General features: G+C 39.8%; 2 protein-coding genes across 3 annotated transcripts; both read left to right on the plus strand.

The window, feature by feature from the left end:
• Positions 1–23639: 23639 nt before the first annotated feature.
• On the plus strand, positions 23640–95204 carry Gprin3 (GPRIN family member 3). Its single transcript, XM_057772006.1, has 2 exons — positions 23640–23770; positions 85110–95204. The coding sequence occupies exon 2, from the start codon at positions 85218–85220 to the stop codon at positions 87483–87485; it is 2268 nt and encodes a 755-aa protein (XP_057627989.1). The 5' UTR covers positions 23640–23770; positions 85110–85217; the 3' UTR covers positions 87486–95204.
• On the plus strand, positions 81287–81731 carry LOC130875794 (protein BUD31 homolog). 2 transcript variants are annotated; one of them, XM_057772029.1, is made up of 2 exons: positions 81287–81376; positions 81500–81731. In XM_057772029.1, the coding sequence occupies exons 1-2, from the start codon at positions 81287–81289 to the stop codon at positions 81719–81721; spliced, it is 312 nt and encodes a 103-aa protein (XP_057628012.1). In that variant the 3' UTR covers positions 81722–81731. The 2 variants fall into 2 exon arrangements, with proteins under 2 accessions (XP_057628012.1, XP_057628003.1); XM_057772020.1 differs by having other exon boundaries at positions 81287–81731.
• Positions 95205–144179: the final 48975 nt, after the last annotated feature.

The raw sequence follows: 144179 nt of genomic DNA on the forward strand, positions 1-144179 counted from the left end.
ATGCTGTCTACATATTAATTAAAGATACTGACAAAAGCCTGGAACTTTAGGATCTTACATTTTGGTGCAGCAAGCATAAAAATTGGATGTACCAAAAAACTGGATACACAAGAACATGTGCTTTGATGGACATGATGAAGGACAAGGGCAGGAAGGAGCTGGAGAGCGGTAGAGTGCTAATGCAGATGAGTTAGGAGTCAGGGTGTGCCTCTCTAAATTATGGAGCAAGTGTTAGGGGTTCTCAGTGATGAACAGTGTTGCAGATACTATCAGGAGCCTGCACAGACTCTGTGGGAGTCTTAATGTATTTTGTAATATAACAAAACACCCAAGATTGGGTATTTTATTTGCTATAACGACATTTTGGAGAAAGAGTCCAAGATCAAGCAGCCACAGCTAGTTTATCTCCTGGCTAACCTTGATTGTCAATTTGATAAATTTGAGGAACATTTAGGTGGTTAGTGAAGCACATCCACGAGTGTATCCATGTGGCCATTTGTAAATAGGCTTAACCAAGATAAAAGGATTATTAGGATATGAGTAGCATGATTGCACAGGCTGGGGTGTGAGTGGGGAATAAAAGGATAACAGGAAAAAGCCAGAGAATACTTGTCTCTTTGCTTCCAAGACAGTGTTGTATTTTATGAGATGCTGTAGTCTCCTACCATCACCCACCCCCATAGACTCTCTTGTCTCCCAACTTCTTCAGTACAATATGCCTTCCTTTTACCTTGTTTTGACAGGTGTTTTGTCAATGATTGGAAAGCTAATTGCTACATCAGCCTTTGGGAGCAAAGTCCTTCGTATGTTTCAAATTCAGCAATGACCCAAAAGTTGTAGTGATGAGGCAAGCAGGCCTGCTTTTCATCCCGCCTGGCTCCCACATGGTAGCTTTACATCCGAAATAACAACACCCAAATTGTATTCATTTAAACGCTGCCTGGCCCATTAGCTCTATCCTCTTACTGACTCTCACATCTTGATTAACCCATTTCCATTAATATGTGTAGCACCACGAGGTGGTGGCTTACCGAAAAGATTCTAACCTACATTCGTCTTGGGCTGGAGCTCATGGCGTCTGCCTCACTGCCTTCTTCCTCCCAGCATTCTGTTCTGTCTACTCCACCTATCTAAATCCTGCCCTATCAAAAAGCCAAAGCAGTTTATTAACCAATTAAAGTAACACAGACAGAAGACCCACCTACATCAAAACGTGGCTAGACTAAAATAAATAACAGAAGAAATAAAAGGAAATGAACCAGTAAAAGAAGATAGGAAGTATTAGAAGAGCCAATAGAAGACTTTGCATAAGATCTTTATACACGTCTACCCTGTTTCTCTATATTTTAATTCTGTGGTCAAATGAGTTTTCCAAGCATTCATTGGAATGAAATGTTTAATTATATGAAGGTATTCTGGCCACTGCCAGACTAAGTCTTCAGACTAACCCCTATCAATTGTCTACCTGGCTCTCTCTGCCTTAGTTTGATGCAAGGCCCTGGAGAATCATGGATCTCTTGCTGACCACATGAAAGACTGAATAATAAGTCTAAGTACTTACAATAAACATTTTATAAGCATAAATGCAGTGAATTATATTAACCCAGCAAGTTTTGGGATTTTATTATGTTAGTCAAATTCTTTAACAATAAATATTAGTACATTTGGAAGAGGTAGTTAGTAACTTTGATATTTTAAATTTCTTCTTCTATTCATTTTTTGTTAAACTTTAAAGAATTAATATTGGCCTTTGAGATCAAGCTACAGTTTTGTTTGAAATAGAAGAGAGAGAAAGAGAGAGAGTCACTTACTTTGTCATAATGCTATTAAACATGATAGATGTGAACCCAAGACTCTCTAGAACCATATAAGTTCTAACATAAGCCCCAAACTGACACCCAAAGCCTCTTCCTCCCCTATCCCAGAAATGAGAAGAAATGTGTAAGAAAAAACTAGAGCTATTTATTAGAAAAGTTTGAAATTGAGCTACTCCTTTATAAATAATAATATTACCCTGGTATGATTTTTCTTTTCCTCTTTCTTTTTTCAAGACAGGGTTTCTCTGTAGCTTTGGAGCCTATCCTGGACCTAGTTCTTATAGACCAGGCTCAAACTCACAGAGATCTGCCTGTCTCTGCTTCCTGAGTGCTGGGATTAAAGGCATGTGCCACCACTGCCCAGCTGGATTTCCTTTCCTTTATTTTCTTCCTTCTCCCTCCCTCCCTCCCTCCCTCCCTCCCTCCCTCCCTCCCTCCCTCCCTCCCTCTCTCCCTCCCTCCCTTTCCTTGTGTGCTCACTTGATACAAGCTAGGGTCATCTGGGAAGAGGGACCTTAACTCAGAAAATATCAGATTGGCCCATAGGCAAGCTTATTTATTTGTCTTAATTTCATCTGAAAATTTGGCTAATATTTCCCCATATTCTTACCTTGTCTGTTAGTAACTATGACTTACTAGAACTTTTTTATAGTTGCCTATAGCAGTTTGAACATTTTCCCACATAGAAATGTTAACCCAGCTACTTTCATCTCTGTCTTTGGGGGCTGTCATGTTGCTACAGTCAGCACAGATGCCTTGTTTGTTTGTTTATTATTTATTTATACAGTGAACCATATGTTATCTTTCTGGATCTGTTTTACATGCTGGAAACTCAAAACTTCCTGCAATCATTTAGAAATATATATTTTTATTTTACTTTGATTTAACTAGGTTGTATTCTTTAGACTAGGTTCTGTTTGCCATAGAAGTTTTGACACATTATTGGTTTGGAACAACACTGTATTCCCTTATGTTTGTGAGGTCAGATCTGAATGACATCATGGGCAGGGAATCAAGTCTGCTTTTCTCTTCTCCCTTTAGCAGATCTCTCCTAACTTGTCATACTCAGACTTCCGAGGAATCCAGATGATTCCAGGGATCCAAATTGACACACCTTTGATCTTCTAGGTTTGTATGTGGTTATGCTTGTCTACATGAGAATATTTTGAATATTATCTCTATTTTTCCATACATGTTTAAGGGTTAATACATTTTTCAAATGCTTAAAGTAATTTTAATAAACAAATCTATCAATTGATATTAGAATTTTTTCACTCAGAACAAGAGAAGTGAATTCTCTTCTTTCATCCAAACCACACACTCACATGTAGGCAATATCTTTGGATTCTAAATATGTGACATTGGTAGTAATCAGAGTTTCTTTTCTCTGCTGGAAATTCTTGAAACAGATCACACTGTTTACAGTAGACAATCTACTTACCTCAAACATAAATAGCCCTTGGATTTTGTTGCACTTCAAGTTTCTTGCCCTATTCTGACTCTACTGTTCCTCTAATGGAACAAGGCTTACTTCAGCTGCTCCTAAGACTTTAGCCAAGAGCAGTCTAAGTTCTTCAAAACATTTCCAACAATATTATTTGAAACTCATCAGGTTCTCCTCCCCTTACTTTGCCAACCCTCACAGGTAATGTTTACACTCTGCTCTTCTCATCTCAGCTCACAAGCCATCAGGCCATGCTGACGTGAATGTGACGATAACACACTTGCCCAGGGCCTGCTGCTCCACGATAAATAGTAAGTTCCTTGAGAGTGAAGCTCATTTGATTATCTATTTCTTTCTCTCAGACACTGAATGTTGTACTTAAAAGTACTTGGAACATGTTTTAGGTTCAAATGAATATTGAATACCAAATTCATTATTTTCAATTCACAAAACTTTTTTATTCTCTGTTCTCTTAATTGCACAGCTTTCTTAACAACCATTTATGTTGAAAGCTGATAATTAGTGTCAATAGTAAACAAACAATGACCCCTCAACCCCCGCTTTTTTACATGAAGACTAACATGCTGCAACAGAGTACATAGTTATCATAGAGGTTACAAAGACCATGTGGTGGTTTGAAAGAAAATGGCCCCCAAAGGCGTGTCACTATTAATAGGTGTTGCCTTGCTGCCTTAGGTGTGTTATTAGTGAAAGTGTGTCACTGTGGAGACAGGCTCTGAGGATTCCTATGATCAAGCTATGCACAGTGTCACAGTTCAAGCTCATTCCTGTTGGCTGTGAATCAAAATGTAGACTTGTCAGCTCCTTCTCAAGAACTATGTCTTTCTGCAAGCTGACATTTTCCACCATGCTGATAACGAACTAAACCTCTGAAAATGTAAGTTACCCTAATTAAATATTTTCCTTATAAAGGTTGCTGTGGTCATGGTGTCTCTTTACAGCAGCAGTAACCCTAGCTAAGATAGTCAGTATGAACCTTAATGTCTCACCTTGTGCAGAAAAAATGCTTGCTAACTGCACCAATGCCATGAAGCCCAGCAAAGGTGAAGGAAAAGATCTCTCTCTGTGAGATCCTTCACTAACTATGGAATTTTTGCACTTTCCTACTATTTACCCTCAATTTCTGCTTATACCAAATGCTTCTTCATTATTCAATTCTTCATAAATAAAAAGCAAAAGCTGTTAGTTCCAGAGGGTAGGAACTGCACTATCCCCTTTCAACCTCCCACATTCCTTCTAGTTTACTTGGTGTTTCTAAAACCTCTTTAATCGTATTGTTTCCTCCACGCACTCTATTCCAAAGTCAGTGCTTATTTTGTTTCACCCTTTTGGATTTGAATATTATTCTGAATCAAAGGTGTCAAGTTTCAGTCTCTAGCTTTCCTTAGCTCCAACATCTTCAACACACTCAAATGCCTATTACACCAAGGTCCCCGTATGACTCTCTAACTTTTGAGGTCTAGTAATGTCAAGTTTACTGTTGTTCCTATTGAAAATGTAGAACATATGTAAAGAGAAAAGACTAATGAAAAATAACAGCCTCATATTGGCTTTGTCCTATAGTTTTTGTTGATTTCACCTATGAGCTAGAACATTAGAAAAGAAGGAAAAAAAGAATTAGCTCTCACCATGACTGACATGTGAGCAAGACCTACCGAGTGTGCTGTGAGGTGACCGTGATCTGCTCACGGAACAGTCTATCAAATATTTGTGGAGCACTTTTGATGATATCAAAAAAATAAGTGTGCGCAGATGAACTGAGAAAGAATTTAATTTTCCAGAGGCATTCTGAGAAAGATGTGCTGTTTCTAGAGTAGGAGAAGAGTGGGATGAATAATCTAGAGATGATGGGGGACTTTAGCCAATCACCTTCTGTTAGGGTGTGTCCCCCTGGGGCCACAGAAAAACAGATAAAATACCCATGTGCACTTGTTTCTCTCTCTTTGTGTTCCTGCTCTCCTGAATCTCTGGAACCCTGGTTTTGTAAGTTTCCTTTCTTCTGTTTATTAGGGCTGAATATTATTTTAATTTGGTTTGGTTAATTACAACTTCCAATCAGCCTCGCCCATCATAGAGAGGGTGACTGTACAGTGGATTTGACACCCAACCAGAAAGCATCCCTGGTGAATTCACTCTGAGTTCTGCTCACCTCCAAACGACCTTCCAAATGTGAGAGTTCAGTAATGTGGATGCCATTGTTCTTCTATCTGAAAGTATATATATATATATATATATATATATATATATATATATATATATATTCATGAAAAATGCCCAAAGCATCAATCCTCTTGTCAGGAGATAGCTAAGTGCAGGAATCCAGAGGTACAGTGAGAAGTGAGATGACATTCTCACATAATGGCTGGATGTTGTTTAACAAAGCCCCTGTCTAACAAGATCACTTATCGCACAAAGCCACTGGTTTTAGTTATCTCTATGTGCAACATGGCCATCCAGGCAAGGGATGAAGTGAAGGAAAAGGTGAGAAAAAGAAGAAAGAAGCATCTAGGCTTCTATTAAAGGATTGTCCCAGAAACTGGGAGTGATGGAGGAAGGTCATTGGTTAAATAATAAAGAAACTGTTTGGCCCTCATAGGTTAGAACATAGGTAGGTGAAGTAAACAGAACAGAATGCGGGGAGGAAGAGGAAGTGAGCTCAGATGCCATTTCCTCTCCTCTCTGGGGCAGACGCAATGCTGCTCCTCTCCAGAGCAGATGCAATGAAGCAAGCCGCCAGGTCGGACATGCTGAATCTTTCCCGGTAAGACTGATGCTACACAGATTATTAGAGATGGGTTGATCGGGATATGAGAATTAGCCAGTAAGGGCTAGAGCTAATGGGCCAAGCAGTGTTTAAAAGAATACAGTTTGTGTGTTGTTATTTTGGGGGCATAAGCTAGCCAGGCAACCAGGAGCTGGGGTGGCAGGAACACAGCCCACAGCTCCTACTACATGGGAGACCACTTCCTGGTCTACTAGCTCTTGAGACCCTAGTCTTCCCAACATGGTCCTTCATGCTTAATGCTCTCTGCTTGCTTCAATAAACACCATTTCACCTTTTTTGGACCTTTGTGCTTCCTTTGTCCTTTGGTGTTCAACCTGTTGGTAGTTTCTGGGAAGGACCCACACTCCCAAAGCCCTGATTTCTTGTAACATCTCTATTGACCTGTGTGGGGCATATTGAAGAAGGCCATCACTCAAGCTCAGGAAAGCTAGTTGAAACTCAAGAGGCAGAAATAGGGAATAATCATCAATTACCCTGCACTCTAGCAATGCTGGCCAGCTGAGGGACTGCCCTCCATCCATACTTAGCACAGTCAGACCCTGAGTCAATCACCTTTACAACACTGAAAGTCAGGAAACATAGAGGACCAGGTCCAAGAGACAAGGCAACTTAGTCTCCTACAGCTAGAGCCCTTTTATGTCACTCAGTTTCTCACTTTATATCATCTGTGCCTTTTTATGTCACTCTCAAGAACTCCCCCACTCCAAATCTATTGTCTCTTTATACTATCTTTTTATTGTGCTTTTCTGAAGATTTGGAGCTAGCAACTACAAATGAGAGAGAACGTTTGGTGTTTCTCTTTCTGAGCAGCAGGGTTACCTCATTCAGTATAATATGAAATGTTATGAATAGGGCCCCTCTGAACATAATTGAACAAGTGTCTTTATGGTAGAATGAAGCACCTTTTGGGTATATGCCTAAGAATGGTATAGCTGGATCATTCATTTATTTATTTTTCATTTATTTGATTTTTTTGAGACAGGGTTTCTCTGTAGCTTTGGAGCCTATCCCAGAAGCTCTTGTAGACCAGGCTGGCCTCAAACTCACAGAGATCTGTCTGCCTCTGCCTCTCGAGTGCTGGGATTAAAGGGATTAAAGGCGTATGCCACCACCTCCTAGAATAGCTGACTCTTGAGGTATATCAACTACCAATTTTCTGAGGAACTGCCATATTGATTTCCATAGTGGCTGTACAATTTTGTACTTCCACCAGCAGTAGAGGAGTATTCCCTTTGCTCCACATCCTCACCCTTATGAACTGTCTCTTGTGTTGTTGAATTTAGCCATCCCGACAGGTGAAAGATGGAATCTCAAAGTAGTTTTGATCTTCATTTTCCTGATGGCTAAGGATGTTAAACATTTTTTATCTGTTTCTTAGATATTTGAGATTTCTCTGTTGAGAATTTTGTATAGATCTGTACCCTATTTTTTAAAAAAAGGATTATTTGTTTTCTTGATATCAAGTTTCTTGAGTTCTTTGTATGTTTTAGGTATTAGCCCACCATCTGCTAAAGGTGTATATCAACTATAGGAGTTCCTCTGTAGAATTTTTGATGTTATATACTATTGTATTATCTATAAAAAGTGATACTTGGACTTCTTCCTTTTCAATTGTATTCTTTTGATCTTCTTGATTTTTCTTATTGCTCTAGCTAGAACTTCAAATGACAAATTCAATAGACAGGGAGATAGTAGACAGCCTTGTCTTATTCCTGATTTTAGTGGGATTTCTTTTAATTTCTGACGGATTAATTTGATGTTGGCTATTGGTTTGCCATAAATATTATGTTTATATTTATTGTGTGTGTGTGTGTGCAGCACAAATAATAAAAACCCAGAGATGATAGAATTTGAGAATCTTAACCTCAGAGTTGTGGGTTAAAGTTCCACATTGGGCACAAAATGAAACACTAATAATAAAAACCCAGAGACAGATATTGGGGTTCAAGCTGAAGAGCAGAAAAGCAAAGCAGTTAAGCCAATAGAATAGTTTAGCCTTTATCAAGTTTGGCAGAATGAACCCTAAACTTTTGCCTCCTCCCATTTTATATTCCCCTTTAGTGCTGGGATTAAAGTCATGTGACTCCCTAGTACTGGGATTAAAAGTGCTAGCCACCACCACCACCACTTAGATCTGTTTCTGCTTTGACCTTGTGTAGCCCAGGGTGATCTTACACTCACAGAGATCCAACTACCACTGTCTCCCATGTCCTGGTATTAACAATGTGTGCCACCACTGCCTGGCCTCTATTGACTTCATTTTACCCTCTGATCTTCAGGCAAAAAGATATATATATATATATATATATATATATATATATATATATATATATACATAATTTATTTAGTAAAGATTTCTGCCTCCTCCCCACCACCATCTCCCATTTCCCTCCCCCTCCCCCAATAAAGTCCCCCTCCCTCGTCAGCCTGAAGAGCAATCAGGGTTCCCTGCCCTGTGGGAAATCCAAGGACCACCCACCACCATTCAGATCTATTAAGGTGAGCATCCAAACTGCCTAGGCTCCCACCAAGCCAATACATGCAGTAGGATCAAAAACCCATTGCCATTGTTCTTGAGTTCTCAGTAGTCCTCACTGTCCGCTATGTTCAGGGAGTCCAGTTTTATACCATGCTTTTTCAGACCCAGGCCAGCTGGCCTTGGTGAGTTCCTGATATAACATCCCCATTGTCTCAGTGTGTAGGTGCACCCCTCGCGGTCCTGAGATTTCTTCAAGATTTTTGTCATGAAGGATTGTTGGATTTTGTCAAAGACTTTTTCGACATCTAATGAGATAATCATATTGTATTTTTCTTTGAGTTTATTTATATTGTGAATTACATTGACTGACTTTTGTTTGTTGAACCATCCCTGCATCTCTCTATGAAGCTTACTTGGCTTGGTGAATGATCTTTCTGTTGTGTTCTTGGATTTCTTTTGTAACCATTTTATTGAGAATTTTTGCATCTGTATTCATGAGAGAACCTGATCTGTTTAGTTTTTTTGATTGGATGACCTGTTCATTGGTGAGAGTGGGGTACTGAAGTCTCCATAATTAATGTGTGAGGTTTGATGTGTGATTTAAGCTTAGTAATGCTACTTTTACACATGTCAGTACCCTTGTATTTGGGGCTATAAGTGTTAAGAAATGGAACGTTTTCTTGGATAAGTATGAAGTATCCTTCCTTATGTCTCTTGATTAATTTTGGTTTGATGTCTATGTTGTTAGATACTAGAATGCCCCCACCAGCTTTTCTTTGGTTTATTTATTTGAAAATTATTTTCCAAACAATATCCATCTTTGTAACTGATGTGTTTTTCTTTTATGCAACAGAAGGATGAATCCTGTTTTTCTATACATTCTATTAATCTGTGTCTTCTTTATTGTGAAATTGAGTCCATTGATATTGAGAGATATTAATGACCAAAAAATCATTAGTTCCTGTTTTTGTTATTGCTATTGTTGATGATAGTGTGTGTGTTTTTGTGTGTGTATGTGTGAGGGGGGGGTAGATGAAGAAAGAGAGAGAGACAGAGAGAGAAGGAGGGAGGGAGAAGGAGAGAGAGAGAGACAGAGAGAGACAGAGACAGAGAGAGAGAGAGAGAGAGAGAGAGAGAGGAAGAGAGAGAGAGAGAGTTTCCCTTCTTTAGGTTTTGCTAGTACTAGATTATAGATTTGTGGGTGTAGTTAACCTCCTTGAGTTGAAGTTTTCTTACTAGTACTTTCTGTAGGGCTGGACTTATGGATAGATACTGTTTCAGTCTGACTTTATCATGGAATATCTTGTTTTCTCCTTCTATGGTAATTGAAAGTTTTGTTGGGTATACTCTGGCCTGGCAGAGTATACCCAAACTGTCCAGGACCTTCTGGCTTTTAGATCTCCTTTGAGAAGTCAGGAGTAAATCCAATAGGTCTATCTTTATTTATTACTTTATCTTTTTACCTTGAAAGTTTTAATATTCTTTCTTTGTCTGTATATTTAGTGTTTTGATTATTATGTGGCAATGGGAGTTTATTTTCTGGTACAATCTATTTGGAGTTCTTTAAGCTTCTTGTACCTTTATTATTGTCTCCTTCTTTAGGTTAGGAAATTTTTCCTCTATGATTTTTTGAAAATATTTTCTGTGCCTTTGAGATGGGTTCTTCTTCTTCTATTCCTATTATTCTTAGGTTTGGTTTTTTCATAGTGTCTCAGATTTCCTAGATGTTTTGTGTCAGAAATTTTTTAGATTTAACATGTTCTTTGCCTGATGTATCTATTTCTTCTATTGTATCTTCAGTGCCTGAGATTGTCTCTTTCATCTCTTGTATACTGTCAATGGTATTTGAGATTTTTTAAAAAATTAAATTTATTAAAAATAAGCTTTTGTTTGCTTACCTAGAATTTTCATTTTCAAAATTCTTTCTGTCTGTGTTTTTTTTTATTGTTTCTATTTCCATTTTCAGGTCTTGAACAGTTTTTTTCATTTCTTCTAAATGTTTTTTTCTTGGCTTTCTTGGGTTTTTAAAAGGGATTTATTAATTTCCTCCAATTGTTCTTTGTCTTTTCCTTGTTATATTTAAGAAATTTATTCATTTTCTCTTTAAAGACCTCAGTCTCCATAAAGTTGTTTTTAAGGTCATTTTCTTGTGCTTCTGCAGTGTTAGAATATTCAAGGATTGCAGTAGAATATATGGACTCTGGTAGTGATGTGCTGTCCTGGCTGTTGTTGTTGTTGATTATGTTCTTATGCTCTTGTCTAGGCATTTGGGTTTGGGGTGATAATAGGTATAGTGATGATTTAAGTTTATCTTTGTTAGATTTGAGTTTTGTTCCCTGGTGGTTTCTGTTTCCTCTCTGTTCTTCTGGGTAGTGTGGCCTGTGGTTGAGCAGGGGATCTTTGCCCGAGTTGGGGATGGGATTGGAAATATGGTGGGCAGGCAACAAAACTGTCAGAAAGGTCCCCTGACCCATTTCTCAACTGAGTCATTTGTTCTTTCATTTTGGTTGGTTTATTTGTTTGTTTTGAGTTTTTTTGTGTAGTCTGGGTATTAGTCTTTTGTCAGGTATAAAGTTAGCAAAACTTCTCTCCCATTCTGTGGGTTTCATCTTCACTCAATTGATTGTTTTTCTTTGAGATAGCTAAATCTTACTAGCTCTAACTGATAAACCCAGGATGGTTGTGTGAACAATAGAATGGGGGTATTTCATCAGCCATGACTGGCATTGTACTATGAAGTAGTCTTCTTACTTCTATAACATCTCATTTTCTAAATTTACTCATCAGTTTGTCCCTCTGTACCTTATCTTTCCATTGCACAATCTCCATGTGCCAGGTTCCTTTTTTCCTGACTTGTATCTACCACTTTAGACATCACCCTCAGCCTATGCTCCATTTTTGGCAGACATAACCATGCAAGCTAAGATATAAGGGAAACCTGACTATCATGTAGTGGTGCAGGAAAATTGTCTATATTCTGTCAATTACGTTTTAAATAAATGCTGATTTGCCAGTAGCCAGGCAGGAAATATAGGCAGGACAACCAGACAGCAAGTAGAGGGGGTCAAAGTAGAGAACAGGAGAATTATGGAAAGGAGGAAGCCCATTCCTCCCCAGACCTGTCCAGAATCGAGGAAGGAAGATGTGACCTACCCCACCAAAAAAGGTACCAAGCCATGTGGCTAACAGATAAAAACAATGGGTTAATATAAGTTACAAGAGATAATAAGAAGCCTGAGCTAATGGGCCAATCAGTTTATAATTAATGCAGACCTTCTGTGTGATTTTTTGGAGGCTAAATGGCTGTGAGAACTGGACAGGACAGAAACCCCAACAAGCAGGCCCACATGTTACAATGTAGCTAATGTACTTGTACACAACCACATTCTCTCTGAATTCTTCTGCCCCATCCCCACCCTATACTATGGAAGCTCAGAAAACCATCATTTTTATACTTGCCTGAAAATGACTGAACTAATGGGCTCTAACCCTTGCTACAAGATACCTTCACTTTCTTTTATTTATTAGCCTTTTCTTGTCTCCTTGTACTGTGGTTACAGGAAGTCAAATGGTAAATGAGATCTTTTGAAGAGTGGTAATTTTATAAACACATAAGATGTAAGAAGAAGTACCAGGGATGTGGTTCCATTTTCCTACAAGTGGGAAAGAAGAATTCTGAATATGATCCTCTGAGTTAGTTAAGAAGTAGAAAGGAGAACTTAGTACTGAGCCACAGGTAAGTTCAGAATCTCACCACTCAGGCTAGAACCAGTCTGGGACATGTTAGACCACACTAATTTTCCCCTAATAGGCAGACTAGAGATACTTCCAGGTAAACTATAAAATGCTAGAAGGGAGAGGTAATACCCAGCCATGACTTCTCTGTCCTTCCTTCTCCATCTGATTATCAATTGGACAACCTTGCTATAAGATATCTCTAAATATTTACTCCGATACCTAGGACAGAATTAGACCCAAAAGTCTTAAGAAAACAAATCTTTCTTTTTCTGCCAGGAGATCTGACCCCAATAACTCCTGGGAGATGTTGAAAAATAACCATTCTGGGGCAGCCTCAATTATAATAACATCCTCTAACTTGACTCATTTTCAAAAAGAATGATTAATAACCTTTGAATACATTTTTCAATAGCATGCCTTCACTATAACTTGGAAGAGTGCCTAGAAGGGTCAGTTAGGTATCTTAATTCAAATGGGATCAATGTTGTCCTTGAGTCAATAGACCTCCCTCCCAAATGCTGAAGAAAATCTAATCACGTATTTGCTCCTTAGGGAAGACTTTCCCTTTAGAAAATAGTACCTCGTGCCAGGCAGTGGTGGTGCATGCCTTTGATCCCAGCACTCAGGAGGCAGAGGCAGGAGGATTTCTGTGAGTTCGAGATCAGCCTGGTTTACAAGAGCTAGTTCCTGGACAGGCTCCAAAGCTTCAGAGAAACCCTGTCTCAAAAAACCAAAAAGAAAAGAAAATAGCTCCTCGTATTTCTAATATGGCATCCTAGTTCATAACCATATAGGTTTCTAACAAAAGCATCTATCTTATAAGTCCTAGCCATGTTTATTTGTAACAGGGCCATGTAGTCAAGAGATAGAGTGTGGGTAAAGTGAATCTAAGGAAAGGAAGAAGGATGTAGAGGCCCTATGAAAGGGCCAGCTTAGAGACGACTTGGTGGTCTACTAGCTCTGGAGTCCTACTCTTCCTCTGAGAGTGCTTCCTGCTGTTTGCTCTCTGCTTGTGTCAACCAACACCTGTTTTCACCTTTTCTTCACTTTCTTTGTCCTTGGACATTGGACTCTTGGCCAATCTACCTACTAAGCTGATCCTTTGAAAACACTCTATCTTCATCTTTAATGTAGCAACTCTCAACTAATGCTCTTTTCCTTCCTTCCTTCCTTCCTTCCTTCCTTCCTTATTTCTTTCTTTTTCTTCCTTTTCTTTCACTAAGACATGGCCTATTGGGTCATGCTTAATGGCACCATATATGTCATCCTTTAAAATTGACTTCTTTGGGAACTAATTATGATGTTCAACTTCAAGTTAGTGCAAAAGATGGTTTCATTCTTTCAATTAAAATAGAGAGGGAAATGAAGGGGGATGGAAAGAGGGGGTAGAAAGGAAGAGGGAGAGGCAGAGGGATGAGGAGGTTAGTGGGTATTTGGAGAAAGAAATTTACATAGATCTTCTCTGTTATGGAAATCAAATAAAGAGCTGATGCATTTCAGATGCTGGCCTCCTATTTTCAGGTCTCGCCGCAGAAAGCATGCTGACTCCTAATTGTGGGGGTGGGGACCACATATCTGGGATCCAAGTTTTCTTTGATGTATGTTTAGCCTTGACAATTACAATCTCTCTGGGTCTCATAGTTCTCATGGTCGAGGTGGCTACATTCCTGCTTGTACCTGTGTCCTATCAGTATCCTTATGGGAACTATTGTTCTGATCCTTCCAGGGACAAATGACATCAGAAATGAAATCTGGTCAGGAAGTTGGAAGCTGGAAACACTTTAATGGCAGGGACTGTTTACTTCTTAGACCTGAGTCTCAATTTCTCTTCTGCAAACAGGTAACCAAGAAGTACAGGCACACACATACCATACACACACACAAACTCACACAGACACACAGATGCTCACACAGATACACACATGCCGAAACCCACACAGATGCACACACAGACACCTGTACAGATACACACACTGATGTACACACAGACACCCACACAGAAACAAACTCCATGTCTGAGGGCAGGGCTGTGGTGTGTGAGAAAATGAGGAATGAAGGAGGTGAAGGGTTATTTCTCCCCCTAAATTCTCTGAATCATTTCAGGACACTGTCTACCATTACTCAATTAGAGCTGAAATGGTAGGGTTTAATGGAATCTTAATTCCTCATTTTTGTTTGGTTATATTTATTTCTTTACTTATTGGGTTTTTAGGGCTTGTTTGTTTTGGAAGAAGCTGATATTAAACAAAATTATACTTGTCATACAAGAAATTTTAGGAAATCTAAGAATCAAAAGCTTTTGTAGAAAAACAGAATTTAGCCACATTTTTTTTTGTTTCCGTGTGCCTTATGTTTAATAACACTTGCCTAATGTTCTTTGTACTTCCATCTTAATTTGTTAAGATAAGCAAACAGTAGAAAACCCCCACATAGTGTTACTATACACTATTAACCTTACTGATTGATTTTTCTCAGAATTACACATAACAATTAATCTTAACGATCAAAGAAAGGCGCTGTACTGCCAATCACCACTTAATAATTCATAGGAGAGTGCAACTAAGCTCAGGGACCCCTGGGGGTGGGAAGGGATTTGTCCATGTCTTCTGTTTGGTAGATGCAGATTCCTAGATAAGAAACCAGATTATCTTTGCTCAGTTCTCAATTAAGCAGCAAGGGATATAAACAAATAAAACTAAATATATTTTCACACACAGAAAAAAAAAACAAATAAAAAAAGATACTAGTTTTCCTCGTTACACATTCCCAGGCGCAACCTCCCAAAAGTAATAGCTGGAAGCCTGTCTTTCAAGTTGTGTATGGAGAGGCTCCGAGCTCTTTAAAAGGCCACATATGATGATCATCTTTAATGGAATAATTTACAGTAAAAGAATATATTTTAGACTATGATTTTAAAACATGATATAAATTCCTCAGTGCAAAGAAAATCTAGGCCTTGATAAATTCTTTTTATTATTAATAATATTAATGGTTTCTCTATGGTTTCTAGTTTGACTAACTTAATATCAAAGTTCAAGAAATGTCTTTAAATAGAATTCTGATACTTGTTTCAAAGCTTAATGAATGATTCAGAAGTCCTAAGATTTTTCACGTGTAATCTTTCAGATGGCATACAACCTTTCATTCTATGAATACAAAGCTACCCCCATTACAACAAAGAAAGAAAAAGGGAAAGAAAGCTGGCCTGAAAGATTTTGCAATGAATTCCACCCTTGAATGAAATCAGGGGTATCTTTCTCAACTGTTCTGCTTCATAAGCTTTATCTCCTGCTCTTAAAAACGATGTTCAGGAACATGGAACTAAGCTAGCTCTATCCTTATGAGCACTCTTCAGCAGACATTCTGGTTGCTGCTAAAATTTGTTCCCTAGGAGAGATGGAAACATCGACCCCCCTCCTCCTAAGATCTCAACATGAAATTGAGGTACCAATCCACAAAGTTCACCCAGGAAGTCCATGATTTTTTAGTCTTACACATAAAACAATGCAGTTACAGAAAGGAGCACAGGACCTTAAAGTAGCCATACTGGAATGTCCACCCTCAGCAGGGATGATGGCTTCCCATGGCTGCATAGATGAAAGTCCCTTCCTCTGTCTTTCTGTACTTTCCCTGAAAGATGACATGGAATTGGGGAAGATTTGAGAGAGGGGTCTAAAGGATCCCATGACTCTCACTGTCACTTCCTTCTATGAGGGTAGGTAAACAGCCAACAGGCTCAGCTGTGATGGTATTTTTACAAGCAGGCCCAGGAGAAGTCTTGAAGATGGAAGTTTGACTCAGAGGATAGTCTTGGGTCACAAATTGGTTGAGACAAGTACATTTCTCCCAGAAGGCCCTGTTTTTTTCCTTCACTGTGTCACATCCACATGGTGAGTTGTAAGTCTGCAAGGTATTTGTGATCACAAAATGAAATCCCTAGGATTAGACTCGGTATTAGCCTTGAATTATAGTTGCCAATACGGCCTCCAAGAAAGCAGAGACAGCATGAAGGAACAGGCATGTGCTCACTTTGAACCTTCTGGCAGGTGTGTAAATAGGGACTGGAGTAAGCCTGTCCCAGTGTTAGCCTGCAGGACCATGGCCACACTAGGACTTGTGCAACAACAGCAATCATGCTGCTTTGGTTTTCCTGTTTCTCTTAGCCTTGCTGTGAAGAGACATCATGACCACAGCAACTCTTATAAAAGAAAGCTTTTAATTGGGGCTGGTTTACAGTTTCAGAGGTTTAGTCCATCATTGTCATAGTGGGGAACATGGCAGCATATAGGCAGACAAGGAGCTGGAGAAGTAGCTGAAAGTTTTACAACTGAATCTACAAACATCAGAAAGAGAGGGATACTGGGACCTGAATTGGGATTTTGAACCCTCAAAAGCCATCCCTAGTGATACTTTCTCCAACAAAGCCTCATCTTCTATTCTTTTAAATAGTGACACTCCCAACTGACTAAGCATTAAATCTATGAGTTCCATGGGAGCCATTCTTATTCAAACTACCACACTGTCCACCCTCATTCCCACACATGCTCACTGAGTGTTCTTCCTCACTATTAGACTCGGAGGACTTTGAGTTATAACTTTGCTGATACTGAAGTCTACTTTATCCCAAGTAATTCAGCTGTGCTGTTTTCTCACCCTTCCACATCAATACCTGCCCTTGTTGTCTAGCTTACACTCCTGGTCCCTATGGATAGAGGAAAGCACCTCCACCACCAGCTAATGCTGTCTGAACTTCTAGGCTCAAAACCTGCTTTTTTTTCTAGTTGTCTTAGTTTGCTTTCTACTACTTCGATTAAGGCCAAAAGAAGTTTGTAGAAGGATTGCTAAATTCAGTTTACAAATTATAGACAATCATGAAGAGAAATCAGGGCAGAAGCTCAAGGCAGGAGTCTGAAGTGAAGAACTAAAATGGAGGCCATGGACAAATACTGATAACTGGCATGTTCCTTACAGCTAACTCAGTCTGTTTCCTTATACAGCCCAGAACTACCTCCTCAGGGTTGACACTGCCCATAGTGAGCTGGGCCCTCCTACAACAACTAATAAGAAAGGAAATATCCTCACACACATTTTCAGTTTCTAGAGGGGACACTTTCTCGTGTAAACTTTTTTTCCTTTTGGGTTGAAATTCAGAATCTCTTTTCATCCTCCCATTCCTATTTTTTTTATCCATGCCTTAAATCTCACTATATGCCCCAGGCTACCTCTAAACTTTCCACCCTTCTCCCTCTTCTGGTAACTGTTGGGATTGCTGGTGTGTCACATCATCTGGCTCATCCCATTACTGACCCTATATTGTTTTTCTCCTTTGTGTTCAAGGATTCATGTGATTACATGAATCTTCTGAATCTCAAGACCTTAATTCTTAATCACATTTACAACAAAATGGTTTCTGTGAAAGACAATATATTCACAGGTTCTGATGATTAGAATGCAGACTGCTTTCGACCAAATTGTTCTGTCTACTGTAGAATGTTGGAGGGAGGAGGACCACTTGTTTGTCCCAGCCACCTGTCTGACTTACACCTGAAATAACCACACAGAAACTATATTAATTAAAACACTGCTTGGCCATTAACTCTAACTTCTTATTGGCTAACTCTTACATATTAGTTTAACCCATCTCCATTAATCTGTGTACCACCACATGGCAGTGGCTTACTGGAGACTCTAACGGGTATCCATCTCAGGCGGAGGATCCATAGCTTCTCTGACTCTGTCTTTCTTCCTCCCAGTATTCAGTTCTGTTTTCTCCACCCACCTATGTTCTGCCCTATCAACTAGACCAAGGCAGTTTCTTTATTCATTAACCAATGAAAGCAACACACAAACAGAAGGACCTCCTACACCATTTCACCTTTTCTGTATAAACAGAAATGAAGTCTTTAACATAGTAAAATTACATATAACAAAACAGTTATCAAGCAAGAACTGCAGTTGCAATCTTTATATCTACTTTATCTTTTATCATAACTAAGAACAACTATAACTATAAATCTTTCAACTCCATCAAAGACTCCAGGAGGATATGATATTACCTAAGTAAACAGGAAGTACATTGTAAGAAACTTCCAAAACTCTAGAATGGACAGAGACATCTTGCTGCCCGGACATTCACACAAAGCTTTTCTGTACTGTTGGGGCATCCATCTTTGGCCTTTGGGCCCATAGTATCCAGCAGATGTTTTCACAAAGCAGGAGATTTCAAAGACAGTTTAGTCACTTTCTTCTGTATTCTGCAGAATTTCTCACAGATTCTTTCATGATGCAGGAACTCCGAAGGGTCATCTCACCCTTATGCAAATTCAGCAGTCATTTTTCTGCAGGTCCTACATGTCCAGTGAAGATCAGTTTCTTGCTCAAATGGGTAACAAACTCCATAAGGAGCCTCTTCGATGCCCATCTTTCTCTCAAAGTAATCGGTGCTGCCAGAAGCAGATGTGTCTCACTGTCATGAAAAGTCTTAAGTTCTTAAACATTTTAAATGTCATATTTTGAAGGTCTCTGAAAGGTTTGAAGAATACCTATCAAACTGAAATATATCTCTATACATCTAGAAAATCTAACATGACTACAAGCTTGACTATTATAGATGATTACCTATTAACCTTTATTTCTTAATTATACATTACATTTTTAAAAGAGCTACACAATCACAATACCTTAATCAAGATCAGAAATACATATAACAAAATTGACCTTAAATTTGTATCAATAAAGCAAGATCCATACCAATGCAAATTATTCGTATGTATATCAGTCATATGTTCCTGGTATATAAATATGCTGGGGTTTCCACTGAAAATGAGATTGTACCTTTACCAATAGTCTCTCCTGGCTTCTCACAGGCCAAGCATTGGCTCTACTTCATGAATCTTTCATGCCTTCAAAACCAGTACCATGTGGAAGACTCATCAGGGTCTTATTTGCCAATTTCTACCATTAGATTGCTGTGAACTTTAGACCATCACAGGACCATGACTTCTGCATGCTGACCTTGAGGAAATACTTTCCAGAAGGCCTCATCACCCACTCATTTCTTTGTCACCTCAATGTGCAGATCTCTGTCAAATCACAGCCCATTCATTAACCTCATCTGACCAATGAAGCACAAGTTTCACTACCAAAGAGTACTAATTACAACACACCACATTAATAGACCAATATTATTTTTGAAAAACTCTCAAATTTCCCTCCAAAATGTTACAAGTCTGGACTCCATTATCTAAACCTCTCTCAATATTCTTATCTTCCAAACTGTCATAATATCTCATTAAACTCTGAGACATTAAACTCTGGACATTTCCTGCTCCCCCCCCCCAAAAAAAAAACCTTTAAAATTCTTCCACACACATACACACACCTCAACCAAAACAAAAATCATGGTCAGGTCCAATATAATTGTACCTTACACTTGATCCGGATTTCTGCCTCAGATTACTTTCTATTTCTGTAATTAAACACTGACCCAAAACAACTTGGAGGAGGATAGTATATTTGGCTTATTCTTCCGTGTCACAGCCCATCACTTGGGGAAGCTAATGGAGAAACTCAAGAAGAAACCTGGAAGCAGGAAGTGATGCAGAGTCCATATAGAAACTGTTAACTGGTTTGTTTTCAGGGTTTCCTCAGCTTGCCTTCTTCTACAACCCAGAATCACCTGCTCAGGGTTATAACCTCAAACACTGAGCTGGGACCTCCCGTATTGGGAGGTAGGACAGTTCATTCTAGAAAACAATATTTTCTTTTATGAACAAAAAGCAGAAGGTCTCCTCTCTACTGGGCTTCTCTTCTTCTTCTTTTTTTAAACATGACTTGTAACAACATATCTTTTGGGGAAAGATGCAGCCGTCTTATACACACGGTAATTAATTCTCTTCAGAGCCCAGTAATAAGAAAAGTGTAGGGAAATTAAAGGTAGAGAAACTCTACCCCCAGAGCCAGAGAGACACAGAGAGTAGAAACATACCCATGAATCATCTGGTGAACAACACTGATGCCATTGTTCAGTGATAAATTGCTTATGAGTCTGTGTATTTGTGGATGCACATGTTATGCATATGTATGTTTACATATTGTATGTGCAAGTGCTTATGTGTGTAATGAATGTGTGTTTACACTGTGTGGTTTGTGTGTTTTTATATATTGCCAGTACTTCCTGTCAGTACAGCTAAAATGAATATACCTAATCAAAGATGTGGAATTTAGGGAAAAAACTTTAATCTAAAATCGTACATATTTTAAGTGTATTGTTACTCCTGCATATTACTAATTACTATCACATCAAAAACATATGGTATCAAAAATATTATTGGGATGGACATTGAATTTAATTTATGATATAGTCAATAAATAGCTGTGGGACACTGTACAGGTCATTTGAATATTTCAGAATTTGGATTCCAGTAAATTGAGGATAATGATTCACTGAACAAATAATTTCGAAGTTCTTTATGTTGGACAATGTTTATGTGATAGAGACCTAGCAGAAAGCACACACAGAAGCCATTATGTCATACAAGGTAGGCATGAAACAAACAACCGTGCAACATGCACTAGTGACTTTCCTTGTGTACATGATCACAGCTTGAGGGAAGAGAGGCTGATTTGGCTTACAGTTTAGAGGATGCAGTCTCCCATGGCTAGAAAGGCATGACAATTGGGACATTTCAGCCTTGGGAGACAGTAGCTTGGAATGCAACTTGAAAAAAAACTTGGAGGGTTAGGAAGGAAGCATGGATCAACTGTCACCTTCAAGTCCTGCCCATAAAGACCTGTGTTTCAGAGGATCAAGAAACTCTCCAAATAGTGCTGCCTGTTGGAAAACGAGTCATCACCTGTCACTCTTGTTTCTTCTCTCCATTTAGGATCATTTAGGATCCATTTTTCATAAATTTTGCATCCTCAAAAACACCCTTGAACTCCTGTCTATAAATGTCTTGAGTGTAAGAGCATTCAGTAACACTTACACTATTTTGTCTGTTTTTTTGATTTATCATTCTGAAATTTTTTCTCTGATGGGATTGGCATCATACTTGGTGTCTTAGAGTTTCTACTTCTGTGAAGAGACACCAAGAAAAAAAAAACATTTAATTGGAGTGGCTCCCTTACAGTTTTCAGAAGTTCGACCCATTATCATCATGGTGGGAAGCATAACAGTGTGTAGGCAGACAAGGTGCTGAAGAAGTAGCTGAAAGATCTACATCATGCAGGCAACAGAAAGTCAGCTGAGACATTGGGCGGTATCTTGAGCATAGGAAACCCCATAGTCTACCCCACAGTTATACATTTCCTGCAGCAATGCCATACCCACTGCAACAAAGCCATACCTCCTATTCATTGCATCTTTATGAGATTATGGGGCCCAGTTACATTCAAATCACCACACTTGGTTTCTGTTTGCATTTATAACAGCTTCATTTCTCTTGCACATGTGTGCTGTTGAGGACAGAACCACACGAACTGCTGCTGAAGCAGGGATTCCAGCTGTTTCAGGGTGCTACTTAAGAATCACCCAATGTCCAGCTTATCTGAAAACAGTCTCAATCTGTCGTGTGCCGTCCCGACCATAACCCTATATGGCCTCTGCATGGCGTTGAAAGTATTTCTTGCCAGTACTTATTTATTGATGCCATTTCTTGAATGATTTTTCACAGGAGAGCTTAAGGAGAAGAAACTTTCCAACACTTTAAAACATCTGAACAAGAAAGGTGTAAGTAAAACCTAACAGAAGCTGTGGAACTTTGTGCAATGGGAAAACAGAATGAAGACCCTGTGTATGCCCTGACCTTAGGAACTTAGGAGGGTGTCTTACTTTATATTGCAGAAGAGATTTTTGCCTATCATTAACTGGGTGTGTATATGATTGAAATAATTATGGGAATATGGAAGAGGTATTGCATAAGAAGTGGATATGCAACCTTTTTATCAACTGACAGAGAGAACCACCAAATTGTGCCCTTTAGACCACACCTTTCTTCTGTGGCTTTGAGAAAGAACTCTCTCTTGTGTGGTCTGCTGCACTGTCCATCTTGACAGTGTAGCCCTGTGCGACACTACGCTGCCCCTTCCCCCTGAATAAAGTTATCTTGCTCTGTTTCCACATCACTATGAGCCCTTACTCTCAGTCTTTGCTTAAAAGCCTAAGAACCTGGGAAGACCTAACCGCACTCCAGCCACTCTTGTGAGACAGTTATTTCAGGAGTGACCTGGGGCCACTGCAACCTTTGCACTCCCTTCCTCCTTCAACCAAACAGAGACTCGAGGACAGCTTTCCACTTCTGTGCTCGGGAGCTATGATATAACTTCTGAAAGCCCTTAACCCACCTTTGGGAAGTATCTATTATTAACATTAAAGAATCATATTTAAACTCTTGGCCCAATGACTGAGACTTTTCGGTCTGACCTGGAATCCTTTTTAAAACTCAGATCCCTAAGCCTGGCTATAGTCGCCATTTCAACTGGATCCCTGGGAAAGCCCTGAGTTCTAGCTGGGAGGCCATTGCTTGGAGGGGTTGACACCTCAACCAGGCTGCTCACTATCCCAATCTCAAGCAAAGTATCAAAACATGATGCGCTAAAAGGAGCAACACCCCCTTAATAAGTAGTTGTGAGAATTACAGCTGCATATTTTGCAAACCAATACTCAGTTATAATAGTTCATGCGGTGTTATTTAGCATCATCTAACAGCAGCCGCTAGACTGCACCCTACCTATTTGGTGTTGCCACAGCAGAACAAAGGGGCTGTGTCTAAAGCCATCTAGACTCTTAGAGGGAGGTATGAGGGAGAGGGACAATTACAGTCACAATTCCAAATACTTTTGATGTTGTCCATTTTACAACACATACCAAACTCCTATGGTCTGCTTGCTTTCAAATCACAGAACATGACTTTAGAAGTAGCCATCTAGTCCTCTATACCCTGACAGTGGGCATGATGTAAGAGTCAGACTTCCTATGGAGTGGCTCTGGGTCCCCAGCACTCTTCCTTAATCTCCTTCTTAACTTTCCATCTGTCACTTGTCCCCCTACCGCAGAAGCTCAGCCTTCTAGTCCTGTGAGCTCCCTCTGGGCGATAGGCTTCCAGCTCTGTGGCCAGTCAGTAGGCTAGGGCGGAGTTCGCCTTGCAATGAGTCTGTGGAGTTGCAGCCAGGACTCAGCGGCTGGGGCCTGGCCACGGGGGCGCGCAGGGCGGGCACGTATCTATCTGCCAGCACGTGAACTCCACCTCCACGCTGGCTTGGCGCCGAGCGGCGGGGCTGCTGGTCTCCGCCCCGCTCCAGCGCCGCCTCAGCTCTTGGCATAGTAGCCTCAGTTCCTGATCGCGCAGAGCTGGCTCCTGGCTGGAGAGCACCGCGGCATGCCCCCCAGCATCGGTGTGGCCGAGCCAGGACTGGAAATACGTGTGCGACTGGAAGCCTAGCACCGCGCAGGCAACGGCTCAGCCAGGGACAGCCCGCAGGAGCAGGTAAGCAACCCGCCGCCGCCAGAGAGGAGCCGCCCCCGCGGCCACCTGGCCCAGTGGCCAGCCTTGGGAAAGGAGCTGGCAATGTGCCCTGTGCTAGTGAAGGAGGAATTTGGTCCCACATTTTGGTCGTGGATTTTTTGCCTGTTGCTCATGTCCCCAGCCCATCTTGCTTCCCAAGAAGGACCATGTTCCCCGCAGGTGATGTATTTCTCTGCAAGGTTATTGCTCCCTAAGCTCTGGCTCAAAGGTAAAAGAGGAAAGCCGCTTGATGATTCCGACCTGGAAATCCTAATCAGTAGGATATGCACACAGCGAATATGCGAAGAGGGGCGTGTTTCTCTCTCTCTCTCTCTCTCTCTCTCTCTCTCTCTCTCTCTCTCTCTCTCTCTCTCTCTCTCTCTCTGTGTGTGTGTGTGTGTGCTTGCGCGCGTGTTTGGCATTTTTATTATTTTCCTATGATTATTTCCTGTAAGGTCGAAAACCTGAACTATTCCCCCGTTTACATGCGTACATGTGTATGTGTTTATTAATATATTTGCATATGTATTTATTCTTGAGGTAGGAAGGAAGAGAAGAGGAAGGCTGGACTGAGGCTGATAAAGGGAAATCAGTGCCGAGCATGATCAGCGTCTAGAGGTGAACTTTGGAACCACAGTCAATCAAGGCAGCGACTAATGGGTGATAAACCTTTCTCCGGGTAGATTATAGAGAAGGTCTGAGATGTTCATCCAGTACACAGCAAATCTTCTTGCTTCACAGACAGATGGAAAAGACAGGCGTAGGCAAGCTTTTAAACACTGGACAAAGGGGGAGGAGAAAGAGGGGAGACTTGGCGCTGGAAAGTCAGTTGGGGTGGAGGGAAGGCAGATCAGGCTTCAGGGGCTTTTGAGGGGGTGTAGAGAGAAGTCTCTGGTTGCATGTGGGCAGTTCAAGGTTAGGGTGATGCGAGAGCAGCTGAGGAGGTGGGGGAAAGGCAAAGGACTGGAGTGGGTGCTTTAGGAGGGGAGCTTTGGGTAGCCACCCAGCTGCAGCCGCCTTGTCTGAAGGCGTCTGATTCCCTCCGTTTTCGTAGCACATTTTTCAAAATCCATAGGTCCATGTTTTCATTTTATTTATTTTTTTTTTTCGTGAAATCTGGGTCTTGCCACAACGGGAAGAAACTGAAGTGTTTACAACACCAGAAAGATTTGGAGAGAGAGTGATTAAGGCTTAGCTTCATGAAATATTTACACAGCTCTTGCGTGGGCTTTTGTTTGCTCTTGTTGGTGCTTCTGCATATTTTACCTTGATAATGCGTTGAGCAGACTTCTCCCAAAAGAGTCTATTTTCCAGCTAGAAACTATTCTTTCCTTTCCATTGTGTTCACCATTGGCCTGTCCTGAGTAACAGTTGTGGGAAGAAAGATACATGAGTCAGAGTACAAAGAAGAAAATCTCTATTGCTAGCCTCAGATGGCCAGAGTTTACATAGAGAATCTTCATTGATGAAGAGTAAGGAAGAATTTGTTCAGTTTTTTTCCAAATTTGTGGTGTGTGGTATATGTGTGTGTGTGTTTAGTGGGGAGATTGTATTGATTGTAAACAGGAAGACAATGTAGTAACCACCATTCCTATCACCAGTCTAGACGTTCTGTGGCTAGAATGCCAAGAACTCAAGGAGACACAATCAGCCTGCTGCTTCAGTGTGGTGAGATGTCACCTAATCACCAAGTACTGTGGGGAACGTGGTATAGCACGGCATACTCACATGGGGAGGGATGGAGAACCAGCTAAATCAGTTAACCTCAGTGAAGAAGTGTACTTCCGGCAGTATGTACTAAAATTTGAGTGTTTAAATTGCCTCGAAGACTTTCTCAGAACCATTATTAGCTCTTGATTATGTCTGAGATATACTTTAAAAGATGCATTTAGATACAGCTATCCTTCACTGTTGGAGTTCTGTCACAAAATCTGCCACTTACCGGGAAGTCATTAAATATCAGCCATAGAATCCCAAAATGATAGAATACTGGCTTCAGACAGGGAAGGCACAATTTCCCACACAGCTTGCAGTGGGGCTCTCCTTGGTGGCTGCGTCCCCCCTTCTGCACTTGCTCCTTCTTTCAGCCAGGCAGTCACTTGCTCATTCAGGTACTCAACTTGTGTTTTCTTGAACAAGGCATGGCCCTTGAATGTGAAATGCAAGAATAAATAAGACAAGAGTCTGAGCTTAGAGCACTAAATGAAGAGACAGATGATGATGCCTAAGAGACTGTGGGAAGGAGCTTCAGTAGTCAGGTTGAGGAGGTGAGGCACACAAGGCAAGTTTCCTTGGAACCAGACCAATGAGAGCTGCCACTCTGATTAAGGGGAGAGGGAAGGCCCTTAAGTAAGCAGATGCCTTGGAAGGCAATCCTGGGATGGGAGTCCCTAAAGGTAGAAGATGGGGAGAAAGAAGGAAGCAGCTGTCTATTGCCAAGCTCAGTCCTGAAGGGCTTTGACCTCAGCCTTAAGAAAACTCTTCTGTTTGGAGACAACGAATCCATTCATAGCAGGGCTGTTCTAGATTGTGCATCTATATGCTTCCAAGATCGGCAATTCATAGTTTAATTTACATTTGTCTGCTTCGAGGAGAGAAGGGCCTTTAAGTAAGCCGTGACTTTCTGTGCCTCAACCACTTCATCCCCAGTGTCCATCACTGCTTGGTATGTTGTGAAGGCCCATGAAGGAGTAGAGATTGAGTTTATAAAAATGAATTTTAGAAATGTGGGGAATCTTTCCTGGTTTTGCTTTTAATTTGTATTTATTTACTTCTTTACTCATTTGTTTTGAGACGTGGTCTTGCTCTGTAACACAGACTGCTTTTAAACTCACAATCCCCCTGCCTCAACCTCTCAAGTTCAATGAAAGAAGGCATGCACTACCACACCCAGCTTGGAAATCTTATTTTTATGATAACAGAACTCAGGGATAAAGGATGGATACTAGTGACTACAGAAAGCATTTAAATACCTAAAATGACTCCATAAGACAAATGCAATCAACAAATAACAGTTATCTCTGGAAAATGGATCAAAGAAATCCCAAAAGACACATAGAGGTTTGTGTTAATTTTTAAACGAGAGATATAATTATATCAACCATGTAATGATTGGTAACCAACCTCCTAGACCTGGGCATTTCAAACCTCGAGGACAGTTTAGGGAATATGATCAACATTTTTATTGTTGAATATACCAAGGATAGCATTTAAAGGTAGATGTAGCCCAGAGGAGTTTTAAATGGTTTGTTTTTAAGTAAGTTCATAATGAACCATGATGTAAAGTGTGTGCTCCTGCTTCCCATGTCCTGACTCATCCGGCTGCTACTTACTGCTTTAGGTTTACAAGATGCAGGAGTTGAACTAAGATCACCACGCAGGCTTTTATGCACTGACCTGAGCAGCAGAGCTGCATCACCGAGATGATAACACCTGGGAACTGACCAAATGTGTCAATAGAAATTCAGAGGACACAGTCCTTAGTGCGGAATCCATCCGAAAAGCTTCAGCGAGGGGTTGGAGCTTGAGTTAGTTTGCGAACAATGGTTGGATTCAAGTGGGTAGTGAGAAAAGGGTGGTACGTAGACATGTAGAAAATAGGTGTTTACTATAGAGAAACCATCAACATAGGAATCATTCTCCCAGTTGCTTATTTCTCACTACCTACTCTCTATCCACATCCCACTCTACCTGGCAACAGCAACAGTCACTGATACAGCAAACTCTGAATGACTGCACACTGTCAGTAATGACTGCCTTCATGTTGTAGCTAAGAACTTTAACTGTTCTTCGTGTAGGTCGTTTGCTTTATGTCACTTGCCCTATACCTTTCCATTCCTCCCCATTTCCCTATAACTGATATCTTATTCTCTATAGCTGAATATATAGTGTTTAGTGTTGTTGGTCATTTTATAGCTAAAGTCTCTTTTCTTAATACTTCCAATTTCAAGAAAATCTAGATAGAAAGGTCATTACAGCATGAACCTATCCTTTCCTGTCATTATTTTTCCTGTTGCCGTCGTTTCCTGGTTGTACCTAGATTCGGTTGAATATGATAATTGAACTTCTGACTATTGACAAGATGTACCAACGCGTAGAATGACTCATTTCTCAGAACACAGCTACAAGCACTTGAACAGAGGGGGCAGGGAGGTGGTCAGGTGATTGTCACGTTCAAACAGCAAGCACGCATCATGAACACAATCCCAGGCTGGGCACCATCACTAAGCAGTCACAAACCCAAAGGGAAGCACACCATCGGCCATATTTTCTTTCCTTTGGTTATTTTGAGTTATGACTGTCATTTTAGTCTAATGTTTAAATGTTTGTGTGAAACATAAACATCTTTGGTTGGCAAATGGCTCAGTGGATAAAAACACTTGCTGCTGAGCTTGATGACATGTTCTATTCACACTTTCTGAAAGGAGGGAACCTCTAGTGTATCCTCCCCTATGCCATATACTCATAAAAGGAAAGAAGGAAGGAAGGAGGGAAGGTGGAAGAGAAGAAGAGAGGGAGGGGGGAGGGAGGGGAGAGGGAGGGAGAGAAGGAAGGAAGGAAGGAAGGAAGGAAGGAAGGAAGGAAGGAAGGAAGGAAGGAAGGAAGGAAGGAAGGAAGGAAAAGTGATAAAATTTAAATTTTACAAAAGGCAGTTTGCACCTACATGCTCTGTTGTGGGTGCCTAATGGTTATTGTGAAGAGAAAAAGTCACAAGAGAAAGTGTTGGTGCCCTTAAAAACAATGTGACTTTCTCCCGTGTCTTGCTGTCTTCCCTCTGGAATAAATCCACACTGTGATCTCGACCCCCTCTGAATGAAGCTATGCCTTTACTCAGAACAACAGCACTAGGCCATACACATTCACCAGCATGAGTTCATTGATTTGGAGTCAAGATATGAGGATTTTAGTGTTTCCCTGCTCCATCGTTCTTTTCCTATAGCTGAGTGTTTAGATTAGTGGTAATCTGACAGTTTGGCATTCCATTTAGGTTTGGGAGGATAAAATTGGAGGCTGCATTTGAATTGGAAAGACATTTTTGAATTAAATGGGGAAATGTCTATATAATCTTATAGCTTAAATGACTCAGTGTCTTGAATGCCAATGAGAAAATCACTCACTGATTTTTACCTGAGCATGGTTGGAGTTAGCAATATAGTAACAGCACTCCAGTCTTCAAGCTTGTAATTAGATGGTCTTATTTTGAAGCCAAACATAACTTAGGACCAGATAATAAAGGGCAGATAGCAATAACTGACCCATGACCAGACAGCTAAATGAAATGACATCTTGGTTCCTAATCTCAAAGCCAGAGGTGTTTAGAAATCTGTATCGTTTTAAGGCTCCCAAGAGATTCTGATAGGCATATTTTGGACCATTATATAGTAATAGCAGAGTCCCTGTGAGTTGGTAACATTTCTTCAGTCATGTTAGGTTACAGCTCAGGCACAGGGCCCAGCGGGGTTGCGGGGTGGCAGTGGTAGTGACGGTGTGTGCTGTCAGAGTCTCCTCCTTGGAGGCAGAAGAGACTAACATGTAGTCTTTCCTCCCAAATTGAGGGTGAGTGAAATGTGCCTTTCTAAATCACAAGCTAAGATGAAAGATGGGAAAAAAAAAAAAAAAAAAAAAAAACTCTGTTTTATACAGTACCTCTCTCCTACAGAGTCACAATTCAAAATGAAAATCTGGAAGCCATGACCAATTTTGCATAATGTGCTCACTACGACAGTGTATGGGAAGAGCCATGAAAACTTCAGACCCTCTCTGGCCCTATAGCTCCAGGTGATAGTAAAACTATGGAGATCAGCTGGATGGTTCCATTGGGAGTGTTTAATTCCTGGATCCTAATGACGATGTGTACCACTCTTGCTGGTGCTGGGAAGTTAGCTGTAGTCAGGATTCACAACTGTGAGGCTTTTAGAGCCAAGAAATCCATAAAACAAAACAAAACAACAACAACAACAAAAAGACCAAGTCCCAGGCCTCTCTGGGACCTCCATAGGGTTGCTAAGTGAGTGGCAACTATCACAGATCCAAACCTCCTTCAAAACTCACATTTATATCTAGCAATTTTCTGTAGAAAAAGGAAGCTTCAGACAGGATATTTTAAGCATAATGCAAGCAAACCACTGAAGCGGGAGATCTAGTTTGTGAAGAATAAGATATTGATAGATTCCTGGTTATTTTTCAGGTCTATTGATTATAAATAGCCTAAATGTTAAGTAAGCATATTGTGTCATGGGAAGTTCCTTATAACGGATGCAAATTTGCTTACATGTAACCCTTAAGAGATCAGAGTTTGTGTGCTAACCCTGTTTCATGAGTAACCGGAGCATCCTCATTTCAGCACTTGTGGACCACTGATTTCTGAAGTGTAATCGGCTCTGCCCATGCACTCCCCTTAGTGAGTACTCTGTACAAATTCTCTAAGCTGCAGAATTTGGCATTGCTTCCAGATTTTCATTCTGAATTGTGCCTCTGTAGGAAAGAGATACTGAATTAGAGACGTCTTGTTGTTCCCATTCTGTGTTAGCCTGTGATAAGAGTGTGCTTTCCCATGATAAGCTTTTGTAAATTGTTATAAGCACTGTTCATTGTGAGTTCCACTTTGTTCAAATCTGGTCTTTGTCTTGGCTGTATGGCATTTAGAAATAAACGCTCATTTCTTTTAAGTCAGTTTCTCAGTGCTCTCAATCATAGGTTGAAGCTTTGCTATTTTGACAAACCTTTCTTGATTCTTGAGCGCTGTGTGTATGAAACTGATGAATAAATAGTCTCAACGTTTTCACACGTGCTTAGTATATCAGTATTTAAGAATGCCCTTTAAAAAAATTCTTCTATAAATTATTTCTCCTTAAAAATGAAAGCCAAATGAAGTAATAGTGAAATAAATAGAGTTTTAAGTAAAGGTTGGTTTTGTTTTCATATTGAACATTCTCTGAAAGCAGAGAGCAGAAACTTGTCAGTTAGGGGGTAGAGGCTTAGCTCTGAGTAGGTGTGAACCTGCTTGGCAATCCCCACAGCCTCAGCATGATTTCTTGTCTTTACCTTGCTTCTTAGAACAGATGACGGCATTTCAGGGATCCTCACTGCATGGGCCTCAGCTTTGTGGACCTGGATAGGTACCAGCTCAGAAACTAAAACCCATCAGTCAGCAGGCCAGCAAAAGCATCTTAGCCTGCAGGTGTTTGATTTTCACTAAGTCAATGTTCAAAGATGAAATCTATTATAAAAACATGAAATACCGGCCCACGTTCTCTGGGTAGGCACAAAACAGCTGCCTGTGCTACCTGCGGTAACATTATTACAATTTCCTCTTCCCCCTGCTGTCCCTCTGACCTTGACGTTTCCTGTAAGTCACTTGTGCTCACCCCTTCGACTTTATTCTGAAATGCACTTAGGACTCGCAGGTATGTGTCTTGGAACTCTGCACGAGGTGTTCCAAAGGTGCCACAGGACTCTAAACTTCCATGTCTCAGCTAGCTTCTTTAAATGGGCAAGCTTACAAAGTTCCCATCTTCAAAATATGTAGATTGTATAAAATCTTAATGAATGCAAGTTGAGTTGACCTAGTCTGTTAGTAGGAGTAGAGGAGTTTTGTTTGTTTATTTGATTGGTCGCTTACTTGATTTTAAGTGTCTTGAAATTGCAATCATTATCAGTTTTTACAATAATTTATTTTTTCTTCCTCTGAAAGAGCCATTTGAATTGCTTTACATAATTTTAAATGCATCGATGTTTACATACAACATCATATGTTGTTTATATGCCATATTTGCATAGCCTTCTGAAAGCTCAGAGCAACTCCTAGGCTTTGGAGTACGGGTACTTGAACTCATCTTCCAAGAGTAGCATGGATGCATATCCCTGTTCCTGGCTGGGTCTTGTGAGCTGAGATAAATTCTCTAAGATGATTGCTGCCTCTGCATATGACCCTTCGCTGAAGCTAATTACTAATATGCTTGCCACTGGAGCTCATAATTGTACTGTTGATATGGATAGAGGGATAGAGTTGAGGTGACTTTGTCAGGATTAATGAATTTGTGTTGCAAATAAAGACAGATGCGCTTTGCTTATTTTGTTTACGTTTTGGTTTTTGTTTTTAACACAAGGTTTCCTGTATCCCAGACTGATCTCTAACTGGCTGTACAGTTGGAGATGACCTTGAAATTCTGAGCCTCCTGCCTCTACATACAGAATGTTGGGTTGTTTATTCTGCCCTGACCAGATTTTCTGTGGTGATGGGAATCAAAACCAGGACTTCATTTTCCTTAGGCACTCTGCTGACTAAAATGCACCCTCACGAGACAACAGGATGAGATCCCAGACCAACCTTTGGGAAGCAAAAGCTGCCTCAATAGCTCTGAAGTCTCTCAGCCTTCTTCAGCTTTCCTTTCTTATGAAAACTTCATAAGGCACCCCCACATCAGACCTCCTACCTTCTTTCTAAAAGCATCCCCTCATCTAATTATTAATCCTAAAAGTGTCGGTGCTGCAGTAGCTTCATGCCAGGAAGACAGTGCGAGAATAGCATCATTTGAAGGGAATAGGGGACGCAGTACTACATCCACTTCGGGCTCTCTGCAGAAGCAGCAGCATTTCCTTGCATCATAGGAAGTGTGTAACTGTTGGTGCCATGCACTCTGAGATGCACTGATAGCATGTAGGCTCATGATCATAAAATTCTTCAGAAATAGGGTTTTTTTTTTCTTAGTAAAGGTAACGTAAGTTTAATATTTCTGTAAGAAAGTGATCTGTAGATCTCCTACTGATTATTTTGATGTTTGAAACTGTAGTGATGGCTGAATAAGCGAATACCCCTCTGGGTTTTGTGACTTCTGAGAGGAGGGCTCCTGGAGGTAATAATGTAAACCAGGATGGACTAGGGATATGTCAGCTCCTTAGCCTTTATAGATTAAAGAAAAAGCATTGATGGATTTATTCTGGAGCTGGCTTTTAAAAATGTGACTGGGGAAGTCCCTGCTTGGAGGAAGTGCAATTCATTAGTCATTAGTCTAAGCATACTGAGCCTGGGCTATGTGCTAGGGGATCTAGAGTTGAAGGAAATAACCTAAGCATTTAAATAATCCCCAGCCTCCTGGAATACTGCTACCAGTAACTGTGATTCACCAAAGTAACAGTGGGCCATTTTCCCAACCAGGATCTCAGGAATTCCCCAAGTAATCTGACAACAAACATCCCCTCCCCGCCTCTGTCCCCTGTATCTCTTCCTTCTGGAGGCACCATCAGTTAAGCTTAGCTTCTGTGCATCTTCCTAGTTTTACTACATGCTTGCTTCACCCATGTTTCTTTCTTCCCTGGTAGGTCAATCTGAAAACTAGAAGTAAATCTCTGTCTAGTCTTAATGTTTCAGGAAATAAGATTTCAGACACACGTCTTCAACTGTGTGTTAAAGTTATTCTATAACTGTTAAAATCCAGAAACCAGGGCACAGTAAGAGCAAAGAGGCAGACTAAAGAAAAACCTTCCCGTTTCTACTGGTGGCTGGCCTTAGCACAGGAAGTCTCTTCTGAGTCACAGCCTTGGTGAAACTTCAAGAAAATAGCTACAAATATGATAAGCAAGAGTGACAGTATTACAGACATCATTTTTTTATCAAGATAATAATATAACAGATGTTATAAAAGATTCATTATACTGATAAACCATTGCTGAATTGCTGGTGGTCCTCCAGTAAATGTTGAGTGGTTAGTGACTATTGGTTTGGATAATTGCTTAGACCTGGGGAGAGTCTCTACCCTAGAGCCTCATTATTGGGGCTCCCATTCCAGAATGCTGGAAATGTCCAGCTGTTCCCTTAGCTGCTCTTTCAAATGCCTCAGACCCTCTTGCATTGCCCTCCCCTCCCCCTCCCCCCCCCCCCCCCCCCCGTCCTGAGCCCCAACTTGGTGCTGCCCATCACTATTCTGTGGATCTCCTCTCTGGACCACAAACCTGGTAACTGAAGTAACAATGCTCACCTCTGGAATTTTTAAGGGTGATTGTTCCCGTTTCTAACGCAAACTGAGGGGGAGGTGTCCTTGCTTTTTCACCCAAAAAGCAAGAGAGGAAGCTAACGGCAGGGTGCCACTTCTGTGTGAAAGAGCAACCAGACCTGTGGGGGAAATGGGAGAAGGAGACACTCAGCCATGTTGAATCCAAGCAGTAGGAGAAGGCTGGTGTATTATATTTTATCCATCTACTTTTTAAGAAATGGATGAGAAAGATTACAACTCATACATTTCTCAAACTGCCCTTCCAGATTCCCTGTTGGTATCATTCTGCTGAACCCGTTTCTCATGATTTAAAAAATGAGGAAACAGGTTCGACAAAGTCTACTGAAGGGAATACTATCTATTCAGAGTCACCCGGCCGCAAAGCCGGCTTCCATATGCCGTGCTGTGCTGACCCTCGAAAATTATCAATAGGAATGACTAACCAGGATTTAATGGATAGATTTCTCCCAAGTTGAATTTCATTTGATGATACTTTAAAAATAAATGTGAAAACTTCTGAAATAGACATTAGACATAGTTTTTAATAAACGGGTAAGTTCCAGGACAAGCCTTTTAAGTCTGTAAATCATTGTATAGGCAATAAAACCAGCAAACATGACTTTATCAGAATATCCAGGTAACACATATGTTCAGCAAACAACATTTCTTTGTTTCTCAAAAGCAAAGCTAAGTGCATTCTCTATAGTCACGTGCACAGGCAGTACACACATGTGCACAAGCACGTGAACACTCACATGCACAGAAGGGATAGCCAGGCCTGTGTTTTGTTGAACTTGCTGTGGACTTTGGACTTAGGAACTATTTATAGAACTGGTGTTTCCGAGATTGCTCTTTTAATGTTAGATATTCATTACTCAGAAATGTTAAGCAATGCCGTATGATAGCTTGTAGCTAAGTGTCCTGCATGAAAACAACTGAAAAAAGTAAACCGTATGCACGGGAGGCTGAAGATAGCCTTTAAACTCTGATGCCACGCAAATGCTAAGGTCTTCATTATCGGTGTTCTTTATGGCACTCACTGTCGTACCAGAGCCTCATCCATGCAGTGAGCTACTTCACCACTCCCAAGCTATGTTTCTGATGCAGCAGTGGGATTGAAATATATCAGTATCTGTCAACTTCAAAAATGAAAATTAACTATTCTTAAAAGTCATTGATATTTTCCTAGTAAATAAGAAATTGAGGGAATTCTCCTCAGGGCTGGTCTTGTCCTGCTCCTCTGGAAGCCTTTCACCACCATTGCCATGTCAAAAAAACCTCTCTGTTGCAAGGGGTGGTGGCAAGGACTGTGCTCTGTTGTGTCTGGAGACTTCCACAGTAGCTTGTGAAATCAACTTAGATGGTCACGGGTTTCCTTCTAAGTTTAACCATTATGAAAGTATGAGTATGTCTTTTAAAAACATCTGACTGGCATACCAAACCTGTGATGTCCTTCTGCAGAGGCTAATCTTTTCTAAATAGGTCAGTAGCTCAAGTCTACTTAATAAAAATATTCGGTAAAAATTAATTTAGATACGTAGCATCTAAGAGAAGATCAACGTAATAGAAATACGCACGTGGTACAGGGGGCCATGCTGTGGGCCTCAGTTCCTGCTGTGGATGTCAGCTCCAAGTTCTGCTCCTTTTCACCCAGTTCATCAGGGTTCGTTTTTTAGCCATGTTCTATGCTAAAGTTATGGAGTTAAGATGCCCTTGACACTTTTGCCAAGACACATCCTTTTTACTATATACCCTTACTTATCATATACCCTTACTTTTACACCCCTTTGCTCACCAGTAAGATTGCTTTTGTTCACTTATAGGTAGATTTTTAACGAGATGCTCCATGGAACACTCATGTTCTAGGCCAGCTGTTCTCAATCTGTGGGTTGTAACCCCTTTAGGAAGGTGTCGAAGGATCCTTTCACGAGGTCACCTAAGGCCATCAGAATGTAAACAGAGATGTTTACGTTACAACTCATAATGGCAGAAAATTCCAGCTATGAAGTAGCAATGGAAATGATTTTATGGTTGGAGGCACCACAACAAGAGGAACTGTATTAAAGGGTCACAGCCTTAGGAAGGTTGAGAAGCACTGCATGAGGCAGTGTAGATACATAGAGAAGCTGTGGAACTCCTAGCTGCCATCAGCAGTGTTCTGTGAGTGCTGAACATCTGCCATTCATGCTGAAGACAAAGCCCTTGAAAGCCCTGGACCTCTGCCATAATCTTTTCTTTGTCCTTCCTGAACGCTTAGAGATCTTTGGTAGGAAGTCCCTTCATTGATAACGTGCACTGTAAGAGACTCATATCACAAACCTCAAGGTGTGTTCTGAAGGAAGGTATTATGAGCACAGACAAAAGGGCTCTATTCTCACAGCTAGACACGGAGACTCTGAAGCCACTTTAGACACTGTAGGAGAAACTGGTGCTGATTTAGGGTTGTAAGGTAATTCGTTTTTGTTCACTTGGAGATTTTACAAGGTCAAGACACATGAAAATTTAGCACGTCGGTTTCTTGGAATTTTAAAGATCAGCGACATTGAGACGGGAGATAGATTTCAGTAGTATTTCATTGCTTTTTTTCACATAAATTACGCTCCCCCCCCACACACACACACATTAAGTTAAGGTGAAACTATTATTGGGGTTGTTTGCCCTCAGGGAACATTTCCGACCGTACACATGCTCCCCAATGCAGCGAACACACATTTTCACGAGCATCTGTGTACTGTCACATCTGCTTTACACTGGCTGGCGATTCCTGTGATTTGAATTGGTGAAGAGGAAATGGCTGTGGTTTCCTGCCTGAGTTTCAATGCAATGGTGAGAAGAGCAGGAGAGGACATAGCCCTTGTGGTTGCCTGCCTGCCTACTGCTGCTCTTGTCTCTTTTGTGAACAACAGGAAGCCAAAATTTGTACTTAACTGATTTCAACTCATGTTCAGGGAGGACTAACATGCACGCCAGTGTGGAGAGGATCAAATGAAAAAAAGATGCCTGCCTTGAAGGGGTGAATTCTAACAAAGAAGGTAAAATATCAATAATTTAGGCAAAGGAAAGCAAAACACAGGAGAGTTTCTCTATGTTTACTGGAAACACATTGTGATAAGTCTGATTAATTGGAATTGCTTACACGTGTATAATGTTATATTTCATTGTGAGTGCATGTAACTAACTCTTCAGGAAGCCTGAGATTAGGGCATGTTCTAAAGGAAGAACTGGTCAACTCTGTTAGTTTGGGTGCTGATTTGTAAGTGGGTTGATTATTTTTGAGACAGGGTCTCACTATGTAACCTGCGTTAGCTTTGAACTTACTTTATAGCCCAGATAGTGAGAACTCCAGGCATATCTCCTGCCTCAGTCTCCTGAATGCTGTGGTTATGGTTCTATGCCATCAATCCCTGCTATGGATAGTTTTTATGTCTAGTTATTGAACCAAAGTACAAATTATTTTGGCAAGTTTTCTGTTCTTTTAGTGTGAACTGAACTCCAAAATTAGTTATTTGGAATGTGTGTGTGAGAGAGTTCATGTGTGTGCACACACTCACACATGTGCATGCATGCATCTGTGTAAATGAGCATGCAGATAAGCTTGCACGCAAAATCCAAAGCAAGACATCTCTGGTCTTCCCTGTTACTAGTACCATCATTCCCTTGAAACAGAGCCTGTCCCTGAACTATAAGCTCACAGTTTTGCCTGAACTACTGGCCAGTGAGATCTCAGGGTCAATCTGATTGCTCTCTAATACTGGAGTTGCAACATCTATGCCTGGCTTTTCACATTTTCTCATCAGATGCTAGGAATTTAAACTCAGGTCCTCATGAATATTCTTCCCACTGAACTACCTCCTCTGCCACAGTCTATTATTTTTGTATGAATAGAGGAAAACACATATTCCAAACCCCTGCCACAAAAAGGGAAAATAAAATGATAGAGTTTAATAACGTAATACCATTTCCTGTGTAGTGCCATAACTTTTCAAGGATTTATATTTGTTGATGTGAGTGTTTTATCTGCACATTATATGTGTGCCACATGAATGCAAGGCCTGGTGAGGACAAAAGAGATCATTGGATTCCCTGGAACTGGAGTTACAAACTGTTGTGAGCTGCCATGTTGGTGGGAGGAGCCAATCTGGGTCCTCTGCAAGAGCAGCAAGTGCTATTAACTACTCAGCCACCTATGATAATGTTATCATGGGTATGCATAGAAAAACATTTATAACCCAACACATACTCTTAACAGGAAAGACTCAATGGAAAATTACTATGGAAACTAAACAACTCTAACAATACACAATGGTGAATACATCCTAACTTTTACACCCTATACAAGGTGGGAGCCCCAAATTGCTTTTGCAACGACATAGTGCATCTTCTATCTTCTTCTCTGTAGGCCCAGGAAATCCATGCATGAAGTGTTTCAACATTCCATTTGTATCACCCAATTCTCTTCTTTCTAAAACAGGCAAATAAAAATGTATGGTTTAAACAAGTATCCATGAAAACCACTGAAAATTTAAAATTCCAAGAAAAAAAGGAAGATGGTACAATGGTTTAATTGAAATTCTTCTGCTATTCCAAAGAGGTAAAATTAGACAAAAAAGTACATGCCTCAGCTTTGTTGGCAAATGTGTTAGTCTATTCTGGTCATACAGGACTACTTCATACATAACCAAGTAGAAGGGGAGGGAACACTGAGCATGGCCTTACTATGGAAGTAGAAATATTATGAGTCTAAAAGATGAAGTTTTCAAATTTTATGGTTATTCTGGCAAAGGTTCAAGAAAATGTGGAGGGGAAATGCTGGGGGAAAAAAAAACCCTGACAACAAGTATAAGCAAGAACATAAGTCATCAGGGACTCTCTTTTGATAGTGGTTATCTAAGGTCCTGGAACTGTAGGGGCTTCTAGATTTCTATGCAGATTTATGAAGACTGTCTAAGCTAAATCAGCATTAGAGTAAAATGTATTTAGCGCATTAACTGAGCAGCTATCTTGACTTACAACGCAGAGTAAGCACAGTACTGGCTGTTCCCTCCCCTGCTTGCAGAGCTGCCTAACCTGTGGCTCCCTGTCACTGCTCAATGTTTCAAAACAGTTTAATATTATATGTCTTTAGCCTGGACAAAAACCAGATTCCAAATTTGAAACATGGTTTTTATTCAATGTGTATTGAATATCAGTGAAGGGAAAAAAAAAAAAACAAGGCATTCAATCATTCAATCAAAAGCTGTCTACTCTCTTGATTGTGGTGATAACCTTAAACATTTGCCAGAATTCACAGACATAAAAAGAGTAGATATAACTGTATGTGAATTTTCATTATTAAAAGCAATAAAATCCAGCTTAGAATTATAGCCCAGAGTATAATATCCTCCTTGTTCTGAGGGTTCTGAGGTCAGAAATCTGAGTCATCTGAAGAAAATGCTTATCCTGATCCTGTTAAAATGGACCTCAGATTTCAGCTAACAGCTCCATTGCCTAAGATGATACTGTGTTACCGGTCTGGTGAGCACATGTGTGAGCCTCACATGTCATGTACCCTCTGCTGCCTGTGTGATTCGGGCATGCCTGATAGACACACTCACATTCAGACAGGGGAAGGATGCCTTCCCATTTTTTTGACTCATGAGCAGTGGCTTCCTGTCATAAAGGCTAATGTTGAGATATTTAGAGTCCCACGAGATGTGGGGCTTATAACCTAGCACGAAAGAAAGACACACACCTCAGTAACTGTCATCCAATCAGACTACTGCAAATCCTGTAATCGAGGTTGCTTCCCTGTATTGAGGCTATAGAGAGACGGCTATCAGGAGAGGATTATTTCACAGACTGGCATTTTTCCAGAAACTGAAATTTTCCGTTTCTAACCTCTTTGAGAAATGATTTTTCCCCTGCCATTCTCACCAGTTTTTCTCCACACATTGCCAATCTCCACACATATGCAGTCGATATATCACTGCTTTGGTGTGGATGAGAGAGAGGGAGGGAGAAAGAAAGGCAGGGAAGGACAGTATGACCAAGGCAAGCAGTACCTTTTCAGCCCAAGCTGAGGAGGACAGGCCAAATCGCTGCCACCTTTTAAAACTGAAATGATTCTTATTGGCTGCGGTCCAGGCAGGTTACTGGAAGCAATGTTTTAAGGCAGTGTTAAAAACACCATGAACGACTGGAGCTTTTTCACCATAATGAACCACTGAAGGGTTTTTGAGCCCAGACTAATGGGATCAGACTGGTTTCAACAGGATGTCATTTGACACAGTGAGACTGGGAGATTGACTGGGGATTGGCAGCTACTGTACTATTCTACCTGGAGAGCAGGAGGGAAGAGCTGGGACAGTGCTCTTAGTTTGACAGCGACACAGCACAGTGTCTGAAGCGCTGGGTATCAGTGACGTCACTATGGATGACCTGTGAGTGCTATGTCGCTGTGAAGCTCTGCTAGGATAGTTGAGTCTCAGCTGCTGCTGTCAGAATCAAAGTTACAACTACTTCTGGCAGAAATGAGCCAGGAATCGGTGACTTCATCACTGGAGGCAGGAAGGATGCCAAAACCACCAAATGACAGAGAAAACATTGGTGTCGTTAACACAAATAAGGATGCCAAGAGTTAGATTCTGTGCGGGTAGAATAGCACTAAACCCAGTGGCAGATGTGGCTGGTGGCATTCAGACACAACACTCCGCTCAGCTGTCCAGCTGCACATGGAGTGCTGAGCAGGAGAGGGAGCGGAGGCCTCAATCTGCAGTCAGTACCCTTAGACACTGATTCCCAGGGACAGGCACAGGAGTCTTAACAAAGGGAATTCAGAGCCAGGAAAAGGGAAGTTGAAGTCAAAGCCACAAAAAGGCCATCTGCCAGCAAGAGGGAGCATCAGGCAGAAGTGACGTTGGCAAAATGATCCCAGACATTATTGCAATTAGGCATATGATTGGGTTTGCTGTGGAAAGGAAGTAAGATCCAGCACTAAGAGTCTCAAGCAAGAGGCATGAAAGTAGGAGCAGTTACCAGGCAGTCATTGAAAAAACACACTCACCTTCCCTCGCCTTTAGGGATGCTGAGAACTGTAACCCAGACCTTACGACGGTTGTATATGATGCTGCCTTTTTCTTTAAAAAATAAATCACGGGCTAAATGTGTTGCATAATAGCATCTCCTGCCCTTTAAAGGGTAAAATGATGTAGCTCACTTTAGTTTAGAAGAGCTGTGTTTTCCTGACAGAGCATATTGTTTTCAGTAGCTCCTGAGAATACCCTGTTTGCAAAAGCAAATTTTCCTCAACCAGGCTGAAGCTGAATCCCATCAAGTTACATGAGCTAAGAGCAACTTGCATGCCAGCTTTCCTCTTCTCTTGAGTAGTGTGTATTAAAGACTCAGTTGCAGTCCTGACAATGGCAGGCACATGTATTTATGAAAACGCAATTGGCTCAAAATCAACACTTAAGAGAAAAATTAAACAGAATGTTGGGTGGCATGAACATACCTGTAATTTCCTATGCATGAGGAAGGCACAAGAGCATCATCCAGTCTATTTGCACAGCTCAGGCCTGAGAGACTAAGCATCTCTACTTTGATGCACACAAAAGTCAGCTTGCTTTGCTGAGAAACAACTTGGAAAGTGTCTCTCTTCCAGGACCATCAACTTTTTACTCTTTTAAATAGGCCCTTTAAAAAATGTCCACAACTGAGAAGTCACAGTGAGAAAGAAGGAAGACTTCAGACATCTGCACTTCCCCAGGAGAAACCACTGCAAGGAGTAGGGTTCTGTGACATCTAATGACTTTTCTTCCAACAGTACATTATGGCATGCATAAAGTGACTCATCCAAAAAAAAAAAATCTGGGCACTCCCAGGACTAAGAAGATGACTCAGTTGGAAAAAGTAGTTGATATGTAAGCATGAAAACGTGAATTTATATCCCAAGCACTCTTATCTAAAACTAGCACAATGCACACTTATAATACAGGCACTGGAAAGTGGAAACGAACATCCCTGGGGCTCACTGGCTAATCAACCAATCTAGCCAACTAGTAAACTCTAGGTTCATTGAGAGACCCTGCCTTAAAAATAAAAGTTGGAGAACAAGAGTAAGACACAATGTCAACCTTTATCCTACATGTGGACATGCACACACATGCATACATTCACACATGAATGCACACATATATATGTCCACAGACACAGGAAATACAATACTATAGGGTTGCCAATAAAATTTTATTTTAAAAATATGGACACTCTCAAGAAAATTGGTGCAAACATCTGTCTTTGATGCGGACACTCAAGTCAACACGTGAGTACCTGTTCAGCCTACTAGTGATTAGAACACTTGCTTGTGCTACCCCCTTGCATTTCCTTTTTATTCTAATACAAGAGTTACTTTTATTGGTATAGCTTCCCTACAATGTTCAATTTGGGAGAGAACATCCAGATTTTGTTATGTCTTAATTTATCTGTGTAGCACTTATAGAACTTAGCACAATGCATGTATTGGTGAAAGAAAGCCTTGATGTATTTCTATTTTCCATTGAGCTTAGTAATGAATTCCTCAAGGTCCTGAAACTTGATTAGTATATTTAAAGAAATAGTTTACTTTGTCAACATTTTTGTGGGTATGTTTTTAATTTTTTTTATTAATTTATTTATTTATTAAAGATTTCTGTCTCTTCCCTGCCACCGCCTCCCATATCCCTCCCCGTTCCCCAATCAACTCCCCCTCTCTCATCAGCACTAAGAGCAGTCAGGGTTCCCTGCCCTGTGGGGAGTCCAAGGACCTCCCACCTCCTTCCAGGTATAGTAAGGTGAACATCCAAACAGCCTAGGCTCCCACAAAGCCAGTATGTGCAGTAGGATCAAAACCCAGTGCCATTGTTCTTGACTTCTCAGCAGTCCTCATTGTCCGCTATGTTCAGTGAGTCCGGTATTATCCCATGCTTTTTCAGACCCAGTCCAGCTGGCCTTGGTGAGTTCCCGAAAGAACATCCCCATTGTCTCAGCATGTGGGTGCACCCCTCATGGCCCTGAGTTCCTTGCTCTTGCTCTCTCTCCTTCTGCTCCTGGTTTGGACCTTGGGGTTGTATTCTGGTGCTCCAATGTGGGACTCTGTCTCTGTCTCCTTTCATCGCCTGATGAAGGTTAATATCCAGGAGGATGTCTATATGTTTTTCTTTGGGTTCACCTTCTTATTTAGCTTCTCTAGGATCACAAATTATAGGCTCAATGTCCTTTATAGCAGGTTGTTGTTTTTAAATGTTTTAGTATGTTTATTACAATAAGAAAACCATGCATAGCCAGGCGGTGGTGGCACACGCCTTTAATCCCAGCACTCGGGAGGCAGAGACAGGCGAATCTCTGTGAGTTCGAGGCCAGCCTGGTCTACAAGAGCTAGTTCCAGGACAGGAACCAAAAAAGCTACGGAGAAACCCTGTCTCAAAAAATCAAAAAAAAAAAAAAAAAAAAAAAAAAAAAGAAAGAAAGAAAGAAAACCATGCATTTCTCATAAGACTTGATTTTCTTTTCCTTTTTTATTTTGATTTTTTGAGACAAGGTGTTATGCCACCCAGGTGCAACTGGAGCTCATTATACAGCTGCTGAGACTGTCCATAACCTGACCTCCACCTCCACTTCCCCCATGCGAGGATGACGTGCATGTGCCACCATACTCTTGAGTTACTTTTTTAAATGCTTTTTTCTTTTTTAAATAATTTTTTCTTTAGAATTTCATACAAGTACTATATTTAGATCATTTCTTCCTTCTTCTCCCCACTCCAATATATCCATTTACTGTTGCTAGTATGTATATATATTTAGAACTAACAACTTAAATTAATAACCTATTAGAGTTCTTATCTCTGCCAAGTCTGTTATTCCCTCTCTTAGCAGCCCTTACTTGCCTGTAGCTATTAATTTGGGTGTGATGCTTTCTAAGATGTCTCCCATCCACAGTTACATGTGCTGTCAGTGTCCATGTCTTGGTTAGGCAGCAATATTGTTACTATGTCAAGACTGTAGCTCCCTGTCAGATAAATGAGGCACTGCATCCCACCAGATATCCTTGTCCTCTGGCTTTTCCAGTCTTTCTGCCTGCTCTTCCGCAATGCTCCATGAGCCTTAAGTGTGGAGCTTGTATTGTATAACTTAAAGTTGGACACCTCATGACCACTTGTCTTCTTCATTTTAACTAGTTATAGACTTCTGTAATGGTTTCATCTACTACAAAAAGAAGCTTCTTTGATGATGAGTGAGAACTATGATTACTTGTGGGCATAAGGATGGGTATTTTGGATGCAATTACGAATTAAACTGGTTTAAGAAAGTGATGATAGTAGATTTTCTAGGGACCATGACCTCACCAGTTGGTCATATTTACAGTGTGAGGCATGAATTTCCTAAGTGAGTCTTAAGTAAAACTAAATGACTGATAGTTACTTCCAGTAGAAGCCACTATTGCATGCTTGGTGCTATCTTGCTGTAATGGCCATTGTTGTGGTTCCTAAGCCATACAGCTGACTGGAACTGTTTATTGGTTTTCTTTCCTGGCAACTTGCATTGCACCTTAAGATATTCTAAGAGCTGGTCCTCAGGGAGGAGGCTTCTAGGCCAGTTCCCACTTGATTCCACCAAGTCCTATGTCTGAAGTATGTAGTGTCGTCAACAATAAAGTCTTACTTTCAAGTTCATGGGCAATGACAATAGTCTATATTATTTTAGTCTTCTTGAACTCCCATGACCAACGACTCAAAGGAAGGTTCCCCAGTCCTGGCCCTGGGGTTTTGTTAGATAATCTACAACGCCTATAGAGAACAATAACACAGCAAGATGAATAATTTCATTTAAGCAATATTGCATACACATATTTGCTATATGTAGTTTTTAAAGGTAAAGTAATTTATTTTCTATGCATTTTCAAACATCCTTATCTCTCTTCCTTCCCTCTCTTCTGTATTGCCCTTCCTCTCCTTTCCTGTTTAAAGTCCTACCATATTTCTCATTTCCTCCTTCATACATCTCTGTCCCTCCAGCTCCCTCTCTGGAGCTCCTTGCCCATCCACCCACGGTTTACTTTCTCAGCTTCTATAGTTATTTCAGATTATATACTCATAGCCAACAGTTTAGAGATAGAACCCTAATATAATAGAAAATGTGCAGCATTTTCATTTAGGATCTGAGTTACCTTACTCAATATAGTAATTTTTGGTATCGCCTATTTTACTTGCAAATTGCATGGTTTCCTTCTTTGTTACTACTGAATAATAGTCATTGTATATGTACCACATTTTCATTATCCATTTATCTGTTAAAGGACAAATAGGCTGCTTCCATTTCTTAGCTATTCTGGTTTGAACCTAACAATGTTTGTGACTTCATATGTATATTAGCCTTGTGCCTGGAAGACTCTGTGTTCTTGGAGTCATTCACCACCTTTGTCTCTCATGGTCTCTCTGTCTCCTCTTCTGCATAGATGCCTAGTCTTTGAGGGGAGGGTTTTGATAAAGACATTTTATTGAAGACTAAGTGCTCCAAATCTCTTGGCCCCCACACATTGTCCTATTGTGGGTCTCTGTGTTAATTGCCATTTGCTGCAAGAAGAGGCTTCTCAGATGAGAACTGAGTGATGCTAGGCTCTAAGAATATAGCAGTGTATCAGTAGTAGTCAATTTATTGCTATGTTCTTGCAGCATAATGGTAGTAGCAGGTCTTCCCCCAGGCCCGATCTATATAGTTTCAGGTTTGTGATGACTTTGGCAGTGGTAGGGTTGTAGGTTCCATCTCACGGAGTGGAGATTAAATTAAATTAAAAAGTGGTTGATTACTCCTACTTGTTTCATGACTGCAGTCAGGTCATTGCTGCAGATCACAGGGTTTATAGCTGGGTGATACTGATGATGACAATGATAATAACTATTTTTTGTATAGTAGCATGCAGGGTATCTTCCAACAATATGAGTACTGATCAGTAAGGGTTAAGCTTCTTGGTGAGTACCAGCTTGATTTCTCTGTGTTCGATGACATAAGTATACAGTGTCTTCACCAATATGGCTCTACTATCAGGTTGTAGAGAGTAAGCAATAGCCTTGGAAATTGCCTGTGATATTTGAAGCCGGAGGATGGGGGTCCTATAAGATCTCTTTAGCCAACTATTCAACAAGATGTAGCTAACTCCTGGCATAGGAGGTTTTACTTGGTGGCATAGGGTGATGAAATCTCAAAGTAGTTTTAAGGCTGAAGATGTTGGACAGTTTTTACGTTTTTCTCAGACATTTGTGTTTCATCTTTTGTGAATGCTCTGCTCAGTTCTATACCTCATACTTTAATTGGATTACTTGTTTAATTGATGTTGAGTCCTTTATATATTCGAGATAGGAGTCCTCTATCAGAATTATAATTGATAAAACTCTTTACATTCTTTAGTTTCCACTTTGCCTGAATGCTATTTTTGTAAAAAATGTGCTTTTCAGGTTCATGAAGTCTCATTTATTAATTGTTGGTCATAGTACTTGTGCTGTTGGTGCCCTGTTCAAAAAGCCGTGTCCTGTGCCACTGAGTCTAAGACTATCTCTCCTCTTCTATCATATTTTAGTGTATCTGGTCATATATTGAAGTCCTTGATATATTTAGAGTTAAGTTTTGTGCAGAGTGATATGGGCCTATTTACATTAGGTCCATATTTACATTAGATCTATTACAATAGATATGGATCGATTTATATTCTTCAACATGCAGTCAAACCAGTTTGACTAGCACAATTTGTTGAAGATACTGTCTTTTCTCCAGTATGCATTTTTGGCTTTGGGATGTGTGTGTGTATGTGTGTGTGTGTCTGTGTGTGTGTGTCTGTGTGTGTCTGTGTCTTCAGTTTGACTCCCTTGACCACTGTGTCTATTTTTATACCAATGCCAGGCTGTTTTGATTGCTATAGATCTTTAATACAACTTGAACTCCATAATGGTGGGTGATTCCTCTAACCGTTCTTATATTATTTGGGATTGTTTTACATATATTGGTTTTGGGGAATTTCCATAGGCAGGTGATTTTTTTTAAAAAATAAAATCTGTGAAGAATTTTAATGAGGAATTAATTGAATCTTTAGGTTGCTTTTGTTAAGATGTCCATTTTCACAATATCAATTCTACTGATCTATGAGTATGGGAGCTCTTTTTATCTTTTAGTGTCTTCTTCAATTTTTTTTCTTTAATGTCTTAAAGAATTTATTATAGAAGTTTTTTCTTGCTTGAATAGACTTATCTCTAGGTGTTTTATTTTTTGGCTATTATGAAAGGTAGTTTTTTTTCCTAATTCCTTTCACAATATGTTTCCTATTTGTAAAGAAAAGGATTGATTTTTGTATGTTAATTTTATACCCTAAACTTTGCTGAGAGTTTATCTATCAGCTATAGAAATTTTCTTGTCATGTCCTTAGGGGATTTATGTATAAAAACATGTAAACTGCAAAGAAAGATGCTTTGACTTCTTCCTTTTCTATTTGTATTCTCTTGTTCAACTTTGGTTGCCTTATTGCTCTTGTTAAGATTTCAAGTAGTGTACTGTGTAGCTATGGGGAGAGTGGACATCCTTGTCTTCTTCCTGACTTCAGTCAGCACTTTTGTCATGAAGAGATTTTAGTTTTTGTCAAAAGACTTTTCTGCAGCTAATGAGGTGATAATGTGACTTTTGTCTTTCAGTCTGTTTATGTAACAGCTTACATTTATCAATTTATGTATGTTGAATGGTCAAAAATTTTGGTGGATGATCTTTTTAAGTGTCCTTGTATTCCATTTGCAAGTATTTACTGAGAACTTTTACATATGTGTTCATCAGGGATATCGGTCTAATGTTTTTTGTTTGGGTCTTTGTGTGGTTTTGGTATTAGGGTAGTAGGTGCCTCATAAAAAGAATTAGGAGGGGTTGATTCAGTTTTCTGTTTTATGGAATAATTTCAGAAGAATGGGCATAAGTTTTTCTTTTAATGTTTGATAAATTTCTCTGCTGTGTTTATCTGGTCCTGGGAAGTTTTTTGTTGACAGATTTTTTTTATTAATGCTTCTATTTCCCTAAGAGTTATGTGTCTTTATGTTGTTTCTTTCACCTTGATTTACTTGGTTTAACTTTGTTAGGTTATACATATAAAGAAATTAATACTCTTTTAAGTTTTTCCACTTTGATGTAGTATGGTTTTTTAAAACATTTTTATGATTCTCTGAGTTTTCTTTGTGTGTGTTGTAATGTTTCTCTTTTCACTTCTATCTTTATTAATTTGGATCTTCTTCCTCTGTAGTTTGGTTAATTTTGCTAAGGGTTTGCCAATCTTGTTGATTTTTCTCCAAGAGGCACCTCTCTATTACATTGATTTTTTTTTTTTGTAATTTTTCTTTTTGTTTGTTTATATCTCATTACTTTCCATCCTCAGTGTGATTATTTCTTCCCATCTTTCTCATCTGCTGTTTTGGACACTATTTCTTCTTGCTTTTCTATTGTTTCCAGGTGTGTCATTGATGGCTGTTTATTCCCATGACATTAATATCATTATTGCACCCATGAGCATATCTTGTCATTTATGATGGTTTGAATGAGAATACCCTCCATAGGTTCAAATATTTGAATATTTGTTTCTCAGTTGGCAGACTATTTAGGAAAGATTAAGAGGTATGGCCTTGTTAGAGGAGGTACACCACATGGGTCAACCCATGCCATGTCCAGTCTTGCTTTCTCTCATCATGTGGCTCAAGATTCGAGCTATCTTCTACTGTTCCAATGCTATGCCAGCCTTCCTGTTATGATGCTCCCCTTCATGATGGGAATGAACTAACTCTCTGAAATTGTAAGCAAGTTCCCTTTAAATGCCTTCTTTTATAAGTAGAACAGTAACTAAGACACCATGCCACTTACTTTTTAGTTCAAATGGTTCACAGCTGGATTAGACTGTTTATGCTTCTCTTCCACCCAGCAATCTATAGAACATCTTCTGATACTGTGAGCACCAGCCAACAGGAAAGGCGCATCTGGGTTAATACCAATATTGATTTTTTTCCATATCCTGTGACAAATAAGTGTGACATCTCTAAAATTAGGGTCTTTTCAAGTTCTGGTTGGAAACCAAAAGCAGTGACAATTGCTTGTATTTTTTCAGGGGTCTCTGGGACACCTCTGACCAACAACTTGACTTGTGATATCCAAGACCTGGCATTGACCTCTTAATTTGGCACCCTATGGCTTTCTGAGTGAACATAATATACTGCATAGGATACATAACTCCAATTAAACACATGCACATATCTTATCAAATAGGTTTTCATGTCCAAACATCCTTAAAGAGAGTTTTCCTTTCTGATGCTCTTTCCCCACCAAAAATAGTAAATTACTACAAAAATGTATGACTATACTTGATTTCATGTTACAGTACAGAGCCATAGTAGTTAGAATAGAATGTGGTACTGGAACAGAAACAGAGAAACAGACACAATGAATGGTAGAGGAGAATCAAGGGTCCACATATAACTCAATGAACCTGACTTTTACAAATACCAAAAATGAACTCTGGAAGAAAGACAACATCTTTAACAAATAATACTGGAAAAACTGAATATCCATATATAAGAAGGTTGAAACTTGATTCTTCTCTCTCACCCTGCAAACAAATTAATTCCAAATGAATCAAATATCCCAAAAAGACCCGAAACTCTGAAACTTCTTAAAGAAAGACCGGGGTTTGGGTTAGGATGTAGGTTCAGGTAAGGACTTTCTGAATAAGACTCTGGTTGCCTAGGAAACAAGATCAACAATCGAAAAGTGGGACTTAATGAAATTTAGAAGCTGTTGCGCTGCAAAGAAAACTGTTAATTGACTAAAAAGGCAGCCTATATAATGGGGGGAAATGTCTTTGCCAGCTATATATCTGACAGGGAATTATTTGTCTAGAATATACATGGAACCAAAAATACTAAAGACTGAGAAAAAAAAGAAAAGAAATAGTTATATAATGGACTATGGAATTGAATGGAGAATTCTCTGAAGAAGAAATATAAATATAAATAAACAAAGCATATTTTTAAAAATGCTCATCAACCTTAGTCATCCAAGAAACACAAGAGATAAATACATTGAGATCTTATCATGGACAGCAGGGCTAAGATTAAGAAAACAAAAAGTAAGAAATCCTGCAGAGGATGTTGGGGATGGGGAACCCTCATGCACTGCCAATGGGAGTGCAAATTGGTGTAGCTATTACAGAACCTTAGGAAAATGTATGGAACCAGAAAACAGTAGACAGAGTGAAGTAATCCCAACCCAGAAACAGAGGCATTACATATTCTCATTCCTATGTGGATCCCATAGTCAAAGCTTCAGATTTGTGTGCTTAATTTAGCATATCTGAAGAATCTTGAAGCTAAAGAAGAACCATCCTTAGGTAGAGGGAAGAAGTTCCCTAATGGGAGCAAGAGGAATAGAAGAACATAAAAGCACATCGCCTTCCCCCCAAAAAAACATCTAGTAGAAATTTGGACAAAAAAAAATGAATTGTGTCACAAGTCACTTGCCATTAACAATTTCTTCCCAACACTCCCATCCTCAACTTGTGCATTGGGACACACTAGTTTTCATAATTCCTTTTCTCATCAATGTACATTTCTGCTTGTGCACAGGTGAGTATTCAATAGTTTCCTTTAGGAGTGATTATGCAGACGGGATTAAATGTCCTACTTTGCAAATGGTGTGCATTTGGATGACAGAAAAAGGAGCTGAAGTTAATGCAACATCATCTAACATTCCCAGTGCATTTGTAGAATTAAAATACCTGTTATGGACCATTATCCAGTTACTCTGTGAGGGATGGAGTAGATAGGGTAAGAAAAGGGAGAGTATAGTAATATGCAGTGGAATGAAGAGACTGGCCTAGTGGTGACTTCTATTAGTAATGAATAAAAAAAAAATAGATTAAAGTAACAGATAATTGTACTACTCATATCACTAATGCTGAAACAGCAAAATCGCTCTCATTGGTACATTCCAAACCTCTCCTAAGAGCAGACACTGGCACAACAAGTTAGATCCTTTCATCCTTATGAGAAAAACATTATAAGTGCTAGGCACCACGTAATATATTTACCTAGGGACACACACTAATAAGTGACAAGCTGGATGTGAACCTAAACAGTCCTGCTCTGGAGATATACCCTGACAGCTGTTCTCTCAAGGACAGTATTTACTGTCAGGCACACAATCATTCTGAACAACTAGTAAAGAGGTCCTGGTTGTATCTACCATGTGTCATTGCTCTTCCTTCCCTGCTCCTGTTGTTTCCTTGACCTTCCAAACCTTCACTTGACTAACTCCCCACATGGAAGTCAAAGCTCAGGTGCCAACAGGGACAATGTCTTCCGAGGTCCCTCAGAGCGGGATGGATCCCTTGCCTCACAGACTTACAGTGAGCAGCCTATATGTGAACAGACAGCATTCACAGTCTTGTTTCCTTTCAGCTAGCCTTAGAGACCTTGCATATTTATTCCTCTTCTCACACTCACAGGGTACAGCTGAACCAATACCACATATATTCTAAATCCATTGCTTCTCCAGTTGCCCTCTGCCTGGACCTCTGTCCTCTGTCTTGCCCTGACTTCCTGCAGGGCACACCCTGGCCTGTCCATCACCTAGTCCTACTGCAGCCTGGTTTGTCAGTTTCCTTTGGGCTCCTCCCTCAAACAGATGGCTGTTGTGCATAAAAAGCTCCAGCAACATCCAGCTTTTCTTTGTTCCAGCCCCACTGCACCCTCAACCACTCCTCCACCTCCCTCTGCCAGCCAGCTGTCACTATACCTGGCCCTGTGTTCATATGCACCTGAAATGGCCTCTGCTCTCTCTGGCAAGCCCAAATGCAAGGTTGCCTGCACTCCATGGTCCTGACTGGACCTCTCCTGGACATAGTTACAGCGTGTGCTCCTGATGTTCTGTGCCTGACCCAAATGCGCGAAACAATCCCACACCAGGTTGGACTTATTATTTTAAAAGGCTATTTATTTGAGGGGGAAAAACGTACAGAACACCATCCTACATGACCAGGAAAGGAGTTTAGTCAAACCAGTTTTTAAAGAGAAAGAGACCACACCCCAGTGGGCTGGTATCTCAACAACTATTGGCTGAAGGAGTGGAAGGACTCCCGCAGCATGACCCTATCTAAGGACTGGCTGCATTGCCTTCCAATCTCTCTTTCCTTCAGCCACTATGTGCTATCACCCAAGGGCCATTGTAGGGACTATGACCAATTAGATACTTAGGCTGATCCTGATGGTTCTGCTTCTAGAAATTTGTAGCAGATTTTCCCTAAATGCCCAGGAAGCTTTCTCTGATTGTAATGTAGGAATAGTCCATTATGGTCTTGTATAATATTAAAATGTCTACCACTGAAACAGTGTTTTAATAGATACAAGTCTCTCAAGTACAAGATTGGGCACTGGTTGTCTTCCTGACTGCTTTACCTACCCCTGGCCTGGCACAGATTATCTGCTAAGCAATTTGGGATGGCCCAAAAAGTTTGCTTAATACATGCATTCTCTTATCTCACAGCCCTCAACTAAACACAAGATTCTACAAGTGAAAGAGTAAAGCCCCCTACCCCAGTCCGGCTCTGCTTATTTTGATAATGGGTAATCTTGGACCTGTACAAGAGGAATATTATTAATCCTTTTAGGGTGAAAAGATCTCCATTACCACCTGGGGCAACATCATACATACACAAGAAATAACCAAAATGATGAATTCTGAAAAGGAAACCATTTCTGATCAGTATGTCGTTGTTAGAAGAACCTTCAAAAATTGATGAGATTGTGGCTATGATTCCTAAGTCCCATGACAACAACTTGGAGATAGCCTATCTTGGTCTAAGAAGAGGTTGCTTCTAGGAAGTATGGTGCCTATACTTCTGACAAGCAGTTTTTTTGGCTACCTTTCTATATTTGGACTGCCCATTTCTAAATGAACTCTTGAATATCCAAGTGCTGATCCCAACAAAAAAATGCAAATGAGAAATCACAACTCTCTCACGGTGCAGCTAACAAAGTAAGCTGTACATATTTCTTATTTCACTTAGCTTATTGTTTACAAGCATGTGTCTATTGTAAATATTCATTGTGTATAATTTATTACAAATTCCTACCCAAAGCTGAAAGACAGATTCAAAGCAAATAATTCATTATTTGATATACCATGGACATAATTCTCTTCATTGCTAGTGAATAAAATTATCCCAGCAATGGAAATAGCTATTATTTTATATTAATTTTGTTGGCAGTGAACTGTATATTGCTGACATTCTATGACCTCTTACTTTCCCATTGACTTATATCCACTCTACTTAATGATTTATTAGCATCCATATGAAGAAAATAAAATCACACTTCTTCTGAGCAAGTTGAAATCACCCAACCTTACTGGACTCCTTCCAATTCTTTTCTCGCCTATGTTTACAAGATACTGAAGATGTCAAGTAAGAAACCCTCATTTCCTTCCTGGATTTCCATCATATATTTTGAATATAAAGACCAAAGCAAATACAATATAGCAGTGAGTATTCATAGAGCTAGTCATAAATTCATTGAAAGGACAAGGACAGCTGAGTAAGGGGTTGGCATAGGCCAGGGCAAGTGACTTTCCCACATTAGGTTATGCTGAATTGACTTGAGGTTAACATTGGAAAAAGAATCCAGACAAGCTGCTGGTTTTCTAGAGCTAGAACATTGAAATCAAACAACACACATTTTTTTTCTGTCCTCATAATCTAGAGAGACTGTGCCATACTGCCTTGGCTTTGCTGGCTGACAGTGATTTGTCAACACTCTGCACCCATTTCTGTCTCAGTCTTGGTCATATTTCTCCCATGTGTCTGTGTTTATGAATACACTGGTCAGACTGGATTAAAAACCAACTCAAACTCAGAATGCCTTTATCATAAATTGATTATATCTGTAAAAAATTTATTGTCTACATTCACAAGTAGACCAGAAATTTAGGGGATGAATCCCGCTCAGACAACATTTGGGAAACAGACAAAAACATGGATGAGAGCAGAAAAGCTCTTGCTGTGCTTGAGCAACCATTGATCCTTCTCACATGGTTGAACTGAAAGACTTTGGGAACCCCAACAAGAAGGATGAGGCATGAAGAATAATGAAAGCCTCATTGCACAGACTTGTGTGCCACACTCAAGAATGTGAATTCCATCCTGAAATGGATGGATGCTATTGTTCTAAGAGTCACAGGATGAAATCTGCATTTTAGAAATGCCCCTTGGCAGCAGAGTGGAGAACTGAAGAAGGCACAGATTAGAAGAGGTGAATTCAAGAAGTCACTGAAAAAATTCTGGCAAGGATTGATAGGAGTCTATACAAGACAGTTGTGGGCTACATTACAAAGAAAGTGTGTTTAAGACTTGGTGGCTGGAAGTGTGGAGTAAGGACAGTAAGACAAGGATACCTTGGACATTTCTGGCTTGAATAAAAGGATAGAATTATCTTAAAGGGGATGAGTGTGATCATAGTAAAAATGGATGTGTTGGGGATGTCTTACAAAGTACCAGAAAGACTAGTAAATGGAACTTGTCAGCTTTGAGACTAGTGGAAGCTCTGGGTGGAGACAGCTTGGATGTTTGGGGTCATGTAAGTGAGCAAAATTTTAGGTGGAGTGCATGGTGTGAAAAGAGCAGACTTCTAGGGAATGCAGCATTTATCAACTGACAAGGGAAAGGGGAGATAAGTAATGAAATTATAGAGCCCTCCATAGAGAAGAGAAGAAAACAGACTAAGAGCAAACCACAGCTAAAGAAACTTCCAGAAGGAGAGTATCCTGAGATTTCTATTGCCATAATAAAATATCGTAGCCAACCTGGGGAGGAAAGGGTTAATTTCACCTGCCATCTTGTAGTCTGTCACCTAGGCAAAGAGAGGGCAGGAACATGGAGGCAGGAGCTGATACAGAGGCTATCTTTACTGGTTTGCTCCTCATGGTTTGTTCAGCTGCTTTCTTACAATAACGAGGACCACCAGCCCAGAGGGGGCACCATTCCCTGTAGGTAGACTCACCTCATCAATCATCAATGAAGAGAATGAATTGGCACCCTTGCCCACAAGCATTTTCTCAGTTTAGGTTCCCTCTTCCCAAATGCCTCTAGCTTGTCTCAAGTTGACATGAAACTAGCTAGAACAGACACAGTGGTCAAAATAGCAAATGTTCCAGGGAGGTCCTCAAGATGGGGGTGGGGGATAGGGGTGGTGAGCCCATCCATTCTCACAAAGGCTGGCTAGTCATTTAACAAGGACCATTTCACTGACCAAAGAAGACAGCCGATTTGGGAGTGACTTCAGGAGAAAATTGTTAAGGGTTTGTAGCCTCATCACAAAGTTGAGTTGTGAGGGAGTCCGAGCTCTACACAAGTCTGTAGTCACCCTGGTTAGGAAAGAGTGTGCTATGATTCCACTCAGGTGTGAAAATAGGGTACTATAGAATAGCCTCACAGGTGGGGCTGGACCTGGGAAGACATCGGGGCATCTCCCACATTGGGGACAAGGGGACATACTTTTTCGGGCAGCATAGGGTTTCTCACACTGCTGCCGCTATTATTCATCAGGAATAAAATGGTTTCCTTCTTGTTCCATATCCTGATCTTTGCTCACTCCCACCCTTCCGAGATCTGTTTTGTTGTTGTGGTTTGACTGTTTTCTGCAGCACTCCTGTGTTCTGCTCTTCCTATCTGTGTTCTACTTTCTCAAACCTATCAGTCAAGAGTGCTCCAGCCCCTCCATTCAGTACTAACTAGGCCTCAAGTAGAAAATATTGGCGATGGAGACTTTAAGTTGGTAAAAAGATATGGTAAAAGGATATAGGTGATGGGGATGATGAGAACAATATCCCTCCCCCACCCCTGTACATTTCCTGGCTCTTCCCTTGTTATGAAACTGCTTCCTTAGCTAACATCTCAATTTGTTCACTTTGAACCTATGGACAGGATGTAGTCCCCTTTGTCTTCCAAGACTTCTGAGTCAGTGAAGAGAAGCCATGAGAAAAATCACCTATATTTTCTGTATGGGAACAAAGAGAAAGAATTGGGTTTTAAAAAGAAATTGCATATATAAATAATAAGCAAAAGTAAAATCAAATTTTGAGTAATAGAAGTAATTAGTAAAATAGGAAATGAAGTGGGTCTATAATTATATTAAAAATTCACTAAAGCAAATTAGATTATCATCAGCTAATGTCTTGTTACTCATATCAAGATAGTCTAAGAGACTTAAAGATTAACATAGTCTGCAGAATAAAGGGAAAGTAAATATATAAAACAAAAACATGGTTATACTGGCACAGAGTATGTAATTTTCATCAATAATTTTCAAAGAATAATTGATGTATTTAAAAATTCATTGCTCATATAAAAAAATACCTATACTGTTTGCTGGAAGAGGGACAAGTTAGCTTTGAAAAAAAAATCTTATTGTTTTTCCCTGTTGTACAAGTTCAGCCAAGAATTCCTAGAATTTAATTCTCTTGAGATAGATGATGCTCACAGAAAGATCCTTTGGAAGAAAGTGTCCCTGACCTACTTTAAAACTGTAGACATGATTATAATAGATTTGAGCATTGCATACAATGGCCCACACCCCTTTAAGATGAGTGAGGCAGACAGGGTTTTATCTTTCATATTCCTTTATAAAATATGTGGCCAAGCATTAACTCATCACATCAGAATCAAATCAGATTGCAGTTTAGAGGGGGCGTTATGGTCTGTCATTGCTGGGGATGAGGACAGGCAGGCAAACAGAGGTCTGCTTCATTAAGGGAAGAAAAGACTATAGGGAACAAGATAACCAGAGTTTCTGCAGCTCTGAGCAGAGCTGAGAGGAAGAAGAATATTCTGAAACTCATCCCAAAGCCGATGTCATTAGTGTTCTGTTAGCTAGGGCACAAAACTGCCAGAGCGAATCTTATCCAACTGTTCACTGTTCTCAAGGAAAAAGAAAGCTGGCCTTTTGCCTCTTTGTCATTTTCCCCCTTATTCCAAGACAGCAGTGCATACAGTACAAGGTCAAAGAGTATGCTAACCTCATCCAGCAAAAAGTACCTACCTGCTCTAAGCAGGTATGATTATTTGAGTATTGGTTAGACTCACTTGACTAGAATGTGCACATCATCAGACATTTTCAACTAGATTTCCAGAGTTTGTGTTTGTTATTCAGATCAGAGGCCCAGGATTACCTTGGAATGTAACATTCTTCTTATACAATGCAATCTCTGAAAGAAAAGGTATCAGCTCAGGACCCCCACGACCAAGTTTTCAGAACAAAGGAAGTTTATTTGTCCAAGAAGGACAGAAGGCAGGAATTAAGAGACAAACACGGAAGACAGAGAGAGGATAATGGAGGGGGGGGAGCATAGAAAGGGTGGGAGACTTTGTTCCAGAGAGACAAAGGACTACATCTGGATAGAGAGGAAATACATGGTACACAGGAAAAGGGTAGTTTAATCAAGGTAAAGGAGAGACCTCATGTTAGGAAGAGGGGTCTAATTTATTTGAGCATGTTAATTAGATGAGCCATAGGGGGCTTTTGATTGCTGGACTTAAAAACTTTGATAGCTGGATCTTGGTAGTTAGCCTCAGAAGGAGGAAGTTGTCAAATAAGGGAATAGACCTTGGTGGGTAGCTTTATGAATGAAATCTAATGTTTTCTTAGCCAGAGCGGAAATCAGAAGACGGCCACAGCCTCCCAGAGCTACGTGCTTGAGTTGGCATGTGTCTCTTCAACTGCTTTACCCTCAGGGTAATGTGTGCCCAGCACCCCTTCTGTGTGAATACAAACACACACGCACACGAAAACAAGAGGGTGTGAGAGGGAGGAGAGAAAGAAAAGAGAATGAGAGTTTGAGAGGTGATCACTAATCCCTGTGCCCTTTTCACCTTAATAGTCATATAGGGTGTGTGGGTGTGAAACACTCCCACCCACATAGTCATCTCTCAGTACTGAACATTGTCAGGGTAGGATGACGGGATGGCAGCCACTTAGTATTTATTTACTAGCCAGTTTCCATATTGATGTAATTAGCTAAGAAAGCTCACTGGGAAGGCAGATACACTCTAAAGTCTAGGGTTGGAAAAGAATAGTTGCTGACTGACATGCACTAACTCATTCTGCCTTCCCCACCACAGCATCAACCCAGGAGGCCCCAGTCTCTGCAAGGTCCCATGAATTTTTGACCTTGATGCCACACAAACTGCTGCCCACCATGCCCCTTAGGTTTCTGCTCTCTCTCTCTCTCTCTCTCTCTCTCTCTCTCTCTCTCTGTCTCTCTCTCTTTCTCTCTCTCTCCCTCTCTTTCCCCCCACCTCTCTCCCAATTCCCAGTTCAGGCTAGGCAGAAGGCACTGCTAGAGCAAGCAGTTGGGGCTTAAGAAAGCTTCGAGACACAGCTTGGCAGGTAGGAGAAGCAGGGAAATATGCTCCCAAGCAGATGCTGGCACAGGAAGCCAGCTCACTAAGCAATCTGAGCTGTTCATTCACCAGATGGTCATGGGGCTTCAACTTAGAGTCTATGTGCCCTTTATTGAGAATGAATCTTCAGTATTTGATAATACTTGCTTAATTTTTCCCCCTGAGAATTAAACTGGTGCTACCCTTCATTATAACCCAGAGGATGTGGAGCAGAATGGATGGCCTTTGAAAGAAGTTTGTCCTTGTGCATGAGAAATCTTTTGGCAGGAATGATTGCCTGTTAATCAGGCATAAGCCCATCAGACCAAAGAGATTCCATAAGAGAAGTAAGTATTTCCATGTTGACTTTTATATGAAGCTGCTCCTTGTGAGCACAGAAGTTAACTCTATAGAATTGGGTGAACATACACAGCAATCTACATTTTCCAGAACTTTCCAGATCATCCTTATATTTGGGCCGACTCATCCAAGTTTACTCAATTGTTTTCCAGATAAAGATTTTATTTCCCTTCTAATCCTCAAGTCTTCTTCCTTTCTAATCTTCCTACTGCTCCATGCTATCTTACAGCTTATTCTCTGGAAAAGCATCCCAGGCACCATAAGAATCAACACCATTACATGTACGGGCCACTCAACAATGGGAATGTGTTCTGAAAAGTGCATTATCAGTTCATCTCATCATTGTGCAGCATCTTGGACCAGCCATGCTGGTCCACAGTATGGCTTCTTGAAGCAGTCAAATGTGGTGCATAGGAATGTTGGAACTGCTGCAGGAATATCACATGCAATTTCACAGTAGACATTTTTTAAGGACAAGTAAACTCCAAAATAATAATAATTCTGGTACAGTAAGTAAGCAAACCAATATGGTCACCTACTGTCATTAGAGAGAGTTACATCTGCACATCCTTCTTTGCCCAAGGCTTAAGCCTATTGTCAGCTTCCTTGTTTAGGATGGTAGCATTGCACTATGATGGCTAAATTGTCATCCTTATGACCTCATGGGAAAACTATTCTGTATCTGGCCACAATTGACAGACATGTCACCTGGGACTCATAGCTGCACTATCAAATCAAATATTTCCTTTTTGCAGCATCACCGTAAGCACAAGTCAGCTCCAACAAGCAGCATTAAAGACTGTCATGATTCATCTGGACATAACCCCTTTGTTTTTTGCTCCCTATCCTCATAAACTTCAGCTATCCCTCCCCTATGTGCCTTGGCCACTCTGTAATTAGCATTTCCTTAGACTCCTCTCTCTTGCTTATTTCAACCACTCTTCTTGAGATCAGAGTCCACGCTGATTTTGTGTCTTCAGTGCCTACTGCAGTTGTCTGTGAACTCTGGGTGCTCTGGGTAATGGGTGGAGCTGAACTCAACTGCAATTGGAAACAGCAGTAAAGAAGATGTGGTGATTGCGAAGGACATGGACCATCACATAATAAAGGCACAGATGCCAGACACAAATCAGAGCACAGTGTGTCACACAGACTTGCTTGTTAAAATGAATCTTGGAACGGGTGCTTTTACAATCACCGAGTAAGTTCTCAAAGTTTGTGTGGTTTCTAGAAATTTCTGAGGCAGGAGTCATTGACGATGCTCTGCTCTGATAATCTACTCCAGACTCCTACTCCTGTGTCTCCCCTCTGCTGTTAAAATGCTTTCAAGCACTGTACTATTCAGATTTAACATGGCTATCGCTTTCAGGGTGTTAAACCTTGTTTCTCAGTGATGGTTGGATTAGTGATATAATTAAGCATTTTGGTTAACTTGAATTTTAGGCTTGGAAACATATTTACTAAATTTTCATATAATACTACAAAGTGAGACTGCCATTCAAGAAATGTTTCATGTTTCAAATTAAGATTGCACAATTGCTGAGTGGTGGTGGCTCCCACTTTTAATTCCAACACTTAGGAGGCAGAAGCAGGCAGAATTCTGTGACTTTGAGGCCAGCCTGGTATACAGAGTCCAGGACAGCCAGGACTGTTTCAGAGAGAAACTCTGTCTCGAAAAACAAAACAAAACAAAAAAATTACACAATCTACCAAGAAGAAAGGAGTGTATCCACTCCTTTCTTTTTGTATCCAGCACTTCTGTGGGGGAAAAAAAAAAAACTGCAGGTCTCACCTTACACAGGAAGGAAGAAACTTTCCTCTGCAACCAAGCATGAGTGACAATGGCCTAGGAACAGAGTTAGGTTTTTCAAATTTCATGGTTGATATTGGAAGCAATTTCATAAAGTTAATTTATAGTAACAGAACAAAGAAATGAATCAAGGCACTTTTCAAATGCGCTGGTGAGAACATTAAGAAGGTAATTACAGCACAGCGGAGAAGTCTCAGCTATGGGCCTCAGATGCTGTCAGATGACAGGCTTTCGGTTGATAGACACTAAGGTTTTGTTAAGTTATTACATTATAAAACATCTTTTTCTGATAGTCGAAGGGGTTAGGTCTGACACAGAGAGGGAAAGAAAAATCTACTGAAGGGGCTAAAGGTGACTCAAAGTAAATTGTAATTAGCAATGGACCTGCAGCATCCCAACCTCCACCTCACTGAAGTTCTGATCAGTTAACCAGACTTGCAGACTCTTTGGTCTAAAGGTGCAGCTCTTTCTGGAAAGTTTTGTTCCCTATTCTAAAGCTCCATGCACTGCGTTCTGCATTAGGCACCAGAGCACACACTCAGCACATGCCTGCATACATGTGTACTATGTATCTCCAGTGAGTCTCTTTGGATTTATGAGAGCATAGATGAGAAGTAATTTATAGGAACACGAGTATCTTGTCAGAGGCTATGCCATTGGAAAAAAAATGCCTCTTCTTCCTCCATCAACTATAGACTGCCAATAATCTTCAGGGAAGGGTGGGGCATCATGAACCCCTTTCCCTTTCATGACAGGATATTGAGGGTGCCAGTCTCAGGCTGATCATATGCAGTTGGTGGCACCTGCTGAGAAATTAAGAGTCAAGACCTTGTTATTTCTGGGATACAGTGTTCCATAGCTCCCCATTCCTTCTTCCAGCTCTTACATTCTGTATGCCCTCTTCTCCATGATGGCCCCTGTGCTTTATGGCAGGTGATGTAGATGTCCTATTTAAGGCTGGTCATTTAACACTCACTTAGTCACTCTAGGGTGTCTTGAGTATCAGCCTCAGCAACCCCACAGGGTCCTGCTAGATTCTCTATGGCAAAGTGAAAACCTGGCTAATTGAATCTGAGGGTAAAATGAAATAAATCCATTCTCGTTCTTTATTTTTTGGAGCGAAGAAACAGCAAGAAGGAGAAGAAGGAAAAAAAGAGGCGATCTCCACCAGATTTTTAATTTTTACAGACATGGTTAAAAAAAATTCCATAGTCAAAGACAATGATAATATGCATATCAAAATCACAAAAAGGGCAGGTACAACCTGACAAAGCAGCAAAGCGGCGCCCCAGAACAGGTGGCACCACCCGTGAAGGAGTCAACATTCAATGGGAAATACCTGGCATTCCAAACCATTAGATAAAGTTACTAAATGTCCCTGAACCTGGACTTCACCCATACCAGACCTGTCTGACTGGTAAGGATGGTGTCTTTCTATTCTTTTGAAATTCCTATGCGATCTATTAGTAGGTGGTTTTGTGGGACTGACTCTATGTAAATCTGAGTGTTAGAACAAAGAGTGAATGTTATCACTCTAAGGCCTCGTGGTATGGGGGAATGGAAAGGTCGTTCCATTGCCCATGCAGGAGAAATTACACTGCTGAGTTATTTTGGGAATGAATCCCATTTTGAAGGGAAAATCATGGCTTGACATGGCTTTTATAGATTTGACAGTGACTTTTCCAAAAGACAACGGGTTACTCCATGTGGATGTGGATGTATACACTTCCCATGGATTAGTCTATAGATCTGTCAGGGGTACATCTACTATATAATACCTGGGGGCTCCAAGAAATCTCAGCACATTGATCAGTAACCTCCTCCCACTGCAAAAAGAACCTTCTATGCCCAAATACAAAAGCAGCACTATGAATCTCTCAACTTAAACATAGTTATTTAGAAGGCAATTTGATAGGCACATCCTATCCATTTATCAAAATGTTACTAGTGGTCAGGGGTAGGTCAGAAGTTTCTAGGTTCTTGGTGTTTTATTCAAAGACTTAAAATAAGTTCACAAAGGTTTTAAAGTAGCAGGGGAAACTATTTAAGGGCAAGGCAATAATACATTCGAGATATGTTTGTGAAAGGGGGCACATGAGGGAGAGCACTCAAGGGTCCCAAGTCACTGTCTGTCTTCTTTTGTGGAGTCTGAAGAAAGACAAGCTGGTTGCTAAGAGGTATATGATGGTTTGAATGAAAAATGCTTCCCAGAGGCTCATGTATTTGACTTGATCCCCAGCTGGGTGGTTCTGTTTGGGGGAAATTTTAGAATTTTTAGGAGGCGCAGCTAGAGAAAGTACATCACTAGCGGTGAGTTTTGAAGGTTTACATGCTTGATGATTTCCTGCTCCGCTCTGCTACTTCCTGTATACAAATGCAATGTGATCAGCCTGCTTCTTGCTCCTCCTGCCATGGCTATGGTCCCTCTGGCACCAAATAAACTTCTTTCTTCTCTAGACATATAGGCCAATGAATAAACTTCTTCTTTAGGTTGCTTTTGATCATAGTATTTTTCATGGTAACAGAAAAGTAATTAATACAGGGTATATTTGCATAATTCCCTATTTTGATTGACAGATTTGAGTTGGGAAAGCTTTTGATCACTGTGCACATCTTTTCTCATGATGCATTTGATTTTAATCATATGCATAGGTGTAAAGAATTCTCCAAAAAGTTCCAAGTAGAGGACACACTTTACCATATTGCCTATACATCCAAAATTATTACAGGCCTGATTGCTTTCCCCTATTCGGCACTACCTAGATATAGCTGGAGTACATTTCAGTAGATACTGTCTATACCTGAAGGTCAGAAATTACCAGGAGGAGAAATTATATTATTGTTCAGAGAAGGATGTGCACACAGCTCCACACAGGGAGGGGTCGTAGGCTGCTATCTAGGTGTTAGTGCTCTTGTTCAAAGAGGAGTGCCTATGTATAGAACTGTCAGGCAGAGGTCTACGCTGGCTCTGTCCTTGGTCTATCCTTGACACACTTTTGGTTTTAATTTATCTTGTGACAGTTTTGCACACATTGCACACATACATAATCCATTCTGATCACATCCATCTTTCTATTCTCTCTTATCTTCCTGATATGCCTATCTCCTCTTCACTTGCCACCAAGTCCCCACCCCACTTGTGTGTCTTTTTGCTTAGTTTTGGTTTTGCTTTGTGACTCTTGGGTTTAACGAGGGCTGCCCAGGTGAGCATGAGTAAGAAGCTCTCTGCTGGAGCCTTGGTAACTCAACAGTGCTAGGGTAGCTTTTGATTAGATTGTTTGTTTTCTTCTTGTTTTTCTGGCTTTTACATTCCTTGTGTTATTTGGATAGTAATTCTCTATCAGCTGTATAGCTGGTAAGAATGTTTCAAATTCTTTTTTTTGTTTGTTTGTTTTTTTCGAGACAGGGTTTCTCTGTGGTTTTGGAGCCTGTCCTGGAACTAGCTCTTGTAGATCAAATTCTGTAAGCTATTTCTTCCCTTGGTTTTTTTTTTTTTTTTTTTTTTTTTTGAATTTTATGAGCTCCCACTTTTCAATGTTTGCCCCATTTCCTGAGCAAGTGCTTGGAGAGTATCACCACTCCTTTTTCCTCTATCCCTCACACAATTTCTGGACATTATGGGGCTGAGTTTTGTACAAAGGGAAAGGTAAGAGTTTAGCTTTGTTCTTCAACGTGCAGCTATGCAGTGAGAGCTTTTGATATTTTTGTAAAAAATAAGATGGCTATGACCATGTGAACTTATACCTGCAGCTTTTGTTCTTCTGCATTGGTCTATATGTCTGTTCTTGTGGCAGGAGCATGCTATTTTTGTTACTATGATCAGGGATGGGGATAGGTTCAGGAGCGTGCTATTCTTTTTGCTCAGAATTATTTGATGATCCAGGATCTTTTGCACTGCCATATGAATTTTAACATTAAAAAATTTTTCTGGAGAATGGCTTTGGAACTTTGATTAGGAGTTCATTGGAAATACAGACTGTATTATAGGATGGCCATGTTCACATACTGACTCTTCTGATCCGTGAGGACGGGAGGTCTTCCCACCTTCTAGTGTCTTCCTCGGTTGCTTCCTCTGTGTTTTCATCCTAGAGATCTTTCACGTTTTTGATTAGGTTTATTATTCCAAGATGCTCTTGTTTTCTTTTCTGAGGCTATTGTAAATGGGATCAATTCCCTCTTTCTTTTTCAGTATCTTTGTCATTGGTGTGTACCGGAAGGCTACTGATTTTGTATGCTAATTTTATATACTGCCATTTTACTACAACTATCAGTTCTGAGAATTTTCTGTTTGAGTCTTCAGGGTCTTTTAGATAAAATTTAATAAAAGAAACCAGAAGATAAGTATTGCTTGTATCAATATTTGACTTGGGAGAAAAAATAAAGCACTTAGATATAAATATGTATATTTGGTTGTAATATATTTAAATCAGGTTGGGCCAGAAGGTTTACAGTTCATTGATAGACATGAATGATAGATGAAGTTTGTGAAACCTTAATATTTCATTGAATTGGGAATCCAATTAAACCACTTAGAACAATTAGAAACATGTTATCAAGAAAGTAAAAAAAAAAAAACATTTAGAGCAAATGCAGGTTTGCTTTGCACATTCAAGCAATTGGGAATGTGAAGAGAAAATTTTCTTCTTACAAATACTAACTTCAGAAACGCTGAGGTTACCTTGACTAATGCCATGGTGTGGTTGATTATGAGACTTCAGAAGAAGGCTTCTTATGGGACTGTCAGAGATATGTATACTGGGAACGTGGCTCTTCCCACTTCTGAAAGTGGGTCACCCCCTGTATAGAACATACACTTATGGAAATTAGGAAAAAATGGCAATAATAAAAATCAATTCAAAATCAAACAACTAATGCATTTGAGAAGTTTCTGGAAGTATTCTCCATGGTGAAGTACAGACTCACTGCAGCTTTATGTCTGAACTCATAGCATGTGCAAATTGCTGTCCTACCACGCAGCAGTGAATACTGCCAGAAATACCTCCAGTAGCATTCATGACACTGTGTGTTATGACCTGGTGTCATTACTGTACATATAACATCTGCTTCTACAGAAATATAATGTTTCTATTTCAAGACTTTTAATATTTTCTTATTGTAATTTCTCAGCTTAGGTCATAGTATATATTTGGATCCTGTCATGTTAGAACGTTTGTCTCTGAAAATTGCTTTTTAGTGGGCCTGCAGAAATGGCTCAGCAGTTAAGAGCATTTTCTGCTCTTGTAGAGGACCTGGGTCCGGTTCCTAGCACTCACATGGTGGTTCACAACCGTCTGTTACTACAGTTCCAGGGGATCTAGCACCCTCTTTTGGCACCAGGGATACATGGTGCTCATATGTGCATACATTCAGGAAAACACACAAAATAAAAAGAAATAAATCTTTAAAGGTAGTTTAAATTGCTATTTGAATTGCTGAATTAAGTTTTGTAAAAAAAAATTATTCGTTGAATTTGACTTGTTATTAAAACAAATTTTGCAGCATTTTCTGAGTTGGCCATCAACAGACTTCTGGATTTTGTACCACATATTTATGTGAAGCAACATTCTAGCAATGGCAGTTGTACAAAGTACATATCATTCTAAAAAGCAATACTCAGTGTCCTGAAGTGACAAGAATTCAGCCAAGATTTAATTATTTATATAAAAGTAAACGAGGATTTGCATAGCATTAGTATGCAAATGTACTTTAATCTTTAATAAACAATACATTTATATGCATACCAAAGAACTGTCTTGAAATAAATTTATTTTAAATCTATCAGTAAATGTTTGTGTTGTATACTTTTTATGTATAGCTATGAGAACAAGCAGAGCGTTCTGGGAGCAAGAGTAACCACAAGTAAGAAAAGCTTTAAAATTTCCTGGTTGTGTGATGTTACTGTAGCAGCCTTGACCGTTGCTGTGCTGGGTCACTGATGCCACCCCTGCCCGGCCTCTTTCTGCCCATCCCTTTACTCATTTATGAATCCTACATGTTGCAAACATTCACCATGGTACAGGTTGAATCTCTAGTTTTGTCACAATCCTCCTTAGCGTATTGATGTCTGTCTGAACACATTAGGGCTATGTGACAAGAATCATAGACCTGGCCAACTTAAACAACAGGGATTTCCTCATGGTTCTGGAAGCAGAAAGGGCATGGGCAGACTGGAAGTCTGGTGAGGCAGCACCAGAAGGTTCCTGTCTTCTTGTATCCTTGCAAGGCAGAAGGGCTGAGCGATTCAGTCCTTTTTACAGGATCAATAATCCCATTCATAAAAGCTGCGTCCTTAGGTTCTCATCATCCATCCATCATTGAGATTAGCTTTCAAAATCTGAGTTTTGAACAACAATTATGCAGTCCAGAATAGAACACTTGTCTTACCTTTGTTTGATTTGTTTGTTTGCTTATGTGGGGTGTTGCTGCTGCTATTGCTTGATTTTCTGGGGGTTTGGGGGGTTTTTTGTTTGTGTGTTTGTTTGTTTGCTTGCTTGCTTGCTTGGATTGGATTGGATTTGGTTTTCCGGTTGCAGATGGGCTTTTTGAGACAAGGTCACGCCTATCACAGTCTCCTCTAATTTCTGGGATCACAGGCACATTCTACCACATTCAACTAAGTTTACACAATTTTCTTTTGAAAAATATTGCTACAGTCTGGATATGGAGTGTCTCTCTCCAAAGAGTTGTGTTTTGAAAAATGGTCCTGAGCTAGCAGTACTATTAACTGATAATTAATCATGGGGCTCTTAATTTCATTGATGACAAGTTGATAGGTAAGTGGAGGATGGAGATCACTATGCTTTAAAGGCTATCACTTGTCCCTGGACCCTTCCTCTTCCTCTCTATCCCTATCTGTGTCCTGTCTACCATGAGGTGAGGTGCTTTGCTTTACTCCATGTTCTCAGCATGACCCCTCTGTCTCTATATATACCATAAACCTGGTTAGAAACAGTGGATTCAAGGAACCTGGAGCTGAAGCCCGTGAAACCAAGGCAAGCCTTTCCTCCCCAAGTTGATTACCTCAGGTAATACGTCTTCATGGGGGAAACTATTCCGATATAATCTCTCTATATCTTCTCTTCCTACTGATTGTCTAGACTGTTGATTTAGCCATAGACATACCCCCATGTCCCCTGCAGTATGCTCTGATCCTGCCATTCCTGTCCTGGAATGATGCCAGTGAGCTAGTAAAGGATGCAGATGTAGGTCAGTCATTCTGCTCATTTTTTATCAGACTTTAGGGAAATTGATTAAATATTTTGAGCTTGGTTCATCAATTCTAAAGTATGAGTTAAATGAGTACCACCTCTCCGGATTATTTTGGAGTGTAAGTGAGAACTATGCAGTCTTCACAACACAAGGATACCTGTAGCAAGCCACGTGTACAACAGGATGTTTCCATCTCATAATTCTCTGTCAACCTACAAGAGACGGAAAGTACTCTCAGACTTTCCATAGACTGACACATAGACTCCTACTTCACAGCCTGCCCCATCCCTGAGTGGTATAGATTTGACCTCTCCTTTGGTGTTCCGTCTAATATGCATGCGGATTTTTCCAGCCTAAACCAAGTCCCCACTTCTGCATTTACAAATTACTGTTTTTAACCAGCATTAAACACTATCATTTTTAATGTACTTATTTCAGAACATCTTTCTCATATAAACTAGCCAGAAACCTTTAACACTTGTCTACTTCAAATTTCGCTACAGTGGAGCGAAGCAATGCTAAGAGCAGGAGTGTGCAGTGTTGAGTCATACCAGATATGACTCAACTGGTAAAGGTGTCTGCTGCACAAACCTGGTGCCTGTGTTCAGTCCTGAAACCCAAGTAAACATGAGAAAAGAGAACCAGCTTGACCTTCGTCACATGCATGGTATGTGTGTGCCTACACATACACCCCCCACATACACATACATGTTAAATAATGATTAATAATAATAACAAATTATTTTAAAAGATGATTCAGTGTTTACAGTTCTTGTCCTGTTTTCCCAGCTATCTCACTCACCATTAACTCAGTAGCAACATTTTTAGCAACCACAATTGCCAAATTTTTCCACAGATTTCCTAAATATAAAAAAAAAACAATTTTGTATTTCTTTTCCATGCTTTCATGCAAAATAATTAGAGCCAACTGATGTGGTGGCTAGAACAAGAACTGACTAGTAAGCTGAGAAAGGGTTCCTGGCTCCTGCTGAGCAGACACCCCAAGACTGTCAGCTGATGGGACTCCATGTCATGGGCCTCATCAGTAAATTTGTTGCTGGGAACAAAAGTTGGTCAGTAGTGAGAGAACTTCTACTGTGAACCCTCTGGTGAGCTCCATCATGTCTACGCCAGTTATTTGACTTGCTTTTCAAGCTCACTTCCTATAGGTAGAATTATCAGGTCAAAGTTTACCTCAATGATATGGGTACCTCTAATCTCCATCGCTCCCTTCATGTTCCCAAAAACAGGACTAAAATGTCCAGTCTCACCCTGCCCATGTAACTACTGTGGCTGTAGCGTTTAGTGCTAATTCACTTGGATGTAGTATCAGATAATGTAACGTAGTCATTCATAAACTTCATGTATATGAAACTTCCTTAATTTGCGTCTTCTACACAACCTTTTGTGGTGGCTTGAATGAGAATGGCCCCCATACACTCATCAGTTTGAATGATCAGTCACCAGGGAGTGGTACAATTTGAGAAAGATTTGGAGGTGTGGCCTTGTTGGAGAAAAATAATATGTCACTGGGAGTGAGCTTTATGGTTTCAAAAGCACATGCCGGCAGCCCCCTTTCCTTTAGTCTCCCACTTCTTCTCATGTAACTCTCAGCTACTGCTCTAGCTCCTGCCTGCATGCTGACATGCCCCATGATAAACTAACCCTCTGAAGTTGTAACTAAGCCCCAATTAAGTGTTTTTTTCTTATAATAGTTGCCTTGGTCCTGGTGCTTCTTAACAACATTAAAACAGTAACTAAGACACCATTGTATAATTAATTGTAGCTACAAAGCTTATTACTTTGTTCCAAAAGAAATAATGAGAACAGCATTGTGATTTACACTTTTGCTTTGTAATATTATAGAAAATTTTCAAATAAATTATACTGGGTATATCAACAAAATTGTAGATGCAAAAGGAAGAAGTCACAGGAAGGAGGGAGGAAGGAGACCACCCAACCATAGTATGACCCTAACTTATCATCAGCCTTAGACAAATCGTAATAACCCACAGCATATCCCACAACCTCTGTGGGTGTTCACAGTCACTTCATAAGTTTGTCAAAAACCTGTGAATATGGAAACGCAGCTGCTCCCTAGACAAGAAAGCTATCAGAGGAGACTGCTTGATCCTTTACATGTTTCTGTAAATCAATTTACATATCCCATTTCCCCTAAGTATTTGGGACAAACAAATGAAAAGGCATTGTGAGCACTTCCTTGCCAGCCCCAATAAGCTATACCCATCTAGACACGGAGATAGAAATTCCCTGACTTCTGATAGATATAAGATTTATCATCTAGATGAGTCACCCCTTTGGATTAAAACAGTCTGTTTATAAGTAAAAACTATCCCAGCACAGGGATAGTCTGGCACAAGTAACTTAAACAAGTTCTTGTAACTTCATGACATCACTGCAAACAGTGTCTTGTCAACTATGACCAGTGAAAATTGCTGACGTTGCCTGGAGCTTGTAGATAACCAAGAGAGATGGATAAGTGTGAGATAAGTGTGACTTCTTTAACTACTTGTGGCCAGGCTGGCCTCCTTACTTAATAAAAAGCAAGTAGGAAGTGTCTTAGTGTCACGACAGTACAAACTCTCCGCTGATGGAAATGTTACAGGGTATGCACTATGGGAACATTAGGCTATGTGAACATTGAATTTGAAATTTTTTTATTGTTTTTAAATGAATTATGTTTTTGAATGCATTGTGTCACACTAAAATTTGAAATGTATAAAATAGTTTAGGATAAAATATTTCTCTACCCTGTCCCTTGCTATCCACTTCACTACTCTGATCAATTCCATATTTATCCTTGCAGAAATAGTTCCTTCATATATGAATAAAGATCTTTATATCCCCCTTTCAGTGAGAATGGTAGCACTCTGAATACATTCTTTATCTTGACATTTTTAAATTATTACTAGAGTTTTTTGTTTTGTTTTGTTTTGTTCATTTTCATTTCACTTAAAATTGTACTAATGAGCTTGTTCCTTCCCATTTCACGTTGCTGTCTTCATGAGATACGCTGCTCAGGGTGTCATACTCACCAGGTGCGATGTTGCCATTCATACAAAGAATTGCCAGTGCATGCTCATTTAGATTTCTTCTAATTTCATGTACTAAATAACCCAGTGCATATATGCATTAGTACACTCCCATAAAGTCAGTACCCAAAGTGGCCTTGCTGAGCCAAAGCTCACATGGCCTTGCATTTTTACAAAGATTTCCCTCCACAGGCTGCCCTAACTTACAATTCTCAGAGGTAGAGCATCAGCTATCAGAGCACTGTCTTTACCCTGAGAGCAAACCCCAGTATCTCTTCATGTTCAGCTGGAAGAAGTTATTATACTTTGTGTGCAAAGACTACATTTACCTTTGCCCCACAAAGTTATTGGATGATTCCTAGAGACAGTCTAGACGGGTGGTTCTGAATCTGGGAGTGGCAACCTCTTTGGGTGTCAAATGACTCTTTCACAGGGATCACATATCAGATATCCTGCATATCAGATATTTGCATTACAATTTATAACAGTAGCAAAATTGCAGCTATGAAGTAAAAACTAAATAATGTTATGGTTGTGGGTCACTACAATGTGAGGAACTGTGTTGAAGTGTTGCCGCATTAGGGAAGTTGAGAACTACAAGTCTCAATGGTCACAGACAGAGGCTAGATTTATACCAGAATCTAGTAAAGAGAGAAGAGGAGAGGACAGGAAAGGACAGGAGAGGAGAGAGGAGAGTGGGCTGCTCAGCCTCCCATAGCGCATAGGACAATGATCTTTAAACAAAAGGAAGCACAGAATGTTCCTAGTACTAGGGTCCCACACAGCATCTGTTTTCCCTTCATCACGCTAAATACATTTTTTGCAAAGGTCTACATCCTTTAGGGTGAAGTATGTGCCAAAAAATAAAATGAACCCACTTCTGTGATACATTTGACCTTTTTATTTCTCTTCTTTTCTCTTACAACATGCCATTTTTACCCAACGCTTTGCAGGAATTGGGAGCCCCTCACAAGCACGAGGATAGTGCTTTCTTTATGTTTTTTTTTTTTTTTTTTTTTTTTTTATCTTGAATCTGTGGCACAGAGAGGCACTCATGAGTACTCAGTCTTATCTTTGAGTCTGACTTAAAGGTTTATATTTTAATCAAATCCGATTCTGTTTTCATTTACTCCACTAGTCTCTAGATTTTCATGGGCAGTTGTTTTTTCTGAACTTTCAGAATGATAGTGACAGGAGTCCCCAGCTGAATTAGTTATAGTGTTCTACAGATTTGAACACCTACAGGGTATGCTTCATTGCCACAGCAGTAAGTCACTGTCACAAGTCAGCATTCTGGGGTGACTTCTGCCTTGATTGTAACCACAGCCAGTTTGTACATTCCAGGATAGGGGCATGAGGATTAGAAATGTTAGGTAGGAGGAACCGAGATAAGAAAGAAACACAGAGACATAAGAAAATATCAGAAGGGCAACTCAGTGCCTCTTGCATACTGAGTTCTGAGTTCGCCCATGTTGATTTTTCATACACTTTTATACCTCAAAACAAAACAAAAACAAAAACAAAAAACAAAAAAAAAAAACTACTTTAACATGATACAAAGGGCAACCATTACAGTTACTTGCTCCAATCCTTGAGGCGTCAAGCCACTAATTCCTGAGTAAATTTGATGTTTGGGGCAGTGAACCCACCCTAGACCACGTATCCTGCAGGCAGCCACTCCCTAAGTCAAACCTTCTATTTCAAAAGAAGGAGCTTGAATTCTCTGATCTGTGGTAAAGGTTGAGAGAATCTACTCCACAGGCCATCTTGATGTGAAAAACACCAAGAACCACACCCTAGGTCAGGATATCTTGTTTTGTAGCCACATCTGTTGTCAACAACTTTGAAAGAGCAAAAACAAGCTCAAACTCTCTGACCTTCAGAGAAGCTGGAATAGGCTCATGTTTTTGTGTTCCCACAAGTCACTAATCATATACTGTTGTGCTCACATTTAGCCTGTGATTGAGATTGTCTTGTTTCTTTAAGTGGGTCAAGTCTCCAAGTTTGGATTCCTGATGCCTAGTGGTGTTTTATCAGCAGGAAAGCAAGGTTGCTTTTGTTAGTATGCAAGTACCATCCTGTTGGTCACCAACACAGGCTTTCTCTGCCCTCCTCCTGCCTCCCATTTTCCCATCACCCAATACTGCAGGTTTGGAAAACCTCATGGAGGGCTGTGGTACTTTGCCACCTGCATTTTTGAGTGTGGGTGTCTGTTATGAAAATAACAAGGGGGCTTGGTGTCCTCAGGGAACCCATTGTTTTCAGAAGGAACACAGGAGGTATAGGGAGTCAGCAAGCCTCACTTACCTGAAGGTCACCAATTAGGAGTGACATTGTAAATTTCAAGATGTCATTATTTTTTCTGTGTAAATGAACCACATTTTCCTTTTCCATTCTTCAGTTGAGGGGCATTTAGATTCTTTCCAGGTTCTGGCTATGACAAATAATGCTGCTATGCACATAGTTGAGCACATGTCCTTGTGCTATTGAGCATGCTTTGGATATATACCCAAAAGTGGTATTGCTGGGTCTTGAGGTATGTTATTTGCTAATTTTCTGAGAAATTGCCATATTGATATCCAAAGGAGCTATACAAGTTTGCACTTCTACCAGCAATGGAGGAGTGTTCCCTTTACCCCACATCCTCTCCAGCATAAGCTGTCATCAGTGTTTTTGATCTTGGCCATTCTCACAGGTGTAAGATGGAATCTCAAGGTTGTTTTGATTTGCATTTCTCTGATGACTAAGGATGTTGAACATTTCCTTAAGTGTCTTTCAGCCATTTTAGATTCCTCTGTTGAGAGTTCTCTGTTTAGGTCTGTACTCCTTTTTTTTATTGGATTATTTGGTTTTTTTGTTTTTTTTTTTGTTTGTTTGTTTTTGTTTTTTTTTTTTTTTTTGGTTTGTTTTTTTGGTTTTTTCGAGACAGGGTTTCTCTGTAGCTTTGGTGCCTCTCCCGGAACTAGCTCTTGTAGACCAGGCTGGCCTCGAACTCCCAGAGATCCGCCTGCCTCTGCCTCCCAAGTGCTGGGATTAAAGGTGTGAGCCACCACCGCCTGGCTGGATTATTTGTTCTTTTGATGACCAATTTCTTGAGTTTTTTGTATATTTTGGAGATCAGACCTCTGTCTGATGTGGAGTTAGTGAAGATCTTTTCCCATTCTGTAAGCTGTTGTTTTGTCTTGTTGACCGTGTCCTTTGCTTTACAGAAACTTTTCAGATTCAAGAGGTCCCATTTATTAGTTGATTATTTCAGTGTCTGTGCTGCCAGGGTTATGACCAATTTCTTGAGTTCTTTGTATATTTTGAAGTAAATGGATGGATCTAGAAAACATCGTATTGAGTGAGGTAACCCAGACCCAGAAAGACAAATATAATAGGCACTCACTCATAAGTGGCTTTTAGACATAAAGCAAAGAAAAACCAGCCTGCAGTTCACAATTCCAGAGAACCTAGACAACAAACAGGACCCTAAGAGAGAAATGCATGGATCTAATTTACATGGGAAGTAGAAAAAGACAAGAACTCATGAGTAAATTGGAGGCATGGGGACCATGGGAAAGGGTAGAAGGAGAAGGGAGAGGAAGAGAAGGGAACAGAGGAAAATATATAACTCAACAACAGGTTTTTTTTTTTAAAAAAAAAAAAAAACGGGGAGTGATATTGTAGTCAGTGTTACTTGTATCTCGGCTACAGGCACTGCTGTGAGTCACTTGCAAAAAAAAATAAAGGTTTCCTCTATGTATGGAGCTGTTGGTGTGTGTGTGTGCGTGTGTGCGTGTGTGTGTGTGTACGTGCGTACTTTCTGTCTTCTTTCTTTAGTTAGACAATAGAAAGGAGCCAATCATGAGCATTCATTCGAATTCAGTTTAAGAAGAGTTAGAGGTAGTCAGCCTTGAAGTGGTTCTAAATTCTGAGTCTCAGTCTCCTTCCCTTCCTGTAAAGGATGGGTAGTGTTTACGTCATATACCAGGTGCATTGTCAGAACACGGTTTCCTGGTTTAGCCTGGAGAGACTGAAATTACCTGGTGCGAGGGAGAAGGAAGAATGAAACAGGCAACAAGTCCACTTAGGACTTTATTGGGGGTGTATAGGCCTCAGTGAGGTGGGTGTGCAGAGAGGCGGGGCAGGAGGAGCGGGGCTAAGATGGCACACCCAGCTTTTAAAGGTTGCCTAGCGCATGTGCACAGGGGAATGACATGACTATGTCATACGCAGATGATGGAGCTCAGGCATGAGTGCAAGGGCTCACACAACTGTGTCATGCATCGATGATGCAACCATGTCATACGTGGGTCACCCAGGGGCCCTTTTAGATCCCGGGGTCATTAGGCACTTCTGCCTGAGGGCTTGTCCGCACATGCGTGGCCCTAGAACCTGGAAGTGTCAGCCATGGTGTGACTGAATCAGCCAGAAGAATGTGCACCATGGCTACAGACCCCATTATACTGGACAACAGACTCACTTTCAAATACCTTGAGATTCATGAGTAATGCTCAGTTCAGTCAGGGTTTGTGCAAGTTACCATCAGGAAAGCAAGGTTGCTTGTGTTAGTGTGCTGACTCCCTTCCCTTTTTTCTTTCATCACCCTCCTGCCACCTCTCTCAGGCCTTTTCCTTCTCCCCACCACCTCCCTCTCCTCATTTTAAAATTTACTTAACCCTCATCTCAATTCACAAGCCAAATCTCAAGGATCCTGAGTCTAGAAAAGAAACCTACTCATTCCCAGTAGCAGAGAACAGAGCACCCTGGATTCTTTCAGACTCACAGAGCAAAGGGACTACACAGCACAGAAGGAGCTGGAAGGCTCAGGCTGTTTCCTGGTAATTTGTCTCTTCTGGGGTTTCTGGGACTTTGATAGCAGAAGCCCTATGGTCTTAGTTTGCTGTGCTGCTCACTTTCCACAGCATCTCTCTTCACAAGTCACCACCAGTGTTGCCCTGTACACTTCTCATTCATCCACGAGGATCAGAAGAGGGACTCCTCACCACTGCTGTTTTATGTAAGCTGAAGGCAGAAGTCATTCCTAAGTGTCTACCCACTGAGGTGCTTGCCTCAGTCCCTGGAAGATGCTTTTGCCGATAGGAAGATAGGAAAGCAGACTGAGGAGAAGGCTTCGTTTTAATGACTTGGATAGTTGGAGCGGAGATCAGTGATAGAGGAGCCAGGGAGAGTGGCAGTAGGACCAGCCAGGTCAGGAAGGGAGAAGAAGCAAGGACAACAGTGTCACACAGAAGACTGAGTGGTGCTTCACTGCAGCTAAATATATCCTACAAAAAATCAGGTTGGGGAGTAGCTTTGATCATATCTAATGTGGGATTTCAAAAATGCAAATGCAAAAGAAATGCAAATACAGAATGCTAGGTTGACTTCCATTAGCGTGTTATTTAACCACCCCTTAGCCCTGAGATGCCCCCTTGCACGATCTTTGCAATTAAAATAAGCCGAAAATTGAAACACTTCAAAGGTGAGTTGCAAAAGAAGAAAAACACACCAATGTGTGAGTATCTATCAGGCAAACCAAGAAAGTGTAAGGAGTCAGCTTGATTACACAAGGTGAAAGTAGAAAACATAAATGTTGCAAAGGCTTATTCTCAAGAGTTCAAATTAAAAATAAAAATCCTTCAGGAATTTTTAAATGCTTATTTTATATTTAGTCACAAGTTAATCCGAAGGTGAATTTCTCAAGGTTACTGAAATCAGAGTTTTTGATTTTGCTGATAAAAGACCCAAGTATCTCCATATTGAACTGATCTAAAAAGAAGGAGGGTTTATTGGTGTGCTGATTTCAGGTGGACAGAATGCTTCCTCCACAGGACCGTCTTTAGATGAGAGCTTGAGAGAACATATAGTAAATGTTTTTAAATATTGAGCCATGTACAATGCATTGCATAGTTTCTTCATAGATAAGTTTTGACCAAATGATAATTTTAAATTAATAACAATAACACATTATTGCTTCAAAGTGATGGGCCAAATAATATTCACCTTATTTCATTTAAGCTCTCTCCCTCTCTTTAAGACAGGAAAATTCAACTTATTGATGTTTTCCTGTTGCCTCTGAGAAGGAGATCTATGTGCAGTGATGGGAAGATTTCCAGTGGTGTTGGGAGGCACTACCCCTCAGGATGGTGCCCTGGCGTTCTTCCCTAAACTGAAGGATTTAGAAAGTGGCATGTTCTGAGAGTGCTTTCTGGAGCCTTCCCTCAAACAAAGTCATGATATCTCCCCATACAAAGCCCCCACCCCTTACTCCATCACTCAGAGCATCTTTGTTCTAAGAGAGAAGGATTAAACACAAGATCAGGAAGAGGCCTTACCACATCCTTCCAGTGCCCTGCCATTAGCTGATCCTCTTTATTCTGCCATCTCCCATGACTTTCCAGCCTACCATAAAAGCACTCAAGCTTAGTCACTTCTTCAACGCTTCATTTATACTTTTAAATTTTTACTTATTATTGTATATGAATGTATATGATATATGAAGGCACCGGTACAAGTGTACAGAGATAAGAGGACAACTTTAAAGAGTCAATTCTCTCCTTCCATTTTTATAGCAGGTCTATGGATTGAGCTCAAATCAACACACTTTCATGGTAATCACCTTTATGCACTGAGCCAGCTTGCCAGGTCTTTCCATTTACTTTCTACAAAGGTTCCTCCATCATATGAAGCTTACATTAGATTCATGTACACATGTATCTTAATACTCTGTCTTCTGTCAGTCTGATTTATAGGTAGTATAAAACATTTAAGCCATGTGGTGGTGGGGCACACCTTTAATCCCAGCATTAGTAAGGCAGTGGTAGGCAGATCTTTGTGAGTTCGAGGCCAGCCTGGCCGACTAGTTCTAGGACAGCCAAGGCTATGGCTACACAAAGAAACCCCAATTCATAAAACAAAACACTGATAACACTTCTTGTCCTGGTCACTAAGCTAACTCTATGCATGAGTAGCTAGTGGTGTCGACTTGGAGTCATACATGCAGTCTGGGTTTTCATCTGTTCTGTGCTATTTACTGTAAATGTCATTGCCTGAGATCCCCATGCGCAAAGCAGAGTTAAGACCAAGACAATCAGTTTCCAGGAGTTATTCTAAGGACAAAATAGGTTTGACACTTAAGTATATATTCAGGAAAAACACAGCTCTAGTCTCAGAATGAACGGAAGATTCTTTAAACTGAATCAAATGGGAATGACCATGGTCTGAGATATGGATGCCTACTCACCCGAACAGCAGGTTCCAATGTGAGAATAGTGGCATGCATTTTTAATAGTCATAGACTGAAAGAAAATCATAAATCAAGGCATTTACATTGGCAGAGACAGTAGGTGGATGAATTGCAGGAAAGTGAAGAAATCTCTGCTATGGATTCCAGATGCTGCCAATTGAGGATTTCAGCTTCTGGGTTGGTAGGAGCTAACCCAAGGTAATTTTTGCCTGAGATCCCCAGCACGGTAGCTCCATGCAATCTTGTATTGTCATTAGCTGTCTAGAACCTTTAACCTGGGTACAGCTTTAACTCTGGGAATTTTATCTATTTTCCAAGGCTGGCCACACAACATCACATGTGTGCCGATGAACACCAAGTGTTTTCAGTCTTACACCAGGAAGGCTCATGCTTAGGATATGTAAAGATGAGGTTGACTAGACAGGAGAACAATCCCCAGCAGAGAGATATCACTGGTAAACATTTGTTTTCGTGGACTTCCTTGTGAAACTGGCGTGTATGTGTCCTGAAGAGTTACCAGTAACTCCTCCATTCTTTGCCCTAGATGAGACGACCCTTTTCTTTGATATCTTTATGATTAGATACTCAGGATATGTCTAAACTAAATGGGAATGGTTATTCTGTGAAAGAGAAGTGATGGGGAAAAGATCAGTTAGATATGGGAAGAGAAGAGGGCTAAATGTGAGGAAATGGGTTCTGACAAAACCTCTGAAGTGAAGTCTGATAAAATGCACTGAATCAAATCAGAGTCCATTCAAGAACCAGCTCCCAATAAACCAAGAGACCACTGACCAAACTGAAGGGGGAATCTGTCCTCAGAAATAACTCCCACAACTGCCTTTTGAAGAGGCACCAAAATGACTGGGCACAAAGGATTTATTCCAGGACCTGGTGCCATTTCGGACAGTCATCACATAGAAGTGATCACTTTTGTAGCCCCAAATTGGGTATCAGACTGTCACCAGAAAACACATAGTGGGTGCCAGGCAACTGCTAGATTCTCGCCTTCTGTCTTAGTCACCTAAAGTCTAAAATCAGCTGTCAGAGAACTATAGACTGAGGTATTTCTCTGGGTCCCCAGAACACTGGGGTGGCATCTTTAAAGAGGCATGACATAGGCTAAGTGTCCGTCTGGGGAAGCAGCCACTCTGCTTTACTCATAGATAATAGCTGTCTGAGCTATGCTGGCTTTGTCTTGAATGCACTGATGTTCTGCTGGTCATCAACACAGGCTTTCTCTGCTCCTCCTGCCTTGTGTTTTCCTGTAGTGAAGAGACGAGCAGGCCTGCTTTTTGTCCTGCCCAGCTTCCGCACCACTAGCTTAGCCCTGGAAATAATAACACAGAAACTGTATTCTTTTAAACACTGTCTGGCCCATTAGTTTTAACCTCTTACTGGCTAGCTCTTATATATTGATTCAATCTATATTGCCACTTGACTGTGGCTTACCGGGATGAGTCTAACAGGTGTCCGTCTCAGAGAGGAGAGGCATGGTGTCTGCCTCATTGCCTTCTTCCCAGCATTCTGTTCTGTCTACTCCGCCCACCTAATTTTCTGCCCTATTAAAAGGTCAAGGCAGTCTCTTATTAACCAATGAAAGTAACACACAGACAGATGACCCTCCTACATCATGTTTTCCCATCACCCAATGCTGCAGGTTTGGAAAACCTCATGAAGGGCTGTGGTACTTTACGGCCTGCATTATTGAGTGTGGGTGTCTGTTATGAAAATAGGGGGCTTGGTGTCCTCAGGGAACCCATTGTTTTCAGAAAAAACACTGGAGGTGTAGGAAGTCAGCAAGCCTCACTTACCCTAAGGTCACCAGTTAGGAGTCAGTGTTACTTGCATCTCTGCTACTTGCAGTGCTGTGAGTCACTTGCAAAAGAAAGGTTTCTTCTCCTGTGTGGTGTTTGTGTATATGTGTGTGTGCATGTGTGCGTGTGTGTGTGTGTGTGTGTGTGTGTGTGTGTAGCTTAAATGAAGTTATGCCACTTAGATAGACAATGCTTTCCCTAACAAGCAATGAACCATCTAAGGAGAACCTATTAGCACCAGAGAATGCTTCAATTAACTCTTACTTATTAAGAGGAAATAGTTACATGGCAGATCTTTTTAATTCAAGAAAAATTAAAAGCAGGGAGAAAGATGATAGGAAGGAGAGAGAAGAGAGGGAAAAGGAAGGAGAGGTTCTGCAGAAAAAAATTAATTCTGTCCAGGGGCTATCTTTTTTGGGGGGGCGGGGGGGGCAACTAGTGTTTTCTGTATTTTTTGTCTTTATTGAGACAGGGACTTGTCCTGTAAGTTAACCTGAAACTTATAATCCTCTGCCTCACTTTCCCAAGTGCTGAGATCAGGGTGATGATAAAAGTATATATTTGTACTTTAGTGTCTGTTTTTCTGATGTGGCAGAGATGGAAGCTTCTACCATTTGGTGGGGAAAGGAGGAGAAAGTGGGCAGTATGGCGGTGCTTGGATGCTGTGATGGCCCCATTACCTTGGTTGTTGTGATGTCTATTATTATTATTATTATTATTATTATTATTATTATCTGAGATAAGTATTGATTGTCTACTAATAAAAAATTGGGGCTAGCATGTGTTAGAGGATAATCTTTTCCTCTTTCATCATAGATTGATGGATAATTTGACCTCTATTAACAAAACAGATTAAAGGAATCACATTTCAAAACTAAAATAACACTGCAAGTATAAATTGGAAATAACACAACTTATGGAAATGCCATCATTTCCGTTGAAGTCTTTTGAGTCTCAGATGCTAAACTTCAAGTCATTTCTGTTTTACAATTCTACTTGGCACACTCATTTCTTGGATCCATCCACATAACACAGGAGACAGACTGTTCTAACTTTATGAGATCTACCAGCTTTTCATAGCAGGTATCCAAGCCTTAATAGTCTAAATGTGGATTATAGACACACACAGTTTAATAATCAAGACACTTTCATTTTCTTACTTCCCCCTAACAACACTCTTTTTATGTTTTCATTAATGTTTTGATCTGCAAACTAAAATATCCCATTACTTTGGATTTTGTCAGGCCTTTAATAGTATCTATTTTAGAGGGAAACAGCATCATCTGACCTTTCTTTATGTATAAGACCTTGCCCTGTATCCTGTGGAAGGAATAGGACCCATCCTCTCCCTCCTGTCTTCCCAACTGGTATGTAAAAATTTCAATTCAGAGAGGCGGCTGTAGGTGCTTGGTCTTCCAATGAGACAGAGGACCAAAGAAGAAAAGTGATCTTTCCAACATCACAGAATATTGTTGAATAGGGTCAAGAACACAGGATTGTAACTGCAAAGACCATGGAGGGATTTGTATATATTCTCATAGGAAAGAGTTTGAAGATCTTTACAACTCTTGCTGGAAAATGCCCAAAGTCAAAAGAAGCCGGAAACCTCCTCCAGATGGTTGGGAATTGATCGAACCAACACTGGATGAACTAGATCAAAAGATGAAAGGAGCTGAAACTGAACCCCATGAGGGAAAGAGAAAAGTGGAATCTCTGTGGCCCATTTTCAGAATCCATCACCAGAAAACGCAATATATATTTGACCTGTTTTATAAGCGGAAAGCCGTTAGTAGAGAGCTCTATGAATACTGCATTAAAGAAGGCTATGCAGACAAAAACCTAATTGCCAAGTGGAAAAAGCAGGGCTACGAGAATTTATGCTGCCTATGCTGCATTCAGACCAGGGACACCAACTTTGGGACGAACTGCATTTGCTGGGTTCCAAAAAGGAAGCTGGAAGTGGGTCGCATCATCGAGTGCACGCACTGTGGCTGCAGAAGTTGCTCTGGCTGACACCCCTGACTCTGCTGTATTCTGGACTTTGGATTTTGTTGGTTCCTACCTACTGGGCAACCCCTTCTGGAGCAGCTCTTCTCAGAGTGGTGCCCAGAGAAGAGACCCAGAGGGAACATGGGCTCTAGAGGTGAAGGCTTTCCAATCGCTGAAATCTATAAAAATAAAACCATTAGACCTCTAAAAAAAAAAAAATCAATTCAAAGAACAAAGATAACTAGTCTCTAAAACGATTTTAAAAGATAAAGACCACGGCTCAAAGACTTTAGAGGCCTTGGGAAAAGAAAAGAGATTCAAGTGGGGGCTTGCAGAACAGTGGGTATTTTCTAAGGATGAGGAAGACAGAGAATTAAAGAAAAGGTACAAAGACACAAATCCAGGCAAGTGAGAGAATGAAACAGCTTGTTATGGCACATGGTAGTTCTCCAGTGAGAAACAGGAGAATGGAAACTCCTAGAAACGGTATCAATGTAGAAACAGCAAAGACTGACGATGGATTCAACACAGTAATATCAACAGTAAGTTAGAAAAATAACTTTGGTTTATCCTTAGATTTCACATGATAGTGGCCCTAGGTAAATACTACTAGAGATAAAATTCTCTATAGAGAGTTTTGACGGAGCATTTGATAGTGAATCTGCCAGTGTGAGCTTGCCTATGTCTATATAATCATCCACCAAAACTTAGGGGAGAAACATAATCAACAATAAAACAACAACTAAAAATCTCCTTTTATTATTTAAAATATGGCAAAATTCTTTATTTAAAACAATGTAGACCTAATCAGATTTAATTTTTTTTCTCAAGACCTTGCAGCCTCATTTAAGAGTATCTGTTGATGATGTACTGTCCACCCTATGCAAAGAAGCAGGGCCCTTAAATGGTACAGTTTGAGAGACTTATAGAAATCATATGGTCAGCTGTGCCAATGAATTAATTCGGAGGCCCAAAAATTAAGTGTTTAGCTTGAAATAACTGCCTGCTTGTAAGAGAAATAAATTTTAATACAGTCACCACTAATTTATGAGCTATTACTTTATCCTCATGCCTTGATGTCTAGTTAATTTTCCTAAAATACCAATACAGAAGTATGTATATAATTTTGCATAGGTACATATCCTAGGTCATATCAGATACATTTTGGTTTGAATTAGCATTTTCCCAACTAGCTCATCTATCTCCCCTTTCTATCTCCAACCAGGAAATCTCTTTTGATTTAATATTTAGTAGATCTCATCCTAAATGTTTTTAAAATCTGTATACTCATACTTGAACCTGTGTATACATACATATGAAGTACTTGGTTATCTTTTGCACAAGGATACACGCATACACACACACTTTTCTGTGCCTTGATTTGCTCACACAACGATATTTGAGGAAATCCTTGCCTCATTATGCCTTTATTTTTACCGTTATATTGCATATTCCTTACAGTAGAATATGTCTTGATACTGCCTACTGTTTCTCTTAGTCTTTGTTTCCAGGTTTTGCTCTACAAATAATACCTGAATGAACATGCCATTTCTCTTTCTATTGATAAGTCTGCTTCCTGGGGTCAGGAACGTGCTTTCGCAACTAACCCACTTCCCTGGAACAGCTAGAGTGAGATGCGTCCGTGCTGGCAACCACTACGATCCTTTCTTCCACTCAGCCTCCCCAGGCCGCACTGCTGCACATTTGCCTTTGCAAGAGCAGTTGCTTCAAAGTCAAGTCTCGCTGTGTATTTTTATCTGGTGACAAATGATCTCGCCCTTCATGGCTGAAGCTCACTGGTTATTGGCTTCTTGTTAACTGTGCTTTCCTGTTATTTTACCCACATTTCCAACAGATTATTTGATATCCTTTAAATTTTAAGGGTTTGGGGTATAATATAGATATGTTCAAATGTCTTCCAATTTTCACAAACCTTTTTTCCTCAAGTATGTAATCTAAAATATATTTTATGGAACTTTTTGTTATGTGGAAGTTTTGAGCTTCACGGTCCTACCCATTTGTTTTTCTTTTTCTTTTTTACAAATGACCACAAACTGGTGATTTTCTTTTCTTTTTAGTTTATTTATTTTTATTTTATTCACATTGGTGTTTTTCCATGTGTGTTGGGTCCCCTGGAACTAGAATTAAAGACAGTTTTGAGCTGTCATGTGGGTGCTGGGAATTGAACCCAGGTCTTCTGGATGAACAACTAGTGCTCTTAACCACTGAGCCATCACTCCAGTGCCCTGTTTGTTTTCCTTAATTTGTGCCTTATCACAAAGCATACTATTGCTGCCCTATTACACTTATGGCTCCTAGATTTTATTTCTTACATGATCTTTATTTGTGTCTTACACTTTAATGCTTTAGTCCATGTAAATATATCTAGAATTTTTTCAACTGGAATACGATTAATAAAACAAACTTTCCCTTCCTTTCCTTTTAAAGCAATTGTTCCCAACCTTCCTAATACTGTGACCATTTAATATAATTACTCAGGTTGTGGTGCCCACCAACCATAAAATTATTTTTATTGTTACTTCATAACTGTAATTATATTCATATTATGAATCATAATGTAAATGTCTGTGTTTTCTGATGGTCTTCAGTGATTCCTGTGAAAGGGTCATTTGACCCCCCCCCACCAAAGGGGTTATGACCCCAGGTTAAGAACAACTGTTCTAGATCTTTTACTAGTCTTTTCAATTCGATCCTTTAACAGAGTTGAGATGCCCCTCTTTTCAAAAGACTAAAATCCCCCTAACATCCAGACCCATTTCTGGGAACTCTGTTGCAAAGATTCTTGATCTCCTTAGGTCTACTTAGTGCTTCGCAAAGTTAGTCCCACTAGTAATGTGGGATTTTATTTTTCTGACAAATCAGATTACAATGACGACTTCTGAGTTATAGAAGGTAGTTATGTTAAAAACTTACTCAATACACAGCACTAGAATGTGAGCAGAAACTCTCCAGTCAAAATAATATTAGTGCAGCTAGAATATTTTTTCAGTCTTTCTACCTCAGGTAGATTTTTATATAAGAAGTTTCTGTTGTGGTTGTGTGTGTGTTTGTCATTTTGTTGTTATTTGCTTGTTTGTCAGTCCTAGAGAAGGGACCTGTATCAAGGGCACCACCTCCTAGGAACTGCTCTGCTCTTGAGCTTTTCACACCTTTTAAGAGAAGGTCTCCCTCCCTTGCCCAGGCTTACTTTCCACTGTCCTCTAGCCCTAACAGTCCTTGAACTTGTGACCCTCCTGCCTTTGTCCTCTGAGAAAGGACAGGTCTGTACCACCAATCTGGTTTCAAGTAGAAAGGTTTTAATGAACTTATGTGATCCTGAGTAGCAGCTCACTATTTTCTTTCCTCCTGCAAAGGTATGTATATTAACAACACTGTTTGTTTGATTCCCCAGGCCAGCTCTTCAGAGGACTCATCACTCTATCTTTTCTCTGAGCTCTGACTACTTCCTGGAGAAAACATACATGGAACAGACACTGGAGTGCTCTTGGAAAGAAGTCCCATGGGGACTGTACCTGAGTCTCTGAGAGTGACGAAAGCCTCCATAGTGACAACGTCTGGAAAGGAAGAGGGTCGAGGAGAGCTGCAGAGTGTCTCCCCACAACAACCTGAGGCAGAGAAGAATGCTAGTGGCACTGGCAATGTCCCTGCTGAACTTAGCACTGGGCTCAGCACAGCTGCTGAGGCCCTGATGCAAGCTTGTGTGCATGAGACCAGCCAGTCAGACATGGCATCTCCGGGTGTCCTCCATGAGGTGGAGCAACTGTCACCCACACACAACACTCCTGATGACTCCCAGCTGCAAGAAAGCAAGGAGCTGGCAGCACCAGGCCTGCATCCTTCGGCAGAAAAGGAACTTATATCTGCACACCATGCCATCCAAGGTGACCTGCCAAATACCAGCACCTGTCTGGTACCTGAAAACTCCTTGGGCAAATCAAAGGCAAACTCAAACAGTGAGAAACCCGAGAAGTCAAGTTGTCCTACCAGGGTCACCTGTTGCAGCAGCAAAAATCAAATGCTCTGTGATTTTCCATCTCCAGAAAATAGCCAAGGAATTGTACGAGCTTCAGATCCAGCAACGGCGGGTCACCTGTCCCCTTCTGCAGACAGATCTGGTGAGGAAGGGCAGAAAGTCAACAGCGACACCACAGTGGGGTCCAGTGAACCTCTACCAAGAAGAGGGTGCTCAGAGAACAAACAACCCTCTGACACTGCCTTGGACACCATGGATGAAGGATCTGAAAATCTTCTACCATCCTCCCTCACCAGCAGAGATGCCACCTGTTGTCCGGATGAAAAGAAAGTGCAGCTGTTAGAGCAGCTTCCGGCGGCATCAAGGTTCAAAGAAGCCAGCACAATGACCTGCCATGCTGAAAGGGAGGTTAAGGAGGTCCCAGGCAGGGCTTGGCAAGACGCCGAGGTGCAAGCAGTGGCAAGTGTGGAGAGCAGGTCTGTCTCTACTAGCCCCAGCATCCTTCCAGCATTCCTAAAGGAAATCCCTCCTCCTGAGCACGAGAATGGGCAAGAGCAGCTACGTGTAGTTTGCCATGGCAAAGGCAGTGGGGGCCACTTACTGGAACTCTCTAAGAGCATGGTAGACCCCCAGGAATCAAGGCAGTGTCCCAACATTGTACCGCAGGTACACATCCAGCCAGCTGCTGCCGCTCCTGCAGCTTTCAAGGCAGAATGCAAACAGGAGAATCAACCAGGAGAAGCCTTTAAATCTTCACTGATGGCCTCCAGTCAAAACCAGGATACAGAAGATGGGGAGTCTTCAGCAATCAAAGAGGCAACTTCAGGGCAGCCTGCAGGAACTAATCCTGGCTCCCAGAAAGATAACCCCACTGACCAAATTTCCCTCCTGACTGGAAGTCAAGCTGGGATAAATCATGGGTTGGGAAACTCTGAAGCCAGGTCATCTGAATTTGTAGTGAAAACTACAAATGACCACAAAACACAGCCAGACCGCAAACCCTCTGACTCCCGTGGAGGTGTCGGTAAAGATGGCCAGCTGGAGAGCTCGAACCCCACTGATAAAAGGGGTGCAAAGGATGGGAAGCCCGCTTCTCCTCTTATTGTAAAAGAGCCCACACCTGGGACCACCTGCTCCATAGATGCCAAAATCCTACTACTGAATCCTAAATCTCAAGAAAATGAAGGTACCGGACCAGAGGCCAATCTTGCGCCCTCCCCAGGGAGGAAGAGCCAGCAGAACACCTTGGAAGAACACAGACAGACCAAGACCACCACAAGCCTGAGCCTGCCATCCGATGGCACCGGTGACTCAAGCCCAGGCTCCGGCAAGAGGACCCCTTCTCGCTCAGTCAAGGCCAGCCCACGCAGGGCCAGCCGGGTCAGCGAGTTCCTGAAAGAGCTCAACGTGACCGCGGCTGCTGCCCAGGTGGGCCTCACACCTGGAGAAAAGAAGAAACAGATGGGCGCAGACACCAAGCTGCAGCTGAAACAGTCCAAGCGAGTCAGGGACGTCGTGTGGGACGACCAGGGCATGACCTGGGAAGTGTATGGTGCTTCCTTGGACCCAGAGTCCCTGGGAATTGCCATCCAGAACCATTTACAAAGACAAATTAGGGAAAATGAGAAGCTAGTTAAAACACAAAGTGACCAGACTCGAAGATCTATCTCCTCAGATTCTTCTTCAAATAAGAAGCTCAAAGGGAGACAGCAGGGCGTTCTGCAGTCCATGCTGCAAAACTTCCGGCGCCCCAACTGCTGTGTCCGCCCAGCACCATCTTCTGTGTTGGACTGAAAGGAAACAACACCGCTGTATGATCTGTGGTATTTCTTATGTCTATTCGTGTCAATGCTTAAGAGTTTGGATTTCTGTTTTGTTTGGGGTTTATTGTCCTTGTTTTCGTTTCAGACTTAGCTATTCCAAACTATCTGGTCCTCCGTAAATAAAATGCCATTTCACATTGAAAGAACACAAGAAGTGAAAAAAAGCTTGGAGGTGGAAGAAAGAAAAAATATTCCTCACTGAGGTTTTCCTAATACATAATTGTTTATAAAAACACATTTTCACTACATGTGAGTCGTGTGGTACATTCCCTAAGTCTATCACAGGGTGGTATTTCCACTAAAATATCCACTTTACATTAAAACTAGCAAAAACCACTCTTAGCAACACTATGATGATTTCTAGTCTTACTAAAGTAAGGATGCTAGGACCACAAAAGTTAAGTAGTTCATAAGAACCTTAATATGAAAAACTGAAACAAATTCAACTAATCCCTGGGACAAATAAGATAAAATGAAAGTAGTCAAAAGTATATAATAACAAATATGAATTGGCTATAGGCATCTGAAGCTAACCCTTTTTATGTGAACAAGTTCTAGTTAGAAAGGTTAGCTATGCCTCTAAACATGAGTACTGCCTGGACCAAACATGAATTTAAATCTGTCCATTTTCCTACACTGAAAGCAAAGTGCATCTCTCTGTCCTTCTGAGCAAATTAAAATGGGGAAAATTAAAATTACTCTAGGGGAAGTATCTGTGACTGGAGCCGTGAAATTAAGGATAATAGTAAATTCTGAATTGTGAATTTGTCCTCTGGTAACAGTTTCCGATTCCTTAAATGCACAACCTAGATTCTTCCATATTTATCACTTTTCAGAGACATCCTTCAGAGAGCTTTGTGAAATCGTAGCTTTGGGTGGCCATGTTGTCTCACTGGTTTCTACAGCAGAATAAACATGGACCATGGGATCATCGGGTGAAAACAGTAACTTGCACATTGGGGTAGTATGGAGAAGGAGCACATTCATTTTCTCTAGACAGTCCTGATCTGAAGGTTGCTGTTAACACATGTGAAAGACAGAGCGGCAGTTAGCTGCCTTTGCTGAAATCACTCACCAGCAATGAGGACCTGCCATGTGGTTTCTGTTTTCTTTTTTCTTCAGAGACTCAAATAGCAAGGGTACAGCCAAATATCTACTTTGGATTTTTTTTCAATTTATTTCTATTTTGTAGATTATAAATATAAAAATTATACCTGAGCTCTAAAAACCAAAGCTAAATTGCCTTTGATGTCTAGGAGTGAACTTGACTGTGTATAAGTAGGCCACGGTGACAGCACTCTCTGAGTCGGAGAATGATAATTACGGTGTTATACTTGGAGCTTATAACGAATTTTTAATAAGGCACATTTTCAGTTTCCTACTAATTGGTCTCTATTAAAAATGCTTTATAAAGTAGAAATTACTGTCAAATTGCTGATCAAATTGCTGTATTAATGATTAGAGATTTAGCATAAAACTCTCCTTTAGTATAAGTACCCATTTGTCTCAGATGCCTTTGCTGGGACTTAATCTATCTCCCATCTTGCACACACTGGGGCCTTCTGTCACATGTCAGAACCCATGCTGTGTATACACAGAGTACCCCCATGCATAGCCAGGAGCAGCTGCCCACAGAGCCCACTCCAGATGGTGGGCCCTAGCAAGCCTTTACACTGAAGTGTTGCAGCAGGCTGCTCGTACAGAGAAGAAAAAATTCTGATCAGTAATAATGTTTGCGGGTTTAGAGTAAGCATAAAATGCCTAGATAGTTAATGAAGCAGAGGCCTGAGAGAGCTGTAGGCATCTGTCCCAGATTCAGTAAATCAAAACTCTTCAGTTGGGTGTTATAGTTGTACCTCTCAAATCGAAAACTAAAGAAATGTTTGATTACTGAGTTTGGTTTTCTTTGGTACTAGAACAAAATTCATAATTTCTACAAGACTCTAGAAAGCATCACAAAGTGGTACAAAGAGGTTTTGGCTTTGGTCCTTCTAGAAACAGCAGTGGAAATGACTTACCAAATGGATAAATTAAGCTGGGAAGCTGTTCAGGTGTTTATATCACAGAACCTACCAGTAGACACGCTCGTAGTTAAATTCTATTTGAAGTTTTTCCTCCCCATAAGCCTATGACACAGCATTTGACCTTCAAGACAACACCGGAACCCCTCACCTTCTTTGACCAGGGAAACACATGGTGTCTTTCCTGGCACACTCACTCTCCATCTCTTGTTCTTCTTGTTTTATCTGTGTGACACACACTGGCTTGAGAGTTATTTGTGTCTCTCATTATTTTTTAACATGGTATTTAGACTTTCCCAATACATATTAGATTTTAAATATAGATATATTGTAAATGCTTTATTAAAGAAAGAAATAGAAAAGATTTCTTGGATCAGTTGTAAAGGAAGTGAGAACTCAGGGTCTAGAAGTTCCTTCAGCATTTACAATGTAAAGATGATGCTATACCACTTATGAAGAAAATACTAGAATTCTTAAACTGTAATTATTCTGTTTCTGTGACCATGAGACAAACACCCTAGCTTCTACTATTTGTTTATCATGAATGATTTTATAACAATATCTTTTTGAATTCGTGGTTTTTGATGCCAGGGCCGCCTATGTAAAATACAGTAAAACCCTGATCAACCCATCATTTTGAATCAATGACATAAGATAAATATTTTGTTATATCAAAGTTAACCCAAAACATGTGTGTATGTATGTATGTTCAAAATGAAATAGTTGTAAAACAGATTCATATGTTTTCCTACTTTGATCAGTTCAGCTATCCTGACTGTAATTTGATTTTTGATAATTTTTTTATTCTTAGAAATCATCCAAAACATTATTTTGCATAGCTCTATTCCCAGTATTATAAATTAAATATAAAGCCGAAGTAAGTTGGACTGAATGTGTATGTAAAACCTCTACTCAGAGGCTGGACTTCGTAACCAAATCCTTAGCAGGAGCTTGCTATCTTGAAGAGAAAGATGAAGATAAGGAAACTGTCATTTGGTTGAATCTGAGAATCTTGAAGTTTTGCTGTTCTCAGTTTGTGCTGTTTTGCTTCATTTGGGGATCCTCCATCATTCTGGGTATGGTGTATACCACACCAAAAATAGAACACAATGGGGCTTCAACTTTTATTTGTAGGGGGTGTATGACAGTGTGCTTTTAATGTCACCCGTCCAGTCATTTTTATATTCACTTTTACATTTACTGAAAATATGTGAGAAATCACTGTCTCGTTTTACTTCTACAGTGGAAGTGCTTTTAAAAGACCCCCTTCTAGTGCCACATGATCCTCCATATTTCTTGTCTACTTTTTCAGATCAGTATAAAGAAAACAATATATTAGGAAAACATCTGCATATAGGTATATATGCGTTTATTAGACCCTGGCCAGTCGTGGCCTTTTGTGACTCAGATTCACTAACTAGCTACAGTGCAGCCATGGAGCCGAGGCTGTCTACTCTCTCCGGCTTCGTTCTAAGTGGTGTGTGAGAAATGAACTTGTGAACTCCCCAGTGTGGTGACAGAGTGAACTCCGAAGTCTCTTAAGTGAGCTGACAACATTGTCACTACCACTGCGTTGTCTACATGATGAGTCAGAAACCTTCTTTCTGACCATTTCAGTACCCACTGAGCCACATTCATACCCGAGCATTTTGATTTGTTAGCGGTGTCCCTTGATGTGTGCACAGCCTCTTTGGTTCTTTCCAAATGCAGGTCAGCTACTGCTGACCCCTGGCAAATGAAACTGCAATCTGTGAATCTCCTTGGGACCTTACCCTCCCTTAATGAATTTCTGTAACTGATAAGTGACTATAAAAGTCATCTGTGCAGACACATAGGCTTATTAATAACTATATCATTTTGAACAATTTTCTAAAATTAGCTTTGTAAATACTTAAGCAGTTTTTCCATGAACTTTGTCTTACTTTTGGAACAGAGACTATTCTCTTTGACTAAAAAATTCAAGTAAGTTTGATTTCAATAACCAAGAAACTAAATGAAGAAGTGAGGTGGGACATTTCTGTCTGATGGTGATAAATGTCAGAGGTCTTTACTGCTACGCTCACCAGCTCAGCTACGCACTTGCCACAACCGAATAACCTCTCTCAAATAAATCCAATACATCTGTAAATGTGTATATAAACAAACAACGGATGATCCTGAAGACACTTTGGCTGTTAGGAAAACCGAGGTGACAATAATTATAAAGGACATCCAAATAACTGCAGTCTCAATAACATGGTGGTGGGGGCCAGAATGGTGCAACAAGATGTTATTTCCACATTGTTTTCTAAAACCCAGATATCTCAGAAACCAATTTGAGGATAAAGACTGTTGACTGTGAAACCAAAGCCAAGCAATACCATGCCAAAATGAGGCAGTTGTACCAGCAAGCGCATCAGCTATGGGCACACATTATGTAAGTATAGTTTCTTCTGTGAAGGTTGACAATCTCAGAGGATACGTGGAGGGACAATTTCTGCTTTCTGTTGGAAAGCTTGGTGAGATGCTGCACAGATGGAAACCGCACCCATGACCAGGAGCAAAGGTTAGCTTGCATCTCTGTGTGTGGCATCATTCCAGCCACACCTGAAGAGGAGTCACTAAAAGTCTTGTTGGCTTCCAATTCAAACCAGAACCTTTGTCAAATAAAAGGATTGAATTTACAGCAATTTCTCTTCCAGGACACTATCATGACATATGCAACTCTCTTAACTTGACATAGTGGATTGCCAGATGTGGCAATGAAAAGCAGGCTCCCAAAAGTACTGAAACACAGCCCTTCTAGCAAAAGGAGCCTCAAATAATGCCTTACAGAGAATGTTCTAGATACTTTCTGAATACTAATGACTCATCAAGTGTCTTTCTGGGTTCAAGTTCAAAATTAATTGGCTGCAAAGTATTAGGAATTAAGTCACATATTTTGCACTTCAGGAAAAGACACTGATGATCAGCCAACAAATGATAATTATGATGAGATGTTCTCATGATTTGCGAGTGCTATGGAGAATTAAGTGGGAGAGAACATCGAGCCCCTAGATCTCTTCAATGTGAAAATGTCATTGGTTTTCTTTTCCCTAGGTATAAAATTATAATTTGGGTTTGTTTTATTTTAACATTGCTGCTAGTATTAACTTTTCTTATTTTAAAAATTAACCTGTCTCTTTTGGGAAAACTTCTAAGTATTAAACAGTTTCTTTCTGATTCATGTGACTTATTAACTCTCCGTGAAGGTGGTGTTTGGAGCAAACCACCCCCGATGAGCAAAAGGAGCTTGTCTTTGTCTGGAGGCATTCTTACTAATTTCAGTGTGGATTCATGGGCATTCATTTTAGGCCATGTCTTGGAGTAAGTCACGTTCTACCATGTCTTGAAATGACACATTGTGAAATGACAGTGTCTAGTCCTGAATTAGAAGGAACGACTACCAACGCTTGCTATCAGGGGATCTACAGGTACCTAGTATTAAAGATGACAGAAGTCAACATGGCCTGAGAAATCAAGAAAAACTTTCAAGTAGCAATTCCTAAATCTCTATATTTATTTACCTCTGCTGTACTAATGTGTGAAAAATATGTTGTGCATAATACTGTAGCTGGTTGTGGTATGTCTGTATATTCTATAAGTATGTGTAGTCTGTGAGTAACTGCCATTTTCATGTGTAGGAAAAAAAATCGCATGCTATAGCCCATTTCAAGGCTATTTCCTATTGCCAGGTAGGCACATTCAGGAAAGTGAATAAAATCAACAAAAATGTGCATGTATGTTCAGTAACAGAGTAGATACTTTCAATTGATGATGGTCAAGAGGGACCAGGCTTGGTTTGGGTTTTTTGGTTTTTTTGGTTTGGTTTTTATCATCTACAAGAGTAGCCAGCATAGTTACCGCAAAGGCTGAATGGAGTGGTCTGTACATTTACATGTTACTAAATATGCCAGAGCTAATTTCACATGCCATTAGTCACAAGTAAGGTCAGTTCTTTGACCACTGGGTTGATTGACATTCCTCACACATCCTCTGTGTTAAGTGTGTGACAGTATGTACATACCATGGGTGTGATTGTGTACATACCTTGTATGAATTATCTAAATTCTCTAAGCAGTTGCAAGAAAGCAGAATGAAGATATAATTATTCAAAAGCCTCAAAAGGGCTAGTCAATATGGATTTCCATTTTCTACACATAAAATGTGTATATAGCCAAATGTAAATATCATATCCAAATTGAGTGCACACAAAGTGCATTTTATTCATACTACTACATTTGAATAAATCATTAGCATATTAAAACAACTAATTAACAGCTACATCTTTCCATGACTTTCCTATTTGACATCTATTAGTATTGAACTCAATGATATTGCACCCAAATGGCAGAGTTTAAGTGTGTGAAAGTCCCGCCTATTTAACATCTCACTGAGTCTGGTATTTGAACAGCTTCAGGGTATTAATACTGCTTTTTAAATACAGAACTATATCTGGAAATGACATACACTGGGGGAAACTACTTATATTTTGGAAGCTGAATTTGGACCTTTACCAGTATTTATACTCACAGCCTGACAGAAAGCTTACATTTTTGCTGAAGTCTCCCTAGCTTTCTCCAGTGTACATAATCATTCAAAGTAGAGATAATCATAGGCCTTCTCTTGATATTAGTCAAACCATGTGTACCCACACTGAAGAGAAATAAAAGTTCAAAGTGAAAATAAATTATAGGTGCTGTTGGTAAGAAAGGACAGAATGAACAATTGGAAGTTCCTTAAGAAAGACTCAGGTACTCTACAGACTAATCCAAAGGCCAGAGCCGTTAACCAGTTATTGGTAATACTAAACAAAATTATACAATCTATCAGTTTTCAGAAAGGAATTGACCAAAGTTTTCTCATTTCTTCTCAAAGAAAATCCTCTGCTAAAGCTAAATAAAAATTAGAGACCGACATTCTTAAAAGTTAGTATAATTTGACCCCAACTCTATGGCACTAAAATCTGTTAGCTAGTTGCTGGGCTGACAAAATGAACAGAAATATCAGCATTACTCCTCGATAGAGAATTCTATTCAGTACAAATACAACCACTTTCACTAAAGGTTATGAATAGCATTTGAACACACATTTATGGGTTAGGAAGTGGAGGTATACTCTTCACACCTTAAAGATGGGTAAGGTTAACCATTGTACAAACACTACATGACAGCAGACAGCTGGGTTCACCTGTGATAGAAATACAGTTCCTGAAATCTTGATGTTCACCAATTTTGCTCTTGCATAAAAGAAATGTATGTACTCTTGAAAAATGTATACAATTTAAATATCACCAAAATATTCCATCAATGTGACATTTACGGACACTGACCAAAATGAACTACCATATTTAATCACTGAACAAATGGTAATATTCAAAATTGAAAGTATGAAACTAGTTATGGCATAATGTCTTCTATAAAGGTCATAAAATAGTTTGTTTAAGAAAGTTCTCTTTTCTTGGATGTTGTTCAGTAAACTTCATTTTCGTTCATGGAAGGTCATGTTTATACAAAGATAATGATTTCTTAGACTGCAACCTTAATTTTGCATTTGCCTTTGGTTTTTTAATTGGTATTTAAAATACTGAGATTCAGCTGGCTAGCTACTTTTGTCCTTAGAAGTTTTGAAATATGATTTTTTGCATCTCACTTCCCATAATAAATATAATATGAAATAAAATTTCCTACACTTCTATTGCTGTTTCTATTGTCACCATTGCTGTGGAAATTGTTTCGGGATATACCTGTCAGTTGATCTCCTGACTGACATTTTTCTACTAAGAATGTGGAGTAGAGCCTAGAGTGTTTACCATGAAAGAGATGTGTTTTCCTTAGATTAGATAGAATTCTTATTGGGTCAGCAATGCCTCCTGATTATCATAAGCACAAGTTCTCTTGCACTTGATAGAGTGAGGTGGTGGGGAGATTGAATATGTCTGTATGTTTATGTGCATTTATCTTTGTGTGCTTGTGTGTATATGTGTGTGTGTACATGCAACAAGCCTGTATGGAGAGATATAACAGCTTAGTGCTGCTGGAACTATAGGTAAGGTGGTGGAACCTAGATTCCCTTTTATCCACACCCTGCTGTCTTTCCTCCAAGATTATTGCTGTGCTCTTCCAACCTCTGTTCCTGAGTAAGTTTTTGGATCCTGTCATCGTGATTCCCAGAAGGCAAAAGGAAGTCCAGTCTTGTCCTTGATTTGGTCTTGATGATTAATTAAATGAACATCATACTTTGACCCTTTTGTTTCTTTAAATTTGTCTTCATTTTATCAAAGAACTTTTAAGAAGTATAAGATTTATAAACTTAAACTTTACAAAAATTTGATTAACTTTCCATAAACTATAAACCAACTGTTCTCAACCTATGGGTCATGACCCCTTTGGGGGTTGCATATCAGATATTTACATTATGATTCATAATGGCAAAATTACAGTTATGAAGTAACAACAAAATAATTTTATGATTGTGGTCACCACAAAATGAAGAACTGTATTAAATGGTCATAGCATTAGGAAGATTGAAAACCACTGCTTAAAACAACTATTTGTTTAAGCAGTGATAGCTTTAAATTTTCCTGTAGTCATTCAGTCTTTCTAAATTAACATGTACATCTAAGTACATCTAAACATATGCTGTCACAGTGTCAAATGGTGCCTGGGGTAGCTATTACTCTTCTATACTAAGATATTCTATCCTGGCCAGGCAATGGTGGCACACGCCTTTAATCCTAGGACTCGGGGGCAGGGGGAAAGCGGAGGCAGGTGGATATATGTGAGTTCCAGGCCAGTCTAGTCTACAAGAGCTAGTTCCAGGACAGGCACCAAAACTCCAAGAAACCATGTCTCAAAAAACAAAAACAACAAAAGATACTCTATCCTGGCTCTGTTAAGCCTCAAACATTTCCATTCTAGGAGACACTGTCTGGCAGTGGTCACAGGGAGATTACACTAGATTGCTGTCTTCTTAAGTGACTCCTCTGCCAACTATTCTCACCTTCCCCCATTTTTAGGTTTGAGAAATGTGCAGAATAGGTCTTTCGCATCATTTGGCTTAACTGGAGTGATATTAAATAAAACTTCATGTGCAAATAAAGTTGTGCAAAATGATATACTGTGTGATACACTGCAGCTTCCATGGTGAGATTTTTTAATCTTCAGGGGGTGGAGATGGTGGGATGAGAAGATGAGTTTGGGGTACATGATTTCTTTGTGAAATTCACCAAAAATCAACAAAAAGCTAAAAATGAAAACAACTATTGTTAGTGAAGAAAGACCATCCCTTTCTAAGCCTTGCAGAATGACTGAGTACCAGGCCATCTGGGTCTATTGTAGCTACATAATACACATCATCAACTTGGTGGTCCATCAACGTATTATTCACAGCTCTAGGGGCTGAAAAGTCCATCAGAAAAAGTTGGTTTGCTGTCTAGTGGGTGGCTTCTTTAGCTTAAAGATAATGTTACTTCACCGTATCCTCACATAATAGACGTAGCAAGGAGTGTCAGGCTTCTTTTATAAATGAGACAATAGTCCCATCTGTTCTCATGCCCTAATCACCTGGCAAAGATGGCACCTCCTACCACCACATCAGGAGTTTTGATTTACATGCAAATTTTTGGTGAATAAATACATTTGGACCACAGCAGACATTTATATTTTTTTCATTTTCTATGTAAGAGTGTTTTGCCTGTATGTTTGTGCCATATCTACAGTGATCACAGAGGCCAGAAGAGGTCATTAGATTGACTAGAACTGGAGTTACAGGCGGTTGTGAACTGCCCTGTGGCGTGCAGATTCTGGGAATTAAATACAGATCTTCCAGAAGAGCAGCAAGTGCTCTTAACTACTGAGCCATCTCTTCAGCACCACTGATACATTTTTTAATGAACTTGTCAATTTACTAATCTATAACTAATGTTGTAAATGCCAACATTAGTTCAATTTTGCCCACACCATTATAAAGTATTAGTGAGCTAATTTTTAGAGTTTCAAAATTTGTAGGTGTAGTAACTACACTAACGATGTTCTGCAGCCAGCTTTTCTGAATAAAATGTAGAGAACTAACATAATTAAATTCGTATTATCTGGATGAATACTAAACATGCTTGAAGTGCTTCTCTGGAAGGAGGACTGGCATCTCTGGAATCTCTAAACCTGGTTTGTCCCTACTTTACATGCCTCAGTTAAACTGTGTTTACAAGGAAGTTAGATTTCATGAAGGGCTGGAAAAAATTTACTTGGTATCTATATTTTTTTTCTTTCTTTTTCTTTTTTTTTTCTTTATTTTATTCTTTTTTAAATAAAATTTCCGCCTCCTCCCTGTTTCCCATTTCCCTCCCCCTCCTCCCACACATCGCCCCCTCCCCCCACTCCTCTCCCTCTCCCCCCACTCCTTTCCCCCTCAACCCACTCCATTCCCCCTCCTTCTAGGTACTGAAGAGCAGTCCAAATTCCCTGCCCTGCGGGAAGTCCAAGGTCCTCCCACTTCTATCTAGGTCCAGGAAGGTGAGCATCCAAACAGGCTAGGCTCCCACAAAGCCAGTTCATGTATTAGGATCCAAACCTAGTGCCATTGTCCTTGGCTTCTTATCAGCCTTCATTGTCCGCCATGTTCAGAGAGTCCGGTTTCATCCCATGCTTATTCAGTCCCAGTCCAGCTGGCCTTGGTGATCAATGATAGCCTTTGCTGGAGAGGTTGTGGAGGAAGGGGCACACTCATCCATTGCTGGTGGGAATGCAAACTTGTGCAACCACTTTGGAAATCAGTGTGGCTATTTCTCAGGAAATTTGGGATCAACCTACCCCAAGATTCAGTAATACCACTCTTGGGAATATACCCAAGAGATGCCCTATCATATGACAAAAGCATTTGTTCAACTATGTTCATAGCAACATTGTTTGTAATAGCCAGAACCTGGAAACAACCTAGATGCCCTTCAATGGAAGAATGAATGAAGAAACTGTGGAATATATACATATTAGAGTACTACTCAGCGGTAAAAAACAATGACATCGTGAATTTTGCATGCAAATGGATGGAAATAGAAAACACTATCCTGAGTGAGGTATCCCAGACCCAAAAAGATGAACATGGGATGTACTCACTCATAATTTGTTTTCTAGTCATAAATAAAGGACATTGAGCCTATAATTTGTGATCCTAGAGAAGCTAAATAAGAAGGTGAACCCAAAGAAAAATGTATATTCATCCACCTGGATAGGGGAAGTAGAAAAGATTGCTGGGCAAAAACTGGGAACTTGCGGGTGATGTGGCATGGGGCTAAGGGGAAATGGAGTGAGAAACGTGAAAAGGGGAGGATGGGGGGAGTTTGGGGGAATAGGACGGTTGGGATATAGGAAGGGTGGATATGGGAGCAGAGAAATATATATCCTAATTAAGGGAGCCATCTTAGGGTTGGCAAGAGACTTGTCTCTAGAGGGGCTCGCAGGTGTCCAGGGACATGTCCCCAGCTAGTACCTTGGGCAACTGAGGAGAGGGAACCTGAAATGACCCTATCCTATAGCCATACTGATGAGTATCTTGCATATCACCTTAGAACCTTCATCTGGCGATGGACAGAGACCAAATTTGGAGCAACGGACTGAGCTCTTAAGGTCCAAATGAGGAGCAGAAGGAGGGAGAACATGAACAAGGAAGTCAGGACCACAAGGGGTGTACCCACCCACTGTGACAGTGGAACTGATATCTATATTCTTTAGCCTATGATGAAAACTAAGATAATGAATACATACCAAGCATTCATCTGAGCACTTCCATATATACCTGAACCTCGGATGATGCTGTGTAAAAATGGACACCAGGTCTCAGTAACATCCTTTTTCCATTGGCAGATTCTTCAAACAATTTAGATGATCAAAGGGATGCAGGGTAGATACTCTTGATGTCAACAGATCCTTGGTTCAAATCTCAACTTCAAATTTATGAACTGGAATTCTTGACTGAGTAATTTAATTTTCTGAATATGGAAGCATTCATATATAAATTGAGAGTAATAATAATCTCAAAAACTGTAGGAATTTAATTGGATAGACAAAACAATTCCATTCCCAGCTACCCTAAGCTTTATCATTTTATCACTAAAAGCCTAGAGTTTTGCCATTTTCTTCTCCATACTACATTTTCTGTAAACCTAGATAACTGCTCAGAATAGTTTTAAACATGACTATGAGACATCAAATTGACTTTTAAATTATTTCCTTTTGTTGTTTGAAGCATGAGGACAGGCAATACTTCAACCACTTACAGTTGTCAGATCTTTGAAAAATAGGAAAAGATTTTGATTAATTTTGTCACATCATGTATGATTTATAAGACTAAAGTAAAATATTAATATGAAATGTTGCCAGTTCAAAAAAGGAAAGTGGAAACAAACTTGGAAACTTTAGCTACGTGAGAACCTAAGCCTTAAATGTGATTTTAAAAAAAAAAATTCTACATACAAATTGCTAGAAAAGTGACATGATTGACATGATTTTCTAAAACATAGGAAGAACACCTACAAGTTACTTTGAAAGAATACCAACTGAACAGAAAATCTTGAGTCCACACAGTTTTATGCGGACAGATGAGAACTTCCATGTTGCTAGAGGCTAACCTAGGAGTCTAGAACAAAGGGTCAAGAGAAAGTACTGCACCTTATTAAGAGATCTGCAAACTGAAGCTGCCTGGTGGTATTTGAGTCTCTGCATGATGCTGAAGAGGAAACACTCTCCAAAGAATCTACAGAAGCCATGGTCAGATAGATGGGAGCACCTGCCAATTCTGAGACTGCAGCACCCAAAGGAGAATGAACCTTTCATATCCTCTCTTCTCCTCACTCCTTTATCTTTACCCAGACTGTCAGAAATAAAACTTTTGAGAGTAGGAGAAAAGATTCAAAATCACTTGACCTACAAAGTGGCATATGTTCATCATCTCTACATTGTTCTATTCAAATACGACCCTGGCTACTTATGAAGAGATTTATATGGAGACTCAAGGGCACAGCACTGGTTTGAGCTCCAGTCTCAGCTGCAACACATTGTGGTCAATAGCATAATGAACGCATGTGTAAGAGCAAGCATGTGATTATGTTTTGAAATAGAGAATGGGTGAGTGAGACTTTAATCCTTTATATCAACCCTGTCATGAGAACTACCAAAGAAGCCATGTAACAGCTACTCACACTCACTGACATAAAGGTCTAAAAATAGATTCTACTTCCCAAAGGTTTCACTCTGGACATAAAGTTTTCATTCACAATGGGCCCTTTGGGGATATAAGTTATATTAAGAGCACAGTATCAGGCAACAGAAAAGCCTTCAAATCATAAAAACTCATGACTGCTGTAAAGGAATTGTCCAGACAGACATTCCAGTGTGCCAATAAAGCCACCTTGAATCTAGGATGGAATCACAATTGGCTGACAGAGATTAGCCATAAAGTTCATCGAGAACTTTACAGGGAGGCTAGAGAGGGAACAGAGGAATGTGGGAGGATTTCAGGGTGGGGGCAAGGGCAGGGGAATGGGGGTTCTAGCATGCATATTCCAGAAACATAATCAATCATTCCACTTTCCTTGGATTCTTCCAGTTTTTAGTTCAGTTTCTGACTCCTGATTTTTTATTATACTAGAATAAATTAGACAGTCATTTCATCTGGCAGTTACACATTCCATTTTTATTCACATGATTGTCACATGACACTGAATAGTTTATCTTGGAAATGAGACTGCATTTGTAATGCTTAATGATCTCACGATTGAATCAAGTGACAAACCCCCACCCCCCAAAACTAGGTAGATTCCATCACTAAGTATGTACTTGCTGTATTTGAGCCATGTGAATTGTCAGCCCCAAAGGAATTTGTATTTCCTGCTCATGTAGAGGTCCCTGAGTTACTACATATTTTAGAGGTCAATAACATCAGACCCTGTACAGGAAATGGAAGCAGGAAATGAAAAACCCTGCTTTATTCCTGGTCACTGTGTTTTGCAAAATCTCAAGATAGCTCCTAAGATTTCTTCTCCCACTTGTGTGCCTTCTCCTAGTTATTGAATCATTGTTGCATGTAATTTGAGTCCAAAGTCAATTGGCCTTAAAATACAGTTATCTAAGACTGACACAACCATCATGAACTGTTTAAAAAGTTTCTTCCAATTGATTCTCAAAGGAAATGTCAGAGAAACAGTTTCCAGTTAACTGTCCTCTAGGAAAGCCACATACCCTAGAGTCCACATCTGCAAAAGTGCCGCCTGACTCTAGTGCTGGAATCGGACCCTAACTGATAAGCAAGGAAGAAAAAAAGCACCCAATCATTCCCAGAGTTGTACAGAAATCAATCCTGCCAACAACCAGTCAGCTTAAGGGAGAATGCATGCATTTAGGGAAGAGATACTTTCTTCATCACCACTCTGGATGTTTGCCAAGCAAAACCTGAGCAAAGAAGTGAGTCACACTGACCTACAGCAATTGTAAGCCTGTAAGTATGATGGTCAGCTTTAATTGTCACAATCTACAGTCACCTGGGAAGAGAGTCTCAATATGGGACTGTCTACACTGAGTTGGCCCTTGGATATGACTTGGGGAGTGATTGTTGTGGGATAACCCAGACCAATGTAGGTGGTACCATTCCCTCGTAAAGAGTCTTGAACTGTATAATAGTGAAGAAGTCAAACCAAGCACAAGCAGAAAGGTGAGTGTATGTGACTGTGGATGTGATATGACTAGCTGTTTAAAGTCGCTGCCTTGACTTCCCCACAATGGTGGAACATAAACTAGAGTAGTCAGCTGAAGTAAACCCCTTTTTTGCCTAAGTGCCGGAGCCCACAGAAGTAGATCCATTCCACATTGACTAAAGGTCAGAGAAATCAGGTCTATTCTTGCTCTTTTAAGGTTATTGACAGGAGTTTTGACTTAAATTGTAGCAACTACCAGGATATCTTGATCTAGGGTGTGGTTAATAGGTGTTTTGGGTATTAAGATAGTAATTTACTTTGTTTGTGTCTTGTATCAAGGTAAAAAAGTCTTTTGCCTTCCCCTGCTTTGGATCAAGATATTTAAAAATCACAAGAAATAAACACAAGTGGATTCAGTAGTCACTGGGTTGCCCTCTCAATTCTGTCTTGTGTCTCTGTTTCTTTTATATCTCTGTTTTATTTTCCTAACACTTTTTCCTAACATTTCTTTTTTTTTTTTTTTTTTTTTTTTTGGTTTTTTCGAGACAGGGTTTCTCTGTGGTTTTTGAGCCTGTCCTGGAACTAGCTCTTGTAGACCAGACTGGTCTCGAACTCACAGAGATCCACCTGCCTCTGCCTCCCGAGTGCTGGGATTAAAGGCGTGCGCCACCACCGCCCGGCTTTCCTAACATTTCTAACTCACACCACTACCCTGAAACGAATGAACCTGTCAAGGTTAGACACTGACAGATGTTGCCTCAGCACTGAGTAATGACAGATGGTCCCAACCTGGGGCTCAAACCCATGACCCTGAGATTAAGATTCTCATGCTCTACTAAGTTGCTTTTTTTCAAAACATTTTTTTTTTACCTCAGCAATAGAAATGAAATTATGAAAATTATCTTGAGTTAGATTAAGTTGCTCCGTTTGTGGTTATTCATTATGCAGGAAAACTGATATAATACCATTTTATTCAAGTGGAGATTCAGAATAGCTAAAATTCAATTTTGTATTCAAGGATCTATTTATCTCTATGCTACCTACATCAAGAAACACAGACCCTCCCATTCTAAAGCATCAATATTAATGAAATATTTAATAGTATTTATTATATGATAGTGACTTTCAATAAAGAGAAGAATACTGGTGCAGAACAAAAACTAACTTGTTATAATGTATAGACATGTATACTTCATAATGCATAGCTAATGAAAATATATGCCTTATACTCCTCATTTACCAAATGGGATAATTTGTTGTATTTATTTTTTGCTTATAGGAAACTTATACATAAATGGCTTTTTTCTAGGGTGCTAAATTAAATTAGCAATGAGAAGTCATGGTTTAATCTATGTTAGTCATTATTTCAAGTTTCTTATCCTACTGCTCACTGTAAGGGCCCTATGACTTTATCATTACGATTATTATCATGCTTATTTAATAGATGAAACGGTCAAAACACAGATAAATTAAGAACAATGGGGAGTTTGTGATGGCACCTAGAATTCTCTGATATCTTTGTTATCTACTCAACTAGTCCAGTGTGGCCTCCTTTCTGTACACTGAAATGCTGAGACCCAAAATCACTGGTAATCAGAAAGCCAGATGCTATTTGAATAGTGGTTATCTTTTTACAATCTAATGTTTTCTCCTAATAGGCATTATAAAGTTCTACTAACTTGGGCTGCCAGAGAATTGCTTGTTGTCTTTAGTAAAGTAAAGAGAAATATTTCTAGTAGAAAATGAAGCTTGTTTCCACTAACTACTACCTATAAGGGCAGAAAGCAAGCAAGCATGGATAAGAATTTTTTGTTTGCATACAAAACCTCCAAAAGCCCCAATTTTTTTTCCTTTATCAAGAAAAGGGAAAAGTAACTTTAGTTTCAGTAAATATTTTTCTTTATTTTTGCAGTTCTGGAATTAATTCTTGTCAAGATGAGTATGAGATTTATTTGTGTGTCAGTTGAAATACAATTGCACAAATTAGGAGGGTTTTTTTTGCTCTTTTTGCAAATGATATTATAGCAAATGAAATTTCTTTCTACCCTCACTTCTATCTAAATAATTAATTATTAAATTAAATTTTTATGAGCTTTACAACTCATAAAATGTATGAATAAGCCTTGAGCATATTTTAAAGCAATTAGTAAAATGATTGGAAGGTATACCTTTTTAATCGGATCATCAGTCTTTTCAATAGAAGAAGAGAAGCCTATCCTGACTTCTTTTTCCCTTTAAGATAAAATTCTTGTCAGCAAAAACTGATCCTAGTAACACCAGAGACAAATGCATGACCAGGATATTAAACCAATTAGGAATTTATGAATGATGGAATCCTTGCATTTTCAAAAATATGTGCACTTGCTTTCAAAGGAGATATGTTTTCACAAAGTAGAAGTTATATTCCTGAAACAGTGCTTAAAAGTATTCAGTCTTTTCCTAGACCTATAGTCTTCTGAGATTTTGAGAAGGCACAAACATACAGGAGTAATCAACTGCTTTTTTTTAATTGGATTTAAGACCTGGAATCCATACTAGCAACTGTTAATGATGCCAAAAACCTGAGACTAGACAAGTCATGGGCCTAGGGGAAAACCTACTACATTATTCTACTATATGAACACAGTAATAAAATTACTTTTAATGACATATGCTAGACCCACAAACTAGAGTATGATTCCAATACATGGTAATTAACAGAGATTTACACCTGGACAATTGTGCTAAGAACAATTGACTTAGAAGCTCTCAGTCCTAAATAGGATTTCTTTGCCACACTCCTTTTCTCAAGGCTCAGGGTTCTATGTGAAAGGGCAAAATGATTGTATGAGCCAGAGGTAATAGGCAACTCCAAGGAAACAGCTTTCCAAACAAAACACAACTGATACACATATGAACTCAGAGACTATAATGGCACATTAACGACATGCACTAGTTCAAACCATACAAAATCCCAGCTTTGAAAAGGGGAATAGACACAAAATCCCACCCCTAACCAAAAAGCCTTTTGTGACTGGTAACAAAGTGTGGGCCCATATTTCGGTTTGGCACAGTAGCCATTAGCCTGGTCTGAGCTAGGCACATAGCTCTGCAGACAAGCTGTCGCCTCCTTAACAAAAGTCAGGATGTGTTGCTCCTAGTTCCTTTTGTTAGAATGTGGATTACCTGAGGAGAGATGTTGGCTAAAGCTGATGACTCAAGAGTTTCAGAGGTTCGATGCTTCCTTCCTTTTGTAACTAAGAGGATGTCTTATAGAGATGCTAATTCATGGCCTACCTGACTGCTAGATGTGGACGTGACCTAAGCCCAGGCACCTGGTTGCCGAGGAGACAGCCTAATGGGTTTTCCCCCCCACTAAATGTAGATATAAGATGTTCCGAGAATAAAGAGTGATGCTGGCCTTTTCCAAGATGACCTTGTAAGCTGTGTCGGTTTTATTCCTCGCGACTCCGCTTCAGCCGGGTTAGGGAATCTATGTTGGACCCACATGGGCTCCGACATAATGGCTCCCAACGTGGGGCTGACGACTAAACCCCGAGATTAAAGACAACGTGGTGCTGACTACTAAACCCGAGACGAACCCCGGAACAAGAAGTACAAAAAGAAACGTGTTGCTGACCGCCAAACTCCATGACCCCGGAGAAGGGACAACACGAGAGAGACAGTGAGTGCTGATCGCTGGATCCGAGAGGGAAAGCGGACTAACGACTGAGGAGAACGCGAGGCTGATCGGCGCTCCCCAAAAAGCAACGAAGAGGTGACCAGACGTGAGGAACCCGCGAGAAAAAAAAAATCGGTGGATGTGTGAGTAAAGTGCGCTTAGACAAAACGGGATTGTAATATCGGGAGTAAAGCTGGTAAATATAGAAATATGGGACAAGGAGAAAGCAATCGAATGGCCATGCAGTTAATTGAAGATATTTTAAAAGACAGAGGAGAGAGAGTACAGCAGCATCAGATACAGGAATTTTTAGAATTCATAGACGAGATATGCCCTCGGTTTTCACAGTGTAGAACTGTAGACATAGCTGTATGGAGAGATGTAGGAATGAGAATCCAACAACATTATTGTAATTATGGACCAGAAAGCATCCCTGAGGATACGCCTTATTTTTGGATTATACCCCAAAGAAATTAAGCCTCAAAAGATAGAAATCAGGAAGGATGACTTAAAAACTCTTAATGACTTTCAAAGGTTATTAGGAAATATACAGTGGCTAAGACCTTATTTGAGGTTTCCTACAGGAGCCCTTGAGCCTTTAAGTGAAATACTTAAAGGAGACAGTGATCCTAATTCTAGAAGGCAGCTTTCAGAAGCCGCCAGACAGACTCTCTCACAGATAGAGCAGGCTATACAGGAACAGCAGGTGTGCTATATTGATTATAGCCAGACATGGCAAGCATGTATTTTACCTACAAGGCTGACTCCTACAGCAGTCTTATGGCAGAACGGACCACTTTTATGGGTGCATCTGCCTGTATCACCAGCAAAAGTATTAAATCCTTATTTTGAAGCAGTAGCATGCTTAGCTCAGAATAGCAGAATGGAATCTAGAAAATATTTTGGCAAAGAACCAGCTATAATCAATGTGCCTTACACTAAGCAACAAATTGAATGGTTATTTCAAAATAGTGACTCATGGGCAATTGCGTTTGCTCAGTTTCAAGGTCAGATTAATAATCTTTTCCCAGCTGACCAATTACTGCAGTTTACACAACAGCATTCATTCATTTTTCCTAAAATAGTAGCAAAGAGTCCCTTAAAGGATGCCTTGTTAATTTTCACTGATGGCTCATCTAATGAAAAAGCTGCTTATGTGGTCAATGGCAAAGGACATGTGGTACAGACAGAACCAGCTTCAGCTCAAATAGTTGAACTGCGGGCTGTAGCTATGGTATTTAAGAATTTTGATGATAAGGCTTTCAATTTATATACTGATAGCCGGTATATTTATAAAGCATTAAGGATCCTGGAAACAGTGTCATATATAACAACTAGCAATAAACAAGTTAAAATATTGTTTCAGCAGATTCAGAAAGCCATACAATGTAGAAAGTTACCATGTTTTGTGGGACATATCAGAGCGCATTCAAGTCTTCCTGGTCCGTTAGCTGAAGGTAATGCTCTAGCTGACAAACTTACAAAAATTATTGCCATATCTCAGGTTAAACTTGCACAGCAATCACATGCTTTACATCATCAAAACAGCTTAAGTTTAAAAAAACAATTTAAGTTGACCAAAAAAGCTGCTCGACAAATTGTTAAACAGTGTAAAAGATGCCCACAATATCTACCTGTGCCTCATTTGGGGGTAAATCCCCGAGGACTGCTTCCTAACCATATATGGCAAATGGATATAACTCATATTACTGAGTTTGGAAAATTGAGATATGTGCATGTGACAATTGATACTTACTCAGGATTTATAATGGCCACAGCACAAACTGGGGAAGCTGCCAAGCATGTAATAACTCATTGCTTAAAATGCTTTTCATGCATGGGAACCCCAAAGGTAATAAAGACGGACAATGGATCCGGATATGTTAACAAAGCTTTTCAAAGATTTTGTGCTCAATGGAATATCGTTTATAAGACTGGTATTCCATATAATCCTCAAGGACAAGAAATTGTGGAGCGTGCACATGGCTCCTTGAAAACACAACTCCAAAAAATAAAGACAGGGGAGTTGTATCCTCAGACGCCACACAATGCCTTAAATCATGCATTGTTTACGCTAAACTTTCTAAATACAGATGTCCATGAGCAATCAGCCGCAGACAGATTGTGGCATAGTGGTACAAAATCCACATTTGCTAAAGCCAAATGGAAAGATCTGTGCACTGGGATTTGGAAAGGACCCGACCCCATCCTAATATGGGGTCGAGGGCATGTCTGTGTTTTCTCACAGGACGAAAACCAAACAAGATGGCTTCCAGAGCGGCTAATTCGATGCACTCAGCAGAAGGACTGCGGAACTGAGGACAACGTGGCTGACAACCGCGCCGCAGAAGGAACAGAAAGAAAACGGCTCCAGGAGAAATCCAGTAACCCAGCCCACAGAGAGGAGCCTGATCCAAACCCGCAACTCGCAGGACTGCAAAGAGACTTCGGACAAAGAGATCCTGCTGAGAGGAGCTGACTGCGGTGTCTGCTGCTGGCTGTGGTGTGAAACCTGTTGCTTCAAAACTAAGATACAAACTAAACATTTGAGTGTTCTCGGTTTATGGGACAAAACTCATTTTGAATAAAGTATTAAACCTAAAAACTAAAACCTGAGCTTTCCCCTCAGGAAAAAAAAGATACAAAATAAAGTATGACTAAAATCCCTCTTCACTTAACAAGGGGGCAGACTAAGGGTTTAACAGCTACACAGAGACTGAAAATGAGATTTAATAACAACAAATGGTATTATACTCTTAACGGTAATGACCTGATATTTACAGCTGCATATAAGGTGATGGGAAAAATCTGGTAATAACCAATGGTGCTAAATACATCGGTAATAACCGAAAAAAATATAATTTTACGGTAAAAAAATTATAAAATTATAAATTATTGGAGAGCTGGTACTGACCGGCTAAAGGTGAAATTATAAATAATTGGAGAGCTGGTACTGACCAGCTAAAGGTAAAATTCTAAAAAATCAAAGAGCTGGTACTGACCGGCTAAAAATAAAATTATGAAAAATTGGAGGGCTGGTATTGACCGGCTAAACACAAAATTATGAATAATTTGGAGAGCTGGTATTGACCGGCTAAATATAAAATTATAAAAATTGTGAGAGCTGGTTTTGACCGGCCAAATATAAAATTACGGTATTAGAAATTTAAAGATCGGTATTGACCGATGATGTGAAAAGATCATGATTGTAAATTGCTGCGATTGATAGTTGGCTAAAAGAGAGGTTGTGACGATAGATGTTAAAAGTTGATACATATGCTAAAAAAGTAAACTCTAAATGTTGTTCTGTACCAGCGGAAGAAACATCTTCAACTCAGGTGATTCTACTCTCCTTTAAGACAGGAGAATATAGTTATTGGGAACATAATTATTCATAAAACATTATGATACATCCTGACAAGAGATATGGCTAATATACAAGGCCTAAAAAGTATATTTCTCTCCACTAATCTCTTCCTTTTACAGAGGTCGGCAGTCAATGACGGGTTTGAAGCTTCTTCTCCCCAGATGCCTAAGACAGGAGCTTGCATAATTGATGCCTGTTCCAATGACGGAAAAATTTGGGTAAATGAAGAGGACTTTGCCCAAACCAGACGCGGCATGTCTGTCCTGTTGCAGACGCACAGGAGTTATTAAAATTAATAAGAGAGAGTGGATTGTGGGCCCATATTTCGGTTTGGCACAGTAGCCATTAGCCTGGTCTGAGCTAGGCATATAGCTCTGCAGACAAGCTGTCGCCTCCTTAACAAAAGTCAGGATGTGCTGCTCCTAGTTCCTTTTGTTAGAATGTAGATTACCTGAGGAGAGATGTTGGCTAAAGCTGATGACTCAAGAGTTTCAGAGGTTCGATGCTTCCTTCCTTTTGTAACTAAGAGGATGTCTTATAGAGATGCTAATTCATGGCCTACCTGACTGCTAGATGTGGACGTGACCTAAGCCCAGGCACCTGGTTGCCGAGGAGACAGCCTAATGGGTTTTCCCCCCCACTAAATGTAGATATAAGATGTTCCGAGAATAAAGAGTGATGCTGGCCTTTTCCAAGATGACCTTGTAAGCTGTGTCGGTTTTATTCCTCGCGACTCCGCTTCAGCCGGGTTAGGGAATCTATGTTGGACCCACATGGGCTCCGACAACAAAGGGGGAAGAAATCAACTTTCTTCAATGGAGGAGGGGGTCTGTGTGAGATACAAACCATACTCCAGGGAGAGCCTGATGTTTGGAAGGAACTGACTAACACAAAACAGACTCTAGGTTTTTGTCCATTTTTATTTGTTTTGTGTAATTTGTTTGTTTTCTTTGGCTTGTTTTGGTTTTTTACTTTTGTGTTTTGAAGAAAGGCAAAAAAAACATTAATTTGATTGGAAGGTGTCTGTGAGGATTTGGTGGGAGAAAAAAAATATTACCAAGGTTCACTATATGAAAAAATTAAGTTAAAGAACAATAGAAACAGCTCTTTAGGAGAAACTAAATGAATTTGAAAAAAAAAGAGAGAAGTATCAGTTCCCTCTGAAAGAATTCTAATAGAAATGCAAACGATCTAAAATTATAAAAGAAATCCTTGAATTTAAAATATACTCAGAGAGGATCTTACAAGGTACACATCATAGAATAGATCAACACACACACACACACACACACACACACACACACACACAAGAGTAAATCAACAGAAATACAACCCAGTTAGCAATATCCAATTGGGGAAGAAAATGGAGTAAAAAAAAAAAAAAAAAAAAAAAAAGCTGGCAGAAACTTTAGTACAAAGTTAAAACAGCAAATATTTGGGATAATATTCAACAAAGACTTAATAATGCCAATGCCCAAAAATGATTATTCAAAGGAAAAGTAACCCTTAGCTATACTCATCCAGGTAGTTATGGTGTGCGATTTTATTGGTATACCGTGTTTGATTTGTTCCCATTACCTCAAATTCAATTTTTTTTCTGAAGAAAATTACAACAATACGGCAACATCAGCTTCTTAGCTTCTTAAAATGCATTTAAGTCTTTTTTTTTTTTTTAAAGAAAGTTGAATTCATAGAAGTCAAGAGGAGCCAGGCATGGTGTCAAATGCCTTTAATCCCAGAACTTGCGAGTCAGAGGCAGGCAGATCTTTGACTTCAAGGCCAGCGTGGTCTACAAAGGAAGTTCCAGGACAACCTGGGCTACACAGAGAAACCCTGTCTTAAAGTATCAGAAGAAAAAGAAGAAGGAAGAAAAGGAAGAAGAAGATATCAAGTGGACAGTTATGGTTACCAGAGGCTGAGAAATCAGGGTAAAGAAATGCTAAAGTTTTAAAAGATGTTTCTCTGTGTGTGTATGCGTATTTTGCCTGCATGTATGTCAGTGTACCACATGCATGCAGTACTGGAAGAGGCCAAAAGATGGTATCAGATCCCCTGTAAATTGAGTTGCAGATGGGCATTGTGTAAATTGATGTCATGACTGATCAATATTATGATTAGGGAAACGTTTTTATTGTAGAAATGAGAGAAAACAGCTAGAGGCATGAAGGAAGAGTCCAGAAGAGAGAGAAAGTAGACTGGACATGGCCAGTTGCCTGGACGTGGCCAGCGCTATCTGTGAGAGAGTGGAAGATAGCAAGGGATAGAGAAATCATAGTGAGGGAAGCAGGAGGAAGCCAGAGAGGGAGGCAGGGGGAACCTAGCAAGAATAGCAGGGATCTAAGGAGAATGAGTAGATGTGGGGAGGGAAGCCTGTGAGCTGGAGGGAGTGTAGGGCAGGGGCAGAGGTGAGAAGGGCTAGCATGCTAGCAAGGACTATTGACATGTGTAACAGGTACTCGTGATGCTGAGGGAGCCTGGAGGACAACTACAGGCATCCTTATGTCCCTTTTGCCAGAAGGTAAGGGAAATGATACCTTTTGGTAGAAGAAAATTAGTTGCACGAGTTTCTGAGGAATGCTGGCTTTTATCTGACCACCAGAAATCCTCCATAGTCCAGCTTGCACTCATTGGACTGCCTTTTGGAGTTTGGGGAGTTGGAGCTCCCTTTGACTCTAACAGTTGAGAGCTCCCATGTGGATACTGACTGTAATATTCTGTCTCTTTAAGAGACAAGCTATGCCCATTCCCTTCCTGTTTGCAGCCTCAGACCCCAACTCTCTCCCTTCCTGTCCCCTCTTTCAGAGAGGCTGCCAACTTTCTCTCCCTCGCCCCCGCCTCTCTCTCTTTATCTCTCTCTCTCTCTCTCTCTCTCTCTCCCCTCTTTCACCCCTCTTCTCCCCCCTTCTCCCCTTTTCTTCCCCTCCATAACCCCCTGAATAAATATTTAACCTCACTCTGCATGTTGTGCCCATCCATATCTCTGTCTCTTGCCTGCCGGCCATGTGTCTCCCTGCCTGGGACTAGCCACCTCTCGGGGACCAGCAGCCATCCTCTTGGGGACCTACAGCATTTCTGCTGCCTACTGACACCGGGAATCCTGCAGCATTTTTAATTTTTCCATAACAGTGACTTTTAAGAGCTCTGTAAGATCCTGAGCCATCTCTTCAGCCCAGAAGTGTTGGTTATGGGTGAACAAGCAATATGTTGTTGCTAAGTAGGAACAGGAGCTCTAATCCAGCATTGCTCCTCCAGTGCTCATAGAAAAAAACTGTTCTGAACATTTCAGATGAAAAGAATTTGGAAGCTTTCAATATAGAGACAAGATGTTAGAAATGATGAACATGCATAAGTTAACTCAATGTGAAACATTAATATGTGGAAACATAATACATACTATATTAATATACACAAACTTACTTTTTATGTATCTACTTAAAAATTGGTTTTAGTTTTCTTTCTTTGAACATTTCTTTTGTCTCTTGTAATATATTTAGACAACCAAAATCCTCAATCAAATGTTCATATTGAGTTCTAACAGATTTTCTGAAGAGACAACCAAAACAATGAAAGGAAAATAGACCCTTGTTTCTGTGTTCTGAGGGAAGGAAAGTCTCAGGACACTTCTCCCAAGGTCCTCTCTGGGAGCTGATGGCTCACTAAATGTTTTCCACCTCTCTGTAATTTGGGAAAGATTTACTTTGCACAAAGGAAGGAACTGCCCTATTATGGGCCCTAGAAATGCATCAGCCTGAATTATCCTGAAATAGGAAGTCTGAGTGACAGTTGTCTTCTGCTGCAAAGCTCCAGGTGGCCTACCCCCAGGGCACTTTTGGGGAACCCAGAAGCCAGCTCCCCTTTACTCAGCCTTCTGCCTGCTAGCCAGGGATGCTCACTAGGTCACTGCGATAGCGCTTACTCAGCTCAGGCTGCAGCTGTCCCCTCAAGACTATGCCATGACTCCTTAGACATAGGAAATAAGTCCTGGATCTTTGCTTTTCCACAGAGACTTCCTGACCTAAGCTTGAGATTCTCTCCTTCCCAGTGGCCCTCATCTCCAGAAACATCTCACAAAATGCTCATCTTTAGAACTGAGATGGACACATGTGGTACCAGCTCAGCTAACTGCTACAGTCTACCCATTGCTTTGTATATATTAGTAAAGACCGCTAAAGGCTACACAGAATGACTAGAAGGGATGAAAACAGCAGATAGGCGATCAGAAAAACAGACTTAAGAGTCAGAGAGGTAGCTGAGCAGTAAAGAGACTGTGCCCTGCTCTTGAAGACAACCTGAGTTCTGCGTCATGCACCTCAACATGCCTGTTACTGCAGCTCCAGGGATCTGACATCTATGACCTCTGTGCACATCTACACTCACACACAACCCCTCTACACACACACTCTACACATAATTAAAAAGAAAAGGCAATAATAAGAAAAGAGACTCAAGTTCAAATGCTAGTTTTATCACTTTGTGTTATTTTCCTACATTCGAATGAAAGAAATGAACTGATTCCTAGAGATGGTAGAATCTTATGAGCTATGACCCACAAGAGTCCTACACATAAATGAGAGTGCATATATAGCTAAAGTAGTAAGCTCTCAAAGAATTTAAGTATAGTAGTTTCATTATTATTTAATATACAAGTATTAATTTTATCCTACATTAATATACTTGGGAAAATTAATTACATAATTTTTAAAGTCATACATTTTTTACTCCCTTGTGAATTTGAGTGACTTTAAACTTCACTGCAACCAAAGTATTTGATTGGTATACTCTTTTGCCTTAATCTTGTCTGTAGTAATTACATCTATAAATTTCTAAACAGTTAAAAGAAATATGCACAGAGCAGTGAAATTATTTCTTTTTCCTGTCTCCTTGATGGTATCTGATGTATGCTAAGCCATCTAAGACAGTAAGATGTTGTATAAATCTTGATTCTGAGAATGTCTCCCAGCCTGAAGGTTTAAACCTTATGCCAAACCCAGGGGTCACTAAGGCCATAAGTGTGTTCCGCATGAGTTAAGTTGTGTTAAGCACAAAAAGAGAAAAACCTGCCTATGTTAGTTCACACAAACCCATGGAACCTGGCCAAGCAAGTAGGAGACAAGTCAGTAGATTCTCAACTCTTATTTTATAGCCTCACTCACCAATTACCCACCCTATCTTTATTCTCTAGACAGAGAGGGAGGAGAAGAACATTTTCCTTTCCAAGTTTCCTTTTACATACACTAACTATTTCATGGTATATACCATCTCATGGCAAACTGATTGTTTTCAACGGCATCCACGGTGCTAAATAAGGCCTTTATGGTCATCAAATTTGAGCGCTGAGATAGGTTATCTTCCAACTCATCTTCCTGGACTTCCTTTTTTTTTCAAAATTAAAATATAATTACATCAATCCCCCCACACACTTCTGTTTCCCCGTCCAAATGTGCTCTGCTTTACTTCCCCTCAAACTCTTGACCTCTTTTTCTTTACTATTGTCACCTATATGTATGTAGGTGCATAAATTTATAAATTCAATCTGCTTAGTCTCTTTAGTGTTTCTTGAATGTAATGATTTCAGGACTGAAGACTTGGTTTTGAATAATCAATTAGGTGCTTTATCTGTGGGAGTCATTAACTGTCCGTTTTCCTTTGTCTAGGTGTGGATCCCTGTGATATTTCTCCCTTCCATGTTATCATGTCTACTGGTGTTTTACCCATTCAAGTCTTGCTTAAAAACCACGTGTTTAGGTATTTTGAGTGAAGCTTCACTCCCAGTTATAAAAGAAAAGACCTCACAGCAGATATCCTGGACCCCGGGACCTTTCATTCATTCTGGCCGGTCTTCTGTGATGTTGCCTGAGCCTTAGGTGCAAAAGTGGCTTTGTAGGTTTTTCCACTGAGATTGGGAACTCCACAATTGGTTGTTCTCTATATTTTGATCAGTTATAGTTTTCTTCATTTGTTACAAAGATACATTCCTTTGAGGAGAATTGGTAGCCATGTTTATCTGTAGTTATAAAGACAGATACCTAAGATCTATGACCTCATTATCTCCAGGAATTTGGATAGGTTCCCAGTACCAGGCATGATTTCTCTCCTGTTGGGTGAACTTTTTCTCATGCACAACTAGTCACTTGGACCTTTCCTGCCCAAGAATATAGAAGCTTTCCTTATCTGGTCTCCTAGAAGGACTCTTCTGTCACTCTTTCCAGGGCCACCTCCAACCAAATCAACTTCTCCTCTCAGGCCTGTTCACTCTTTTTCCACCTAAGAAGTCTTATATCTCATCTGTAAATGACAATCTCTGATGCCTAACCAAACCATTAAGTTTTTCATATATTTAGATGCCATCAAAGAGTGACTTGATAGTTTGAAATTGGTAAGTTTCTTTATATAATACAAGTTATTGAGTGAATTGGAGATATTTTATGTTATGTTGTAATAAATGAATCCCTAACCCCACTCAGAAAAATTAAAAATAAGGTGATTTGTTCTTAGTCCATCAAAAAGTCAGAGTAAGGGTTCAAAGAGTATATTTTCAAGTTCAATTCCAACATCTCTACCAATAAGCTAAGAATCAAAATAATTGTCACCAGTTTCCTTTGCTCAAACTCATTAACACATCCTCAAGAGAGTCCACAGGCCCTTAATCAGAGGCTATTCAGTCTAATCTTAATCACAATTCCAGATCATCAGTTTTCAAAATTTTGTTGGGTAGGAAACAGCATTTTAAAATCACTGAGACGAATAAGAGATGTAATTAACAGATTCAAAGTAAAATACATTAAAAAACCACAGAAATTTGTCTCAGATATTGAAAAAAAACCCAAAATCCTGTAAAAGTAGGACTACATAGATGCACATGTCTCTGTATTCTACTGCCAGATTAATTCAACAGTCAGTGTTAACAAACATCAGGAACATCTTTCTGTCATTCTTATGACCTTCAAAGAACCAACAGCTTTGTGTCTCATCAATCTTTTTATTTCTTGAAGTTAGCTTTCAGTTAAAGAAAATAATTGGTTCTTCTATGGAAAACAATTGATTTTGCCAAATTAAATTTAGAAAAACGTTTGGGGGTTCTAATGGTGAAGAGGGCATGCAGCATGAATTCATTTTTCTAAAGCTTATAAGAAACAAAACATAAAATATTTAATCTTGAAAGATATGACTGAGCAAAGTTTTAAATGCAAGTGAATAATGGCTCTAAAATTGGAGGATGAGTTTTCCTCCAGGAGGTGGCAGGGCCAGGAGTAAGCAAATAACCTAATCTAAGAGGGATAAATGATCTGAATAGATATTCGATCAAGGACTATGTGTCAATATACTACTAAGATGCCTATAGGGCATATACAGATATGATCAATATTAAATAGCAAAGTACATATCAAAGCCACATGGAGATACCACTGGTATATGATAATTAATTTGGTAATTAATTATTGGAAGGCCCTACTGATCAATGATTTCAGTCTACCATGGCTTGCAAGCTCTCTCTGTGTTCAGGAATGTGGAGGACTCCTCCCAACCCCCACAGAAGGTACCCTTTCTCTACCTGACCTTATTTGGAGACTGCCTCTATGCCTGTATGCCTGATTTATCTCTAGTCTGACCTTTGCTGCAGTTTCCCACAGAAGCTTTCCCTCTGCTGCCCACATGGTAATTAGCCATTGTGCTAGGAACATTACAATAGGACAATGTTTTGACATATGACAGCTAAGACTTGAACTAGGAGCCTTATCATAGGAGTGTGCTGTTAAATGCAAATTAGGTGCTACCCCAGCTCCTGTCTCCATCCTATATATCTCTCCTCATTCCGGAATAAATTTTTGACTCAGTGAAGCTGTCTTCTGAAAAGCTATCTTTGCCGTGCTCACAGGCCTCATACAAAGCTTTCTGTCGCCACTTCTGCTCCTTTGTGAGTGAAGACTGTTGGCCAACAGATTGTGAGGAGAAAGAGGACCCCAAAATCAGTACTAAATATGAGGCTTAACTTGGTAATTACGTCTAAAAATTAAAACAAGTTTTATTCAAGATGTTGAAAGACCAGAACGACATGCAATGCTAGAGAAATTGTATTATGGTCACTCTCATTATGGACAAAAATACACTATGACCTAGCATGTCTACTGTCTTGGTCAATTTTCTTTTGCTATGGAGAACCATTATGACCACAGAAACTCTTATAAAGCAAAACTGAGGCTAGTTTACATGTTTAGAGGTTTAGTCCATTAAGAGCATGGCAGGGAGTGTGGTGGCATATAAACAGACATAGTGCTTGAGGAACTGAGACTTCTACATCTGAATTCACAGAGAGCAGGATGAAAAGAGACACTGGGCCTGACTTGAGCATTGGAAATCCCAAAGCCCACCCCCAGTAACACACATCTTCCAACAAGGCTCCTCCTACTCCAACAAAACCAAACCTCCTATTCCCTGTCAAGTAGTGCTACTCAGTAATGAGGAAGCATCAAAACATATGAACCTATGTAGGGCATTCGTAGTAAAATTACCACATTCCACTATCTGGCCCCTGTAGGCTCATAGTCATATCACAATGAAAAAAAATGCTTTTGTTACAATTTCAAAAGTCCCCAGAGTCTATCACAGTCCCAACACTCTTCAAAAACCCAAAGCTCAAAGTATCTTCTGAGACTCCAGGAAATTTAATTATAATCTTCTGTAAAACCAAAATCAAGAAGCATATTGTAGACTTCCAACAATGGCATGAACAGAGATTACCATCCCAAAAGAGAAGGAAAGAGAGCATAGTAAGGAAATGCTGGACCTAAAACTAAGATAAAATTAGCAGGGTTGTGGAGGCTGAAAAATGCAGACCCATTTTCACCTTGTCTGAAGGTCAGCAAGTTTGGAGATTGGCAAGCTTAGCTGCACATCCCAACAGGGCCGACTGACCCCCTCAGCTGCCACCTAGGCACATATCTAGGGCTTGGAGTAGGCACACCCAACAGGAGGGATTGATCCTGTGGGAACATGACTTAAGGCAATAACAGGATATTGGAAAGGAATGGCAACAGGGGTCCAGTTTTGTTCATGTACCAAAGCCAGAGGCCTTGAACCTGATCAACAACCCATTACACAAGGAACATTTGCAATCAGTGCTGTTTAGACAAAAGTACAGTATACTGCATGATACTCAGACATTCCAAATGCCACTAAGATGGATGCAGAGGTGATGGAGTGGCAGAGAAGTAAATGGCTTTTCCTTTTTAAAAATTGTTATTTATTTTTATCTTATTTAAATTCATTTTTACCTTTCTTTGAGAGAGAATCTACCAGTGTTCGGAGTGGATATGGAAGGACTGGGATATGAGTAGGATTAGGGTGCATTGTAGGAGCCCACTCCTACAAGGTCAGCTAGGGTTCCTGGATAAGGGATCCTTGAGGCCAAAGAAACGTCAGAACAAACAGAAGACAGGATAGAATCGGGAGTTTTGTCTGGTCATGCCGAAGCAGCCAAACAACTCAGAGTTTATTTCAGAAAAATGCACAGCACAAACAGTCAGTCAGCATTTAACCACAAGACCATTCCTGTCCTTGAGTGAGCAGCATCCTCTCCAACATGTGCTTGCTGCTTGGAAGCAGCCGTACTTTCTATCTTGATGTTCCTGTGGTTTGTCATAGCAGCATACTGTCTAATAGATAGAGTGTTCTTTTCTCACAGCTAAATCAGAAGTCTCTCATAGCTCTCAAGTTTATAGGAAAAAGTAGAGCAGTCAAACTTGAACTCAAATAACTTCTTTAAGTCAGAAATGACACCAGATGGAAACTGAGTCACATGCGGGCTCCCACAGTGCATAATGTGCAGTTCCCAGAGTCAATTATAAAAGATCACCACTAATAATCACATGACAGAGTCAATACTAGGATGCCCAGAAATCTTCTCTGCCAATACCATTAATCCAAATCTTTTCAATTTAGCCTCAGGCAGATTTTTTTGGACAAGAGCAAAAGGAAGCCACGTTTTTTGCCAAAATATCACAATGATCTCTAGGTCACATACTAATATTCTTTCCTTCTGACACTTCTCGAGCTGAGCTCCCACAGTTCAAATTACCCTCAGCACCACTCTCCTTTATGCTTCTGTAAGATAACCCATTAAACCCCACTTAAAGTGTCCAGTTGATTTTCCAGTCCAAAATCCCAAAGTGTTTCATATTCCTCCAAATGAAAGTATGGTCAGTCCTATCACAGCAATACCCCACTCCTGGTACGAACTTCTAGCTTAGTGTTTCTATTGCTATACAGAGACACCATGACCACAGAAATTTATAAAGGAAAACATTAAATTGAAGCTACTAACAATTCAGACATTTAGTCCATTATTATCAGGGCAGGAAGCATGGCAACAGACAGACAAACAAGGTGATTAAGGAGCTACAAGCCTTACATCTATGTCTATAAGCAGCAGAAAGAGAGAAACACTAGGCCTGGCTTGAAAATTTGAACCCCATTGCCAGTAATACACTTCTTCCAGCAAACCACACCTACTCCAACAAGGCCATACCTTTTAATTCCTGTCAAGCAGTGTTACTCCCTAATGACCAATCATCCAAATATATGAACCTATGGAGGCCATTCTTATTCAAATAACCACATCTGCTCTTCATAATCTGCCTAAGAAAAGTAAAAAGTATACATAAATACATGAAACTATATACATACATAAATATTCATGGAAACATGACTCAGCATGGTTAAAAAAGAAAACTGGAATTAATTCAAATATTCATCATCTAGGGAATAGTTTTTAAAGTGTGATGCAACTGCAAAATGGATACATTCAGTAAGCACAAGGAATAAAGTTCTGATAGGTACTGTCCATAAATGAGCCTCCAAAAGCAGTCCAAGCAATGCTTATGCAATACATACTTTACCCTGATGTCACCATTGTAGAATGTGCATGAATATCAGAACACCAAACTACCCCATAAATGTATAGTTTTAGGTGACAATTTGAGAATTAAAATAGTATGCTCCCTGAAGAAAGATAAATATAGAACACCTATTATGTTAGGAAGGGCCTTGGACTTTCCCCAAAGGAATGTGCCTTACCCTCTTTGTGAAGTGGATAGAGGTGGGGTGGGGAGGTTAAATGGAGGGAATGGGAGGTGGGGAGGGAGTGGGAACTTGGATTAGTATGTATAATGAAAAAAAAGTAGTTGGTTCTCTTTTTAAAATAATTTAAAAAAGAATACCTACTATGTAATTCTGTTTGTGTGAAATGTCTTAGAAAAACAAGACAGGAGAAGTTGAGTACCTATTACTGGAGGCAGGGAGATGGAGGGACTGGGGACAGGCACAAAGTTCATTTTAAGGTGAGGAATATATTCTACAGTTAAATCATAGACACGACTGTACAACCTGTAGATAGGGCATGTAAATTTTCACAGAAGTATACACCTTAAACAGTGAATTTTATGACATGGAAAGTCTATCTTAATAAAACTATTTTAAGCTGAGTATGGAGGCTTTAAAAAGAATCACTCATATGTTTGGACACTTGGTCTCCAGTTGGTAGAACTGTTTGGGAAGGATTAGGAGGTATGGCCTTGTTGGAGGGAGTGGGTCACTGGAGTCAGACTTTTAGGTTTCAAAAGCACAAACCATTTTCAGAATCTGTCTGTCTGTCTGTCTGTCTGTCTCTCTCTCTCTCTCTCTCTCTCTCTCTGCCTCTTCCATATAGATAAAGATATAAGTTCTCAGCCATCTCTCTAGAGCCATGCATGCCTGCCTGCTCCCTTGCTCACCACCATGATGTTCATAGACTGAAATCTTCTGAAACTGTAAGCCCACAATAAACTCTCCTGCAAGTTTTCTTGGTCATGGTGTCTTTTCATAGCAACAGAAAAGTAACTAAGGTACAGCATATTTAATTTAGCATTTTAATCACCTACCCACATTATTCAAAGTCCTCCCAGAAATGTTTCTTAATTGAATGTCACATGACCATGCAACTCATCTAATTTCATCTGCATAACTGTCAGGTGAAAAGCAGAAACTTAATTGCCCCCAAATTGCCCTCATTATCATCTCCACGAAATTTAAACAACCACAGTGCCTTTATGAATAATGTCAGTAACACTGTGTGACTTCAAAATCCCATCAACAATAGGAAATAGTGACAGTGAACTTGGCTTCACTCTCTCTGTATAATGCATGCTGCATCTTGTCCTAGCCCTGTCTCTAGTTATGTTACAACATCCTTACCTTTTATTTTAAAGCAAGTTAATAGTAGCTTTTTATAAAACTCAACCATTCGTGTATTTTATGATTTTACTATATATGACAACTTAAAAAAAACCAAGCTCATGGGTGCCTAGAGTAAAATGGTAGTTGCCATCGGTGAGAGGTGAGAGACATGGGGAGATATGAGTCAAATGATGAATAAGATTTAGGGTTCTACATCAATAATCACATTCAGCAAATATTGTATTCTATACTTGAACCTTATTGAGAGTAGATCTTATACACAAAGAAGGAAAATCCTTTTTTTAAAAAAGAATCTGTCTATCAAGAGCTTTTCATGTTAATTTTTCTTTTTTGTGGAGATGATTCATCTTTGGGATAAGATGGGGTAAATGAAGTCTTATACAAACAAACCTCCTCTTGGAGACGTATTTTCCAGTATGTCAACATGTTCACTTGATTCTTACCAATCGTGTTTGAACATTTCTATCATTGAAATATCTCCCAGGGACTCAGATTAATGTTGCCGATACAATTGTTTTAAGGGGAAGAATAGGCCTTACATTTATGTTCACTGCATTATTGCTCTGCGCTGTTCATGTGCATTTGGTACTTTTACTGGGCTCCTTTGAACGCCTTGCAGATGGAGGGTGAAGAGAGTGCTACACTCATCATTTCCACAGAGCAGGTTATCATAGACTCTGCAATGCAAATGGAAGTGCTGCTTTATATGGAAACACATTAAACATAGACCAGCAAGCTTTTCTCTGGCTTGTGGAGTGTTCCCACAAAGCCAGAACATTCAGACAAATGTTAGAAACAAAAGGCCCCCGGAAAGCACATTAGCCCTGAGAGCCCCCTATATAAACAGAGTCACAGGTAGTTCAGCGAGAAGACGCAGCAGAGCAGCGAGTTCCATCTCCGTTTATCATAGCTAGTCACCCTAACGGCTGCCTACGGGAACAAAACACAGCTCTGGAGAGCTTTTAATTTTTGAATAGAATAATGGAGTTTGAATAGATGTTCTTCTTGAGGGAATCTGATGATACATATTGTTATTATTCGGGGTTCACCTTTCTGGAATATCTTCTGTTTCCATCTGGTAAAATTAAAGTTCTTTGTACTGAAAACAAGCAAACAAATAAAAGAGATAGTGGAGAAATCTGAGCAATATCAGCAGTTTAGTGCAAAGTATAATTAGCAGTATTAAGGTCTAAGTTCTGATGACTGTGTCAAGCATAATATAAGGGAAGGGCAATTGGCAATAAAAGGGAAAGCTGAGTGAAGGATATACAGAAATTATCTTTGCAAGTTCAGAGCAAAATAACCATCTCCTTCGGCTTAGAATTGGAAGACTCATAAAAAACAAGGGAATAATAAAAATCAGATATGCACTGGGTAAAATTGTAAAGTATATATACAAGATACCCAAAGGCTAAGTAACCCTCAAAGAAGTGACTTTGAAATCCTTCTTTTAGACAATTCTCAACAAAGAATAGTAGATGTTCAGAGAAGTGATGAGACAAGGAAAAAAGAGTTTTGAGTCTGATAATGGCAACATTGGGGGAGGAAAATAAATGACAGAAGGCACAACTACTAAGGCTTGTTAATATAAATACATCCCTTGATTCCGACTGTAGGTCAGTTAGGGGCTACAGCTATTCTCAGTCTTTAATCTTTGCTTCCTCTGTAGTAGGCAAGAGGCTTTGTCTTTGTGTGCCTATGTCTCGATTTTGAGGAAATGGTAGGAAGTAGAAATCTGCTGCCTAAAATTGCTTTGAACTCAATGATACGTTTTAGAACAGCATAGTCTGACCCCAACACAAAGCTTCCTGAAATCCAATACATGTCTGGATTTAGCTATTAAAGGTGGAACTACACTATAGAGCAAATACTAAACTCAAAACAGTGTCTCCTGATATTTCACCTATACACAGATATGATCCTTCCCATGGTGTCAGATACTACACCATGGTGAGAGGGAAGTTTTATATCTTACTTACTCTCATGACCTTTTATTTTCATATATCACACCCTCACTTTTATCTCTAAGTAAGAAAGGCAAAATGAGCTGAAGTCTGAAATATGAGCTTAAATCCTATTTTGCCTAACTTGGTCAGAGGTTTTGCTGTTCTTGTGCCTTCATCTAGAACAGTAGTTCTCAACCTGTGGGTCCTGATCCTTTGGATGTCTGTAAGCTCTAAATACCCACCTCCTCTGTCCCCCCCTACATACCCATGATGACATAATTCCTCTAGCAAGACCACATCCATAAACCTAGCCAAACAGTCATGAGTGAAGACCAGATATTCAAATGTCAGAGACAGTGGTGAGGATTTATCATTCAAATCACCACACCAGGTGAACAAGCTAAAGCAAAGAGGTAGTGGGTTTGGGGGTTTGTGAATCTGCTAAGCATCAGGTTCTACTTAGTATTTTGTCTCGGGTTATTAGTGTTCTCTTTGCAGTGTTTGGATTCAAAAAGTAAATAATCACACTGTATCTGGTGCAATCAATCAAAGGTTCTTGTCATCTACAGTAGAAGGCAGAAAAGGCACTATCCCTGACATACAAAGTTTGTTTTCTCTTTTCAATCTCTCTCTGTGTTACAGACTGTGCCTCCCTTTGCCACCTCAAAGCTCGCCACATCTGGGGAGTCTTCTCAGAAATCCCCAGTGCTTCCACAAGTATGCTACTATTGCTATTACCATATTCTAAAGCCGACAGCTTACTGTAACCCTCTGTTAGTCTTTCCTGTGTGCTTTGGGGCTTACAAGAAAAGGATAGTGCTAGAATAACAAGGGATTTTCAAATTAATAATGTGCAAATGTTTACTAGTGTAAGCTCAGGTACTCTCTCAATCATTCATTCTCTCTCAAAAAAGAAGGGGGTGGCGGGTGATTGAACATTTATTTGTACCTAGTGGCTACTAAGCTGTGCATGCTGAAAATACAACCCACAGCAAAAGTAAAGTCCTACTCCAAAGGAGCATATACCTTTAGGGAGACAGAGCTGGAAAGAATTCTTTGTAATGTGTTTGGGAGTATGTGATAATTGAAATGTTCTAGAACATTATGGTATCATAAAAGAGCATTTCACAACTGCAAAGACAAAGAAGGGCAGATTAGGCAAGGAAGGCATCCTTGGAGAGGTGAGAACTGACTTTGAAGGTGTAGCCATCATAAAAGTCCCCCTAAGAACTATTGAAACTACTGGCTCTGGGAGCCAAACACATATGTTCTGCTGCAATTGGTTTGGGATGTTGCCTAGGTGTGAGCCTTTGAAAGCTGTAATATTCCAAAGAGTGAGTAGATACTGGCCATGCTGAGAACAAAGTGCGAAAGGACATGAAAAACAAGATACACTGAGAAAAAAAAGATGGAAGCAAAGAGCAATACAGGCCTTGCCGCATGACCAGGTTGTGAGTGCAGACTACAGAAGTGGGTAGGGGTTAGGTCTGCCTACAGAAGAAAAATGGCATGGCCATATTTTCATGACTGTTTCATGAGTGAAGGCAAGTGGATACATTAGAATAGCGAGATGAAGAGATTAACAGTAGATCTTGAACCAGCACTAGGAAATGATTCCTAAAAGAAAACTATAAAGCCGTATTAGGTGATCTCAGGTATTGCATGCATTTGGTGAGTTAGGGGAGATGGAAATCTGGTAACAGGTGGAGAGAGATTAATACCTACCGAGAAAGAAGGCTGCTAAAGGAGGAAATATGGTGTGTTCAGTTCACACAAAGCTTTTGAGATGCCTGTGGAGTGTTCCGGTGGATATATGGCCTTAGGCCATCTGTTCCAGGTTTAAATCTGGGAAGGAATATTTACCTAGACTTGTTTAAGATTGTTCTACTTTAGCATGTGGCTGAAATAGAAAATAAGAAAGGCAAGATAAGTACGGATAGGCTGGTGGTGGCCCTCACTACCTCCATTGTTAGTTAAAGTATTCATTTGCCCATTTAAAAGGAAACCTGACAGAGCTGTGGGCTTGCAGATTTCTAACCTTGACCATATCAGAAGCTCAGTCAGAGCTATGGGCTTGCAGATTTCTGACCTTGACCATATCAGAAGCTCAGTCAGAGCTATGGGCTTGCAGATTTCTGACCTTGACCATATCAGAAGCTCAGTAGCTTATGGGCCCATTTTAAGCCACAATTCTGCTACTCCACAAACCCTGTCATAGGCTGACCATCTGAGTTCTGAGCTTTGAAACTCTAAATACATTAGCAGTGGAAAATGAACCTTATCTGCCCATGTTAGCTTGGTTATGCATAGCCCTTTGGTCCTTTTATTATATTCCAATGACCAATAATATTTAGCCGTCATCAGATAAAATCCAGGCCTTCCTATGACATCAGTAGTAGGCTGTGAACAAAGCAAGGCTTAGGACAGACTGTGCCATGCAGGCAAACATTTGGTATTATTCTGACTCTCTGTTGTCATAACAAACCACTCTAAGAGCTAATGGGTTTTAAAAGTCAGGTTTTATTGTTATCTGTCACAGTTTGGAGTCTGCCATTATGTAAGCTGGGTTACTACTTCTTGCGAACTCTCATAACTCACAGCCACTGAGGTCCTAGAGACAGACTCGCCTGAACATGCAAAAGGACCACTTACAAGCTGGTTTCGGCTAGACAGTCCTCCTACATAGCCTGGTATCTGGGAGCAGACATCAGCAGGGCAGTTAAGGGGCACTTGGCGGATGGACAGAGTACTCTGCCACCTTCTGTTCCCAACACAGCCAAAATGACCTTCCAGACTCAGAGGGGGGAAGGAACAACTTCCATATTTTGATGAGGAAGGCTGGAGACACATTACAGATTGTTTAATTTTCTGTGGGAAATGCAGTCTGAGTGAACTAACCTTGGAAAACATTATCCTCCACGGTAGTGAGCAAGGCCAGCAGTCACACAGCGTGACCTCTCAGAATGCCGACTGTTCTGTTTCTTGTCCTTTCTGCTGCTTCACAAGTGTGTTTGATGAAAGCTTTAGCAGAGGCAAGTTAAAGTCACTCCAGAGAAAATGTTCAGCTTTGTTCTTTGACTGTACAGTATATACGTAACTTTCCACTATTTATGAAATAATAGTAACATGCACATATCATAACAAGATTCCCGGAACTTGCCATGTATAGTCGCTTAGCATATTCTCATAATAAATTTGCTCCTGAAACAGCACAGATGATAGAAGACCATTAAACATGACAATTCAAGCCTCGGTGGTGGATTTAAAATTAGAAAATTCAATTTAATAAATGCCTAGACAAACATTTTGAACTACTTTCCTACTTTAAAAAAATTAGACTGAATGAAATAACTCAGGGAAAGGGGATGATGAGGCTAGAAAACTGGTTAATCTTGGGGTGGAAACATCAGCATGGAAGGGCTCCCCTGTGAAAGAGGGAACTTGGCTGGGTTAAGAGAAAGATGGTGTTGCTAGCCAGCAATTGTGAATGCAGAGAAGCAGTCAGTGGGGTAGTAATTAAGTGTTCTCACTGGCATTGTCAACTCAAGTCACAGTGGCTTTAGCAAACGCATTTCAGTGAACTGTGCCCAGAATACAGATAACTGGGGCAGGAGAGAGGCCTGCAAGGCACAGAATTGAAGGCTGACATTGAGAATGCTTGAGAGAAAGGCAGGAGAAGATGTGGGGATAGAGGACATGTGTGAGAGGCTTTGCTATGCTTCCTTGCTGTGTGCAAAGACTTCCGGAAGCTGCTCAAGAGAAATGATAATCCTCACCTGGAAGGGAGGAGAGAGAAAGAGCAAGGCTAATGAATTGTCTTCAGAAGAGAAGGAGAAAAAGAAGAAAGGAAGGAGGGGGACAGGAAGTAGAGGGACAGAAGAAAGGGATCTGTTAAGGAAAGGGGACAGAGATATCTACAGAGGCAAATGAGTGGCACATTTACTGATCTGTGGTTTACTTTAAATTACTTTTACGAATATTTTAACTTAAAACTATTTTTAAAAATACTGATTTCTTGAGAACTCCACACTTGAATTCATTATATTGTGAGTGAATCTACCTCCAACTTCTCCCCCAACACCTGCTAGCCCTCTCCCATAACATCCCCCTCCCAACTTCATATCATCTACTCCCCTCTTGTTTTATAACCTCCCAGTCTAATTAGTGTTGCCCATACATATATGATCCAAACTGGCATAAAAATGTTCTATTACCTATGACCTCTCGGTGCCCTAAGACCAATTTTTCCCTCCTCATTGGTTTCTTTCTAGTTACCAGTCTTCACACACACACACACACACACACACACACATGTAAATACGCAGACAGAAGCTAGACTCCAGATATAAGAGAATGTGCGTTATTTGTGTTTTTGATCCTGGGTTGCCACACTTTCTTTCCCATTAAATTGTCCTTTCACCAGTACATGACTGGGAGGCACACTGCTCCCCTCTCCAAGGCATCTGCATATTGGATGGATGACAAAAGTTTCTATAAGAGAAACCACTGCCAAGTTTCTGTGTTTGAAGACTAGAAGTCACTGTTGGAACCCTGCAGGATCTTGGTTGAGGAGTGTGGTAGCACTAAGCAACTTCAAGAGGAGAAACTGAAGAAGAGAAGGTCAATGCAATTTACAGTAGCTTAGGGCATGTCCCAAGGAAAAGGACTGCTAAGTAGCTGAATGCTTCCCAGAGATGGCTGGCATGACAAGGAACAAGAGGAGCAAACAGGGCATGGGATGAAGGCAGAGTCATGCCCACCTCTCAGAGAATGAATGGAGATTGAGGAGCTGCCAGGCTTCGTTCGGCCTGGCCGTCAGGTTTGGACTCTGAGATATCAACAGCAACTGTAGCAGGGGGAAATCCCTGTGGAGCAGCCTCAATATTAGTCATTAGGCTATTGACTGCTACTGTAATATTGGATATATATACCCAAGAATGTCAAAGTAAGCACTTTCTGTCTTTATCTTTAAAATTTGCCTGAGGCTAAATTGAAAAGTAATAGGCAAATTTGTTTGGTGGAGATGTCAAGATAATTTAATACTGACTCTGTCATGTGTTTATTTTGCAGGTGTACAGTGAAAAAGAGCAAGTCATGTGGGTGTTTCAGGCAGCACCCACCTCCCATGCTTTATGGCTGTCCCCATCACATGGGCTGAGAACCCTCTTAAAGATGCCCTTAGATTGAGACTCCATCCCATGGCAATTGCCCTTTACTGGGTTTTCTTTCCTGTGTCTCCATTCCTAATTCTCTCCTACCCTCTCCTTGTTCTATTCCTGGAATTCTTTATATTACCCTTTTTGTCTGTTCTGTCTCAGTTCCTGGAGCTGCCTCTGTCTCTAACTGTGGGCTCTTCCCATTCAGAATTAAACCATTGACTACTTTCCTGCTTTTTCTAATCTGTTCTCCTCTTCAAACACAAAGATTCTATTAAGGTGTTCTGTGTTACTGCAAACAATTTGGTCTCAGTACAAACTAGATAATTTCTCTCAATAACCAAAATGTAGCACACTTGAGTTCTAAATTCTCATAGATTGTGACAACTTCTGCAACTGCACAAGCAAATGATTCAAACATCCATTTATCTTAATCTTTCTCTACTTTCTCCTTCTGAGAATATCTTATCTCTAAGCCTTCTTTATTGCCCACTCTCATTCCTCCCTCTGATCACTGGATTTAGTCTTACAGAAATTCAAACATCTTTGGAATATGGATAATATTGGAATATTGTCACATGCTGATTTATTCCACTGAAAAGCTGTCTGTGGAGATGGGATTTGGCCTGACCATTCTAGACCCAAGAATGTTTAATTAAAGGTGTACTCCAAGTTACACTGTCCTGGGTCAGGATGGTCACCTGCCTCTGTGACAGAAGGAACAACAACAACAACGACAAAAAAAAAGTACATCCTAAGAAAAAGACACTTTGCACATGATAACAATTGAGAGGTAAACTATTTCCAACAGAGGTTTCTAATAACTAGCTGTAATCAGATGTTCAACTCTCTGAATTACCCTCCTCTTTTCCTTGGATTGGTTTATTATATTTGAAGCTTATTTCAGGATTTGAAAAGTTCATTAGGTGTGGCTCCACAATCTGTAATATCTGCAACAAAAAGTCAGTTTAAAAATTCTAACAAAAAGTTTGATAGTTGAAAAGTCTATGTATAGGATGCATACAATTCATCATCTTAATTTCCTATAGCATATGTACAACATGGATTCAACTCTTGTTTTGGAAAATAGATTTACTACAGCATACTTGGATTTAATTCTTGTGTATTAAAACTAGAAACAACTAACAACAAATGTTTGATTAAGGCTTATAAATTCTTAAATTTATAATGGTATATTGGTCCTAAAAGAAACTGACTTAAAGATGTATGCCTAACTGTTTATGCCTTTGATGACTTTGCTAAGCTTTAGCTAATTTGAGAAGCTGAGTCATACAAAAAAGTTGTGACATTTTGTAAAAGTACTCTGTAGAAAGAACAGGAAAATGAGCTTTCTAATCTCTGTGAACTGCATCTATGGTTTAAAATTTATTTTTATACTAAAGGATCTTCAATACAAAATTATAATTCTTTAGGCTTAAATCTCAATCTAATGAAAGTTGCTAACCTATTGTACACAGTTAAAGATAATTAAGATTTACAAATTAATGATCAGTTATCTTTAAATTATCAAATTCTTTTTAATGAGCTCAACACTATGTTTATAGTCATGGTAAATACAAATGTATCTCATTTACAAGGACAAGTTTTAACCTTCTGTATATATTGTCTAAGTTAAGCGTAAGCAAGTAACTGAAAGCAAGTAAACATTGTTTAATATAAAATAATATGTAAAAACTCCTCAGAGAGATCTGTTGATTGTGACATTGAAGACATTCAGTGGAAGGGAGGAACAGGAAGGGGCAGAAAGGGTTTTTTGTGTGTGGCTAAATTGCTTATCCTTTTTTTCAACCAACTTCTTCCAGTATTTTTCCCCTCTTTGTCCACAAATGACACCAATGTTTCACCCTATCCTTTCTCAAATTCCCTCTTTGACCCTAAAGCACAGGGCACCTCCTTCTCTTCAGTGGCTTCCCATCAGCCCCCATTATGATTCTACTAGGATACCCTACCTCTTACTACTGTTGCTCTCAATACCATATCCTTTTAAAACATAGACAGGGCTTAAAATCTATTATACAACACATTCTTAATAAAAAGCCATCTCAGGACAACTCACTTGCCATATAACATCCACATCATGCCTGTCCTGAAGCCTGATGCCTCCTACCACTTGGTCTAGAACTTCAGGATTATTGTGAAGCAATTCTTCCTATCTACCAAGTGGAGCTTAATCCTTCCACTCTACTTTCTTAGATATCCTACTCCATTTCTGAAGTCTCTGCTCTAGGTTAAGACAGGTTGAGTTGAGGTGTATTGTGTTGGGTTGAGATGGGTTGGGTTGGACTTGGAAACCAGTACTCCAGTCATATTTATCACATTCTAACTCAGTACAGACTGTTGTCCCTTAAAACTTTCTTCCAAGACTGACTCACACAGCTCAAATGCTTCTAGCTTACAAATTTCCATCTTGGAAGTCTTTACACATCATCAAGAAAAAGAGGGGAGAGAGCCTTTAGTGCCTGCATCTACTTTCAACTATTTTAAAGGGAAAGTAAGACATATCACTTATATCTCTGCCAGGAAATCAATGACAACCTAAATATAAAGACCATGCTTTTTTCTTTTGTCCCTAAAATGAGGGACTATAGATTCAGCCGTATGGGTAATAATGAGGACATGAATATTACTAATGTAAAGCAAAATGACCAAGTGTTCAAAAATCTTTCAGGATAGTGTTTGAAAAACTAACCAATTAGCTGTTGCCTTTATGGCCGTTGTGAATGCTTTGATATGCAGTCCAGACTCCTTTTACTGATGAGAGACAGGCTACAGATGTAAGTCACTTTTGTAATTTTCTTGACTGAATATAGTCATCTTCATCTAACCATATTTGTTCAATGAGCAATGCCATATCCAAAGCACTTGCAGAAAAACATGGCCCTTTTCCTGAACTTGGAATAGCTGTGAAAAGCCATCCTAGTATCACTGGGCTTTTGAGACCTCTATTTAATTTCATCTTTTCAATATTTTCCACTTCACACATGATGGCACCATGACCAGTTTCAATAATATATGAAAATCCCCAGCTCAGAATCTGCTTCCTGGGAACCCAATTTGTAATTAAAAAAAAAAAAAAAAAAAGTCAGGATTTCCTGTGAAACTTATGGAGTGCAAAACAAAAATGTGCCTTTTCCAAACTAAGAATTTTAAGATGACAGTAGCAAAGCATTCGACATGAGCTCTTCTAAGCACAGCACTCATTGTGGTTATGAGTGTTGCATATCCATAAAACTAGCTATGTGATGGCCCACATATACTTTAACACTTTTAATTATGAGAATAAAGGTAATTGGTTAGCTAAGTGTTTTGGGTGATGAATAAACAAAGGGTCAAAGTCCCTGGTCATTTAAAGAACTGGGACTTTGAAGGCTCTATTGCAATGTAGCTTCATACAAGGCCAGAAAAAAAAACAAAAAGTGCCAGCCCCATAAACATGACTTCAATACATCCACTCATAGAGAATTAGTACCTGCATAGAGAGCAGTGTCCTCTAACAAAATGCAGATTTGAGTCAAGATAATATGAAAAAGAGAGTTTGTGCATTTTTATTTTCAGTTAAATATATCTTATCTCATTAGATAGCCATCTAATATGTAGTTAATGATCTTTATCTCTTGTTGTTTCTGCATTTGCACGGGTATATAACAATTTTCTTAGACTCCTCCCAAATCTCAGCTATCTGAGAATGAGTATCTCCCCAAATAGGCTTTGATTCATTCACCTGATTGGCCATTCCTATGTAAAATAAAAGTTCATTTTAACAAAACAGACCTTCACTTTAATCATGACATTGTATGATATGTAAGATGGTAGGACCTTAACTGCAAGGGATATTTGGAAGTTATCTGTTTTACTTGCTCTTGAGTGCATGTTTGTCCTGCTCTTGTCTGTGTTTTGGTTTCAGCAAACATGCAAAGCCTTGAAATTGCATCTTCCAATGAGTGTTATTGAGCTATTTATGAAAAGTCTTTATAATACTTAGCAGTTGTTTCTCTATGTGTCTTTGATATAAATCACAAATAAATTTGGTGCCACTTTGAAAGTTCTTGCTGGGTCCAATGAAGCAGAAAGTATGAATTACGCTGCTTGGGGACTGGAACATGGTGACCAGTGTCTGCTGCAGTGTTTGAAATTCCGTGTTTCCTATTACCTTAACAAATGAACATAGTACACCCTTGGTACTTTTCACTTTCTTCTATCCTAGGGAGGCAATTGTACTTACTACTTCAAAAGAATAGACTTACCTGTTAAATACACTGTCTAAATTATATGCAAGATTGTTTTATGCCAGTAGATAAAAATAATTGTCGAGATTTCATGTAGGAGTACTTGGGGCCCACAAACGACTCTTGCTAAACTTTTTAAGAATTGAAACTTTAAAAGTCTGTAACAGACTAAAATTATATCTGGCTTGGATACATTGAAAATTCAAATTATTACAAAAATTATTATAATGAAGCAATTAAGTAGATAATGATGAAGAAGTTGTAGAAAGCAAACTGTTCATACTTTCAAAATTGCCAGTGTCAAAGAATCAGGGAAGGAGTAACTACTTGGATCAGAGGGGACTTTTGACAGGACAAATGAATGATAGGCATGACTTTGAAAGAAGCTCTTGACTTTGAAAGAAGATAACTAATCAAACATGTTAACGCAAGTTGGGAGCTTAAATATGGACCAATGCTACCTAGAGGTCTGTGTTAGGAGAAATTATCCAAGTAGAACTTTGAATGGTGAATGAAGGTTAGAATTGCATTCTTATAAGGTATAGAAGTGACGTGAGAGAGAGATGCTTATACCTCTGCACCAACCCCTAATGTAATCCAGCACATACGGAAAAAAAAGGAAAAGAAGCAAATCTGAAAACATTCAATCAAGAATAAGCTTAGAACATGTTTAGAATTATATTAGCTTGGGAGGGCAAAATCCTGCTTTGTTGTAAGGATAGATTATCTCATAGTTGTATTAGCTGGTTTAGAGCTTCTCGTCTGTTTTTAAATGCATTCATTTAAAAAATATTTGAGAGTCTAACCCACTCCAAAAACAATTCTTGGCACTGTGGTAACTTCTACGACCGGTACAGGAAGGAATGCTCCCCTCAGTGAGCTTGTATTCTAGCAGAAATGCAGATGGAACATGGGTGAGAGATAAATGCCAAGCATTATAGAGACAATGAAGAATAAAAACATTTTTTCACTGTTGAAACTCAACATTCTGCTGGGAGAAAGAATGGATCATTTAAGGGCGAGACAAGCTGTCACCTCTTAGTGGGTAACCCGAACAACTCAAACCAGGATCTCCAAGAAGTATTTGTACACCCATGCGTATTTCAACATCATAGGAAAACAAACCAAGTGTCTTAGGGTTTCTTTTTTTGTTTGTTTGTTTGTTTTTTGTTTTTTTTTTGTTTTTCGAGACAGGGTTTCTCTGTGGTTTTGGAGCCTGTCCTGGAACTAGCTCTTGTAGACCAGGCTGGTCTCGAACTCACAGAGATCCGCCTGCCTCTGCCTCCCAAGTGCTGGGATTAAAGGCGTGCGCCACCACCGCCCGGCATGTCTTAGGGTTTCTATTGCTGTGAAAAAGTACCATGACCATGACAGCTCTTATAAAAGGAAACATTTACCTGTGGTGGCTCACTTACAGTTCAGAGGTTTAGTTCATTACTGGCATGGCAGGAAGCAAAGTAGCATGCAGACATGGTGCAAGAGAAGGAACTGAGAGTGCTAAATCTTGACTCACAGGCAATAGGAAATGTCTGAGACGCTGGGTGTGACTTGAGCATATATTATCTCAAAGCCCTCCTCCACATTGACATACTTCCTCCAACAAGACCACAGCTACTCCAACAAGGCCATGCCTTCTAACTACTCCCTTTGGGGACTATTTTCTTTCAAACCACCACACCAAGTATCCATCAACAATGAATGAATAAAATGTATTATACAAATACAATGAAAACTGCTAGACATCCTTAAAAAGAGAAAGAAAACCTGTCATGCTACAACATGGATGAAACTCAAAGGCATTCTAAGTGACATAATCTAGTGAGAAAAGACAAATACTGTGTAATTATGGAAACAAAGTCCATTTAGACATTCATAAACAAACTGGTTTCTTGTTTGAACCTTAATCTAATTTGTATTTCGATTGCTTTATTCTAAGATTATAAAATAAGACACAGTCTCTCACACACACACACAAACACAATGGTATAAAAAGAAAATATGCGAACAAAGAAGGGATGCTATATGCTGCACTTATTGATAATCTTGTCATATGTTCAGTAAGTTTGTTGTGGGTGAGGACTACTTTTGTATGTAAAGGAGTAAATAAGCCTGCATGGAAAGATTACCTCCAAATGTTCCCCAAAGCAAAGCAGCTAATACTATAAGCTTTCAGACAGAGTTGAAATCACCAGGTTCTTATATTTTAACACTACTGGAAAATATAGCATCTTATATTTCACCATAGGAAAATACAAAAATGGAGCAGCTGACACAGAGCATTTGCTAAAACAATTACATGTCATGGGTGCCTTTTATTGTCATTTCATATACACAGACACTGATGTATTTTCTTTTCCACAGGGGTAGGTAAGATAGTGCTGCATCCACCTCAGGCCATATCTTTATCTAATGAGAAACATCCACCTGGCAGATCTCTGAAAGGGCTTTGTGGGTCTCAGCAGGAATACAAGCTCTAAATGCAACCTAGATTGAATCACATGTAGTCACAAGCTTTTCTATCAGTTTGAATTCTATCCTTTGACACAGAGAAATACAATACAAAGACTGTCCAGTTGGAAGCAGAAAGAATAGGTTGTCAAAGCATTATGCTTCATTCAAAGCAGCAGGAAAGTGAAGCATGCAGTTATGTCTACCAAGAGGATGTGTGCACAATTGCTAGTGCTCAGCGGGCTCCCTCCTTTTCATTCACTCTCTGTTACATTTGTCAACTTTATGACTGTGGTCACTTGAATAAGAAAGACCCTGGTACATATATTTGAATTCTTGTTCATGAGGACATGGCACTACTTGAGAAGGATCAGGAGGTGTGGCTTCTTCAGAGTAGATATCACATTGTTGTAAGAAGTGTACCACTGTGGGTGGGCTTTGGGGTTTCAAAAGCTCAAGCCAGTCCCAGATCTCCTACTTCCTGCTGCCTGAAGATCTGAATGTAAAACTCTCAGCTACCTTTCTCGCACCATGTCTGACTGTATGCTACCATGCTCCCCACCATGATGAAAATAGACTATGCCTCTGAAACTGTAAGCAAGCCCCAGTTAAATGCTTCCTTTTATAAGTGTTACTCATAGTCATTGTGTTGATTTGAATAAAAATGGCCCACATGAGAATCTTAGGTCGTAGCGCTATTAGGAGGTGTGGCCTTATTGGAGTAGATAATAGCCTTGTTGGAGGAAGTGTGTCACTGGGGCATGGGCTTTGAGGTTTCAGAAGCACATGCTAGGTCTAGTGGATCACTCTTCCTACAACCCAAGGATCCAGATGTAGAACTCTCAGCACCTCTTTAGCACCGTGTCTGCCTGCACTTCATCGTGCTCACCACCGTGATGATAATGGACTAAACCTCTGAACTCTAAGCCAGCCACAGTTAAATTTTTCCTTTATAAGAGTTTCTGTGGTCATAGTGTATTGTCACAACAATAGAAACCCTAAGACAGTCACGAAGTTTTCCTCACAGCAATAGAATACTGACTGAGACAATGACCAAGATTAGACACCACATTCCAGTGACGATTACTAATAAAAGCACTGGTCAAGATGTTAAGAAAAGTTCATATATTGTTGATCAGAATTTAAATTAGTAAAGACACTGCAGGAAAGAATATGGAAGTTTCTTAAGAAAATAGACCCATTTAGGATTCTGCTCTCTCACCACTGGTTTTATATATACATATATATATATATATATATATATATATATATATATATATATATATATGCTAGTCAGTTTTGTGTTGCCACAAAGAAATAGGAGTCAATTAACTTATAAATATAAAATATTTATTGATGTTTTTCTAAATGCTAATATTGCTGAACTTCCCTCTAAATAGTTATGTTTATAGCCTTAGGTCTGTGCTACTTTCAAACTTGGTCAGAGAAGCTTTTAATTATGATGGATAATAATTAACAGAAACTCATTACTGTTCAAATGTACAGAGAGTAAGTGACTGCGGTGACTTTGAGTAGTTATTTCTACACTAACCACCATCCACTGGACAAAAATTTCTCTGGTAAGATTTGAGAGCTTCACTAATCTACAGATAAGGAGATATGAATTTAGAATACAACTTAATGCTACATCCGTTACTCAGGAAAATCGTGGTGCACTCGCTTGCATTCCCAGCAGCAACACATTAGGGTTCCTCATTCCTCACATCCTCATCAGAATCTGCTATCTTTTCTTTTCTGAATCTTAGTCATTCTGACTGGGTTAAAACAAAATTTCAAAATAGCTTTAATTTGCATTTCCTTGATGGCTAAAATTAGTGAACACTTTAAAAATATATTTCTTAGCCACTTATATATCTTATTTTATGAACTTTATGTTTAGTTCCATAGCTCACTTTTCAATTGGAGTGTTTTCTTGATGCTAAGTTTTTGGCTTTCTTTATGTACTTGTTACTAAATAATTTGTAAGAATCTTGGGAGAAATGTGGACAGTGAGGCCTCAGCTTCTGAGGTTTCTAAAGGAAACAAGGACTCTCATGGAATGTAATAGAGCACAACGTGTGATATTTTGGCCATGAATCTGATTTCGTTATGCCCATATGCTGATATTTTGAATATAGTTGTACTTAAAGACAGAGGGTGAATGTGTTTGGTGAATGGAATTTCAAGATAAAAAACATTCAGGCTGGAACATGGCTACTGATTATTCATCCAAGTCTACCAGAAAGCAAAAATATTGGAAGCAAAAGATACTACAAATGTGAGGTTCACCAGTTAGGAAAAGATATAGAGTATTTTAAAAGTTACTGTCAAGGCTTGTGGCTAAAAAGGAAATGTATTCATTAAAGAAGAATTTAATACTATGCAGTGTGACAAACAAATGTGTCCTAAGGGCAAGACCTTGTCAATCAAAGTCTTCATTTTGTGAAAATGCACCCTCCTAGAAAGGAGTAAAGCCAGGCTAAGAATGCAGCTGAAGAGGCTTCCTGCTCAGCTGCCTAGAAAAGTGTTTCTCCTGCATCAGCACACAGAAGCAGATCCAGCTGTGGACCAAGGGGGTCCGACTGCAACACAAGTTGACAACTTGCCAGTATCACCCACATGTTAGTGATTTTTCAGGTATAAAATATGAAGAGTTGAAGGGTCATGAAGTCTTGCCTTACAGCTTTAGAGAGCATCTGAAGTCAAGCAATGAATTGCAGGGTCAGATTCCAAGGGAAGAGTCCATGAAAGACAGCTATAGGGAACTCTCACGTTGAATCCAAAGTTGCAATAGAGACACCAGGATCCTTGGCATGGCATGGGACATCCACCAAGAAAAATCACCAGTATGGAATGGAGCTGGCCTAAGAGAAAGGCTATGTATATTGTAGGCAGCCCAGCTAAAAGACTGAAGATACCTTAGTCATTAGGAGATCATACAATTCCATTATGAGCCCCAGATTTTAGACAATGAGTTGTTGTTTTTGTTGTTTTCCCTATTTGGTTTCCTAATTGCTTTGGTTCAGTCATTGTTTGCTATGCCCATTTTTGAATTGTAATGTTTACTTTGTACTTTTGCATAGTAAACATATTAACTTGTTTTTACCTTGTAGAAACTATATTTAAGAGGCTTCCTTGAGTCTCAGAAGAAACTTTGGACTTGTAAATGATGTTGGAACTTCGAGGACTATGGGGACTGTTGAAGATGGATTAAATGCATTTTGCATTGTGAGATGACTATGACTTTATAGCAACAACAGGAGTAAGTTACCACTTAAATGTGATATTTTCATGTCAAATTGACAAGGGGTAGACTTACAATGATAAATATTGTCATCCTGACAGGATTGGGCAACACCTAGGAGATATACCTGTAGGCATGCCTGTAACAGATTATCACTCTAAATCTGTCACCTTCCCAAAGACGCGTATTCTGCACCAAATAAAAAAGTAGAAAGCTTGATAATAATGAAAGCAAGATGAACACCCACGGCTTTCTTTTCCCTGACTTTGGATGAAATGTGACCAGTGGCCTTAAGCTGCCAGTGCACCATCTTGAACTTCCCATGGAACTACAAATCAAAATAAACTCCTTTTTTCTTAAATTGCTTTTCTCGAGTATTTTACCACAGCAATAGAAAAAGAAAACAGAACAAGGGTTTCACTCTGGAGCTCTTATTCTGGAAAATATGGATTATTGAAGTCACTTGCTGTCATGGGAATGGCCATTGGTGCTATCTCTCCCTTGGTAGTTGGTGGTATTTGAAGTCTAAAGACCATTGATCCTGCATTCAATGAATGCATTACCTTCTTGGAAAGCTGTTTCTTTTTTCAATATACAGAGACCACCTGACCAATATTAACTAACAGTCTGTTTAATCAGATATGAGGATAGCTGCCCTTGCTTGTTTAGGGATGACATTTGTTTGGTGTGTCATTTTCCACGCCTTTACTTTTTGGTCTCTCTGTCTCTGTCTCTGCCTCCATGTGACAGTCCTATCTCTACTTCCCTCTTTGTATGTAGAGAGGGGCACATTTCTTGTAAATTGCATAATATTAAGTACAGTCAACCAATCTGTATCCTTTAGTTGGAGAAAAAAGATGATTGATGTTCAGAATTACCATTGAAAGGCATGTACTCATTCCTTTCATTTATTTGTTTCTTCTAGTTGATTTGAAGATTGTGTCTCTTTCTTCTTAGGATTTGATGATTTGCTACATGAACACTGTGAAATCTCATACATTCATTTGCTTTTATACTTTTCCAGTGAGTTTATTCCTTCACATACATAACTCCTTTTTTATCTCATTCCCTTTGCCAGGTGTAGAGTTCTTCTTAATTATGTTTTTCAGTGCTCATTTAGTGCTCATGAGTTTCCTTAGCTCATCCTTAATTTTAGAAGGTCTTTATCTCTCCTTCGGTCATGAAGGCTATTTTTGTTTAATGCACACACAGTGTAGTAGTGGTACTTTTTCTTCAGGGCTTGAAATATGTCCTTCTGTGTCATTCTTGACCTTTGCAGTTTCTGCTGAAAACTTCGCTGTTATTCTGACAACTTTGACTTTAAATAAAACTTGATGCTTCTGTTTTATTTGCTTTCAGTATTCTTTTATTGTCCTGTACTTAGGCCGACAGTTATAATATGCTATGAAAAGATTCCTTTCTAATTGGATAATTCAGGATCTACATGCCCCACATGCCTGGATATCTACCTTTACTTGGATTTAGAGAACATTTTTCTATTACTTCATTAAACAGATTTCTTGTGCCTTTAGCCTATATCTTCGATGACTTACCTATGTACATCTGATCTTTAAATAGTGTCCCGGAACTCTCTTGTGTTTATTGTATTCTTTCTTAATTTTTTATTTAATATTGTCTACATGTGGTAATTCATCATTTTTGTTTCAAGCCCTGATAATATTACTCTTCTTCATCTGCTGTATGGTAAGTCTTTAAATCGGGGCTTTTAAAAATCTGACTTACTGTATTTTTCATTTTCAACATTTCTATTTGATTATTTCTCAAAAATTTTACCTCTTTATTAGTTTTCTCTTCCATACCTGCACTGTATTCAGTAATTCAGCTGCTTATGTATATTCTCTTGGAAGTTGCTTACCTTAAAAGAAATCATTACTTTGAGATAAATGGCATTCCATCTACCTCAATGTCTTTGAAGTGAGTAATTGAAGACTTTAGGTGGTGTTGCATAACATGTGTTTTCATAGCTTTATATATTTTGTGATTAAGATTTGCATATTTTCTGAGATGGGCATCTTTTTCTCTTCTACATTAAGGGTCTTTTGGAATCATTTCCATGATGATTTTCCCTGGGATATCAGTCTGTTGTACAATGTTGATTTTAATTCCAAATGGAATTCATAGTATAGGTCTTTTACAATTTTTTTTGACTGTGCTCAGTGGGTTTTGACACAGTGTATATTGTTTCCTAGCCTGAAACCATGCCATTTCTGAAGGTTTCACAAAAGTGAAGATTATCTGGTTGTTCAGGCTGGTGTATTTGTCCACAGCAGGAGTGAGTCTGGCTGTTCCTTGAGTCTTGTCAGCCCTGTACAATCTGAAAGAGTCTGAGAGTAGTCTTATATGAGGTTCTTTGTAGGAACAGTGCCCACAATAGTTTGGATAATTCTTTACAGGAATGGATGCACAGAAACAAGCCATGAGCCCATTCCACAAACAGCCATGATTATTTGGGGGCAAGGCCACTGTGTTTACCTCCTGTTCTTCAAGTAGAAGTGTCTGACATTGTCGAAGTTGTAATATATTGTAGCTAGAGTAAGATTCGGGGATAGTAATAAGAACAACATAAAAAGTGATAAATACCACATAAATAAAATACAATAAAAATTAAAGCAAAACCACAATACCAGTAGCAATAGACAAGAAAGAGGCAAGAGGAGTAGAATACTTTCCCAGTCAAGTTACATGCCCCAGCTAGGGAACTGGGAGAGAAGTGTAGAACCACTTTACTTCTCTGTGGGGTGCCTTTGCAGGCCTCTGTGCTGCTCAGGTTTTCTGTAAATGCATTATTGGTTCCCATAGTTCTTCCTTTCTTTGTCTCCTCAGAAAACAGATTCCCTACTTCCTTTCATGCAGAAAAGAATTTCTCAACTACCATCGGTCTCTCTCACAGTCCAGGTCTTTTCCTAGTCGATATTTATAGAAATGTTTGACCCAACAACCATGGTATATAGAAAGGCAGCATTCCTCTTGGTTTGTAAATTCCACAAAACCAGTGCTATCATCAGTGCTTGTCTTTAATCATGTCTGACAGGTAACAAAGAAACAAAAGGACAGTGGAAATGTATCACTCAAAGATAAAAGTTGCTGCAGTAGCCATCAGCTTTACAGAATGTTGTTGGAGAGGGCACAGCTTGCAGATAGCACTAGGGAGGACTGATAAACAGGCAGACCTTTCTGCTCAACAGAAGGGATGTGCACGCCTGTTTTCCATCCAGAAGGCTGTGAATGAAAGGGTTAGCACCCAGTAATCTTTTCTGTTCTGTAAAGCCAGCCCTCATCAAATCCCTCAGAAGTCTGAACATTGTCTCTCAGTCAATGGAACCTATCTTTATGCTTCTTATGAATCCTTCCTCCCTAGACCCTCATTCTGAACAGTTTCTCTGTCAATTGAGTCCATTCTTATGGTTAAAGGTCACAGGTGCTTCACTAGCGATTTATTTTACAAGGGGGTTTCAACGTAGCTGTGTCTAAAGCTTTGTAGTCATAGTTGCGACATCGAAACCTTTCCCCAAGTTTTACTATGTTTAAATGTTTAAGAAAAATAAACAACTTGGTCAGACTCTAGAAGTTTTGACTCATCATCTGCTAAAATCATGTTGACCAAGTTTCATTTTTACCTCACTCAGAGACTTCACTGCTGTGATATTTTCTCCAAGTCCCAAGATCATTCAACTAAATATTATGTTGATATTTTCCTTTTTTTTCTGCTTGATTTTTTTTATTATTATTATTTTGTTGAAAAATTTCTGGCTCTTCTCCACCTCCCACTCCTCTTCCGCTCCCCCCACGCCTCTCCCCCTCCCCCCACTCCTTTTTACCTCTCCCTACTCCTCTCCCCCTCCCCCCACTCCATTCCCTCTCCCTCTCCAGTCTGAAGAGCAGTCCAGATTCTCTGCCCTGTGGGAAGTCCAAGGTCCTCCCCCCTCCATCCAGGTCCAGGAAGGTGAGCATCCAAACAGGCTAGACTCCCACAAAGACAGTTCATGCAGTAGAAACCTAGTTGCCCTCTTATACGCAAAGGATAAGGAAGCAGAGAGGGAAATCAGAGAAGCATCACCTTTCACGATAGCCACAAATAGCATAAAATATCTTGGGGTAACTCTAACCAAGGAAGTGAAGGATCTATTTGACAAGAACTTTAAGTCTTTGAAGAAAGAAATTGAGGAGGATACCAGAAAATGGAAGGATCTCCCTTGCTCTTGGATTGGGAGGATCAACATAGTAAAAATGGCAATTCTACCAAGGGCAATTTATAGATTCAATGCAATCCCCATCAAGGTCCCATCAAAATTCTTCACAGATCTTGAGAGGACAATAATCAACTTTATATGGAAAAACAAAAAACCCAGGATAGCCAAAACAATCTTATACAATAAAGAAACTTCTGAAGGCATTACCATCCCTGACTTCAAACTCTATTACAGAGCTACAGTATTGAAAACAGTATGGTATTGGCATAAAAACAGAGAAGTCGACCAATGGAATCAAATAGAAGACCCGGATTTTAACCCTCAATCCTATGAACACCTGATTTTAGATAAAGGAGCTAAAAGTTTAAAATGGACGAAAGAAAACATCTTCAACAAATGGTGCTGGCATAACTGGATGTCAACCTGTAGAAAAATGAAAATAGATCCATATCTATCACCATGCACAAAACTCAAGTATAAATGGATCAAAAACCTCAATATCAGTCTGAACACACTGAACCTGATAGAAGAGAAAGTGGGAAGTACTCTACAACTTATGGGCACAGGAGACCACTTCCTACATATAACCCCAGCAGCACAGACATTAAGGGCAACATTGAATAAATGGGACCTCCTGAAACTGAGAAGCTTCTGTAAAGCAAAGGACACTGTCACTAAGACAAAAAGGCAACCCAATGACTGGGAGAAGATCTTCACCAACCCTGCAACAGACAAAGATCTGATCTCCAAAATATATAAAGAACTCAAGAAACTAGACTTTAAAATGCTAATTAACCCAATTAAAAAATGGGGCACTGAACTGAACAGAGAATTCTCAACAGAAGAAATTCAAATGGCCAAAAGACACTTAAGGTCATGCTCAACCTCCTTAGCGATCAGGGAAATGCAAATTAAAACAACTTTGAGATGTTGATATTTTCTTAGTTTTGTGTATTACAGAGGCAACTTATGTTATTTAGTGTGTATTTGGATGCTATGGTAGACTCTGTATATGATTGATGTCTTTTTACCCCTGCCAACATCAGTAAGGTAAAGTATTTTACTGATGAAGTGACAGGCTCAGAGAGGCACAGACCTTTCTTCATAGCCACAATACCAAAGAGTGACAGATTTGAACTTTATCCTGGATCTAGGTATTGACAAATCCACAGTGTAAAAACTCCACCAAAGAAAGATGCTGCTAATCTTTAAGAAGGAGTCGGAAATGCTTTGACCAGACCAAAAAAAAACAAAAGGAAGAAAAAAAATGTTCATACTTCAGGCTCATCATGTGCTTACGATGTTCTCGCTGCAAGCTTTGGGGAATTAATTCTAAGGAGAGGGTCTAATGCCCCAGCCACTCTTCTTACTGAGGGTAAAGGCTGTGTTCAAAGGCAGAGTGATGCTACCCACTCCCAGCTCTAGTTTTG

Source organism: Chionomys nivalis, chromosome 1, assembly GCF_950005125.1.
Source record: "Chionomys nivalis chromosome 1, mChiNiv1.1, whole genome shotgun sequence".
In the NCBI taxonomy this organism is placed as follows: Eukaryota; Metazoa; Chordata; class Mammalia; order Rodentia; family Cricetidae; genus Chionomys; species Chionomys nivalis.

Coding starts and splice junctions, on each gene's coding strand:
- LOC130875794 (XM_057772020.1), top strand. CDS start 81,287: ATGCCCAAAGTCAAAAGAAGCCGGAAACCTCCTCCAGATGGTTGGGAA.
- Gprin3 (XM_057772006.1), top strand. CDS start 85,218: ATGGGGACTGTACCTGAGTCTCTGAGAGTGACGAAAGCCTCCATAGTG.